Here is a 120,047-nt window from a genome sequence, read left to right as displayed (position 1 = left end):
CAACGGAGTAACCTGCAGCTGAAAATGTAAAAACCAAGTTGGTATCATGCATTTGTGTGTCAAACTCTCTCACTGCAGCTGAACCCGAACAGCTGACTAGACTTATCCTTGAATGCAGAACATGTCAAACTGTCGTCTAAATGACGAAATACGTATTTCACGTCTTTTATATGAGTATTTGCACACAGTTTGGTTTTTATCCTCAAAACAATTAAACGGATTAATGAACTGGCTCATACAATGAGCTCATACAGAAAATATCCACGGGTGACAAAATTACCAGCGTTGAGGTCATTGTCTGAGATAACGCAATATGGCGTTACTGCTTGTCCCCCCTGAGGAGACAGAGTTTAGTCCAGGGATTCGCAGAAGAGGGCGACTGACTGAGACACTGAGTGCTCCACCCCTTATTCCACCAGAAGAGTTTCTCAAGAGGAAGGGGAGCGATTTTGTAACTCATCAGAGACAGTTCATGCTGTACATCTCATGAGTAAGGAGAACTACGACTGCAGTCAGGAGAGAAAATGAGTCACGGTGGAATACTGTTGCCCGTTCAATAAACCTAGTTGTCATGGAAACTGCAGACCTGATGAAAATAAGAAATTCCTCCAGGGTCTGTCAATGACAAAATTAATCATCAGAAAGAATGTATGAGTAGAAATCAGAGCTTTTTTTTTTTTTTAAACAAAAACAGTACTTATGTTACTAAACACGTGGCGAACCCTGTTTTCCTGGTATTTCTGAGCCATTTTTGAGTGAAATGGCTGAGACGTTTCATACTTCAGTGTGCCTTCAACATATTGTTGAGGATGATTCAAGTTCAAACTGTTAGTTGATGTGATTATTAAGAAACGGTGAAGAAATGAAGAGAAATGAAGAACCACAGCAATAATATAAAAAGAGGAAAGATCACGGGGTTAACAGCCACTTCCTGTAGATCAGATTAATTCACACAATCAGAGTGAAAGTGTGAAGGAAATATTGGCACATTCAGAGGTGAGCTGTCACAGGTTAAATGACCTACGGGTCTTTGGCTACCACACTCTGATTTGCACGGTGATAGTCCATTTTCTACCACTTATCCTGTTAAGGGTCACGGGGGGGCTGGAGTCTATCCCTGTCCTTCAGGTGAGAGGCAGGGTTCACCCTGGACAGGTCACCAGTCCATCACAGGACCAACACATAGAGACAGACAACCATTCACACTCACAGTCACACCTACGGTCAATTTACAGTATCAATCAGCCTCGTCCCCTCTTGATGTCTTTGGACTGTGGGAGGAAGCTGGAGTACCAGAGAGAACCCACGCAGGAACAGGAGAACATGGACACTCCACACAGAAAGATGCTGTGCTGGAGCCGAGGTTGGAACCCAGAACCTTCTTGCTGTGAGGCGACAGTGCTGACCACTGCACCACCGTGCCACTTTCACTTAATTTAAACAGACAGAAATACAACACACACACACACACACACACACACACACACACACACACACACTCTCTATGCTGCTCTTTGCTCTTACTCCTGGTGTCTCTTCCTGTTATTCTCCATCTCCTGTTGGCCTTTCCTGTCACCTGATGGGTTAGAGATAGAGCACAGAAATATGAAGAAGAAAAAAAGGTTCAGAGGATCATTTTCTCCTCCTGTCTGCAAATTTTTAATAAAATTCCATCCTTCTGTTATTTACAGATACAGCGGGGTTCTTTTTTTTATCAGTCAAAAGTGCAGCTATAAAAATAAAAGCACTTCCTCATGCAGGAGCTGACCTTGCAAGTCTGATGGCTGAGATCACATTCCTTCGTTTTCATTCACACATTGATACCAGAGCACAGAGCTCATCAGAGTCACACACGCTAAAAGACGACTTGTATTAACAGGAGATGTGGGTGCTGCAACCCATGAAAGACAAGAGCTTGAGCATATCAAATCACTGCTTACTCATGCAGCCTTTAAATCCGAGCCAGTGGGTGTACACAGGGATACATTTCAGTTCTTATGTGTTCTGCTAACTGTGCTAATGGCTGAATCATGTTGGCACCACGTGGAAAAGAGCAGTGACACAGAAAAGCAGAGTCGATGATCAGGCACTTGCACTGGTGCAGAAATAGAAAAAGAAGAAAACACCTCAATTTGACCCTCTGATGGTAATGGGACCCCCTCAGAGGAGGCTGTGGATGCTGACGTGCAGCAGGTAGACCATCAACACTGCATGACTCAGCAGACCGGGAGGTAAAAAGATGTGGGTGTGATGATGAAAGTGGTGTTATGAGAGACAGGGGTGGACTGTGAGGTAGTGTTTGGGTTCAAGAAAGGTTGAGCTAACAGAAAAAGCATCATTTCATTCATTTTTATTAAAAAACAATAACAATATTTATAACAGTTTTATAAGCCCCTGTCCTAGTTTATGACATACAAGTTCCTCCTCTGTTCCTGCAGACAACTGAGCAGTGACAAATGTCACTCCTCAATGAGGAAGTTGATCAATGCTGTTCTGGGAGAGAGGATGACTCTCTTGATGCGGTGCTCGCTGAGAGCCTTCTGTCCAAGCGGGCTCTCCAGGACCAGCTTCTGAACCTGGTCTGAATCTTTAGACATCTGGCTCGGCACTGTCACTTTCCCGCAGAATCTGTTGTTGATCTGGTGGTAAGAATTAGGAATGAAATCAACTTGTTCAGCTTTCAGCTACAGTTCAAATTGTCACTCCTCCTGTGGCACAACAGTCCCAAAATAACACTCGTCAAACCTGTAGTTAGTGGTGGGTACAGAGAGGGCGCTGAGTCTTTGGAAGCAAGTCTATGTGTGCACAGAGTGTATGAGAACATCTAGAATTCTTGCTCGTGTGTGTGTGTGTGTGTGTGTGTGTGTGTGGTGCGAGTCTTTGAAAGTGGTTTAAAATTAATGGTGTGTGTGTGTGTGTGTGTGTGTGTGTGTGTGTGTGTGTGTGTGTGTGTGTGTGTGTATGCGTGTGCGTGCCAGTGTCTGAGTTGCTCAGCTGTGGCTTCCCTTCTGGGACAAACCCAGTCAGTGATTAGAGGACAGAGGGAGAGAAGGTGGAGGAAACCCACAACAGAGGGCTCCGTTAAGTAAAACCAACATCATCATTATCTGCAGCATACTGGAGATCAAGTCTATGTATTTTATATGTATGTATGTGTGTGTGTGTGTGTGTGTGTGTGTGTGTGTGTGTGTGTGTTTTCAGGGAGTGGCACCGATTGTGTAGGAAGAGCAAACAAGAAGTAAACAAATGATCTTTCATGCTTGTCTCTGGGTACGTCATTTCACACACACGCACACATACACACACACACACACACACATACACACAGATCTCAGGGGAGATGACAAGCTTGGAAGAATGAAGCTTTTACATATTAGTGCCATTAGCTAACAATCAGACTGATGTGACTCGTGTATGTGTGTGTGTGTTTGTGTGTTTTTAAGGGCTGGTGCGACTGATCCATGTCGATTTCCTGAACAGTCATCACAGCAGGATATTGTCTCTGATTGTCTGCACCACTTTGAAACCACACACACACACACACACACGTTCCTGATGATGACATACCCTACCAAAACAAGGGCTTTCACTATTTATGCTTCTGAGCTCATGGGAAGAACAACAAAAAAAAAGGTCCAAGAAATGCAAGTAACAAAGGGTATAAATAAACCAGTGGCTCTGTTCCTGGCTTTTAATTATTGACCCTTGTCTGTTTAGCTTAAAGCACCACTTGACATGTAAATGCACAAACATGCACACACGCAAACATGCACACACACTGGCTAATCACAGCCTCGCTTGAAAATTACAGACTATGAATGTAATCATGGACTCAGATTTAAGAGGGGAGAGTCTGAGAGTGAAATGCTGTTGTATGCAAGATCAAGAGTGTGTGTGTGTGTGTGTGTGTGTGTGTGTATGCGTGTGTGTGTGTGTGCGTGTGTGTGTGTGAGAGAGAGAGAAACAGAGACTATTAATACATGTATTTGCAAAAAATAAGAAAATATGGATGCTGAGCTTCAAAACCAAAATTAAGACAGTTAAGTGTCGAAACTTTAATTTGACAATTTTTGTTTCATACTGTTGTCTTGAACAGATTTTTTGAGGGTGTGGCACCAGTCCATCGCAGGGCCATCAGGAGCAATTAGGGGCTCAATATCTTGCTCAAGGATACTTGGACATGTTCACTGGGGGAAGTGAGGGTCAAACCAGCAACCCTTCAGTTGCTAGACGGCCACTCTACCTCTGAGCCAATGCCATCCCCTTCTGGGCCAGTATCTAAATAGTAAAGAAGCATTTCTGACACTTCTCAGGGTGCATGTGCAAGACATCCTACCTGCACAGAAACCTCCACATCGTCAGGAGCCTCCAGGTACTCAGGATCCACAGTGGGCCAGGGCTGCTGCAGCACGTCTCGGCTCCACTGTAGGGAAGAGCCGGGGGGGTGTTTCACCTTGCAAAGACCTGTGTAAGACACAGCAGAGAGACATTGGCATGACATGTCGACTTACTATCATCACACACATGAGATCACATCTTCAATTCAGAGAAACTGCAAAAGACTTCTCAGATCTGTTCTATTTCATTGCAGAGCCCTGATAAAGGGTCAAACCGCCTCGCTAACACGATGCCTCCAGCACTGACCCTCGGTTAGACCAACAAGTAACGTCCCCACTGGAGGCACAGGGGAAGGACATGAACTTCCTCTTTCCTGCAGCGTTTATGTGCATGTAAATTACAACAAACAAGAGTGAGAAGCACGACTTGTCTGAGTAGCAGAGGTCACGTGTGCCTCACTCGTTAAAAACTGGTTTTAACATCCCATAAATAAGCACAAACACAGAGCCGCTCACTAAAAACACACACGCCTCTACCTCGCAGCCATCGTGTGCCTCAGGCTATCAGCTGGATATTTGTTCCCGGCGTCTCTTTTATTTCAGCTTTGCACAGAAAGTTTGTGGGTCATCGACAATGAGGGGATGTCCTCCAGGGGAACACGCGAAACATGAGGCTAGATCTTCCCCTCTATTGTTTGTTTTCTCTACTCAGCAGCACGGCTTTCAGTTTCTATAGGACGACACTGAATGTACTTCAGGTGAACTCACTGACCTGATTTGATGGAATAAAAAAGGTACCTCACAGTTACCTTTCACTCGTTTCCTTAATGGCAGTTAGTTACATCACTGTTGGGCAATGACTGCTGTAAGATAAGCACCAGTGTCGATATTGTCTGACTTCCTCTTTCCAAATTTTAAAGTCCACCTTCTGTTACTCCATCATCCTGACATCTTACCTACATTGTGGCATATATATATTTAGGGTTAAATTGTTTATAAACAAAATAAATAAATTTGTGCAATATGTGACACCAACCTGCCCAAAGTTCAGAAGCCAGATGAGGAGCCATGGGTGCTGTCATCATAACCAGCGCGGCTAATGCTTCCTCAAACTCCACACTGTGCTGCAGAACTGTGACTGATGCACTCTGAACACACAGTGTTCAAAAAATGTCATTTCTGTCATCATAAAATGTGATTTTCCAATGTGCAGGAGTGGACACTCACATTGAGGGTATTGGTGAGGCCCATGAGGCGAGAAATGGCCACGTTGAACAGGAAGTCCTCTGTGAAGTGAGACGTGACCTGAAAATATCACCAACAAAGACACACACACACACACACACACACACACACACACACACACACACACACAAAAACCCAGCAGGTGACACAGTCAGTTATTCTGTGGGGTTACATTCAGTTTTATTTACATCCTCCTCTACGTGATCAAATGGAATATTTTCCTGTGAAGAATCATGACAGGCCTCCTCCCGTCAGTGTTCCTCTGCTGGGAAGACGAGCCCTTTTGGGAAGGGCCTTAGGGAGGAGAGGGGAGATCACCGAGGCTTTTCTGAGGGATGGATCAAAGGACAGGCGTAAAGCCAACAGCCTGAGGTGTGGAGGGAGAGAAAATCAAACCTGGCAGCAACAGGCAGCTATTTATATAGTGTGAAAAGCGACTGAGTGGTTTTCAAATCAATTTCCATCCCCTTCCCTTTATACTCTTTACTCTGGGGGATTCAAGTTACGCTGGATGTTCGGCAGCGGAGGGAAAAGCTTCACTGACAGACTATGTCATGATTGGCATTTGACCCTTCTATCACGCCATGTTCACTGATTGAATGAAGGAAGTCAAAGCAGATGAGGGGGACAGAGGAGTTTGAAAACAGGCTGATTACTGCCCCCTATTGGCCAGGAATGTTCCAGTAGCTAACCATTAAAAGAAATCAGGTGTTTATACATCTGCGGCCTTTACCGTTGGATGTTTTCCCTGATTTTTATTGTCAAAGTCCAGTGAAACATTACCTCATGTGTGTATGTGTGTGTGTGTGTGTGTGTGTGTGTGTGTGTGTGTGTGTGTGCGCATGTGTGTGTGTGTGTGTGTGTGTGTGTGTGTGTGTGTGCGTGTGCGCGTGTGCGTGTGTGTGCAGGAAGGCAGCGTGGCTTGTGGACCTTAGGGACATTATAACTTTCATAGATCCCTGAAGGAATGAAGCAGGACACTACTGTTGTACTTTCAAAATAAAAGTTGATGCAAAAAAAAAAAATTCTGAAAGACACAGTGATTTCTTGATTGATAAGACAGATCCTGCAGGCTGAATGTGGTATGCAGGCTGTCAGCTGATGCTCCATGAAATAACTGATCCCGCCACCAGTCCTGTTCAGCAATTTATTCAAGCGAGAAGCCGCTCTGAGGAGGTCCTACCTCCTGAATAGCAAAGTTCTTGTTCTCCCAGATCTTCTTGCACTCTGCCAGTTCTTTCCTCTTTAGTAAGGAGGGGTTGATGACATTCACGAGCTGTCGAGCCCCCCTCAGCTTGGTCACTAGATGCCACAGCCGAGACTGCCACCGTAAAACTCCAGGAAGTGCGTCCGCTGGTGCAGTGAACATACACACACACAAGGAATAATTTGCTAAACTGGGAGAAAAAAAAACTGGCACTCACATCTTGGAGGAAACACTTCATGACATATTGACACAGATTAATCTTAGAAAACTAACATCCTTCAGCCTGAAAGCATAACAATATCAGCTCACTCTTAACATTCCAGAGGATGTCCTGTTCAGGTGGTGCAGCGTAGAGGATGTAGAGTCGAACTGTGTCCACGCCGTACTGCTGCACCACCTCTTGAGGATCAAGACCGTTGTGTTTAGACTTGCTCATTTTCTCCCATGTCACCTCAACACGACCACCGCCAACAGACACCGGCTCTGTACCTGTGAGAGGCGAATTAGGAGTTAAAGATCAGAAACTACTGGACAAAACACATAAAATACAGAGGTTTTACTTTGATAAGCTAAAAAAAATACGGGGGATACTGGTGTCGCAACAAAAGCACATTAAAAAAAAAAAAGATAAATGCTGCCTTGAATCCTTTTGTGTTTATGTGTGTGTTTTCATGATATTTATGTTCTGTTTGTGTGGTTTTATCAAGCAGCGCCACACCGAGAGAAGCCCACTTCCCTCTGATCAGTTAAGGATGTGACACATTGACAAACACCCTGCAGACTCCGGCAGCACATACCTGTGAAGTCTATTTCTTTTCTCTTCAGGTACATGTTGTTGTCTGCCTGTTTAAAAGTCTGACCCTTAATCAGACCCTGGACCAGCAGCTTTCGAAAAGGCTCCCTGGAAATCAAGAAGGTGTATTGATGGACACAAAGAAACACAGAAAGAGTTGATGATGAGGAGGATGATGATGTTTTCTACCTGTGCGTCACAAGACCCTGGTCCCTGCAGAAGTGGCAGAGGAAGCGAGCGTAGTACAAGTGCATGACAGCGTGCTCCTTCCCCCCAATGTAGACGTCCACAGGCAGCCAGTGATCCACTAGGTGGCGCTCAAACGGCCTTAAGAAAGACAGCAGGTTCACTCACGGAGCAAGAACCAGGAGCAGCGGGTCACATAGATGACAGGTCCTTAAACACATGAGGATTTTTTTCACCCTCAATTTAGTCCTACAAGCAGGAAGCAAACATGCAAGCAACATGACTAACTTCCTGCTCCTCTAGTGACATTAAAGTATTTGCAAGTTGGATGAAGAACACAATAGATGTCAGGAGCGAGAGGTTCAGTTTTTGTTTCCTGTCTGTTAGAATAGATTGAGAGCTGAAAGAATCCCACAGTATGGAAGAACATTTCACAAATGAGGCCCCATGTTGGGTTGGAAAGTTAAAAAAAAAACAAACAAAAAAAAAACAAAAAAACAAAAAACAAAACATGAAGTAAGTCGTTCTGCACCATCTTTCTCTTCCTTCACCCTCGTAAAATATAGCTACCAATGGATGCCAGCTACTTTATTTCCTTTGACTTATTCCAAACAAACTTCTTTAAATATCACATGTACAGCTGCCAATTGCTCGGGAGATTGTTTTCACTCCAGAAAAAAAAAAAGAGAATCCCGATGAGCAGAACAGCTCTGATGTCCTGCTGAGAGGCTGAATCACTGTGGCAGGACTCAGTGAAGCAAAGCAAGACAAAAAAAACAAAACAACAAACGTCCACAATTTAACTGACAAGAGTATATACACACACGGCCTCTAGGGGGCAGGCTGAATCTGACACACGCATTGAGAAAACTGAAGCAGCCTGAAAACTCTCTCTATCTCTCTCTCCCTCTCTCCTCTTTGCTTCACACAGAAAGGTCATACAGCAGGAAAGTGTGTTTAAAGTTCAGCTATAAAGACTTCTACACTCAGCACATCATATTAGCAGGAAAGGGAGCAGCAGTACGTATACTATATATATATATATATAAATATAGAGGAGTCTGCACGTCTTTAGCTTGCCTGGCATGATGGTCAGCAGACTGCTATCTGTGTGTGTCACCTATCACACCAGTAATTACTCTCCTCCACACCTCTCTGCCTCTCGCTCTCCCTCTCCGCTGGATGGTGTCTGGTGATAATTGAACCAACAAGGGAAAAAAAACTGTTATGAACTCACAAGGCTGAAAATAATTCGGCCTGTTTGTTGGCATCAGGCCAGGCACTTCTAATATATGGCAACACATACACACACGCGTGCACACACACACACACACACACACACACAGTCCTACTTCCTTCCTCTCTCACTTCCCTCTTTCAACATGTCTTGCTTCCCACTTTTCCCTCCCTCCTCCTGTGCACATACGGCTCAGCAAGATGACTGAAATACACAAATAGTGTAATTACTTTTTCTGTTGTGCCATAATCTGTCTCGCTAAGAAAAGTGATGGCGAGCAAGCAGCTTTACGGCTGGGTCAGGGTACTGGGAAATAAATCTCTTTTGTTAAGCTCAGGGTATCGCCAGCATCCCAGCAGGTGACAGCCGTGGCGGCGTAATCTGTATTGGCAGGGAATTCAACTTCTAGCCGTGCGCGCGTGCACGTATGTGTGTGTGTGTGTGTGTGTGTGTGTGTGTGTGTGTGTGTGTGTGTGTGTGTGTGTGTGTGTGCATAAACACGCATACACATGCATAGTTGAAATGATTTAATGGGAAAGAGTGGGTGATATGTTTGAGATTAGCTTTCCTTAAGCTTTGGATACACAAAACAACTTTCATAATCCTGACAGATTATAAAGAGACTGGGAGTATACTCTACACTAACTGACTGGCTTCAGCAGTTTTTTTTCACAGTGGAGTTCACACATGTAACTACTGGGAATCACAGATTACGTGACTTTTCACTCAACCTCAAGGCAGCTGGAGGCATCAAACTCTCATGAAAAGTCTTGTGAGAATGAGAGTTTGCAGAGTAAACAGACATGGAGGCTGGAGAGCTAGCGGTTGTTTTAATGTGTGCCAACATTTGTGCCGAAAAATATGAAAAGTATGAAAAAGAGCATTTGGGGGAAGTTACGGAGGAGTAGACATGGGGAGTATGGACTTTATGGACTGCAGTACATCCTGGAGCCAGTGCCAGGCTCACGCTAGGTGCAGAAGATAGAGACAACGATAGAAAAAAATCTCTGTTTTCAGTGGCGAATGAAAGCACACCTTCACAGCCGCTTACACCCGCAGACTGTGAGAAGGTCAGGAGTCAGTCCCCCTCGCACACTAATGGGTTTTTGGAAACTGGTGCAGACTAGGATGGAGTCGGCACGATTAGAAATCTTGATAAAGTTATAAAGTGTGACTAACTAACGGACATGACAGAGAAAATGTTTATGTCTAACCGCTTACGGCTGCAGACACTTGTGAATCTTTTCCTGCTTCTCCATGTGAACCGACAGGGTGAGAAAAAAACAAAAAACAATGTGAGGGGGAAAAAAAAGATGAGAAAGATCTCGTCTTTGGTGGCTAATCTAAGGTAAGAGTGGAAGATCCAGAAAATCTCAGCAGTTGGCTTTCCATACCTGTCAGAGTTATGAGGGTCTGTGTATCTGAAGTAATACCAGGCCGAGTCCACAAATGTGTCCATGGTGTCCGTCTCCCTCGTCGCTGGACCACCACATCTGAGAGAAGACACAGAGAGAGCTGACAGACGCTCAAAAAAAAAATAAAATCAATATTAGGCTGACAAATTGGAGTACCGACAAATGAGCGATGCCTGTTTGTATGCTTGCAAAAATGGATCAGTATGTGATTACTGTGTGCAAAGCTGCTTCCATCTGGCTTGGGAGGTCATGTCCCTGTAGACAAGCACAGAAAACCAGACTGGCACCAGAGCTGGGTTCCTGCGCCCTGACTAACAGGCTGTGCTAACAGGGAATGAACTGGCAGGCCTCACACATGATGGTGTGTTTTTGTTGGAAATGCCACCGCGTGCCCCTCTCGGTCCAAGCCAAACAGCTCTTGCTACGTGACGTGAATCTCCCAGCATCACTTTGACAAGTGGAATGGAGGGCATCGGCAAAGACAAAGCTTTTTGGGAAGTGTTCTTGCTTCATATTTATGCACTTAATGGAATACTGAAAGCATCTGCCTTACACTTTATAATGAGTCTCAGTAGAGTTAAAAACAGTGTCCCGGAAAGATGAACAGAGAAGCAGTTCTGAGCGTTGCGATATGGAACAGAGCAGGTGTTCCTCTTCTGGGATGTCTTGTTGTCCGTCTGCCCATCCAACAATTTCCCCTCCCGTGAACATTTATCTCACACAAATTTGACTCTTACTGCCTCAAACATACACACACAAGGAGGCCAAACCCCTCAACCACCTACCATAACAGTCTATAATGAAGCTGTGATGAAGTAAGAGCTGAAGGTTGCCTAGCAACAAGGCTAAGGTGTAGCAAGGTTAATATTTGGGAGCCAGGTGTTATTTCATATGATGAAAAAGCCAGCAGCTCCACAAAACCCTTCCATTACAAAAGGAACCAAAAATAGAAATGAAGAAAAACATTTACTGCACTAAATTCAACCCTGGCGGGCGGAACTTCTCACCCTCTCTCCCACCAGCCAATCAGAAGCCAGATTGTTATGATTTAACTAGACAGCTTGTACTGCAATCAGACTTCATACCTGATGATACAGAGACACTCTCTCTGTGGCCTTTCTCTAAGCCTTGACAGGACATAACCAGGTAACTAAATCTGAAGCAACGTGTTCCTGGAAGTGTGTGTTTGTCGGATAAGCCAGCGGGAGTCAAAAGGCTTTCAAACAGATGAGGCAAAGGAGGAAGCCGTCCACTCCACCAAGGCTGTGTGTACACTATGGTGGCCTCTCTTCACCTGCAAATTCACCCAACAGCACAAACTTGCATGCGCACCTTCTCCGCCAGGTTAAGCCGATGCAGCTGGCAGCCCAATTTACAGAGCTGCAGAGGGTCGGAGACGAGACGAGCACACAGGAAATGACTTCCTCAAGGACAAATGAAGCTCCATCTCTCATCAGCCTGTTCTCTTCTGTGTTCCACTCAAACTTTAATTGGACGTGGTCGACGAGTGAAGAGAACAAATTTCCACAGACACTTAACAACGGAGGGGAGATGAGAAAACAGGAGATAGCGGCAGCATAGCGATTATTGCCATCAATCACCTGTGATGGGATGAATTCTTGTGGAAGTGAGTGAACACAATCTGATGACTTGTGCCATCTGCAACCGAGTGGGCTGTTGTTTTAATCAACATGGCGCCGCGACGGTGATTAGTCTTATTCAGCGAGGAATTCCCATGTCAGTGAGGGACTCTGGAGACGGCAGCTGAGTAGGCAATCTGCATTCCTGAACATTTCTAAACACACTCAGGGAGATGATGCACAGACAGTCTGATTTACATGTGATTACAGCCGCACGCAAAGGTGACTGTGTGTGTGTGGATGTACAGTATCAGTGTGTAAGTCTCATGGCACAGCTGGCTGTAACTGCCATCATCATCTCACGCTGCTCCCGTCACAGATGTCACTCATTATATAATCGCGTCAGAAGAAAAGTATTAATCACAGGATTTGCTCTCGATGCTCTGTGTCCTTGTAAAGCTGTCAGTTCTCTCAGCCTGTCAACCTGCTGAGTCATTTTGTCAGCGCTGGCCTCCTGAGGAAATACAGGAAGTACAGAGGAGGGAAACTGTCACTGGAGGGGGTTTAACCATTATTCAATTCTCACTCAGCAAACAACGCAATGGACAGGATCATTTCCCCTATTGCCTGTGTTGTGCCAGGAAGAAATAACACGTCCTCCTCCCTTTTTTTGCATCCCATTTACAACATCACACATCTGAGCGGAGCGGCTGATCTGCTAATGCAGTATGACTGTGTGAGGAGGTGATGTGGCGTCTATTGATCCAAGGCGCTTCTTCGGGGTCCAGATTTAACTGATTAAAGGGAGGTTGGGCTGAGGAAATTTCTTAAGGGAGTTTGGAAAAATAAAGCCAAAAGAAAAAAACCCAAAATGTTACATAATATTTATGTTCCTCTTTCCAATAGTCATTTTGCAACCCCTCCGATGTACTTTGGAGCACCATGTTTATGAAGACTTTCAGCTGCCTGAAGGTTATTAACTTCTTTTTCCTCCCATTTTATCAGCAACTGTAAATTGTCAGTTCAACCCACTAAGCTGTATCCAACCTGCACTGCACACAACCACATGCTTCGTCCAGAGCAGGCGATGGGGCAGCAGCACATACCCTCATCCGCCATTTTAGTTAGCATTCTGACGCTGACAGCTTCTATCGTTCTGGGGTCGATCGTTTGTCAGAGTGAGCAGCAGAGGGACGCTGAGGAGGCGGTCTTAGTGATGTGTGATGTGTGTGAGTAGTGTCTGTACAAACGATCCCCCTGGAGGCAACACAGGGAACCGAACCAGTGACCCCTATGTTGGTGAGGATGATATATATTGTTTGATATGTTAATTTTCAGCAGGATGTTATAAGTTGGAGACAATTTGAAACATAAATAATACCAATGAAGCATTTGGGTGAGTTTGGCGTTCTCATCTCCATGATCTCACCTCGGACATTTACAGTTGACCCAGTCATGGGCCGCCTCCAGTGGCGACGCACCCTTTCCCGTGAGAGATGGCAGCTTGGGCAACATAACTGGCAACTCCCCCTCCGGGACAGCAACTGGACCACAAGACCCACAATGCACCACAGGAATCGGTGTGCCCCAGTACCGTTGTCGTGATATCAACCAATCCCTGAGCTTTGAGCTAGTGAGGTGCCCCCCAACCTTCTCCTCTCTGGCCTTCTGGGTAATGGAGTCAAAGGCCTGCTTTCTTGTGAGGCCTGAGAACTGTACGAGGAGGAGAAAGAAGAAACAGGTTTTGGTTTTTATTGATAATTAAGACTTATGATTTATCGAGTGATATATAGTTATTAGTCATCATCACCTTGTCAGAGTTGATCAGAGTTTGTGTCCCATCGTCGAGGCTTTCGAGAACAGTTGTCCACTTTAAATTCAGAGTTCTGGCCACAGACAGATCCTCCTCACTGGAGTCCGGTATACCTGGCAGACACAGGTGCAGTGAGAAAAGGAGAAAACCCAAACGAACTTACAAGACACACGTATAGTACAAACAGCCTCCCGAGAGAGCGATAAAAAAAGCCTCCCTGTGAGGATGTGAAGCATCGTTGTGATGGGACTAATCCCTCGGGGTCTGTCACCACTCACTGAGAGAAAAACACCCTGCGGTTTCACATCATTAGTGTGTCCACAATACCGCATGGTGTCGACGTACGGTAAAGGGCAGATTTCCAATGCACATTACGGGCAGCAATAAAACTCTGTACTTCATCTCAAATGTCCTCATTTGTTGTTGTTGGCACAGTTTTCACCGGGGAAACTTTAAAATAAAAGTAGTGGTATCTCTGCTTGTACCAGCTCCAGGACACATAAAAACCAAGTAGGACCTAAAAAATAGAACGTGCAAAAACCGCAAAAATCGATAACTTACCGATAACAGTGTCTAGATAGTCATCAAACTTCTCTTTGCGAGATATGACCAGTGGAACCTCCTGGCCGGTGAACAGGTTGTGAGCGGTGACCTCTGTCAGGGAGTCTGGAGAGTAGAGGGTGGGAGGCGTGAGAGAAGCAGCGCTGCCTCCCCTGGTGGGTCATTATCAACTATCATTCACCGCTGAGACAGAGACCACCTCATGGGAATCCCAATTACCATTCAGACAACAGCGTCTTCTACAACCGAAGACAGCACGAGCTTCAATAAACACATTTAGACGAGGACACAGTTGCAGACATGCAGCTGATACATGGAGGAGAAGGACTGGGGACAAGGTTTGTAATACGTGTGACTGACACAGAGCTGCTCATCAAAGAGCACGCTGACAAAACTGAAATCACACAGTATACTTGAGTGTTTTTAAAGTAACTGACCTTGATTTCCTTAAATTGTCTCTTCAGGTTGTGTCTCTTCAGGTTTTTTTTATTTTGAAAGCTGGTTTTGATTCATTTCTAGCCTTCTGAATAAAATGCATATCAGTTTGTTACATTTAGTCATCTGATGACTGTTGCTTTTTGTAATATTGCGAATGAATTCTCCAGACGTTTAGTCTCAATCAACAAGATAATTAAGGACGAAGGAATTTTAAAAAGAAAAAAACAACAACTTGCAAGCACGTATCCGAGAGGTCCAGTCCTTACCCAACTCAAAAACTGGTGCCCAGTTGGAGCCTAGATTAAAGTTAACAGGACTTAACTGTTGGCAAAATTCCTTTCTGGAAGAGAATGGAGAGGTGAAAACTCAACCACTGAGCCAACAATGCTCACTGTGAATGACTTTTTATGCCCTTGTTGCACTGAAAAAGCGACACATTCACTTCTCACTTCTGAGATGCATGCTGAAGCTCAGTTGGTTTCCTCTCGGTGTTAAAGGGAGGGTTCAGATTTTTGGTTCTGGACAACAACTCTGCTCATCAACATCATTGGTAAGAAGAAAATAGGACTCGACTTCAAAAAATCTGTTCTATCGCTTTAAGAGACTGCTCTTACAGTGCGACGTGGGCATAAAAAAATCATCTCAGTCACTTATTAATCAAACGTCGGAGCAACTTATAGCTTGTGGCCATAAATAATGAAAATATGGAAGCAGTTATATCTTGTGGTCAAAACTGAATCAAGAAGTGGAAGCAAAATAAGTTTCCCAGTTACCTGAAAGACTTCCAGCTAATATTAGGTGGACAAGAGTTGAAGAAAAGCCTTTTAATGAAAAGAAATGGGGAAGGATGTGCTGAACTGATGTAATAATGGGAACGCTGTGTGTGAATATGCCAGGTGTGCTGTTCAGTTCAGAACAGTTCAGCCAGCCAGTTCAGAACAAATCTAGAAGAGAAACCTTCCAACACATCGACATCAAAACAAGCAACCACAGCCTGAAACGATGCCACAGCGGTAAAAGGAAATGAGGTGCCAGGGTGTGGTATGTGCTAGGAATAAGCCCGCGGCCTCTTTTTTTCACTGCAGTCAGTTTAAGAGTGATTTAGAGGCTCTTGAGGTTGGATGCGATGTGGAAATAGCAATCAAGGACAGAGAGGAGAGACAAGTGGCCGTGGATGTGAGACGGCTTCACGAAGGAGAATTGTGACAGAGGACTGATCAAAGCTATTCATGAATTCTTTGGCTTGATTCGCTGCGTGGATCGTGACACGAGGCTGGATTCACTGTGGCGCCTGATGCGCTGTATAGTCAGAGGAACCAGTCTCAGAGGAACCACACAGCGCTCATCACAAAGCTGCCTGAAGGCACGGTGTCCCAAGTATCAAGTGGAGAGGAGCAAGAAGCTTTTCTTCCATGTAGAGGAAGTACAGGACAGTGTGAAGCTCCAGAAGGGAGATAAAGTGAAACTGCCCATTCTACTAAACCAGCAAACAGGAAAACTTGAGGCCTGCAGCTGCAGACTCAGATAGAGGCTCAGCCCAGACGCGACGCTGTATCCTGACCATCTAGTGTGCAGATACTGTGGAATTATTCACTCAGGGAATACGAGAACTTGATTCATCACGTGTTTGCATATAAAAAAAATTAAAGTAAATATATGAATTTACATAAAGTCATTAGCATGTGTCTTTGTCCCCACTGATACTTGAGAGGGACCTTTTTCAAGCCACAGTTCCCTGCCTCCTGTGTATGACATACTTGACATATTTCTATAGTTATATTTGTATTTTACACATTTTTTTTTAAATTTTGCTAATCTGGAGAGAGAGAGAGAGAGATGTGTATGAGTATCTGCTCAACAACGAATCTCTGAAGGTTTTTTGGTGCTGCAAGTGGCAAGGGTAGAGGTTCGTAAAGAAATGTCTTTCCCAACAAATTGCTGAGAACAGACTGTGAGAACTAGGAGTTTGTTCTGTTAAGAATGTGTACATTAACCTTCATGTGATGAACATGAGTGACGCACCTGGAGACGTAACATAGCAACCACAGGGCTTCCTCTGTGCATCTAAATGTTACACCTCACTTTGACTGTGCATCTTATTCAGTAATTATGATTGTCCAAAAGGTCTCTTTGAAAAGCAGATAAAAAAGGCTTTTATTAAGAATTTAAAAAATTCCTAGGGAAAAATCAAAACACTCCTCAAAGCTTCTGAGGGACTGAACATGTTTGAGGACATCTAGCAAATATCAGAGACTGGAGTGTGTTTATATCGTCAAATAATACAATGAATACTCATTATATTATTTATATCTTATATTTGTTATCCATGCAAAATCTGTCCTCAATTCAATTATCCATCCATCATCCATCCATTGTCTTCTGCTTATTCCTGTTAAGGGTTGCGGGGGGCTGGAGCCTATCCCAGCAGCCTTCAGGTGAGAGGCAGGGTTCACCCTGGACAGGTCACCAGTCCATCTCAGGGCCAACACAGAGAGACAGACAACCATTCACACTCACAGTCACACCTACGGTCAATTTAGAGTATCAATCAGCCTCGTCCCCTCTTGATGTCTTTGGACTGTGGGAGGAAGCTGGAGTACCAGAGAGAACCCACACAGGAACAGGGAGAACATGGAGACTCACACAGAAAGATCCTGTGATGGAGCCGGGACTCGAACCCGGAACCTTCTTGCTGTGAGGCAACAGTGCTGACCACTGCACCACCGTGCTGCCAATTCAATTATCATATTTTATAATAAATAAAAATTCTTTTTTTTAAATCAATTTGTTATTCTTACCCAGTGAGCGTTGCATGTCAAGAGCTGTTACTGTCATGTTTTTCATATTTTATAAATTATTGGGTTGGTTTTTTGTAGTTATAAAACAAAAAAACAAAAGCGATTAAAAATATCTCAACAAAGAAAGTCAGCTTTGGCCTTCTGCTGGTGCAACAACTAAACAACTATTTATACTCCTTCTACTACAACTACCAGCACTACTACTACCAGTACTACTAACAATAATAAAAATTATAATGAGTACACTTACAAGCAAATATAAGCGATTTTAATTTTAATGTTAAAAGAACCACTTGCTGCCAAGAGTCCTTAAAAAACTTTCTGCTGCAAATTTCATTGCCTTTCAGTAAAATTTCGTGTTGGATATTAGAAAATATTGTTTTATAGCATCGCCTAGAGGTCTGAATGTGTCATTTTAATTCATCGTGTCAGTGTTGGGAGGTGATCTACTGCACTAAATTTGGTACTGATTGGAATTATTCTTACTGAGATATGATTTCTTTTTTTATGCCACCCATTGATCAATGTTCCTAAATTCTGCACAAAGCCTCAGCCATGCATGAGGACGAAGGATCCACAGTTTGATGATGACTGGACTTTGTGTTTCCAAGATATTGCACCACTTCCTGTTTATACTGCATGAAGCAGGACGTTTTTCCTTTATATCATCGGCAATTATGTTGCATTTTTGCAGTATTAAAAAATTATTTTGATTACTCTGTCATAGGCATCCATTTATCTGTGCAAAATGTCATGTTTGTGCTTCATGTTTTAAGTTCTCCTCATGGATGTCCTGTCTGAGAGGAGTTTGTAGGTTTTGTGATTTTTCAGATTTTGCACCAAAAAAAAAACGTCAGCAGAAATGGGCGTGGCCTATCTCAGGAGATTCAGTGAACGCGTAGATATGTGGGGCTGTTTTTCACTTCAGGTACATCACTCTCAGCCCCCTTGGATTTGGACCCTGAAAAACAACCCTAATAGATGTCTGCCTGGGGCCGGTGTAGTGCTCACCCGTGCCTGGCTGGAGGGCTCTCACCAAGGCAGAGCGGACCGAGCTGCTACCATGCAGCAGCCTGTGGGAGGGCAGGATGGCCAAGTAGGCTGCTCCAAACACTGTCTCTGGGGAGGAGCTGTAGGCTGACAGGGTCTCCCCCGTCTCCTCCTCGTTCACCTAGGAGGTAAGAGACATATTGTCTGCATGTAAACAGCTGCTGTCAAGCCACATAGTTTCATTGAAAACTCAATGTCTGCCATCAACATTAACATCACCATTAGCTCTTAGATCAATGTTCTGTTTATTCTGTCTGTATTAACTTGACATATTTTCAAATTTCTGTTTTTTGTGCCGACTGAGGCCATTGAGGATGCCAATCTTACTGTTAAGATGTCTGGTGTGTTGCTTAAGAAAACTTTGACACAATAGAAGACAGTAGTGGTGAAGCCACACATCAAACCACAGCCCCTCTCCCTCCTGAACCACGCCGCCCCCCTAAAACTAAAACCATCAAAGAGCAGCTTTGTCTCTGCCGCTGCACAAAAATATTACGTAACACAGAAATTGTCAGTGTTTTTGCTGGTTGGAGCCCTTATTCCAGAAACACAGCAACCAAGAATCACTAGATGTATGGAACATGTACCGCCTGTAGCTCTTTGATGCACAATATGACTACAAACCCTTAATTATTTGGATTAAAAATTCTCATTAAACAGGTTGTAGGGTAATTAGTGTGTCCTTTTATAAAAGACACGCTAATATCACGCTTTAACCCCTGGAGGGATCCCTCAGTTCCTACGACAACATATGATAATGTAACGTAACACCTCTGCCTCCATCCAATTAACTTAATAACCTCTGGTTTTAAAGCTCCCCACACATTCTTCCAGGGTAAACAATCCAAGTTCAGATATTTTTGTTACAATATTTACAAGAGGAGTAAACAGAGAGGCATCAAAGCAAAACACATAATCAGTGTTTGAGGAGAAAGAGATGAGACGCAGAGGCTGGGTGGGGGGAGGGTGGAAGAAGGTTGAGAGAGAGTAGTAATGATGAATGAATAAAAAGGAAACTGAGATCCACCTTCAGTTTGAAATCAAAATAGCAGCCGGTGCAGTTTCCGATCCAGTTGGCCTGCATGGATTTGACACCGTACCACTCTGGAAGGTCGGCCAGGGCGTCCAGGAGAGGCTGGTGGCAGACATTGAGACAAGACAGGTTTACTACTTTGACTGGTCTGGATGTTTTGCTCTGGACAGGTTTCTGGAGTGGGGTGACAACTTCTTCGTAAGTGTGTGATTATCTAGAATAAAGCGGTGGACTCGGAGTGGCCTCTTTGCAAACCCAGCAGCCAATTTACTTGGACGAAGCAGCAGGTTTGGCCAGGTCACATTATGCAGACAAAGAGGATTTCCAAAAATCCCCACCTCCACTTGTTCCACTTTCCTTTATATCAATAGCAATCGTATGGAAAGCACACACACTCTCTCTCTCACTCACTCACTCACTCACTCACTCACTCACTCTCACACACACACACACACACACACACACACACACACACACTCTACCTGATTAGAGAAATCTATGCATATCAACAAGGCCGAGGCCAAAAAGCCACAGCTGAGCCAAGGCCGGAGATGTTAAACCTCTCTATGTTGCTTTCAGTCTGTCACAATCTATTACCCACGACCCCCCTTCACTGTGCTGCTCAGCATGCAGTCCCTCATCAAGGCCATATTGATACAAAACATAAACGCCCGCTATAGTCATCACTCGCATGACAGTCAGTTATGGATTTTACTCTGGAGCACCAGAGGCGAGACATAAATCCCAGAGAAATGTCGTCAGAATGACAGGAAGTCTCTGGAGTTGACGCCGAGAAACAAAGATGTTACCAGAGAAGAAGAAGATCCCGGGAAAACTGATGATGACTGTAACTGCAGCTGTAAACGCTTTTATTGTCCTGGATGTGAAAATATAGTCAGACAGAGCAAGGAACAGTAGAAAGATGTACAGTGAGGACAGGAGTCTCCATGGCAACAAAGAAAAGCTTAAGAGAATAGCATCCAGGGCAATAAACAAGTGTGTGTCTGAGAGAGACATCAAGAGGACTTCAGACTAAACTGTTATGAATGGAACTGTAGACATTTCCTGAACTTGTCCAGGGATTAGAAGTTGATCTGTCATAGTTTCTAGAAGTTTGTTTGATATCAGAGCAACATTACAGAGGAATAATACACTCAGTGCTCTGGTGGTGAATCATTTAGATGTCAGTGGAATGTGCAGGCAGCATGTGTGCCTGAGTGCAACAAGTGTGATTATGCATGAAATTGAAAACTCCACGTGATAATTTTACATTCCGAACACGCTACATCAAAAATCCATCTTAGAAATAATAAGCAGTCGTCTGTGACATGAAGGAAATAAAATAATTGATGGAGAAGCCTTTTCCTGGAACAAACCGATGCCTGTTAAATAAATATTGTCTAAAGTTAATGTTGTCTCACAGACTCCAACGTGTACAGGCGGGCAGAGAAAACGGGGCAGGCAGGAAATCACAGTCCAATTACAGCACTTTTATTTGGCACACTGCGTTTTGACACGGTCCTCCTTGCTCTCCATCTGTCTCTCTCACTTCTTTCCCTCAACACCTTCCCTCTTCCTTCCGTCCCACTTCTCTCGTTTGTCAGAGAAAATTAGAAATGCAAAGAACATCTTGTCACAGTAGGCTGCCTCCACCTCCACTCATACCTCTGACATGGACAAGCATGGGCGACTTCAGCGCTGCCGCCAAAACGAGGTGAGACGTGAAGCGATTTGCTTTTTAATCAAATGACAAAACTGACAAAAGGATGAAGCCAGTGTGTTTTGTACTTTACTTCACAAATACATGTCCGACCTTTTTTCGAAAGCATGCCGGAAGTTTTTAGATCAATTTCACGTCTACCAAGCAGCTTTCATTTTTATTTTAATATAGGATCAAAATATTGTCGTTGTCCGATAATAAAAGATGATTTATTAGGTTATTTGTTGGCAGAGTTGGGCCCAGTGACCTGGGATCCCTTCACCCGCCTCAAAAAAGTTCAGCAAACCAAAGCAAGCGCCTAAATCGGGTGTTGGAGTCCCTGGGACACTGCAACTCGAGTTTGAAGGAGCCTCCACCCACCTCACCCTCTCTCGCCTGACTAAAGAGTTCCTAAATCAGGCAAAAACCAGCGGCACCATCCCCCCACCTGAGATCTCATGTATGTCCACGTTTGCTCAAAAGTAAATCTGTTGAAAAAGGTATAATTCACTACCGACGTTCTTAAAAGCACATTTAAGGTGCTTAATAATTCTAGTTAGTGTGACTATAGCTCATTTTGTAAGGTAGTGGGTGAGAAAATGCCTGAAAAAAGGATTTTTGGAGATATATTTAGAGGAACTTCCTCACACCAAATGTCTTGTTCTTCTCATGGCATCACATTACTGACTCAACTTGGAATTATTTAGCTTAAGCTAATACTGTACATTTATATATGTTGACAGAGGAAATTTCAAAGCTGTGTGTTGACCACAGACACCTGCTTTATCCACATTTATTATGCATGAACTTTCTTTCCTGAGGGGAACTCACGAAACGGTAAGGTTGTCATCTCTTCCAACACCAAACCTTTTCACCTCTGTGCTAAAAAAGGCAGTGGGGGTGGCTGCCGTGGTCTCTCATCAGCCATCCAGGCGTCCTGCTGGTATTACTCCGAGGCTGCTGGCCGTTCCCGTCAGTCGGGCTACAAATGACAGCTTCTGGGGGTCTGATTGCTTAGGCAGAGAGGCAAGGCTGCAGCTGCTGCGACTGAAGTGTCAGCCATGATTGTTATCAGAGGAAGCCGCTGCTCATTTTGCTGACCAATCATTCAAATGTCACACATGCGCGCGCGCACACACACACACACGCACGCAGACACACACACACACACACACACACACACACGCACTACTAGAGCAGTACCTTGCCATAGTTAGTGGTCTTGATGAACCATTGTGTGAGCATCTTCTGCTCCACCAGGGCGCCAGACCTCCAGGAGCGGCCACTTTCATCCACCTGCTCATCAGCCAGAACTGTCTGGTCAACAGGGTCCCAGTTCACCAGTGCCTGGTTGACACACACTCATATTAATGAGAAGAACCATTCGGTTCAAATAAAAAGAAGAAGCAGGAATTTAACAGAAGGTGCACAAGCTTTATTTCAAGGTTGTCCCATTTCATTACACATTATCAAAAGCTTTCCACCACCACGCCAGGCCTCTTCTTTTCATTTAATTCATTCTCTTCCAAAGGTGACGGGTGTGCCGCTGCAACCATTTCTGTAACTGTCAAAGACCTCCAACCTAAACCAATCACATTATACCTCTCAGAAAGAAAACCCGCATAAGCATTCGAGCATAAAGGTCAGTCCTACCTCCTTCTGATATGCCAGTCCTGCTTCGAAGAGCTTAACGAAGAGATACTGCGTCCACCTGTAGTAGTCTGGAAGACACGTGGTCACTTCCTGTCACACACGGAAAAGATTTCCTCAGCTTACAAACTCATTTCAGGGCGGAGGCGTACGACTGAACCCGTCAATATTGATGAAGATTTCAATGCAACGACCGTGTGTGAAATCTCTTTCAAGAAATCAAACTTTGCCTCAGAGGTTTGTTGGGTTTTTTTCAGCTCGAGGTTTGAATCTACACTGAAAACAAGATCGTCCAGATTCTTTCCTAGAACTGTTAGAACAAAGAGCTGGACAGAAGGCAGGCGTATCAAATGAGTCCTGCAGGCCTCCAATTGTAAAACCCGCCACAGATAAGACCTTTCAGTTCTGATCACCTATTTTAAGACTTTTTGAGGAAAACCCTGTTAAACTTTTGTAGTTGATGATCAGCTCACCCGGTCCCAATTAAAGCAAAGTCCAAGGCTGTCCAGCTGCTCCCGCATGGACTCGATGTTACTAAGGACGTAGAAGCAAGCAAGTGAGAGAGAGTAAAGGTGACATTTATTACTGACAGGAGATCGAATTTACCTTTTAGTCCAATCCTCTGGGTCCAGCCCTCTTTCAATAGCTGCGTTCTCTGCTGGAAGCCCAAAAGCATCCCAACCCATGGGATTTAACACCTGTAGATGGAGTGAGGCAAGGGTTTGCATTATTTACTGAGCAGAAACATGTTCTGTTTTCTTATGCAATTCCAGGATGTCCTATGAGTAGTTATTTAGACAACTATTACTCTCACAAGACTGGAGCTAAATTTGCTATAAAGAGCAGAAAGTCAGTCACCATTCTGTTGAAAGGCAACAATCAGAATCTGTATCAGTGTTACTGGCTTCTATGTTTGAAACACAAAAACTGAAGGTTTTTACCCTCTCTGGTGCTTGAAAATGAATGGAATCTAGGATGAATGAGCTGGAACACACAATGAGGCTGTAACATCGAGAATGAAATTTCATATATCAGCACAGAAGAATGAATATAGGCCACACGCATCTACGCTAGAGTCATACAATTCCATTTGGAGACATTGTAAAAATGCCTTCTCATATATAAGAAATAAAATCATGTAATGACATGTTTTATTTATCTAAACTGAACATGCCCTCACAACTGTGGCTGAATATCCATCCATCCATTTTCTTCTGCTTATTCCTGTTAAGGGTCGCGGGGGGGCTGGAGTCTATCCCAGCGGCTACGGGCGAGAGGCGGGGTTCACTCTGCACAGGTCACCAGTCCATCACAGGACCAACACATAGAGACAGACAACCATTCACACTCAGCGAGGGCTTGTCTTCAGAGAAGTGACTGAGGTAGCCTTTAGGAAGGTACTGCATCTGCAACTCATACCTGTTATTGTCAAATAGACGGAACAATTTAGCTGAGATACTACCCTCACACGGGCGGCACGGTGGTGCAGTGGTCAGCACTGTCGCCTCACAGCAAGAAGGTTCCAGGTTCGAGTCCCGGCTCCAGCACAGCAACTTTCTGTGTGAGTCTGCATGTTCTCCCTGTTCCTGTGTGGGTTCTCGCTGGTACTCCAGCTTCCTCCCACAGTCCAAAGACATCAAGAGGGGACGAGGCTGATTGATACTCTAAATTGACTGTAGGTGTGACTGTGAGTGTGAATGGTTGTCTGTCTCTATGTGTTGGTCCTGTGATGGACTGGTGAGCCGTCCAGGGTGAACCCCGCCTCTCACCTTAAGGCTGCTGGGATAGGCTCCAGCCCCCCACGTGACCCTTAAAAGGATAAGCGGTAGAAAATGGATGGATGGATGGAATCTTAGCTTTCTAATTACACGTCATGATTAGTGAATTAAAGATTACAGTTTAACACTGTCCTTTAATAGCCAGATGGCCCACTGGTCGGAAAGAGAATCAAATTCCCATCAGACATAAACGACTTGAAGTGTAACAGTGTATGAACGTTGATTTTGAGGCATTTGGTCCTCTCATCTAATAAAGGATGCGGACGGCGTCTCTTTTGAGAGACAAAATATTCAGCAAAGGAGCTTTTAGTTCTTTTAACTGCGGTGCACGTTTGCCTCCATACGGTAATGTGTCGGCCCCTGCTGATCTCAGCTCTGTTACACATGGTGGATAACACACACACACACACACACACACACACAGAGTAATTTCCATGCAGCTGTTATATAATGCCACTGCAAGTGGAAAGCAAGGTTAAGCTTAGATTGGAAGTTCAGGAAATAGGAGCTTTTAATACCTGCCAACCAGTCATGTCTGCTGAAGTGGAATGGATGAGAATGTCTTATACAACATAATGATCTGCTGTCAGAATTATTGCTTTTCTTTTGGTATCCACTGTTTTTTCTTTTTTTGCTACACCCCTCTTACATGCACTCTCCTTCACCTGAAGCAACTCAAATCGACGCCTCTCTCCCTTCATCTCTTTATGTGATTTTGTTGGTTGTTTTTTCTCTCCTGCTCGGTGAGAGAGAAATGAGATGAAAGCACGGGAGTGGAAGGCGTGAGCAAAGACAAGCCGAGTGACACGAGAGTCGAGGACTGGAGAGGATCGTTGTACAGACTCTAACGGGTCTGATGTTTCAGATGAATCGGTATCCTTGGTAACTGCATGGGCCTCATTTGTAAAGCCGACTACGAGATGGTATTAGGAAAGCTCCGCACAGCCGACCAGCGTGGCTGCTCAGGAGGAATACAGCCAGGGAGAGAGAGCCAGAGCCAGCTGATTTAGATACCCTGGCAGGGAAAAACATACACCTCATTAGAGTGGATGCCCCACTACATTGTTTATAGAAGTCCATTAAAAATGAGATGGTATTCATGAAGCGAGCTTACTGGGACCAGCTGTGATGGACAGGCTGTGTTAGTGAGCTCAAATCTCTAAGTTCAGAGAGGCAAATTATCTTTTCACTGCTAATAGCTGCAGTGCCACTTATCATTACATCCACACACACCACGAGGACCAGTCCGTCTCTTTGCGGGCTGAGTCTAATCTGCTATCACGGATTTTCAGAGGCTGAGTGATGACGTGGGCGTCTGTGGATCTGTAGAGCGAGTCAGAGCCGACCTGTGCCAGACATCCATCCAGGCTCTTCACTTTTAACAACAAGCAAGAAAAGGCGTGCAGGAAGATCGGTTTTGTGAATGTGTTGAGCCACGCTGCTACATGCATGTGTCCTCCCACATAATTTCAGCCAGATGATGTCCTCAATGCGTGCCAGCTCTGAAATGCAACAACAGCGTTTGTGTGTTTTATGGACTCATTGGTTGATTTGAAATTAAACTGAGGTAACTGCTCAATATTCAGCTTTTAAGTTTTATTCACTGAACACCTACAGACATAATGTAACACACACACACACACACATATGATTCTTCTTTGGTGTTCACTCTCTGGCATAAATTCTATGTATCTGACTTTGATTATTCAAGTAGCATAATTAGCACCCCCTTAGCACAAGCAACTACAGAACAAAGGCATTCAAATCCCTAAAGGGTCAGTTCAACCTAATTATGAAAAAAAAAAAAAACAGTGTCCCAGTAACAGATGTTTTTGCTTATAATAAGTAAAATATCCATCCAGAGCAGTAAGCTACATTCACTTCTTGAGTTAAGGTGGTAATGTCTAAAAAATGAGCCACTGCCATGCTACGTGAGAAGTGGTTCTATCTTGTACCAAGTGTGATGATATTAGTTCTAGCATAAATTAGACAAATATACCTGAAAAGACTTTGGTTTCACAGTTTGACATTTTAGGAAATATAATTACAATCTTGACAAAAGTGAGATGACGCATTTCTTACAGCTGAAAATAAAGCTAAGCTAAGAGCCGGTGCTAGCTAGACGGTGGGAGGAAGCCGGAGTGCCCAGGGAGAACCCACGCAGGCACAGGAAGAACATGCAGACTACACAGAAAGATCGCAAGCCGGGACTCGAACCCAGAACCTTCTTGCTGTGAGGCGACAGTGCTGACCACTGCACCACCGTGCCACTGCCCCTTTAAACCAGTGATGAAATTTTGTCATCAGACAGTGTACATGAGTTTTTGTGAGAATCTCGACATACAGGGCAATTTGTTGAGACGGAGCTTGATAGCATGACACAACGCTGCAACAGCACGTGCGGTAGTAAACCAAAACGAACAGCGACTTCCCTCCCATCGCTCTTGTCACACACACACACACACACAAACACACACACACACGCACGCACGCACGCAATGCTAAAGACTAAAGTACTCAAGAACATCTGCAACCTGGTAGCAGCCTTTAGCTTTCGAATCCAACAGGTGCACAACTGCTGCAGTGCAGATCAGCCTGTTTCTCTGAGGCAGAAATCACATCTTCGTCTTCACAGTAGCGCAAATCAAAACTGTTGTGCAAAGCTCAAATAAAACGGCAACAAAAATAGGTTTGGGTTCTGAACTCTGTCCTTCTCAGGGTGCCGAACAATTCCTGTGAAATCAATCGGTCGCCCCTGCAAACGTGGATTACTGAGTTGATTAGATGAAGGAAATATCTCGTCAATTTGAGCAGATCTGGGTCACGCCATTCTTTCAGTCACTGTGCTTTGTGTTTTTCTGCTCTCCTCTCATATTTTCTCTCTTGACATGTTTTCCCCTGTGCTGTCCAGCAACAGTGATGTATCATTTGAAACTCACATTAACCTTATGAACTTGGCCACAATCAGCGACTTAATGTTTGAAAGGTTTCTTATGACCCAATAAGCATCATTTTTCTTCCCCCGCAGTAAATTTAAATAATTAAAATCTGTCTGGGGGTTCTTAAGGAGCTCTTGTAGATTGGGCCGCAGCCTACGCCGGCCCGTGCATTCATCTACGCCTGCCTTGCGTCACCTTGCTCGCCTTTCAGCCAAGAGAGAGGGGGACACGTGATTCATTTGAACTTTAATCTAAAGAGAGAAAATTATTGACCCGGTCGAAGTTCTATTGTGAAGAGATGAGAATTATATTCCATCATTAAAAGTACATAAGAATGATCTCCCAAAGCAAGAAAACAGCTACAGGGGGTGACCATTGACAGAATGTACCTTCCTTAATTAACCAGCCAGCGGAGTAGACTTGAAGCAAACAGCAGGATAAGCTTCACTCTCAGACAGATGCTGAGAGAAGGTACACTCTGGGGCGGGAAATAGTTGCCAGTCATGTGAAACTATCTTTGTGTTCGGGGAGAAGCCAGACAGAAGCAGGTGAGCCAGATAAACACAGTGTGCTTGAAGATCCATCAGGAAAAGCAAATGACAAAGACAAGACAATTTCCCAAATGGAAAGGAATGAGCACAGGTTGTCACTCCTGGGGGAAGATCCGGACACTGGTCGCAGCTTCATCTGCACTCCCAGTTTAGTGAACTCAAACAGAGTGCCGAATATCGATCGGAACACTTTGACTGGGAACAGTCGAGTCAATAGCTCACCAGAGCGCTTGAGATCAAGAGAATGGATTCCACTTGTACCTTTGCAACCCATTTTGACAATAAAAGGAGAGCAGGTGGAGCAGCAGGTTGAAACGCTTTGAGTGTTCCAAACTGCCAGCTTACAAGAACATTTCTGTGTTGGTTAATAAAGATTTAATTGGTTTAAAAGGTCATTAAGTTCCCCTGCAGAAGAAAATCAAATCTTAAGAAGTGGGTAGAATGCTTTTTAATCCTGAAACATAAAAGGATAATAGGGTTTATAGCTAGGGCAACTGTGCCTAAAAACAATGCCATAAAAAAGATCAAATGGAGTGTAATATGTATTAAGAATGGATAGAAGCATTAAAATGACAAAGATGTGAGTAAACAACTAAGCATTGGAAATGAAAGCCCTCGTCACTTCCTGATGTTCACATATCTACATCAGCAGTCAGCTGTTACGTTGGCAATTCAATCAAAACAAGCGGGGAAACAATCGAATTCCAAGTTCCCTGGATGAATAACAGTGCTGCATGTTGTTGTGCCACCAGTATGGCGAGTAAACAATACCACGTACTCAATGCGTATCACAGCTCAGGGAGCAGCTGTGTGTCAAGGTGTGTAAACAGAGCTGATGTGGATAACAAGCTTCATATTATCTTGCACGTAAGAGCAGAGATCAAAAGGATGCAAAGATCAAGACTCGTACGCATTTTTTTTTTTTTTTTTTTTTACTAATTAAGACCTTTCTGTGACTTTGATGGCTCCACACTGTCTGTACAGGTGAGGAATGTAAACGACTCGAGGGGGAGGAGGTCACCTCAACCAATCACATTGTACAAAAAAAAAAAAAAAAATGCAGTCGATCATTATGGAAAATGGATCTGCGTGATCCTGCTGAGAAACGGCACCCAAAAACATGAAATCCAAACGTCAAAATTCACACTGATGACGACGCGTGCGGTGTGAGATGAAATAAACCCTTCATCAAGCTCAGTCCGTCTGACCTGAGCCAGTTAATTAGTGAAGCAAAAGTCCTTCAGCCTTAACCCTTAGTTATTTTAACAAAACCTCTCCTGAATGATGATGAGCCGTTTTCTACTTCCATAGCTTATTTTTTTTACGGGTTTTTCAAGAAGGCAGTACACAGAACTACCAAAATAACTACAATATTTTTGTGATATGAAAAAAATAAATCTGTATTTTCTTCTCTTTAAGTCCACATTGGGTCCACACCTCACCTGCACATGCGATTTCTTTTTCTTCTGACGTTTCTTAACTTGCTTCTTTTTTTCTTTTTTTTTAAACAAAGTGCAAATAAATCAACTAAATTACTAAAACCAAACTGTATTATTGTGTCTTAAATCACGTGTGAAGAATAAAAACCGGCTCTTTTATCACTAAATGAATTTAGTAGTGAACGGCAATGCTGAACCCCCAAAAAAAAGAAAAAAAGAAGCCAAATGTAAAATCTTGAAAAAAAAACATTTTAGCCTTAACAGGAAAGCAGATTCCTCACAATTACAACAGATTTCTATTTCCTCAAATTCCCCTCAGTGTGTTTGTGCCGGTTTTGGATCAAGCAACCGAAGTGAATATTAAAATTTATAAGCTTCCCAGATGTAATCGGCTTTATTTCAACGTGAAAGGGAATCCCACGTATTTTCAGTACTTTTGTGTGTTTTGCCAGCGTATTGATTCGTTATCAACACTGAAGGTACTTGACAGTCTTTTTTCAGTGCACAGTCCACTCATGTCAGTGCTCTGGAAAATCCCTGCTGAGATTAGTGCATGTTCACTGAGTGTGAATCAACACAGTCAGGACCGGGATAACACACAACACATAAAAGGCTTCTAATCTCCACTCTTACATAAGACAGCAATTAGAAACTCAATTAAGCTTCAAACTGACAAACCACTTTACTTTTATCTCCAAGTGCTTAAAAAACTCCTGTGGCGTTTTTTTTTTTTTTTGGACCGCCACCGCAGCGTGGATTCACCACTGTTTCAGGTGCTGCAGTAACCATGGCGATGACAGGACACATACCTGATGCCCTTTCATTCTCTGGAAGTGGCCGATGATGTCACTGATGGTGTACACTCTCACATGGCCCATGTGGAGTCGTCCGGATGGGTATGGAAACATTGAGAGGACGTAAAATTTCTTCCTGGTGTCACCCTGGGAAAACAACATGTACACAGCCGTTCGGGAATGTCATGAGCTGGGAAGGAGATCGGTGAAAATCGATTCCCCGGGTTTTAATCCCGAGAGTCTACAATTACAGTGTAGGAGTTCTGTTCTCCATAATTAGTCTGGCTCATGAGTGAGTCTTGTAGAAAAGATAGTGCATTAACCCGCGTAGGTCGGGACAGGAATAATGACTCTTCACATTCAGAGCCGGAGCACGGTCTGCTGCTGCGCTACTGTATGAGCCTCTACCAAATTCTGATTGCAGTGACAGTCTGACCGCTGATTATGGATGGTTTACAGTCACCACACTGTTACCACGGCAACAAAGCAAGTAGCGAGTAAATCCAGCTATATGTGATTACAGGAAACCCGAGTCATGAATTTTTCAATAAATTAATTAGGACCGGCGCTGTCACGAACGCACTTAATCACTGTCAGCCACACCGTCAGACCATTAGGATATATGATCAGCCAGTAATAGCCGAGGATCATTTGGACGGATGATTAATACCCTACTAATCCATTGATTTAAAGGTGTTTCTGATGTACGCATATACAGATTGGTCCATACGCGTGATGTCTTGAGTATTTTTTCCACATGTGTTGGAGTGCACTGCTCCAGCTCTGGTTAAATATTCCAATACAAAGGTAAAAGCTGAGTTTTTCAACAGTAATTCCAGCTGTTTTTTATGGAGCGATACAAGAGCGAGTCTAAAAAAAAAACAAATAATGCAGTATGATCAAACATCCGGGTCCCTTGCAACAAAGTCAATGGATATTTTTTTTTAATGGTTAAATAAATGAAAAACAATCTGTAGTTCACACTGGTTTTAGTTGTTTTTTTGTTTTCCTGGAGCATAAAATACATCTGTCAGCGCCGTGTTTCTGAGTGTCTGAGGTTTTAAGTTTGCTCCTCTGCTCTTTGGCAATTATCCAAGATCAAATCTACAAATCTCTTTGGCCTCTGGTCGAGCTACAAAGAAACATAACCCCTCTGGTTCGGCGCCACCATGAGCAGCCGGGGACAGGTTGGTTTATCTGAATGCTCCAGCTGGTCACATTTGTTCCCGGGAGCACCAAACCAAAAAGGTTGTAGTTCATTTCTAGCTCAAAGTTAAAAGTCTTTATGGATTTCGGAGCTCATGGCTGGATAAAGAAGATGTGGATTATACCAACTATGCACTTGAGAGTTTATAAATAGACATTTCTGGACAGTTTTGCTGTTGTTAGCCATCAGTCTCCCTTAGCTTCAAGCTAAATATACATGTCTGGTTCTCTCTGCATTCGGGACTCACAAAGAAGTGAAGTGAAAAACTCTTGTGTACTCAAAAGGCAAAATGCATACTTGGGTGGAGCGCTGCTTTATGTTGAGGACAAACTTGCAAATGACCACAATAAGGGCTCACAGAGGCTTCTGGATCAAGGATGGGATGACGTCATCCACATGACCAGACCAGGCGCTCATATACGTCACATGTCAGAATCATTCGCCACCCACCAAGCTAAAGACGTGCATGAGGAGAAACGCCGCCACCTTACCTGCTCCAGTGCATCCTTGCGCCACTGGGCCATGATCTTCGGCTGCCACCATTCTTCCATCCTGCGCCGGGTCTCTGGCCGGTACTCTTTCTCCCACACTCCTGTCTCACTGAACAGGGTTCGGGTGCTGGTGGGAAGGAGGCGGGGGAGGGGGTTCCGGAGGGTAGACCAGGCCACACCCAGAGGATGCAAAGCCAGCCTTCTCACAGACACCTGCATGGTTCTGTCACCAGAAACAGAAGGGACGGCAGAGCCGTGAGATCAGAGGACTTCTGGGATCAGTAATAATTAGTAGACAATCAGAAAACAGCACTTGTTATCGATGACTTTCATTTTCTACAATGAAAAGTTCAAATGTTTGCTCTGTAGACATCTATCACGTTTGGCCTTGTTTTTGATTTTCTGGCTTTTCGTGGAACCAAATAAAACAATATTTGTCTGATTATTCAGTAAATGTCCTCAATCATTGCCAATCATCATCTTTTTAAAGTCATCCAACCTGTAAACAAATGACTGGATTATAAAGAAAAAAAAGCGGGTTTCAAGAAGCCTCAGAGAATCTTCAATCAAGTGCATCTTATGTAATCTCTCTTGCACACGCGGGGTTTATTCTAGTCCACGAGGTAGACACAGATAAGAGCGTCTCATCAGGAGATGATCTGATTCGTTTGGCGTCCCTGCATACAGCAGCGTCCACAGCATCATGTCCACCAGGCAGAGAGTGACTGATAGCTCGGCTGGGCAGCTCTCCCTGTCATTTTTCCCACCACTTCTGTTTCACAGTCTGTGCACGCCGCCTCTCCTCATGCAACAGCACGATTTGACGAAATAACAGGTCTATTCAGCGTGATGTGATTAAGCTTTGCAGCTCTGGACAGGCTGTTCTTATCAGACCGCCTGATCACGATGTGGGATTGAAAATATCAGGTCATCCTCAGGAGGCCAGATCACCTCTACATGTCTCTAAGCTTTGTTATTCCCTTCAGAAGAGCTGAGGGGGAAATAAATGATGGACTGAGCCGAAGCAGGAATCCCCACATCAGGTTTACTGTGTATTGTGTAATAAATGAAAGAGGTAACCGGTTGAATCGTTCCCAACTAAAAATAGATATTTTCTTGCCATCAAAAAGCGTTCATTTTTCTCTGCAGCAGGACCTGATTTTCTCATGGCTTACGGGTCATGCAGTCGACCAAAGAGAAGGAATGGTCTGACCTAAATATGTTGTCCATTTAACACGTGCATGTAAGTGCACGCCATCGAAAAGACACCCTGACATCTCTGCCCGGAGAGAATTTTCACTGCAGCGACACCTTTGGCACCTTGTGGTTGAGGAAGACTTCAATGAGCGCACAAGTCCTCCAAAAAGAATTTCCAGCCCCTGGAATTCAGGGGCCCACAATTAAAGCTACACACAGTGATGAGGGGGCACACACACACACACACACACACACACACACACACACACACACACACACACACACACACACACACCCTGTGTCACCAGGTGGCAGAACGACTGATCTTCCTCAGCTATACATCACCCCTCCACCAAATTCGGTGCAAATCATCGAGTTACATTAAACTAGAAACAAGGCATGCAGGGAGTGACATCATCTGGATTTTTTTTTTTTTTTTTTTAAATGTGCCGCTTATAAACCACAAGACTTGTTCAAGACTCTGACCAGCCTGAAGGATTTACACTGACCAGGCCGAGTTCAATCCTTCACACGGCAGCAGCCGACACTTCCCGGTCCTTCAGGTGGAGGCCGAGAGGTCGAAGGAAAAAAAGTTTCTATGGTGACTGAACAGAACCTCCAGGGCTGTGTGACGGCGCAACAGCGGAGGAGACATTCACCTACGTGTCTTAAATCAAGGCTTTGTTTTTAAATTAAAACAGAATCTTTTCATTATTGACGAAAGTGTGCTTACAGATGAGTATCCAATTTATTGCTGCGGGATTTAGTGAAAAAGTAATATCATGACAATTATGGCGAGTTTTATGATGTCATAAACAAACGTATCAAGAGTCTCCTTCTTGGTTATTGAGACAAATTAAAACAAATCAGCAATAACGTGAATTCCTCATCTGAAACTTTAACCAGCATAAAAATGCAAAAACAGCCACAAACATCTTTGTGGTCATGTGACATTTTTACAGAGTTCATTAGAAAGCAATTACAACTTTTTTTTAAATAAGAGATATGACTTTATCAAAATATCTCAAATCTGTTCATAATATATGTATATTAGAAAAATCCTATTGAGTCACGAGAGGTTTCCCGCCTAGCGGGAGATGATGTGAACGCTCAAGTAAATCTGGTCGATATACTGATATTATATCAATACTTTGATGTCAGGGCTGGAGATAGTAATTATGACTGCAACTGGCAATTATCTTAAGCAAGTAACTTCTCAGATCCTTCTTTTGTTAATTAAATGCAACTTGAGGACCTTAAACAAATCGAAACAGCCTTTTCAAAGGAGTTCCCATTACAATTAGCACTTTATCATATTTCAACCATTAATAAATACTGAACCACAAAGACGAAGAACAAAAAAAAATCTTTTAAATATTTCTTTCAAGCCAACATGTCAAACATCTCTCTGTAGATTAGCGTTGTTGTTCGTCCCCTGGTGCGCTGGGAAGATGTGACTGGCAAATTGTGATTATCAAACTATGAACTGATTGGTGGAGGAAGTAATCAGCTAATAAATCAATATTAGAGAAAATCATTAGGTGGAGGACTAAAAGTGCCGTCTGATAGCGAATCTGCAAGCTCATTAAGAGATTTCTGGTGTCAGAGAGTCGGCTCATCAGTTTCTTTCGCTTCAAGCTGATTATTGGAAAGGTATTCATTCATTCCTGCTCCAGAAACACATTCGGACATTTATTCTGACACGTCACAGCACAAAATAGCAATTAGCGACTCATTTATTGAAGGAGAGAAGAAGAAGACGACGACGTCTTCCCTTTTAACTTACTTGTTGTCTTTCCGGTGCTCTCACTTCCGCGTTATGGTTGTGGTAATATCAAAACAAAAACCCACAATGTCAACTCTAAATAAAGCCTTTCAATACAGTAGAAATGACCTGTTTTAAGGCGCACGTCTCCGCCATGAGCGCCGCCATCTTGCTTTTGACTAAACTTTATGGACACGCAGCATGTTGACAAAAACAATGACGTAGCCGGGTCCCCCACAGACGATGACGCTCCCTCTCGTGTGTGTGTGTGTGTGTGTGTGTGTGTGTGTGTGTGTGTGTGTGTGTGTGTGTCTGTGTGTGTGTGTGTGTGTGTGTGTGTGTGTGTGTGTGAGATTACCCACACTTGCCCAAAAAATAATCAATTTGTGGGAGCAAGTTACATTTCATGGGCACAAATTGATCAAAGCATGACAAACTGTTGTATCATCTGGCCACAAAGTAGTGAACCCATAGGAGTGAGTTGTTTCTTTGCTACAGTTACTAACACTGGAAGAACATGCCATTTCTCAGAGCTGCAAATCAATTAATATTTGGAAGAACTTTTATCTCATAGCCCCAAAGTGATTAAATTGTGTTGACAAATTATATTATGTGGCCACTCTGGGGCTCCGTGCTCTAATTGTTAATCAAATACTGATTTTTTTTTCTCACAACTGTGTTCCAACTTCTAATCTAAGAAGATCTTCATGATGATGATTAAATAAGTTACCTGCCAGCTAGATTTCCAATGTTCTTTTCCAGTAGGTTTTTGTTCTTCTTGGCATGAGTATCAGTGTAATAAAAACCGTTCAGTCTTTTGGTTACCAAAAGAGACAGCAGGAAGAAATTGTATCGTAATGTCATCGATCAGCTTTGTTGGTGGGAGAGGTCTTACGGAGGAGATAGCTGCTGTCTTGTTTGAAGATTCTCCTGACTCAAATGTTTTATTAATGGCTCATCAATAATCTTTAAAGCATCAATGAATAATCTAATCCCACTATTTCACTTTGCATCAAGGATTTTCATCAGAATAGGAGATGATTACAAATGAATAGTTGTTGTTCTTTACAATTCTATCTTCTGGGATCAGTTTAAGGTTATTATTTTTTGAGATTTACAAAACTATGAAGTGGAATCATAATCCAACATAAACAATGACATGGTGACATGAAACTCCTTCATTTGAATGTCACCCTACTTCCTCAGGAGAGTTTCTGTTTTATGATTTCTGAGAGCAGCACCATTTCTTTGATGCCAACTGCCAGTTTAGAGGGATTGTTGTCTGAGAGAGCTGCTCATCTCTCTGTCCTCTCCATCACAGTGTAGAGGAGGAGGAGGCGGAGGAGGAGGAGGCGGCAGGGGCGTCTGATCACAGATTCTCTCCTTGTGGCTCTCACCTTTGATCTGGCGTGCAGAAGGAGGCAGCATAGAAGGAGGGAGGAGGTCTGGTGAGGAAAGACAGAAAGGAGGGTGGAGAATCATTAGCAGAGTCTCCGGCTGACGTCAGGGAGAGAGAGATAAACCTGCGGCTCAACTCCGGCCTGCCGTCGTACATCAGAGACAAGTGGGCGCCTCCGCCCAGGGCACAACAGGATGTAACTGGAGAGGAGAAATGAGAGGAAATGGGGTTTTTGACAGAGCTGAGACTAAAGATCTGCCAGCAGTCAGATACAAGATACTTGCCTTGCAGTGTTTGATGGAAGACTGCAGGTGGTCTTCATCATGTTTCAAATTGCAGACAAATTTGCATAATATATTCCCTCAGCTGTTTAGATGGTCCACTCTAAACGCACTAATCTGTAGCACATTATGTAAACCCTGCATGTTCAGCTCATGAGAGATGAACCAGGTGTGTGAGCAGCAGAGGAGGTTAGCTGGAAGGTCACCTGTCCTGGTCAACCTGCGCTGAAGAGCTTTCATATTTAGACTCAGTTTAAGTTTATCTTCACTAAAACGGACGCACCTTTCACTTACTACTGATGTTTCTGTGTGTTGTGGATTTGCAATTTAAAGGAGGGCTAAGTTTAATTTTTTTTAAAAAATAAGGCATTACATTGTATGCCTCTGCGATATGTGCCTTTCACAGCAACCTTGACCTTTGACCCTTGACCACAAAAATCCATTCAGTTCCTTTTGGGCAAGTGTGATGAAATTCTGTTAAGGCATTCCAGAAATGTCATGTCTGCAAAAAAGACACTGATGGGTGGGTTACAAGGCAAAAACATAATGCCTCATATAAAAACATCATCCTTGTTCAGGTTTTAAAAGAAGGATTCAAATCTTTGGGGATTACGGTCTCATTTCTCATCTGGATCGGACCAAAATCTGCCTTTAATCACCTCTCAATTACATTGATTATCATAATACATCATCTGCTTGATATAAAAAAAAAAGAGAGAGAGTCTCAGCCGGTTGCTAGGAAACCGCATGGTGACAACCAGTCAAAGAAATAACCAGGCGCATTTTCACTCTGTAAAACTTCTGCACGTTTGTCTGCATCTGTTGCAATCAGTTAAGAAAAAAATAAAATCATGACTGGCGCATGGAAGCAGACGTGTGTGAGGTCACCTGGGGGTTCAGACTTCACATAGGACATGATTCAGGGGGCTGGAAGATGGATGAGAAAGCAAAAGTTCAGGTCATGAACGATAAGATACAGAATTGCTTAAATGCCATTGAAATGTGGGTTCACAAGGTCAATAGTTTGAAAATAATGGCTGTGTGACAATGCGACAAATTGGGAAAAATGAGGACTACAACAGACCAGGAGCAGATGGAGGCTCCATGTTGTCAGGGGATGTTTGAGGTAGAAAAAACAGTTTATTGCTGAGATTTGATGGCAGAACAACTCACTGAAATCAAACGTGGATTCATTTCAGTCAAAAGTCAAAAGCTTTGTCTCCCAGTTTCACTTCTTTATCTTTTACTCTAATTAAAAACAGCATGGCATTTTTCCTCGATTTAATGGCAGCATCTTTTAATCAGTTATTTTTAGTTGTATTCAACTTTTTTTCTACATTGCCTTTAAGTCGCACGCAGACCCTCTGTTGTTTTTCAAACAAATCCCTTTTGAAAGCAACCAATCATCCTCCGTTTCTGCCCACATCCGCTGCTCCATCCCCACCATGACAAACAACCAATGGTAATCACCACCTTTCTCCCCTTTTTTCAGAGGACGATTGCATTTCACTAGCAGAGAACCAGATGACAAATGGCCACGCAGAGCTGCCGGAGCAGCAGAGTGTTAGCTAGAAAGCAAATGAGGGTGAGTTGAGGGGGGGTGGACTTGTCTTCACCTGTCCAAGGTGACCTTTCGTGGACTGGTGTGTGATTCACAATCCACATCTGCTTCAATGAGAGATGGGTGGGTGTTGGAGTGGTGCCACACCGAAGCAATCTTGCACCATCTGAGCTCCAGTGAGGAGAAGGCTGATGTGGTCTTTGCGAACCTTGGACCATCTGATAAGTGTGATGTGTTTTCCAGGGCCTATTTCATGTTGACAGCCCCATATGTCCTTCACTTATCTGTTCTCATGGAAGTAGAAAGGAGTTCAGATGTGTGGCAGCTCCACTGATCTCTCGTTCTCATGTTCCTGCTCCGCTGTGTGGCTTTCACTCATTTGGGATGAAAAATGCAGCAACAGACAGGCTGTTCTACTACACCACACATGTGTTATGTCTTCTCTCGGGCTCCCCATCCAATTTGCCTGATTTCAGAGCAGCTCCACGGCCATTAACGTTGCTAATTAACGTTCAGCTCCTCAGTCCTGCAGATCCCTCCACAGTCTTCTGAATGCACTCAAGACTGGAGCTCAGGCAGCATCCTGATGAAGACACCAATATATTAACAATATATTAAATCTAGTCTTGTTCCATCTGCAGTATCAACGGGATTTCTCCTCATGTGTATGAGCATTTTTATCACTCCTGAGAGGTGAACTGCAAGAATAATCAAACACATTACCAAAAAAAAAAAAAAGACATCTTGTTATCAGTGGAAGAAATCTGTCTTTGACTTAAGTGATCTGATCTAGGGCAGCACGGTGGTGCGGTGGTAAGGGCTGTCACCTCACAGAAAGAAGGTTCTGGGTTTGAATCCCACCTCTGGGATGCACAGGATCTTTCTGTGTGAGTCTGCATGTTCTCCCTGTTCCTGTGTGGGTTCTCTCTGGTACTCCAGCTTCCTCCCACAGTCCAAAGACATCAAGAGAGGACGAGGCTGATTGATACTCTAAATTGACTGTAGGTGTGACTGTGAGTGTGAATGGTTGTCTGTCTCTATGTGTTGGTCCTGAGATGGACTGGTGACCTGTCCAGGGTGAACCCTGCCTCGAAGGCTGCTGGGATAGGCTCCAGCCCCCCGCGACCCTTAACAGGATAAGCGGGAGAAAATGGATGGATGGATGGATGGATGGATGGATGGATGGATGATGGTTCTGATCTATGCCACAATTACTGTACACATTTCTATGACAGGGCACAGTAAATCAACTACTGAAAGAGATAAATGGGTGGGCATGGAGTAGTGAAGGGGCGGCATGGCTCAGAGGTAGCGTGTCTTTGTTGCAACCAAAGGGTTGCTGGTTCGATCCTCACTTCCCCAGTGACCATGTCCAAGTATCCTTGAGCAAGATACTGAACCCCTAATTGCTCCTGATGGCCCTGCAACAGACTGCCGACCCGTCCAGGGTGAACCCCACCTCTCACCCAATGTCAGCTGGGATAGACTCCACCCCCCTACCCTTGATGGATAAGCAGTATAGGAAACAGATGTATGGATAGATGGATGGATGCAGTAGTGATGTAAGTAATAAATTGGAGATCAAAGTCACAGCACAGAGATCACAGTGAGAGCACTGAGATCAAAGTCAGGCAATGGGTACTTGCACATGTACTCTTGTAACAGAGACGCGATAACACTGGCATGTTATCAGTATCGGCAGATATTAGTCGCTTTCAATACATCAGCAGGCTTTCAATCTGATTTGCAAACTGCTGGCCTGGTTTTGCTCAAGTATCTTTTTCTTTACTCATCACCTAGAAACAATTGAGTTGATTTTATGATGCATGAGCTTTTCCAAATGTTTTGGAAATCAAGAAAAATGTACTTTTCCATTTTTACCATATTAAATGTGTGTGTACAGAATGTGTATATAAGCATATAAGCGTCATCAAACATCAGCTATCAGGCAACTCAGCTGTAAATAATGGAAATGGTGGATCTCTGCGCAAAAAATACTTGTGCCTCCCTGAATAAAAACCATATATATTGCAGATTTATTGCTGTGCATTTTCTGAATAAATTCCATATTTATTGAAGGAGAATGTTACCATCCCATCAAGCACATTTGTGAGACCTTCCTTGTGTTTTACTCTGCCATGCTGTTATACTTCCGAGCTAATTATTAGTTACCATTTACCATTCCGATTGAAGTTTTCTTATATCCAAGAGCATAAAATGTGACGCATATTAATGGATTCAACTTCTCAGAAGTCGTTACATTTAAGTTCCACAACGACCAACAACATTTAACCGCTGCTTACACTTTAGTAATGTGCCAGTCTGAGAGATGCGCACAACAGTTGTGTTACTCAAATCAAGACTCTGGCTTTGCGCAATGTGATCTGACGTGGTTGCTGGAGTTGGTGAAGGTTTGGTCTCCTTGTGAATGTGTGAATCTGGCAGGTTTATGAATCTCCCGATGCGTGGTGAGTAGGTTTAGAGAACTTCCTCCTCTGACAAGCACAAACATGGAGGGAAAATTGAATTGGAACTTTGCTCCACGACGTTATGAATATTTATGGATGCTCTGATCTTAGTCTTGACACTGACACCAACATGAAATAATAATGATGCTGTACTTTGATTAATATCCTCCTCCACCACACAAGACAGTATAGTTCCTCATCGGTGGACACCACAGCCTCCGGGGAGCCCACCGTTTAGTTGCCGTGGTGACAAGTCCTGGCAGTGATTGGGGATGTGTGAGGTCTACTGGATATAAAATTGGGGGTTTACCCGGTTAGATGTGAAAAAAGGGAGCCTGAAGATTATTTGTGTAAAGTTGCTAAGACCAACCCCCTCCATCTTCAGCCTGTAATCAACCCACTGGCCTGTGAGCCGGTGGTTCAGACTAATGATGCCTGATCCGGTCAGCCTGAAGCCAATAACACGTCCTCATTTTAGTTTCCTGCAAAAAGAGCTTCACTTTCAGACAATTAATCTTTTACACATTTTCCTTTGGCACAAGAGAATTTTATCTTAGTCCCATTTGTATTTTTTGTCACCAAGGCAATTTACATTTTTATAGCATAATTAATGAACAAGAAAGACATTTACATTTCCTCGCTCTGCTTTAGTTACCTTATCTGATGTGGAAGGGGCAGCACTGGTGTGTATCTGACGAGTAAACACGATTGCTTTAGGCCAAAAAAAAGAAGAAAAAAAAAGAAAAGAGGTTGAGTATTGTCAACAGGGGACAGGAGGACGAGGGCTTTCAGGTGCAAATGGGGGCTGAGGTGTCTTTCACTTGAGCTGGCCCTCAAATCAAATACATAAAGGCAGATCCTCCAGAGCCAATTGTACCATATAAACAGCAGTGGAGAGAAAAAAAAGTGTTGCTCATGCCGGCAATGATGAAAGAGAATAATCAATCTCTACCTCTCCACCTTTAAAACATCATACTCTGCCAACAGCGTATTATCTGTTCTGTCAGATGGTGAAGCGGGGAATGATTTCTTCATCACCCTTTAAACGCAGCGTACCAAAGACAAGATGGAAGGACAATTAAGTGATTGACGAATGGGGATGACGTCTGTTTTCTAAGAAGAATGGAGAACCTCTTCAGGGGGCGGATGCAATAAGACCAACGTGTGTTGAAATTACAGGAATATAATGGCGCCGCTATCGTCGTAATGCTTCTTTTTATGTCTTTAAAACAATAAGTTGATTTGAATGTCTGACGCATGTTGGATTGTAATATACTGTAAGGCAAACCTCACTGCCTCCTGCCCAAAATTTCTCACACTGCTATGGAAGAGAAATGGATTTGCCTTCACCTGGACATGTTTAAATAGGCCAAATTATGATTAATGCAAGTTTTTTTTTTTTTTAAACGATGTGACGCAGATTTATATTTTTTTCCTCTGGCTAAGTTGTATAAATATGATATCCAGGAAACACGGTAGACCTTGTGCGTGCTGCGAGTATAAAACCGCCACTAAACTTACTTGAGAACTTTTTATTCGAGTCTACAACTGCATCCAGAACTGCAATTGTAATCAGATTTGCTGTTTTTGGAATGAAGCTGCATCCATGTGTCCTCTGCAGGAGCAGCCAGATGATACACAGCGTATACAAAAGCCTCCACTGCTCCAGCGAGGTGGGGGGATGGGGTGACATGTTTGTCTGTCTGCTCCTGAGTGAACAATATGGACAACAGCAGAACAGATGAACAAACAACCAGGGATCGGGCCTGTTGATGTTTGGAGAGACGTTTCCATCTAAACAGGAAGGCAGTGAGAGGTTTTGTTGGTTTTTGTTTTTTATCAAATGGAAGCTTATGTTTCCAGTTGATTGTGATATTAAATCAAGCACATTCTTTATAATTGAATGAGGCTAATCAGCTGGATCTGCTTTAATTGGCAACCAGCGGAAAGACAAACTCAGCAATCAGACATTAACCAGGGATATGAAGGAACAATTAGGGGTGTTTCGATTTTAACCCTGTCACTGCTGCATTTGGGTTCATACTTAATGGGAGTTGAAGAGCTTTATAGTCTGTAGTCATGTAATTAGTTGATTTTATGACTGAATGATGTTCTACTGGCCTTCCCTACCAGTCTACCAGATAACTCATCTCCTGTGCCCCTTAAATACTTTAGAAAAATGTACAAATGTGTAAGCTCTTAAATATCAGCTGCTGAAAAAGAATAGAATAGAAAATATTTAGAGCAAAAATAATAAACATTTGTTCATGTAAAGGCCATATCAGGAACTTTAGCAGAAACATAGGTTCACTCTCAGAATATTTAACTCTGTAAACCTGACACGTCAGAGGTAGAGTGGCCGCCTCGCAAGCGAAGGGTTGCTGGTTCGAACCTCACTCCCCACGGTGACCATGTCCAAGTACCCTTGGGCAACATACTGAACCCCTAATTGCTTCTGATGGCCCTGCGACGGACTGGTGACCCGTCCAGGGTGAACCCCGCCCCCGCGACCCTTAACCGATAAGCGGTATAGAAAATGGATGGATGAATTTGACGGCTCTTAACCAGCAACAATGGTAAACAGCAGTGTGATTTTTGCGGTGTTTGAACAAGACGACGTTTAAAAATAGGAAATTGTGAGTAAATAATAATGATCATGATGATAAAATGGTCGCCAGTTCAGTCACATTTAGCGAGGGACACTTGACAGGTTCCGGAGGCTGTTTATTTCTACGTTTGGCCTCTTTTGTTGCCCGTCTAGTCTTCTTACATCCCGAAGAGACAAACAGTCCTGCTGATGGAAGGGGGGTTTTGTCTCCGGGGTCAGTTGAAGTGTCGAAAGTTATACTGGGTCGCATTGGACTTGTTGATTTGAGGATCTATTTTTGTGTGGACGAGCCTGTCCCTGCGCACTGGAGGCTCTCGCCTCACCGCTGCTCCCTCCGTGAGGGGCCAGAGGCGGAGAGAAGCTGATGAAGAAGGCAGCGCACACTTCTCACCGTCTTTCCTGTACTCTGAGTGCAGGGCACATTTGGAGAGCAAGTCATCAGGAAAATATCCAAAGGGAGGGGGATGCGCGCATTTGACAGGCATTGGACGTTTCCATTTACACCAGTCGGGCAGGGTACTGAATCTCTCCACCGGGAGCTGCGTTGTTAAAAACCACCGGCGACCGGCATCCTCCAGCACTGCCTCCCTCTTCCTTCGCCTGCGGATCGCCACAGCACCATGCGAGCTGGAGAGACGCGCCCTGTGCCATGCTGAACAACTGTCCGACCCTCCTGCTGGCTCTGACCGCGGTGGCCGGACTTCTGCAGCGATGCCAGGGCTGGAGCGACGAGGACCTGCTCCTGCCGCCCATCAACTCCTCCAACAGGTTCCTTGCCAACCTGGAGGTGGACGTGCGTTTCTCCAAGAGGTCGGTGGAGGACAGCGAAGCCTCGTCCGACGCCTCATCCCTCCAGTCGCTGTCCCAGTGCAACGTGAGCGTCCAGAGGCTGCTGCCCACCTCGCTAGTGGCCCGCTGGGACAGCAGCTTCGGATTCCAGTGTGATGTTCTCATCTACACCACCAACAACCACGGGAGGGCTTTCTTCTCCGCGTCCTTCAACCGGGCCATCTCGCCCGTCGTCATCGAGCACCTGGGGATCACCGGGGGGCAGCAGGAGTTGAGGTTGTGCGTGGGATGCGGGATGTCCCGTTACCGGAGGTTCGGCCACGGGAGGTCGAGGGGCCAGCAGAGCGGAGACCAGATCACTTTCTGCTGCGTGGATTTCAGCCTGGATGAGCTGAAGGGGGACAAAAGTTGGAGGTTGAACAGGAAGCCCATCGAGTCAACACTTGTGGCTTGTTTCATGACTCTGGTGATCATCGTGTGGAGTGTTGCTGCTCTCATATGGCCGGTGCCCATCATTGCAGGGTTCCTGCCCAACGGCATGGAGCAGAGGAGACCCAGATAACTGAGACCAGCTCCAACTAGCCTGTGCTGCCTAACAACTAGAATTGTAGCCATTCTACTGTTCACCTGAACGAGCTTTGGATGACCTTTGACCCCTAATAGACCTCATCAGACTGCCAAGGTATGAATGTACGACGGGTGACTCTAGCCAATATAATCTCTACTGGGACCAATGTGTTTTTGTATAAGCCTTCCTATAGACTAGATGATGTTCTCTTTAAACAGTGTTTGTAGTTTGAACCTTTCTAGAAAGTTTTGCCTTATCAACAACAAACTGAACTTTCAAGTGTGCAATCACATATAACCTACAATTGTTCAATGTCTTTTTCCAATACATTCTGAAATCTAGATGTTGTTTATGATTGACAAGCAGAAGGTTTCAATATTTATATTGTTAGATTTATAATGTCGAGTTCAACGTGATTATTTGTATGTTCCAGCACTATAAATGACAATAAAATTGATTATAGGCCATATTTCATTGGATTTTTTGGGATTAAACATGAATTGGTTTACAGGATCAAAGATTAAAGGATTTGAGTTAAAAGAAAAATCTGCTCTTTTAACTTGCAGCCATAAATCAGATTTGAATAAATATGCATGAAATATGCCTTAAAAAATAAGATGAGATTTAATAAATTCCGCATTTTGTAGCATAGCTGAAACTTTTGTTAAACCGTCATTTCAGTGATAAATCTTTCTTTTCTGAGCTGAATAATAAGTCCAGTAAGCCTATCAAGTAAAAGCACTACTCAAAAATGTCCCCTTTTCAGATTGCTAAATTATGGATGGATTATGGAACAGAATTATCTGCTTCAAAGCAGAAATTCAGGACAGATTTATCTCCAAAAAAAAAAAAAAGAAAGCCAAGAGACTGTCTCCCAGCATGTCGTTTGGAGCACAAAGAGGCTGATAAAAGTCTGACTTATCAGCAGATCAGTTGCTCTCCTGCTGAGCTGATTTGTTTGTGGTGATAACAAACTGAAAATCAACCACATTGTGAGCATTCAGGCATTCCTGCAGGCACCAATCAGCTGGTTTTCTATTGCCTTTTTGAATCTTTTTAATTGTAATTATTCAGATGGGTTCATTCCATTTCTGCAATGCAACCAATTATTTAGAGGGTTTTTTATTTTGAAATTTGCATATATATATATATATATATATATATATATACATACATACACATATATATACATACACACACACACACATATATATAAGCTTTATTGAGCATACAGCTGTCAGATGTGTATTGTTTTAAATAAACACTATTTACATTAAAAAAAACAAGGTTTCTCAAAGTATTGACAATAAGCATCAACAAATGCTACTTTGCTAAAGCTTATTAGGACAGCAGACAATAAGTCTTGATATAGTAAGTACAGTTATTCAGTAACAGTGTTTTTGATTGTCAGAACTTTAAAGGTAATTATATTAAATTAACACACACACACAAAGGCTGGAAAAAAAGATTTAGAAAATCGTGCTTCAAACCTGCATTGTTTTCAGGTGTTTCACCGTGTGACGTTAATGCGCACTCATGAACTCTTTACCAAACTAAACGCTGACTGGCCACGCCCTCATTACCTGTGGTAACACTCCCTCGCTGCGGGGAGACACACACACACATACACACACACACACACACATATACAGGAAGTGAAGGATTTCTGTCCCGACAACGGAATCTCACGTGAATAAGAAGAAACGGTTACTTATTTACTCTTTATTTTGCCCAAACGCCATGAAATCATGCGCAGAAATCCAGTGATTCCCTCCAGGATCGAAGTCTCCGAGCTCGTTTGTCGGACAACATGTCCTCCTTGTCAGGAGTCCCAGTCTCTCTCCGGATCCTCCTTCTGATTCACTTTGTCTTCACAGTGTCAGGTAAGTTAGAGCTCGACTAATAACCCGTGTAATGTGAAATGTTGCTGTTGGTTGTGTATTATTGAAGGATCTGACAGATTTACTCCTATAATTATGGGAGTAAATGAAGTAAACCCCATCAGACTATTATGATTATGAGTCTCGCTGTTTCTGAGGTGCTTTTATTCTGCTGTTTACTGCTAATATGATGAATAGTGTGAGTGTATTGATTAGTCCTGTCAGAGCAAGTGAGCAGCGGCCGGACCAGGATGAGGACAGAATATAAATCAGGGCCCTGAAATGTCACTATAAACGTTCATTTTTGTACATTTTCTTTATTTTTTTTCAAGTAAAAGTCATTCAGCCAGATTTATTTGGAAGATTACATCAGTTGTGCTGACTTTAGAAATGTAAATACAGAAAGTTAAAGAATGTGAGAAAATGGCTGTGCTTGCTCAGGAAAGGTGCTTGATCTGAAGGAATAAGTGTTTGAATAAAGGTTGGATTGAAAAAAAAGAGAGAGCCCGGCTGTTGTAATCAGATTGAGTTTATCGCTGAATGAGGGTGTGTGTACCTAATCTCTTATCATATTGGCATCCAGGGGTCCAGAAGCTGACTCTCACCCCCGAGCGAGGCTCCGCCCTCAACATCAGTCGTGTCAGGGGGTCAGAGTGTAAACTCTGCACGGGGGCCGGACGCTCACAGTCATGTGACACATCCGTCCTGTTAAAAGATAACAGTCCCGTCTCGGTGGAGTTCAAATGCTCCAGACCTGAAGATGTGTTCAAGGTGGAGATTGTACGAACTATAGGTGAGACCTGGTCTGATGTGCTGGTTGAAGAGAGCCCTCTGAACGGTTGGCGGTGATATTAACGGATTGTTTCTCCTCAGAATGTACCACAAAGTCTTGCAACGGCCAAATCCACCAGACTGACTTCGGTTCAGGGTCTCTGATGGATTTTAATCGCAGCTTCACCTGGAAGCTGAAGGCCTCAGCACCCAAAGCGGTTCAAGTTGGATTTGCCAAGGTGGGTATGAGACAGATCAGCCCGTCTGTGAGCTGTGCAGATGGGCACACCTACACCCTCAAGGCCATCCAGGATACAGGGGAGGTGGTCATAGGGAGGTATTGCAGGACGGGGACCATCAGCAGTGCCCAGATCCTGAACCAGGGCAGCTTTTCTCTGGAGGTCCCAGCGGGTCAGAAACTGCAAAACGGCCAATTTGATGTTTCTGTCGGGGAGGAAATCAAATGTAAGCCAGCTTCCTAATAGATTCCTCTCTGTTTTGTTGTGTCAGACATTAATTTGTTTTTTTCTTCTTTTCCAGCTCTTGCCAAAATTAAAATATCACTACCACCAGGGACCTCATCATCTGAGCTGCTGTCTCCAAACTACCCAGACAGTTTCCCTGATGACGACGTGATGGACTTTTACTTTCAGTTTGAAGCCAAACAAAAAGCCACCGTTCACTTCCTCGATCTCACGCAGCCACGTTGTCTGAAGAAGGAAACTGCTGTTGAGTACCACAGCAGAGGGAGAGGGGCGCTGGTGCTGAGACTGACCGACACTCAGCCCGTCCAGAACCAGGGGGACTTCTCTCTGACGCTGAGGAACTGTGAGATGGACAGAAGACGAGCTGGTTCTCCTGGACTCTCCCTGAAACTCAAGGTGTCCACTTCCAGGGCAAGTTCACCAGGTGTGTACATCCACCACAGGCATCAGGAGGGTTGTGTGCTCAGCCCTCTGAGATGCTCGTGGAAGCGCTCTGTTTCCATGAAAACCCATATAAACCCATAAACCCACAGAAGCTAAAAAGATGTGTTCGAATGGACTCTTTTGTCCATCTAAAAGTCTAAAATCCCCCAAACATGTTAGTTTTCTGGAATTAATAGCAGCAAATAAGAGTTTGGAACCCGCAAACATTTGACAATTTTGCTTTGGAAAAAGGACTGAATGATTAATTTGTTATCAAAGTGGTTGGAATTCATTTGCTTTTAATGGAATTGTTGATTCCTTGTTTTGATGGGCTTTTATGACAAAACTAGCCCCGCTAATTCTAAGGCTTCTACGAAGAAAATGTACTCAACAATGTCTTCACTAACGGATCAAATCACGTGTGTTTAATCTCACCAGCAGCTCATCTTACAGGACGTTTTAGCTTCTTCGGTTGTGTTTTGTGCTTCTTCGCCTCCCTCCGGTGGCTCCCTGCTGGTGGCCGGTGTGTGAATACAGATGTTGGTACAGACAAAAAAACCTGATGGAAGCACCATTCGTACCAGTTACTAGAAGTGCACCGTTTCATGTATCATTTTATTTGTTTCATCAGTTTTTATCGCCGTTTTTGTGGCTGGTGTCATTATTTAACACTCACTTCGTCTTCTTTTAACCGGACCTTTATATTCGGTCCAGTTAGAGACTGAGAGCAGTTCATCACCTGTTCACCGATAACAACAACATCTCTCCCCACGGCTTCTTCTGGACTGTTTTAATTTCGTGACTCTGTAAGAAAAGCAAACGTAGAGAAGAACTAGAAACAGCGTGAGAACTCCTCAGACTTGTTCAAAGGCCTGGGTGTTCTTGGCCCTACGTGTCGCCGTATCAATCTGGTAATGGCAAAGGAAACAGAATTAGTTCTTACATTTGATCCAGAGGCATTTAATGTTTTATCAATGCTATTTTTTTTTTTTTTACTTTATCAAGATAGGTCATGATATGAATAATATCTGCTCTACTTGTCATGACAGGACTGGGATTATTTAAAACACCATTTATTTTCTACTTGCGTGTCCTGATTCAGGAGGATTATTGGGACTGATGGAATCTTCTGTTGTATTTAGACAGGTCTACTCATGGTGAGTAATGACTCTGACGGCCCAGCCTTCAGGTCAGGGGAACCCTGATATTGCCTAATCGTTGATTCATGAGTCATGAATGAGCGGCGCTTTACTGGAAAACACAGTCGGCCGGGGAGCCGTGTTCTTCTGCTCTATCAGCCAATTCAAAATCCTGCTTTGACAGCTTGGTGATGATTTTTGCTGAGATGCATTTGGAGGTACTTGATTTTCTCTCTCTCTCTATCCCTCCCTCTCTCTCTCTCCCTCCCTCACCCCCAGTGTCGTGTAGCGTGGACCTGAGGAAGATGAAGGGTCTTTCTCTTCACGTCGACAAGCGTAGACGGACCTCTGAATGCGAAATGAAAATAAACTCTGTGACCAGTGAGAAGATCACAGTCTCATCAGACGGCGTTGCTCAGCTGTCCTTCCAGGACTGCGTCTCCGAGGACCTGCAGGTCTCCGCCGTGACAGCCGTCGGTAAATCCTTCTTCCTGAGCCTGGTTTTAACTGTTGTTAACAGCCTCATGTAAATTCAACGTCAGATATTCATTCACAAATAATCTTTAAAGGGCTTTTTCAGCATCGATAATCCATCTAACAAGTTGTTGTTGTTGTTTTATATTCTCACAATTTAACAACTTTAAAATCCTCTCCATTTGTTAAGGCAAGCAAAGTGCTGTTGCTGCGTGACTGCAGTGAGTTTAAGGGGAGGAAACAAATGTGCAGTCACATTAAAATCTTTAAAATGCCACTTAATCATTCTTACGAATAAAACCCCCAGAATATATGTGCAAATACTCTCGTGATATCAGTCCATCCTCAATCTTTGGCCACTGGAGGCTTCAGAGTTCCACGTTAGCTTCCAAAATATGAGTGTTGTTAGAAATCCTGCTCAGGTTTTCACTGAGCTCTGAGAAAACTCAGCATGTGCATCATTCTACTGCGAATCTCAAACATTCAACGAGAAGAAGAAGAACACGTGTTTGCCTGGAGGCAGCTCGAATGTATTTGTAATGCTTTGGTGTTTCTCAAGAAAAAATACGGCTCCAGGCCTCCAGATGCCGGCTGAATACCAGAGTGAACTTAGTCACGTCAACAAATGAAGTCTTGTATCATGGAGATCGATTTGAAATGAAATGGACTGGATTTCTGCATTAAGCGAGACTTACACCAATAACAGACATCAGTTCCTTTTATTTTAAGAGTAACAACACAAAATATATCAATTGTTTTCATTCACTTATTTGCATGAAAGACCTTTGATGTCACTGACATAATGTTCTTGGTTTTTAACAAGCTATGTTTTGGATTGGGATTTAATTTTTTTTTTTTTTTTTTTAACAATTTTCCCTAAATTTGGCGAAAATCGGCCTCATGTTACTGTAATCCTGGTGATGGACGGACAACACTGAATAGATCAACCCCCTTAGTTGGGAGAGCTAACAGTGTTGTCATAGTAATAGAGGAGTGCTAGTGTCATCAGTAACTGGAGCACCAAGAAAGAGATAGAACTCGATTCATCCCTGAGAGGACATTTTGTTGCTATAGCTGCTTAGGTTATTGCAGTAAAATACAAAGACAAAAAAATGAAGTACATCAGTAAATCAGGAGTATGAAAATATATATGTGTAAATATATATATATATACACACACACACACATGTACATGTAAAGCTAACTGTTTAGCTTCCAACTTCCCTGTCCCACTCATTTCTGTTTCATCAGCATCCCTGTTTTGGCTCAGCTGCTAAACATGTTGCTGCCTACAGGGGAACCTGTTTGCTAGCATGTTCATATCAGCTTGTCGGGTCATAATGCTTTCATGCTGCTGGGGCTGTGGCAGCTGCCATCTTGATCTAACCAGCTGCTATGACTGTGTCACCCACATTTGTCCTCCAGGCTGTTCTCAACTCAAAGACTGCCCCAAACCTCCAGTCCCCCTGCTCGTGCCTGTGCTGCCCAGCTGTCTCCCCACCCCTCTGAGCCGTGTCACCTGGACCCTCCATCCCCCCGAGCACGGCACCGTGGAGCTGATGTCTTCTAGCGCACCCCTGCGGCAGGCCCTACCTGGGCAGCCGTGCAATGACAGCATCATCAACGTGTCTGAGGGGGACGGGACTATGATTGGACGCTTCTGTCCTCAGGGCCCCATACAGAAGCTTCAGATCCACACCAGCGTGACCGTCACAGTGACCAGCGCGAACGGTAAAGCGCTGCGGCCGTCTGTGAAGCCGGTGCTGACCGCATGTTTGAAAGAAGAGATCCCAGGTAACGAGTAGATTCAGTTGATGAACTCGACTGAGTTCCTTACTGAGCGTAACATCATGATTGATTTTTCCCCGAAAAACAGAAAGGTACATATTCACCGTCTCACCAAAGAAAGACGTACCCGTCCTGTTAGCTTCTCCTGGTTGGCCTGTGGGAATGAAGTCTTACTCCACCATCTCCTGGATCGTCTCTATTCCACCAAAGATGGAGGCGCACTTGATGTTTGCCAACCTCAGCCAGCCTAAATGCAGCAAAGGTCACGCTAACATCAGGGTGCAGAGATCTGGCAGTCTGGAGGAGGACTACAGCCGCAGGGAGGACGAGGAGGCCGAGAGCGAGATCACCGTCTCGGAGAGCTTCTACCTCAACATGTCCAACTGCATGCCTGAGAGAGGAGACTTCAGCGTCATCACCAAGATCACCCTGCAGAAGAGCAAGAGTACGCTGGTTTGCATTTCATAAGATGTTCTTTTTTTGTCCTTTTTTTTCTTGTCCTTTTAACCTCATTGGACAAACATAAAGTTACGGAACAAAGAAGATTTAGAAATACTGCAATATTGCCAATTTCAATTTTTTTAATCAAGGGAGAAAAAAAATGAGGTGATAAAAATAAAATTGTCACAACCCCAAATTTACCCCACACACCTGGATCCAGATCAAAATCTCTTCAAGGATGTGTTCCAGGAAGTCCCTCAGGATAGTGTGAGGTATTGCCAAGCCTCCCTTTCTTTTGTGGAGTTTAGCTGTCGGACGCTCTAAATATACAACGTCCAGATACGTCAGCTCATTTTCAGGTCAGGCCCAAATTTGTCGAGTCATTAAGAGTTAGAGGTGCAGCGGACACACAAGGAAGCTTAGAGGTTAACTAGATCACGTTCGTCGTTCAATCCTGTCTTTGTTAGAAAAGGATTGGCCCCTTCTGGTTTCCTTTTCCTATCGTGTCCTCCAGAGTCTCAGGAGGTGGTTGAACGTGTGTGACGCTGGATGTTTCTCTCCTGCAGGCCTGCTGCTGACCATCATCCTGAGCGTGGTGGCTGCTCTGCTGCTCATTTGTGTGACTGTGCTGGTGGTGGTCTGTGTGGTCATCAGGTGAGTGGAAAGACAGAAAAAGAGAATCGTCTTAATCTTTTCTACGTTCTCACTCACCCCCTTTTTTAAAGAAATTTTTTTCCCCATACTTCAAATATCTGGCGGATTTTTATGAACCCATAACGTGAAAACAGGATATTTTTCATCGGCCTTGATGGAGGTAAACACTTCCGTGCCCATCAAGTTGAATATTTGATTATTTACAACGTTACTGTCAGTTGGAGCACTTGATATAAAGTCGGACTCGTTTGTTTCAGCCAAATTGTTGAAGTAGGAGCAGATAAAAGCTCAGAGAAGTTGGAAATGTCATCATCAACATCATGAGGGTAAATCTCCGTACCGCATCCACGAGTCCATGTGAGATGGTTGAAAGAAGAACTTGATCACATTCTGAATCCGTCACCCAGAAGACACATTTTTTGGTGTAATGGTCAACATCTCTGAGAAATACGAGCATGTTGAAGTGGGATATTGTTATTGGAGGGATAATTATGAAGCTCCTGGGTATTTTACCGATCGTCTTACGGGTCGGTGATATGAACAACCTGCTTTTGGCTTTTGACAAGAAAATGAATGAATAGATTTTGATGATACGGTGTTGCTGCTGGTCATTAAGCTTTGCTTCCTGCCTGCAGCAGCACATTGAGGACCAAACAGAGTGGAAGGGCAAATTTGTGCAGTTGAACAAGTGCTTCCAGTTGGAGAATGGAGGTTGGCTGGAGGGTTGTGGAGTCTCAGTGCAGCAGGCAGGCCGAGCGAGGGCTCAGACTCTGGTGCAGGCTGAGCTGGGCCGGAGATCTGGCGCTCTGGTGGAGGTTGGCAGAGTTTGGAGGGAATGGCAGAGAGCAGGTAGCAGCTTGGACGTCATCTGGAAGGAAAAACAAAATGGCCGAGATCAACAGACGAGGGAATTCAGTTCAAAAAGTAAAACTAAACCTGAGAGTTGACATGCACATTGAAGTTCTAGATTAATCGGGTCCATGTGTTTCTGTCTTTGTGAGGACTTTCATTTTCATAATGTGTTCTCTGGTCCCTAATCTTGACCATCACAACTAAAGGCCTCATCCTGACCCTAGTCCAAGTCTGGACTTTCAAACAGACTTTTAAAGTTATGATACCTGTGTCTTCACACACAAAACACAAACACACACACACACACACACACACACATACACAGCAGTTGTCATTTTTACTACCGTCACAAAAATCAACTGTATGAGAAAGAAATGTAAGTACAGCGTTTCAAAATTAGCGTTAGCATTCATTGACTTCTATTAGTGAAATGAATGGTTCGCTGATGAATGTTGCACTATTTATTAGTATTTTTATGAAATGCATCGTAACTGTAACGTCTCCGTAACTGTAACGTCTCCGTAACTGTAACACTCTCTCACACTCTCATCTGCTCCCAAACAGGAAGAAGAAGAAGAAGCTCGACCATCAGGTGTCCATCTACAACCCCAACGGCACCAGCTTCCTGCCGGGACCGAACGGCTTCCCAAAATCACGTGAGGACAACGAGTCTCATGTGTATGCCTCCATCGAGGACTCGCTGGTCTACACACACCTGTTGAGAAAGGGGGTGGAGATGGGCGTCTATGGGGAGTTCGACACCTACCGGCCCTTCACAGGACACACAGACTCCCAAAAGCCACTCGTCTCTAAAGACGCCAGCGCTGACAGCACAGAGGCCGCGGCGAACCAGCAGTTTCAAGTACCGTCTCAAACAGGTCCTCCCCTTCCCGTCAGACCTCCGAGCCACGGCCGTTTGATAGTGGACAATGAGATTTACGAGACCAACAACCGCGAGGAGGGGGGCTCAGAGAGGATGGGGCCACGGCTGGATCCAGAGGGAGGGAATTGAGGACAAGTGTGAGAGCTTGAATCCCTGGCGTCTGTGACCTCCTGCAACCTTGCAAGAAACCCTCTTTTGCACCGAGGTCAGAATGACCGACGAACCCGGTTCAGACCTGCCTGCAGCTTTGACCTCGATGTCTCGGAGGAGGCCATTTAGCACAGCAAGCTGTTTTCACCGCTTTTAATTTACCCTGTTACTTGTTTCTCATTTGAGACATTGCGCAAGTCTGTGTGCTGTTTACGTGGGTGTTTTTTTTTTTTTTTTAGTTTTTCCTTGTTTATTGAAAAAAAACAACAAAGAAAAGCAGATGGATGGCTGTTGCACCATCAGCTCATGGTGGCCTACTTCATCACTGATCTGTTTGTGCCTGCTTGGACAAATGAAAGCAAATAACTGGGCTTTCCACAAAGGTCATTCCACTGAACAGCTTTAAATCCCAGGTGACAGAGAATTGTAGTGCCTTTGTTTTATTCTGGGCTTAAAACCAATCTAATTGTTTTCTTAATAAGTGATTTGTGTATCATAATGAATGAGAGCCTTATTTTATTTTACTATCGTGCATGTTGGAGTAAACCTTTTTAGTGAACTCAAATGAAAATCCTTAAATAGGCACGGATGCATGGAAGCTGAGGAAGGACGCGCTTGCAAATTATTTCAAGAATTCTTTTCTCAAGGATATCGAATATCCGATTATCACAAGATAAGTGGCTCATTATTGCATGACAGCAAACTTGAGCTGTTTTCTGAAGATGAAGTCATCATGAGTTATTATGTCATAGTCACAAGAATAGCGGTTTTGTTGTGTCCTGATGGTGAGGTAGATTAACCCTTTATGGCCAGGTAATTGTTCAGTTGTTTCCAGGTTACGAGTACAGCTTTTCTCGGCTTCCGTTCCAATGTGCAACATATTGTTTTCTTACAAAGCGTGTTTGCTGATGGACTAAACTCTGTTGTCGGGTAGATTATTTGTAATTGAGGATGCGTGAGAGTTATAATTTAACACGAGCGGTGAGGAGGAGGAGGGGGAGGAGTTGGAGCGCCAAACCACATCTTCACTGAGTTACATTCGACCAAAGATTTTTTTTTTCTTTTTTGTTTTTGTGAGATTCTGCAGTTGCTTTCTGACAAATGGACGCTGGAAATATTTGTGTATTTTAACCTGAGATGAACCCATCTGTTAGAAATTGGGGTTCGAGTCGTAAAGTTCACTAAATGGACAGCAGAGGGAGACACAGCTGTTACAAGCACAGACGGGGTGTTCAGTTACTTTGATTTTAAAGTCTGAATGAGATTTAAAGGGACTTTTAGATGATGCTTTGTCCTCAGTCACTCCGCTGCTGACATCATTGGGTATCCATGGAAATGTCTACACATGTTGATGTGGCGTAAGCTTCCTTTGGGAAACTAAGCTGATACAGAAACTAAATTAGGCTGATGGAAACTCTGTGTGTGTGTGTGGGGGGGGGGGGTGCAGACACAATGAGATGATGTTTTTACAACTGGAACCAGGAAATCTGCAGGGGGCTCAATAATAAATTTGTTGGAAATTTGAAATACTTTTGTTTTTTTCCGGAGGTTTTGTGTTTTTCTTAGTCTGTTGTTGTTGTTTGTTTTTCACCTCACGCGTGTGAAATGTGTCAGTCAAGATAATTCATATTTTTTATTCATATTCAAAAGTCTAAAGATTGTGTAGCATAACCCCCCCCCCCCCCCCCGTAGCAGTAGCAGTTTTTGTCCTCTGATGAAAAAATGTTTTTAAAAGCTGAATTTTTGAGTTGAGCAAGAACGGAACATTGGAATGATGGAAACAGAGATTTATTCATGTGATGTATCATGTAAGCAACATTAAGAGGGAGGATCGGTGCACAGTGGGAAAACATTTTCATTGTTTTTCATGAGCTTAAAAATACACAGAACAAATATATCAAAGAACATCCAGTGGGTTTTACTATGAAAGAGTTTGTGAATCCAGAACACTGGATGAAGAGAGATATCTGAATGGCTTAGTAAAGAAAGATTCAGCGCATTATCATTGCAACACTGGGATTGGTAGCATTCAAACTCCTTTCTGCATGCAGCATTCGTTTGTTCATCGAAACCGGGATCAGACAATGTTGAACTCACACACAGACGCTCTCTCAGCTCGACAGCTCTCATCAAACCACTTCCCGTTGGCTGTGGTGGACATTATGGCACAGTTTTTGCTGCGCCCCCCGTCTGGCTGCAGGGTGATCTCAGTCTCCCAGTTCTTAAAGCGCACGTTGGACCCCGATTGGTCCAGCCACTGGCCCTCAGTCACCAAGTCATTGATGCCGAGCCAGATGTGCGCCTCTGGGCCGACGCTCTGGCGTACGTAGTTGTAGAGCTGGTCGTTCTGGTCTCCAGTCACAGGGGTACTCAGGCTGCCCCCCTTAGCGATGCAGTCATCACTGGCAGCATGGAAGGTCTTCTTGACCGGATCAGCCAAGAAACACTTGCCCGGGACCTTGGTTCCTTTCAGACACACTGAGCAGGAATGAAAAAGACATCAGAGTTCTTCAAATGTCTGTTGTTGTTTTTTTGGTTCCTCCATCACTCGCCAACTGTGTCCAACAATCTCACGATGCCATGAAATCATGTGTCAACATGTTCCAGTGAGAGAATTCTACCTGTTTGTAAAGCCAGCTGCTCTTTCAACAGATTCAGCTCCTGAATGATGTCATTAACTTGTTTCTTCAGCTCCTCAATCGCAGCACTGTTTGCAGAGTCTGTAAAAATACATCCACAAAGACGAATCACCCGGTCAGAGCCAAAGAGATAACAGTGAGTCTTCCATGTTAAATCCTACCTTTCTTGCCATTCTTTCTCTTTGATGAAGTCTGCTGCTGCTGCTGCTGCTGCTGCTGCTGCTGCTGCTGCTGCTGCTGGGTGGACTGTCCCAGCAGGAGAAGACAAAACAAAAGACAAATGACTCTAGAGTCCATGATGCCTGGGAAAAAAACCAAAACCAAACCAACACTTGAAATCCTGCTTTAGTGCAGCGCCTCCGAGCCTCCTCACAGCTCTGCGTGCTGGCCAGACGCAGCCTGTTGTTTTACACGCCGAGTGTGGCGGCACAGAGCTGACAGAGGAAATCTAATCTGAGAGAACAAATGTTTCACAGATGTTTAATGCTGTGCTTGTAACCATGAAGGCAAAGATAGATGGTGATGGTGCGGCGCTTAACGGCGTTCAGACAGCCATGACTGGGGTTCCATATGTTCCATTTCAAGATGGCATCTGTGTGTGTGTGTGTGTGTGTGTGTGTGTGTGTACTATCACAGTTTTATTTCATTTGTTTGTTGTTGTTTTTTTTAATCAGAACGGCACCAAAAAGCAGCAACGATTAAGCTTCAGACATGTTTTCCTCTTCTTGATGTCAATTTCATCTTTATTTTTCTGGTCAAAGGTCGGTTGGGTTTTGTCGATGGTCCACCAGGCCAGAGGTTGCATGTTTTAGGTTTCTCCCACATCTGGTTCTCCTCAGCCTGCTGGAGGAGCTGCAGCTGGAACATGGTACAGACTTACATAATCATCTCAGTGTTTGTTTGTATTGAATCTTTTTTCTGCTCACTGACCTCCAATAACTGAGAAAAATGCTCTAAACACCCCCCCACACACACACACACACTCACACACACACAGATTTCATGCAGTTATACACAAACACAAAGAGTATATGGTTTCATCAATATATTTGAAGTAAAATATTTACAAAATAAATAAGTAATGAAGCAGGTACAGTAAGTATTTCAGTAACATTCATTGAAAATAATTCATTTATAATATACAAAAGTTCAGGCAAAGCCAAAGGCCGCTTGTATACAGATCCAGGGATGGGAATTGATACGATTTTATCGATATCAGCGCTGTTATCTAGTCTGCTTCTTATTCCCAATTCTCTCATCGACTCCCGATTTTAAAAAAAAAACCAAAAATCTCCTGTAATCCTATGTTTTATCGCCTCTGAACCTGAACACTGTGGGTCATCACAAGATTTTGTTTTTGAGTTCACTCTCAATAACTTTCTGGTTCCCTGATAGTTTTGCGCTCCCGTGATCCTTCACAGCAGGTTTCATCTTACTATGAGAGTCCTCATGAGCGTCTGCCACTGGAGACGTCTCCTCCACCCTTCAGGCTCCAGCTCTTTCATAATCAAGCAGACATCCTCTTTTACTGGAAGACTACACAAGCTATAATTAGAGTAGATCCACCATTACCCGCCCTGAGTACAGGAAGTGGTCATGCACGCTGGTCGTAGGGCACTGCTTTTTTCTGAACACGATAGATTATGAGGGAACGCAAAAGTTACTGCAAGGGAACGAACACAGCATATCTTGCCGTGGCCCTTAGTGAGCTCCATTGAGCACTGAAGAAACACTGTACATAAAAGTTCTGCACATCTGCCTGCAGCATTTGAACGGGATAAAATAAAATTCTTTCATCTTTCCACAGCGCAGACGCGCGACATCGTTGTCTCACGGGGGGCAACTGTCCGACAAACAATGCCGACATCGATAAAAGGAGCTGAAAGGCTCGGAGGAATGTTAACGTTACAGATTCGGGTTGTCAATTCCCATCCCTATACAGAACAACGACGCCCAATCACGGCGTACGCTCTCTCGTGCACGGCAGGGCACGCCGACGCACCGAGCGCCGCAGAGGGTGTAGTGGGTCACAGTTTAGTATTCACTCAAATGCATAGATAAGTTGGTTCATCAGTTTAGTATCGTCAGTGCAAAATGTTACAGCAGAGATGACATCACCACATTGGCTGTCATCACTTCAACGTCGACAGGAGAGCAAACGGTGCTGTGTGATATGATACGCTGCTATATTGACTCATTTATTTCTTATATTTTTAGATAGTTCTATGCAAATGTATCTTGTTCTTTGATATTTCTCAGAGTGCTGCTGCGTAACTTTACTGCTGCCGATCAATACACACTTTTGAAATTGTATTTATACTTTAAAGTCTTGCTTCTTTATGACTTTTTCTAAAAACAGCGATCGCTGCAGCTGCTGTGTTAGTAATACAAGTCAACCTCGTCCGAGCCCAGCACCAGGAGCCCGATTAATCACCAGATTAATAACAGCCCTTTGTATCACACAGTGCAGCGCCTCTGCTTCCACGTCTCCTATGTTTCCTATATAATACGCCATTCTTGCATATTCTTGAAAACAAAAAGCGCCATAGGTAAACAGATTTGAAAATCCAAAATTCTAAATAAATACAATTAAATATCAACACAAAAGGACACATATTGAGGAAACGACATGCAGGAATAAATGAAGAATACTTCATGTTTGGGGGAGAAAAAAAAACAAAAACAAAAAACTTCTCCTTGCCAGGATAAAGTAACCGAAGCGTCTCTCGAGTGTTGAACGCCATCATCATCGTCCCTCTGGTCTACGTCGGGCAAAGCACTGGAATAACAGCAGAGGTGAAAGTTAGCAAGCTGATGGAAGCGAGGCAGCATTGACTCATCACGGATGCATGACATCACTGGAGATAAAGAGGAGGAAGAACAGAAGGAAAGAAAGAATCTAACAGTCAACATAGACATATTGATCATAAAAAAAACAACATCTGATCGATTTTACCACCTGGATAAAACTTCTAGAAACCTAACATCAGCCGTGATTACTCAATCTAGCTCTAATCTACATGCGTGCATGAGTCTACAGGGGTCGGCCATGCTGTAGCCACAATGGCGCTGTCGGGGAGAAGGTCAAAGGAGAACACGGGGGTCAAAGTGTGCTGACGTTCAGTGATGGAAAGGACAGTGTCTGATTGTGAGTAACGACACCACAACGGGTCACATGTGTCACAAACCTCTCCGTCCGTCGCTCACACCAGAGCTAGCGAGTGTGAGGCAGCGTGGAAGATGAGACGTAGAGAGAAGACAAGGTGGAAACAGTGTGACAGGACATGAAAGAATGAGAGCAAATGTTTTAGCTTGGAGACACAGAGGCACCAAACTGGTCACTTGATATACTGTTGATGTACTGCAGGTGCAGGACTTCCTCTTCCTCTAAAGCATCGCTTGATGTCTTCGTGCAATCAACAATCAACCTGCAGGTACGAGTTCCTTGATACGGCTGTTTGTTTCGAGCTGCGTGGAACGGTGCCAGGAAGACTTCACACTATCAAGTTTGGAATACAGTGTGAGGCTGGATTCACACCAAATCAGAAGCTGTGCTGAAGCAAAGGCGCCAGCTCTCTCATTCATTTGAACAGGAAATGAGTGCTTTAGCTGCCGCTTTGTTGCTGGGGGGGGGGGGGGGGTGTTTACGGTGTAACATTCTGCTGATTCTCTAACAACAGATCACATGAAAAGAGAGAACGAGACGCTGACTGCAGTCACCACGTCCTTTCCTGAGCTGTACAAACCCCGCCCCCACGGAGCAAAGCGCCATGAAATCGCCAACCACTTTTGGACCCCTTACGTCACACAAACGGGCCACTTAGCGACAGACCCAACCGCACCATCACCGCACCACCTGACTGGGTGTGAAAGCAGCCTAAATAGAGACAAGCTCACCTTTAAGAATGTAGTCTGTTAGGAGACCAGGCACCTTATCGCTGTCGTCTCTCATTGCCTGTAGAACTGAAAGGAAGTGAATCAGTCGGAGGCAAAGCTCAGCCGTGAGAGATTAGACTTCACGGAGCAGATGAAAAAGAAACGTACTCTTGGTCAGGATCTGGAGGTCCTCAAGCGAAGGGGGGAGTCCTTTTTTCTCATATGGGATGACGGTGGTCAAATACTGTAGGTCATTACAGAAGAATGACAATGATGAGGGCAAGAAAGAAAGGCAAGACACCAAACGAGCCAGAGTCATCTGTGATACATGAACAAAACAGGAAGTAGATCAAGTGGGCGTAGCCGCTGAGAGAATTAGAGAGTAACCTGTCTTTCAGTGCACGGGCTCCCAAATGTTTGGCGAAAGCTATTTTGAATGACAGAAGAGAGTCCCTCAATGCTGAAGCGCTGAGGAGGAATGAAGAGAAGAGAAACACAAGACAAGAGGAGAGCAGAGAGGAGAAAAGGCCGGTGTAAAGGTCATAAATGAGCACCGCCAGCAGTGATAAGAAGGCAGGGAACAATACTCAAACACTTACCGATCCGAGCGCCTTCTCTGTGTGACAATGCGATGTACCAGCTCCACCTTTGAGCTTCTTTTTCTTCCTCAGAAGCTCCCGCTGCTCCTTCTGTCGGTTTTGGACATCGATGAGCGCTGAGATGAAGCTATTCTTCACCTCTTTCTCAAAGTCCAGCTCATCCCTGAGAGCGAGTTGCATCACCAGCTCCTCTGAGAACCTCCTGATGGTCGCCTCCGTCTCCTCCAGACGCTCGTTCAGCTCCGCCACACTCAGGCTCTTCATGCCTGCGCACAGTTGGTTAATGATGAAGGAGGTGAGGCATGGACACCTCACAAATCAGGAGTCACAGCTATTCTCAAGATAACGATGCAATCAGGTCATTCCATGAAACCTTTACAGGAAAATCTCCTGCCTGATGTGCTGCACATGCACAAGCAGGGCTGCTACGTGTGGTAACGCTACTCACGCAAACTATTTATAGGCTAATTGGCTCGCTAAATGCCATATTACAACGAATGTGCACTATTTCTTTTTCACAGGATTTTCTACATAAGTGGCCACAAATTAATATTTTGGGGTTTTTTTGGGGGGGGGGGGCTGTGTGAGGTGCTGTGGCACACACTCACGTTGATGGTAGCTGGGACTGGAGCGCTGTACATCCACCGAGAGCATGGAGAGGTCAGACTCTGAGGGATTGTGCTTTGCTTCCATTTCAGGAGAGTCCTGCATCATCTCCTCTATCTCCTCGATGACCTAAGCAGAGAATCAACACACACAAACACACACTAGAGGTGAAGATCGGTAATAAATCTCTATGGCAACGCAGAGGGATTGTAGCGTGTTAAGCCGCTGCTGCGTTTAGAGGCTTGTGCTGCATGTGGGACAAACGCTGCTGAGGCTGGATGTTGACGAGCAACAAACCTGCTCTGCTGTGTAAAGAGGCTCCTCAGCGATGGAGGAGACGATGATGGAGTGCATGTCCAGCTGCTCCCTCAGGTCCTCATCGTCTGTCAGCTCCGCCAGGATGTCACTCTTTCTCTAAGCACAGGATGGAAACAGGGGCAGGGAATTTAATCAAAGAGCTTAATGCCGGCACAATGAATATTTGGGAGATGAACAGAGGATTTGGAGGGTGGAGGTCAGGGCGGTGAAAACAAAGTGGGGCAGTATGGAAGGGAGGGGGCGGAGTCACTCACGGGCTTCTCCTCCAGGTTGAAGGTGGGGATGTGGAGGGAGCGAGTCCGGGAGTGTTTCCACTCCACGGGCATCACACGACCGTAGTTGTTGGTTAAAGCGTTCCAGATCCTGAAGGCACGTGAGAGGAAAACATCAGAACAACAGAGGTGTGAACGCCCAAAACCCCACTTAGTCCCTGATCCTGACAAAGACCAGGAACTGACTCAGGTCAGGGAACGTGGCGTTAAACTGTCACTGGAGTAACAACCACATCGCTTTGGGGCCAGTTCATCCATTACACAATAATTGCTTACAGGATGTAGAAACACAGAGAAAAATCACCACCCTTCTTCTGTCAGCCAAGTACTTCTGATACTTGCTGCAACTCAGTTTTCCCCAACAGCACAAATAACAAACCTGCCTGAAAACAAGCTGTTATATCTTACTGAACTACTGCCAAAGTATTCATTGTTTTAAAGTATTGATTATTACATCCAAGTACCCCTTGCTGTACAAGAGGAGGCTAAAAGCTTGGAAGTACTTGGACAGTAACCGGTATGTAGGCGGAGTGAAGCACGAAAGCTGAGAGTGCGAGAGCTGCGTGTTGTATTTTGGATCATTTCTGGCTTGACTTTGCACTTTTGCGGTCTTCCAGTTCGCTGGGGACTGAGCAGGTGTGAAATGACTCGATACTCTCCAACAGACACATACATATAACAGTTAATTCTGTTTTTTTTCCTGCGCATTTGGAGTTTTAGCGTCAAACAAATGCACAAATAGCAGCAGGATACACAACACTGGGGACAAATAGTATGCTGATAGTAGCAGACATGATGTCCTGGGTCATCTTCTACTACTACTACGAGTACTACTGCTACTACTACTACTAATACATCCATTGGGCATTGAATGAAAGGTCCCGCTGCAGCAGAGTCCCGTGTCGTACTAACAGAAGAACAACCGCCGCAGCAGCAGCAGCAGCTGCAGGCCCCACAAACACTCACTCGTCCGCCTGCAGCACCGTGTCCTCGCCGATCACAGCCACCTCATCCACCGGGGCCATGGTGTCCGTCTTGCCTTTAACATGTCGGAAGCACACGGACAACTTCGCCTCGAAATCATTCGCCAAGTCCTCTGGGGACTTGAAAGTGCCGTGTTCCCCTGGGGACGCCTCGGGGACATCACCCCCATCCCCGCCACCATCATCATCCGGGAGCAGCGTCGGTGTGGCGGACACTCGGCCTTTTAGCGGCTGATCCGCCACCATGCTGAAATCACCCACTCTCAGCCAGGCGTCGTCGAGATGTGCCGCCATAGCCCGGAGCAGCCTACAGGGGCCGGGTACACGATGGATGTTTAGAGGGACTGCCAGGCCCCCGCATCCTCCCTGTCTGCCCGCTGTCCTCCTGCAGCGAGGAAGCCAGCAGCGGGCAGTGCGATGGAGGCACACGGCCGACTAGTGGCCGCTATACACACGGGTGGAGTAGCGCGAACACAAAATTAGAAAGGCACGAAGAAGACACTTGACTCTAGAGAAAAAGACCACCTAGTCATGATTTATTCCATCACCTGACCGTGGGTACAGCTATTCAGCGTAATAAGTGAATTGAAAGGTTCAGTCACTCAGTGAGTGAGTCACTCAGTGGCTGGACTGAGCTGATACAGCCAGAGGAAGAGCTGTTATTACGGTCAGCCATGATGCAGCCTCCCAGATGACGTCATAGAGCATCTTTTTAGTCTGGTTTACAACTGCAAGCCCCGCCCCTCCCCTCTTTCACCCTCACCCACGCCCACAGATGATGATGTCACAGTCAGAGCCGCAAGGATTGACGATATGTCAATATATGACAGTTTGAAATGATGTCGGTCACTCTGTGATTGGACGCATGGCTTCCAAAGATGACAGCCAGGATTCTGCCTGGATGGCTTTGATGCTCTGTGAAATCATCTGGGTGTGAGATCAGAGAGATTTTGCGATGTACCAAACCCTCATGGCCCCGCAAATTGGAAGCGGCTGTGTCTTCTCTCCTCAGCCGGAGTCCAGGTCACCCTGTCATCAGGGAGCTTTCACACCGCGCAGTTTGCTCCGAATCCTTTAATGCTGAATTCAGACCAGAATTGCTCATTAAACTTTGACAGAGTTTCTATGAGCATTCAGCCTGTCAACTTGTTCACCACAAAGAAAAACATCACAGCAACCTCCAGTCTGTTTTCTAGCAACTGTCTTGTTTATTATTACTTACATATTATTATTATTATATTACTAACAGCAAAGGAGTGTAGTAGTTGAACTTTGCAAGTGTGTGTGTGTGTGTGTGTGTGTGTGTGTGTGTGTGATCCAGAGAAACAGCAGCCTCCTGTGGATAAAACAGGAAATGCCCCACCTCTCATTCCATGTAGAGTGTTGCTAACGGCAACAGAATCCAAACAAGGATTAAAAAACAAGGGTAACTCTCTGAAAAGGCCCCTGCTGAAATCATGAGTTCTCCTCTGTCGATGCTGAAGAAAACAAAGCGCAGGCCGCTGCTGGGTCCCGGCAGTGAGCCACAGTAGGTTCTTGTTGGCAAGTGAGTACAGAATTACTGTTATTATGCGACTGTTACACACAATTAACTGTTTGTGACCTGCAGGGGCAAACAAAAAGCACCATTCAGGAGGAATTTATCATCAGGTACGCCCGTCCTGCTCTGGCGCACAGCGCGGTAAAGTGTCACTGATTTGAAATAAAAAGTAAACCTTTATTCGTTGTATCATTTCTATCATTTTGTTTTTCTAGACGTGCAGGCTGATTTCCCCGCTGATGATTCCTCCAACTCAAGTCGACCTCCAGCCTCTCCAACTCTGCCCAGTGATGCTGCGTCCACCTCAAAGTCAAAGGTCCAAACAAGAGAAGGTGCAAGAGAAGTAAAAGCATTCTAATCCCAAAATTCTGGTTATTTTCTTCCTTGAACAACCAATTCATACTTTTGCTCGCTTTCCTAACATTCAGGTGCTGTACCAAGCGACTCTGTGCTGATGTCTGCCATGATGCAGCGCCTAACCTTGCTGGAGAAAAAAACGAGGATCCAAGAGCAGGAAATCAAACGCAAGGTGCTCTCTCTCTCTCTCTCACACACACACACACACACACACACACACGCGCGCACGCACACTTCCTCCAAATGAATAATAGACACATTTAACCAAATGTTAAAGTGACACTTTGTCTTTATTCTTGGGAAGGACAAACTGATTTCACTGCTGGAGGAGAAACTGAGGGATCAGGAAGAGTCGGGTAATCACATGGGAGCGGTTTTTCAAATGTTGCTGCAGTCACACCCGATGAAGTGTTTTTATTATGATGTGTACGTAGAGAGCGCTGGTCATGAGAGCCGCAGACGTGATCTGGAGAGGAGGTGCCAACAGCTGCAGGATCAAGTGAATGAAATGGAGGTACGTCTGTTTATAGAGCTTTGTACTCTTATATTTTTAGGCTGATCACCTGAATGCGTCTCTCCTGGCCTGCAGAGCTTCCTGAATGATTACGGTTTGGTGTGGGTGGGAGATGGCGAGGCCGGTGACCCAGCCGAGTGTGAGGACACACGTGGAGGTGGTTCTAAAATTCAGCTGTCCTTAAACACTTAATGGGAATCTGCTTCTTTTTCTCTGAACGCATGCTGGCTGTTTCTCCTGACAGGGGACCTGAATTTCCACATGAACTTTGACCTGGTGCTTCAGAGGATCAGGGAGCTGAACATCCTGGCTGGGGAGGGGGAGTCTTTTATCCGGTCGACAGCCACTGGAGCCCAGTTAGCAAGAAAAGAGCCTGTTAAACTGCAGCTCTACAGCAACGGTATTGTCATGTTTGATGGCCCGTTCCGCTCTTACGAGGAGCCCAGCACCCAGGTGAGCTAGCAACTGCCACGCAGGACCAAATAAACACTTTGGACTCTTGAGATGTCGACATCTTTACCTTTGCAGCAATGCATACAGGATCTGATGGACGGCTATTTTCCATCAGAGCTTCAAGAAAGATTTCCAGATGGTGTTCCTTTTGAGGTGTGTATCAATCCCCCTGAAGGACCTCGTGTCAGCACATAAATATGCAACATTTATATATTTTCTTCTCAAGGTTCATGACAAGCGAGATGAGGAGTTTATCTTCAGGCTACCGTGGGACAGATTTCCTGGTGAAGGAAAGGCGGTACGCGACTGGAAAAAGGAATCAGCCAGTTCGCAGCCTCCTGGTCTGTCTCGCAAACATCTGTTCCTCCTTAAAACGGTGCATGCAACAAAAAGCAAACATTCAATGAACCTCTTTCTTCTGGCTGCAGGGAGGAAGTTAAGCACAGAAAAGTTCCTGAATAGGCTGCCAAAAATGGTCGTGAAGGCTGGTCACATGATTGATATCAGGGACTCCGTGAGGGCGACCTTGCAGGTACATCCACCGCTGACACCTCTGTCTGTCTGGGACATCAAACTTGGTCTACGGACTGTCAGTACCTCAAGGGAGTACGGTGGTGAGTTTTAGGGTCTGGGTTTTGAGGATTTGGACTCTGAGATATTAGACCTAGATGAGAGGCAAACTGACTGAGATCAAAGAGACTCAGATATTGACAGGGAGGTTTTGAGACTTTTCCGCGACCCAGCACCTCAAAACAAGCACCACAATAGATAAAGGGGAGTGACTTTACTTCGGCATGAGTCCTGAGATTAAAGACAGACACCAGAATTTAGGGAGGTTACTGGACATCACACAACCCCTAAAACTACTGGCCATGTGGGAACACACTCCTGCTCTTGCCACAGTGAGCCTCATCGTCTAACGCTTCTGTGTCCCAGGGTTCTTCCGATGCCCACAGGAGGAACTCACTGATCACCATAGACACACCAGCACAGCGAGCAGCAGAGAGGTATCCAAAATGTTACTGTTGATCAATAATCTGCCCATCTTTAATTTCACATTTAACTGAAATTAAGCATCGTGTCATTTGTATGCAGCGTGTATGAATGTGTTGAACGGAGTAAAAGTCACGTGTGAACTTCACATTGGGTTAGAACTTATCAGAAAAGCAGGATTTAAGATGTTCAAAGGACCCCAAAAAACCCATGATGTCATGTAGAGACCGACTCAAACCCTGACTTGGCCACTGCAGCTGATCGAGGAGATTCATTTCTGCTCTGGTCTAAAAAACTGGGGCGGTCAGTACCCATTAGCTGGTCATGGGATCCACCCAGAGGATCCAAGAAACAGTCGAAGACATTATTGTTTGAAGAGTGTTAACATCACATGTACTACAGTCACATGTTGGGTTGTCTCAGCTGCTACACACGATGTCACACGTGATCCTGACTTTCACAGTGTGCAGGCCGTCACCTCAGACCACCCTTCACCTGCCCGCAATGTCATCACACTCAAGGTGAGGTCAGAAGATGGAAGTCAAACGTACATATTGAGAATGTGGCTGTCAGACACTATCGGGCACCTGCGGCAGCACCTGGACGCACACAGGTGAGGAAGTGCTCCCTTCTGCTTTGGGTCGACCTCCGCCTTTACAATCACGTCACAGTGTGTTACATTTCCTGCTCTACAGAGGGAAGGAGCCGCCAGGCTATGACATCATCAGCGCATGTCCTCGGTGTCGCTATGACGACGACTCTCAGACGCTTCAGTCATGTGGACTCAGGACGAACGCTGCCCTGCTTCTGCGAAAACGGCAACAATGATTCACTGAAGAACCAATGTCAACGCATAAACAAACGTAAATAATTTGATCAGAAGGCGCGTACGATTTATTAATTCATGACATTCGTGACATCATCCAAGTCACCGAGGTCACGCTGAAGCACGCCGATGGAATCCTGCCTCATTTCCAGATGTGCTTCTGCTACTGCGTCTTCAAAACGCCTACATCCTGATTAAAGACGTTTTCTTCACTGAGGGCATGAACGTCAGCGACCTTGAGCACCCATGTTTTCACGTCATCTTTGTGTTCATGTTCGTGCTATATTTGAAGAAATTTCCTAGAGGCATTCATGTCACGTGAGGTGGGAGAGCGACCTTTGACCCTCCATGACGTTTTGAAATTCATCTTTTAAATTTCAGCGGATGTTTGGAGAAATTCAAGGCGTCCAGGAGACAAACTCACCAACTAGAATGGGACGCGTGTAGGGAGCAACCCATAGAAAATCAGTAGGACGATACAAGAACATTTACCGTGTACAGGCTTTGAATTCAGTGCATGTTAATAAATGAATCTTCAACATCAATAAGGACAACGTCATCTAGGTTAAACAGTGAAGTCATAAAAGGAAAAGATAATCTGAGTGTATTTCAGTTTGTTCACAGGAAATCTTGATACAAGCCACTCAATCAACAAATTGCTGTTGCTCAACTGTCTCTCTGAACTAGAAAAACAATTTTTTTCCAATTTTTTTTTCTGAATGAATGAGACTAAGGCCTGAACTAGAAGAGCAGATTTAAAAAAAAAAATAAAAAAAAATTTATTACTCCACTACATTTTTGAACTTGGGCGATGAACATGCCGAACGAACCCGACAACGAACTTATCGGCAGACGCTGTGCTCGTGTACGTTCGTTACCTCCCTGACCCTCCATGTGCGTTCACCTGTGCACTCTTCTATTACTGAGTGTTTATTGCCGACCCGTTGAAGATCCAAGACGGAACAAAACCCTGTCTAATAAATTTATACGGCTCACCATGAAAGCGCGTTCATCTTTCTAAGCCTTTCACCTCTGCGACATGCATGTCGCTAAATTGCCCCATAAAAAAAAAAAAAAAACGTATCCACATTTTTCCATTAATAATTCACAGCCATTTAAATCCAACGAAAAGGTTGAACATTTTTATTTCTAAAATACAAACAGGGACAAAAAAAAATATGAAAATATAAACATCTTTTCCCTTTTGCAAAACATTAGAGATGTTAAGGCATGCGGAGCTGGACTTTCCACAGAGAAATTTTGTGCTGCTCTTGTTTAAAGGTCCCATGAAATGAGAAATGGCTTGTGTCCCTGGGCGTACTGAGCTGTACGGCTGTCGAGAAAAGTTACTGTTGCATATTTTTATGTGAAGATCCCTTTTCCCTGTCAAGTGTTAATAAATGGCTTATTCTGCACACAGGGTAAATATAAAATTCCATCAAATCAAATATGATGAGTCACTTTGGGGTGATCCAGCCAACCCCTTCATCACCATCATCATCATCACGGGGGATTAAAACGTTCCCTCTCGACACCAAGTCCCGCCCCAGCACCCGATATTACGTAGAAACCACAGGAGAAAATTGCGATCTAACAGCCACTTCATGGGACCTTTATACATTGTGGATGCCAACGTGCGAGCTTTATTACTACGGCAACACATCAGGACCCAAAACACTTTCATACAGTTGTCAACGCAAACAAAATAAATAATACTGAAGATTAAAACTCATTCATACATTTATCAGTTAATTAGCCACTGTTAACCTGAAATGTACAGTAAATCGCGACGTCACTCATCTACGTAGATCCTCTAGACAAGCAGGTTTGATCTCAGTCGTGTATCTACCCGGAACAACAAGAAATCTGCTACATTCAGAGTCAGGGAATGTATCGACTATCCTACTGGTTGACAGACTGAGAGACAGGTCGGACCGTCTGCTGCAAACAGCCCTTGAGCTTGGTCTACCATGAATTAGCATTGTGGTTGTTACACAAAGGCACCTGTTGGTGTTCATTCACGACGCGGTCTGCAGCAGGGAGAAGCACTCGCACATTCAGACTTTTACTCTTTGGTAGTTCAATGGTTGGAGGCCCGATGGTGCGAAGAGTGCCGATTTGGTTTGAAGTCCTTCAGTCTTTTACCTCACAGCAGAGTCCGACGTTACAGCCATTTTAAATAATGGCACCTTAGTAACATCTTTTGAACTAAAAACACATTAAAATAGTTTAAGTTGATTGTCAACCACGTGTTGCATCATTTCCCTATAGGTGGGAAATCCTAAAGTTAAATAAATTACAACTCAGTGACACAAATAGTCATCTGCTAAAGTGGAAAAAGTATAAGACTGTTTGGTAAATGATAGCACGTCACCATTATTAAAAACACGCACACGCACACACACACACGGTGCTGAAGGATCAAGTATTAGAGGTAAGTTATTTTCTGTTAGCCCTTGGACTGAAATAGATGAACTCACCAGGGGGATGGGGGGTGGGGGTTCTGAGCTACAAGCAGGCTTAAGAATCGTACAGTCAGGGAAGAAGAAGCTAAACCATTTGGGCTTTCCCTTGTCCTCGTTTTAATAAAATCAAACTCCAGTCCTGCTTCTGACATTCAGTAAGTGGGCATGAAAGGTGAGCCAGTAGGAGATGCTTCAGAGTCAAAGGGGGGGGGTTCATTGGGTGATGCAGTTGTCTCCCATGTCCTGGGCATAACGGTCCAGTATTACGTTCCGTAATTCCTCGACATCTCGTCGAAGCTGCTGAGCTTCGACCAGCTTCTTTTGCAGCATTTCAGGAGTCATCCAGTCCTTGTCCTGCTCTGCTGCTGGTATGGGGGCTGTGGACAAACACACGACACTGATTCATGTGGGGCAGAAGATTCCCGACAAGTATTACACTCTGAGAAGTTGTATCTAAAATATTATCAAGAAGTTCAAGCTCACTTGAGAGACCGAGAAGCAGGGAGAGGTTGGGGTCTTGTCCCTGGGCCCTCTGGGTCAGAATGTGACAAAGGGAGCGCAGATCACTCAGGCAGGAAGCAATCTCTACATGAAGCCTCTGTGTTAGACAAGCCCCCGCAGGCTGCAGGGCCGAGGACGCCTGGTTGGGGCTCCTCTGCTCTGGATCACTCAGCTGCTCCTGCAGCGTCAGATTCTGCTCCATCAGTTCCTGGTTTTGCACTGACAGCTTTAAAAAGACGTTTTCAACATTAGCAAACAAAGGACAAATAGTTGCAATAACTATCTTCAGATAGTTGTTGTATCAAAGTGAGCATCAACATCTCACCTCCTTCATGGCTGTGTGGAGCTCTGCCATGCTCTGCTCTTTGGCCAGCACCTCCAGTCTGAGAGCCTGAGAGCTGTTCTCTTCCTGAGATATCTGCACTTCTAACGACTGTGAACACAAACAAAAATGATACCCAGGTGTTTAGAGAATGTAAGAGGACAGCAACAACACGGTCATTTAGACTGAGAGGTAGACATACCTGGATCTGGGAGCCCAGCTGCTCCATCATCCTGTGCTGCTTCTCAATGACCTGGCAAGAGAGGACCAGAACATTAGAGCCAGCAGCTTCTTCAAAGACACAGATTATGATTCACTTGGTTTATAATGAAGTACACCATATTAGGCCCAGATTATGAATGAAAGTTTTTTTTTTTAAGGAAATAATTGTGGGTGAAATTGCGAACAAATGTTTAATACAAATTATAACTTAAATGAATCCATCACTTACTTCCTGAAGCAGTTATTGCTAAATGAACTAAACATGAATTCTCGTATTCACTTCATTTCACTGCATATTACTACGGCGAGATACTCTGACTCCACCAACGTTGTGACAACACACTTTAACCACAGTAACTGCTGCCAACACACACTTCCTCTTAGCTAACCCACCCAGTCATTCTTCCTGCTGTGCAGAAACCCCATGAAATGTGATACCAATACGATACCTTTTTAAGTCTCTGCTGCTCTTCTCTCAGAACATTGTTATCTCCTCTGAGCTTTTCAACATCCAGTGAAGGCAGCCGGGCTCCATCCTCCAGACCCTGCTGCACCCGCTGCTGAATACTGATGAGGACAAATGTAAACAAACATTATGGAGAGTTATTACAGTCTCTGCGCGTGGAGTGAAGAGACTAGGCAGGTATGTGCACATACTCAGCAATGGTGGTCATCAGGTCTCTCTCCTTTTGTTTCTGGCCCTCCACCTGTGCATCTCTTTCTCCAAGCTGTGCACGTGTCGCCTCTAGACATCCCTCCAACTCGTTCACCTTCTCTTGCAGCTGAGCTGCCTGCTCCTCAGCCTCCTGAAGCTGATACAAATACATACATGTTCAGGTTTAAGGTCCCTAATGATTTAAACACGCATGTACAACTCTAAATGATCCTCACCTGCTTGTTCTGGCTCTGGTAATCCTCCATAGTGGGCAGGTCAGCAAGATAACGTTCCAGCGTCTCGATGCGCTGCTGGTTCTCTCTCTTCATCTCTGCCTCCTTCTGATACTTCTTCTTCAAGTTGTTGATGTGCTTGTCTCGATTGCGGATCTGCACAAACAGGCCACAGTAAATGGGTTTTCATGAAATCAACAAGTGAATTTTAAGCGAAATGTGCAAATGTCACAATAAAATATGTATTAAGTGAGTCTCAATAAACTAGTTTGGAATAAATAATATAGGCAATGAAATGCCATCATAAGATGGCAGTTTTGGCGACATCATGTATGACTGTGGCTGTAGAAGTAGAACAAGAGCCATCTACCAGGAAAAATAGAGAAAGGTCTTGATGAACCACCTTTGACTGAAGTTGTAACGGTTCTTCAGTACCAGATAGCTTCACACATGTTGCTGCTGTCCACATGCAAATTTAAGAATATGGTCAGAAATTGTTCTTTATTATTATTATTTGAAAAAAGATGCAATCCATCTTCCATCTCCTGTTTTTGTAACTGGGGTCCTTCCCTCCTTTGAATATTCTCTACTTATAGCAGGAAGGTATATGAATATGCTGGTTTGAATCAGCATTTATTGACAGTTACTAGTACAGTTATTATCGTTAAGCTGCTCAATGTAATTTTTTCTACACGTGTCTGTGGTTCATTTGCTTTCAACACTTAATAACTGGAAGCAATATTCGGAAAGCCCATACCTTTTCTTCCAGTTTCTTAATCTCCTCCGTATGCCTCTCACATGTTTCCTTCAGGCTGTCAGTTAGTCGGCGTGTTTCAGCCTCAACTGCTCCCAGCCGTCGCTCTGCCTCCACTTTTTCGAGGGCAGCACAGTCCGTGCGCTCGGCAAACTGCGCCCTCAGGAATGCATTCTCCCTCTGAGCTTCCTGCAATGTCCCCATGAGAAATGTGAATTTAAGTGACATTCTCATAATGAAAATCTCAGAGAGAGTGATGTCAGCGTTGTGTGTGCCAGCCACTAACCTGTAACCGGAGCATGCACATGTCCCCGTAAGAAGCCCCTCTGCCCAGAAGGGCGCCGTGGACTTGAAGCTCACTTTCCCTCAGACGTTGCTCCAACTGGGCCATATGCTGCTTTTGTCTGCACCATGAATGCAAAGAGTCAACTCAACATGAACTCCATCAATACTTTACAAAATACTCGTGTTTGAATTATTTTACAGAAAGAGAAAGGGACTTTGATGTAAAAACGTCATTTTTAGATATATTTGGCATCTATCAAGAGATAAATGAACAACTACCACAGGATTAAGATTGGGAACATGTATGTGACATTTCATGGGCGCTACTAAGAATAATGACATCAACAAAAAGGTCCCTGTAAACATCCCAAACACGAGTTAAATTACTGCAGTAAAATTATTGCAGACACTCACCGCTCAATGATAAGCTCTTTCTCCTTCAGCAGACTTTCATTGGCTTTGACCACAGCGTCCCACTTGCTGGCCTCTGAGTGCACAGACGCTGGGTACAGAGACGGGTACTGACCCACCCCGGCACTCATTAACTGAGACAAGGAGACAGAAAGGGGGGCAGTCAGAGCTCCATCGTGGCATAAAAATACACAACCATGTTGATAGATGGGGAGAATTGTACATTTTCAGAAATGTGCCTACTGACACAATGGGGGAACGACAACACAATATAATCATCACTTTTCAATTATGATGAAAAATAACTAGCTAGTGAAGCCCTATGTTACAGTCAAAATGGGCATTTTTGTCTTGTGGCCCTCTGCAGTAATATGCAGTGACGTACAGAGAGTCACTCTTTATGTCCCCCAAAAATAATGAGAAACTACTGAAATGGTAAGAGAGTGTTGTGAATCAATTCATGTATGGGTCACAAAATGGATGCAGAGACATTAGAAGCAATTTTCTGGCTTAAAGATGTAATAGGGTCAAACTATTTTTTTGTGAACCTGCTCCCAGACACCGAGTATCCTTTGAAGTCAATGTGATTTTAACTTGTGGCTGATTGCTTTGACAAATCCTGCTTCCAAAATAGGACAACGTGTCTGCATGCCTCCAGGCTTTGTCTAGTCAGAAGCTCATTTTTCCAATGGTGAGCTTTGTGTCAAGTGCACAATTTCTGGTTCAATTTAAATTTTTCCAAAAACAACTGACTTTCCTATGTGTCTACCGTGATGGCCTTTTATTATTTTCTTTCCGGTATCCACCATCTCACCCTATTCATAGCAGCCATGATGACATTTGTGTTGCAGCTGTGGTACTGTGTGAAAGAGTGAAATCAATGCCTTTGCTACGAACATCTAAAAAGAGCTGTGTGACAGATATGAAACGCATTAAAACATTCTACAGGCCTGAGTTTGTGTTTCTTCATCACATGAGCGGTTGGTTTCCAGTCCAGGAATAAAATCTTACGTGCATTTGTTCCACTTGCATGCGTAAACTCTCCAGTTGCTGCTTCTGGTGCTGTTGTTGCTGCCAATTCGATAGATCACTACATCTGTCCTGCCGCAGTGGCTCATAAGCCTTGGTGCCTGCATGCTCCCTCAGCAGGGCCTGAGTCTGCAGGCTGTGAGGGCTTACATAGACACCAGCAGAACCAGCTCCACCAGGCTGACTGGCCCTCTGACTGGAGGGCTCTGTTGTGCCAGAAACCCCACTCCTTGCTTCAGGCAGAACCTTATAGTTGTGCTCCATGCCTCCTCTGTAGGCCTCAGACACACAGTCTGGGACGTCTCTAATCCCCGTCGTCTGTAATCGGAGTCTGACATCAGGGCAAAACCCCCCCAACAGCGCTGACTGATTTAGCGTAGGTTCCACTGCAGGAGTGTCAAACCTGTGGCCCTCATCCACCCGTGTATGATCCGCAGGGAAGAGAGAGTGGTCCAGCCCATTGACAAGACTTCTGTAGCGGCTCAAGCAGTCTTGCTTTGACTCCACAGGATCGCTTCCTATATCAGCCTGAGCATCCAAGTTGGGCGAAGATGCTGATTTGGAAAGAGAGGAGGACTTGGTGGAGCTACTTGGGGTTCTTGAGCCAGAAGAAGACCTGTGACCCTCAGCTGAGGACCGCGACTCTTCCTTGACACCTGGCTGAGGCTTGGAGGCTGGGGCTCCAGCCGTGGATGGCATGACATGTGCAGTGGGTATGGGAATCTGGCTGCGAATGGGTTGGAAACGGGGGCTGCAGCTGGAACTGCAGAAATCTTAACAGAATGAAAGAAAGAAAGAAAGGATAAATACATCAACACTGGATGATTTTATCTCACTGTTACATGTACCTTAGTAAATCAGTGCTGAGTATCTAGAGCACTTCTGCGGGCCATTTCCTCTATTTTCGGTTGGTGATGTAAAATAGACACAGCAGGGTTTGTGGGTGGCCTACTTTGTAGATGAGTTGTCAACACTGAGAAAATTAACCGCCTCTGACTGATTAAACCAAATGGAATATGCTTAATATAGATCAAGTCCAAATGAGCAGATTTAAAGCTCAATATTACATCTAAAATATGTATTTACTTTGAATTGAGCTGGACATCACTGCCATCTCACTGTTTACATGTGCAACCATTATAATTATTTGAAAAAGATGAAAACAAGCATTTAGTTTTGCATAATAATTACCAGGGATCCATTAACTAAGAAACACCCTCAGTGAAGTCAAGTACACACCCATTCCCCGCATAAAGCATGCACAAAAATGTCTTCAGTTGGAAACCACAGCTCACGGCAGGAAAACAGCAAGAGAATGAGACGTAACCACAAGTCTGAACACAGCTTCAGCTACATCACTCTGATTTAAAAAATATTACAAACCTGAGAGACTTGTCCCAGTTTGGACACCTGGCAGTTACTTGAACGTGGCAAACCTGTTATTAGCTGTGGCATTTTTTCTACCATTAAAATGAGGTGAGCCGAGTTGTGCAACACCTTTCATCCAAACAGAAGTCTGCCGTCTGCATTTCTCAAGCTGCAGCAAATTGATCTCACAAACAAAGACTGACAGCAAAGCAAAAAGATGTATTGTCCTCTCAAGCAGCCCTACCAGCCTGTACCAAGCTCCCAGCAAACGCATACAAATAGGCACACACAGGAAAGGTTAGGGGTATTTATAGCCCACCTCTCAAGTTACAGAGTGATCTGTGGGTGCCGCTTATTTAAGCACCTTGCCCCCTCCCACTGAAACACCCATCACACACGTGTACATCCACTATCAGAGGACTAAATGGGGTTTTTGTTTTTACCTGCTCTGGTTAAAACATGTCAACAATCTTTGAATCCCAGAACAAGTAAAAAGGCCTGTACATGAATCAAAGACTATAATGCTAACAAACAAGTTAAAGGCCCAAATATTAAAGAGGCCTTCAGGCTACCTGATTCACAACTGGCTGGAACAAGTCTGAACTTCTCAGAGAGGATAGTGTTTGCTCAACAGACATTCCTACCTTTGCAAATTATGCAATCTAATGCAGTTACCTGTAGCTGTAAAAAACAATTTTTGGATAAACTTGAGGGAACTACAATTAAAAAATGCAGGTGCCTTTGCTTGACAATCAGTATTTAATTTACATTCTAAATATGCTTCTATCCTGCAGTATCAACAACAGTTCATTATTGTGGTGAAATATGGGGTTAATTGTCATGTTACTAAGTAACGCTGTCACTTGAGGGGGAAGGACAGCTGTGCAAGTACCAGTGCCATGATACTCAACAGTTGTGCCAAAACAAAAGTGAGGCTGGTGATACCTTAGGTCACTCCAACATGAAGACAACAACCCTGACAAAAACACATCCAGCCTGAAGGGTACTAAGAGGCAAATGTTTCTCATGTCTCTGTGCATTTTCCTCTGTCATGACTCATTCCAGGCGAGCTCTTCCACAAACAACAACTTTTTGACACTCAAGCACTACAGACTTGTTTCATGTCAAAGCCATTTATCCTATGACCCAAGAATTACACCAAAATGACACAGAAACTCCCATTTCTGTTGTTTGTACCAATAAATACGGACAATACATGCACAGGCACCTGTTGAATTCCCCATTTTCCCAGTTAAATGCCCATCTAAAAACATAATAATGCAAACTGTTGAATTTGACAGTGACATTTCACACCAGGGTCCAGTTTCCATTTAGATGTCCAGTGCTCCTATTAAACTACATTCCTCCCACTTAGTCTAAACACCAGAATGGCACTGCAGATCATCGCTGCACTTTAGACTTTAATCTATCTCTACAAATCTGCCTCGCACCAGCAGCGGTTTATTAATGTTTCTCACACTATAAATAGCCTAAGTGAAAACAATACTAATTGATACTAAAATAATACTACAAGATTGGGGAGCCGTAAGGCCATACATTACCTCACTCCACAAAATATGTTATATGACTGTTTTCAAGTGTCCTTAAAAGCCAATAAAATGTACATTAGTTTCATGATAAACACTTGTGCTGTAGGGCACATATATCCTAAATTCTGTGCCACTCTTGCTGTATAGAGTGCCAACTGCTGCTCCATCACCACAGACAGACCTCAAATCAATATTACTCAATGCACACCACATGCAGAAAGAACAAGTAAAAGTCACCTTCTGTACTGTCCGACACTGAGGTGCCAAGTCCAGTGTCCCCACTATCGGATGTTCCAGGCCGGCGGCCAAAGCGGCTTTGGAACTTCTCTGACACAGCTGGTGTCTGCCACTCCATGTCAGCAAATGAAGCTAATGTACAATTGTGAGAAAGGGCAAGAGGAACAGAGGAGAATATCAACAATGCACTCTGAGCTGAGACAGAAGTTCATTTAGGTAACAATGTGTCAACTTACCCGCTGGTCTGGAATTAATGTTTCTCTGTGAGGTCGTCACTCCAGGCAAGACAATATCACCTGATCAAGATGAGGGGGGGGGGGGGACGGGGACACAGACTTTTCATAAAGTGAACTAAATGACGTTTTACTGTCACATGAATTAACAATGAACAAGCTGAGGAAATATTCTACAGTAGGTACTTTAAGTGTATATATAACGACAATAAATGAGTTATGTTTAGAATTATTTCCGTAAACACAAGTTTGTCTCACTCTTACACAAACAAACTATTATGGGCTACATGGTCATAATGTAGGGATCAACAGACTCATTTGACTCTAAGCCTGCCCTGAAGACCTCGTCAGATTCTTTTGGGTAGCAACAAAAATAACAACATGAACACATGTTCAACCGTTACATAATCTGTTACACAAACATTTATACCCTCCAGAGGCTTCAGGAAATTGTTATGCATCATTTGTGACAAGCAAATATATTATTTATTAAATGGCTAGACCTTATTAAACGAAGCTAATCCTCTTCACAAGCTACTTAACATATAAAGGAAATGCCTCGCTAACACTGAACCAGCCAACGCATGCTATCTGCTAACCGTGACAATTCCTAAATTGACTGTATTCAAATTTCATAATTGGGGGTTTATAAAGCCAAGGGCGGCTATTTTGTCCCTCAGTTTCTCGGCTGTTTGAACACGACGATTCGTTTTGTTTCCTCACATTAACGTATGCAATGCTGTAATGTGATGCCCTGCAACATTTAGCTAGCTAATCCATGACAAATCCGTTTCCGTTTTACAAGCTAGCTAACAGCTAAACCGACGTCGGCGTTTCATTAGCCACTTAAACTTACCGAGAATGTTACACATTTGTTTTAGTTTCAAGCTTTAAGCGCAGTAGCTAAGCTATTTCTGGGTGCCAACAAAGACATTGACATTACCTTACCTTCCGCTTCACATTAATGAAGTACCAAATCTCGGTTTCAAGCTGGCAACCGGAGCCGAATCAGAAGCATCCGCTGCTGCTGTTGTTCCGCTAACCAACTGGTCGCCTCTGCTGGCAGGCGCGGGGGCTGCTTGTTTAATGACGCAGCGCCGCCCGCTGAACGGTAATTTCAACCCGTGTCCGGAGCCGTTTGTACACGGGGGCTCATTCGCCAACGGGAGTAAATATGTAGAGTAAGAACTCCGGGGGCTGTATTCTTCATGCGTTTTAATGCCGCTGAAGACGCTTTCTTATTTATTTGAGTTAAAACACCGCTATACCGCTACTTGCTATACTAACACGAAACGAACCAACTTAAATAAGATTCTTTGCCATGACTGGAAAAGATAGAGACTTTTGTAAGGATCCCCAGAGTTACAGAAATAACAATAACTGGCCAAAGAGGGTTAAAATATTATAATATATTAAAAACAATCGTGTCTTTGAACAGGATGCACAATAAACCAAGCCAAGTTGTAAATGAAACCTCTTCTAATGTAATTTCTAGTTTTTTTTTTTAAGATGTGTCTTAGTTGTCTTCTTAACAATCTTTTGATTTCAGTTGAAAACCCCATCATAAAACCTCAGTGGAGGATCTGCTGCCTCTAGTTTTTTTTCCTCATGATCTATGAATCGATCTGTGTGAGCGTACTATGATAATGAGGCTCTGCGAGTAGAACTCTCAAATTTTCAAAGTGTAGTACAAAAGTACAAAAATATATGAGTCCTTCTTTTCACTAGACTCTTCAGATCTCTTTGTTGCCCCTCCCCCCCACGCACACTCACACAAACCCTAAAAAGAGAGAAAGAGTTCCACAAATTCAGGATATGCTTCAGAAAGTTGACAAGTTTCAAGAACTGTCATGTATAAGTACACTTATTTGCATAAAGGAGACGGACTGTTCAAGTTTTTTTTTCCCCTTTAGAGAAGTATGAAGCATGAAGACACTTTCTTCAGAAAATATTTGCCACAGCTCACTGGGATTCAGTATAGAACAACAATTACAACATCTAAAACAGTGGCTGTGGTGGGCTCAGCTTATTTCCTTATTAGATATCCATATTAATATTAAACATATTATTAGGATAAGCGTTGAAAAAACTTGATGTATGGATGGACGTGTATGTGTACATACAGAGAGAGAGTGAGAGAGAGGGAGAGAGAGAGAGAGAGAGAGAGCCTTTATTCTGAAATGATAAAGTAGATCGGAAGTGAATGTCTGTTTTAGCTGCGTGACACGCGCACTGCACTGTGGGAGGGGGTTGTTTTCAAGTCAAAGAAGGTACTGCCGTGAATCCTGTCAACAAACTCCCATAGAATATGATTTATCACTTTTTTGGAGACGACATTTCTCCACAAGGGCCTTTTTAGGCCAACGAAAGCGGTGGGAACTCATTCGCAGTCGTAAGTCTCAATGAAAAGGCTGCAAATATTGTCGTAACATGAAGTGTACGTGTTAGCTAGCAAGGTAACACAAATACGCTAACGCAAGCGACTTGATTAAAGACAGCCCCCTTAATGCTTGATAGTTCAGGTGGCTAGCGGTTCTAGCAGACTTCCAGCTCCGTCATGTTGTAATGAACGTGACTAGTTTTCGAGCAAAATTCTGTCAAGGCTGTCCTGAGCACTTAGCTAACACAAGCTAAAGCTATTGAGCTAATAAATTTTGTTAGATGGTGCTGGCTGACGTGAGCAGGGTCCCTTGTCCTTATCTGAGTTGTGAGCTACGGCAGTGGGCCAGCTGATGTCATAGGATATGCTCATATTTTAGTCTTTATCAAGCAAATAATAAGTTGGTAATTCAATGTGAAGTGACCACACTGTTCTGTAACAGACTAAATCGTTTTCAGATGGTGTTATCTTAACATTTTCAACCTGTTCACTACTTATTCTTAAGAAACACAGAATGAATATCATCTGAGCTGTGACCCCTGGATCCTCCCACCAACAACCAAGTTTATGTTTTGTGGTGAAACCATGACGTCTGTCAACATCACCCGAGATATCCTGCACAGGCAGATCAGAGTAAGCAAAGATTCTGGCGTAGTTGTTGGACCCGTGTGCAGAGCTTATCAGGGTAGCAGTGGCAAAACAAAGATATTAGGACTTTGAAAACTGAGGTTTTGATTCATGTCTGTAGGACAAGAGAGCACCAGGTTTCCAAAGGGTCTACCATGTGACAGACCCCTTCATAAAGAGACTTGGATTGGAGGCTGAGCTTCAGGTCAGTCACTACAAGTTTGCTTTTATGCCTGGTGAGAGAGACATTGAGAGGATGCCACTGCACATCACGTCCTCCTCTAAAAGATTACCCTGTGTGTTTCTACAGGGCCACACTGGCTGTGTGAATTGTCTGGAATGGAATGAACATGGAGAGTAAGACGAATTTCCTGATACAATTTAACTATGCCAGATGTCTGTATTGACTTATACTTGAAGTACAGTGACATCCTTTGACTAACCAAACAATTCTTGATTTGCCCTGCTGATTCTTCTTTATTGCAGTCTTCTGGCATCTGGCTCAGATGATCAACATGCCATCATCTGGGATCCATTCCGACATAAGAAGCTTACGACTATGCATACAGGTCATGCAGCAAATATATTCTCTGTAAAGGTAAGACATGTACATAGCAACATTCATCAAGCCCATCAATTGGATTCATATAAACGATTGGATATCGGATCAGGAGCCTTAGAATCAACTGCTGATACTAATATTGTTGGCAGATTGAAGACTGGAATGATAGTGCCAGTCCTGATTCCATAGCTTGTATTTGACCATGAAACTGCTGAACTGTAGCATAAAATACAACCCCTACATACTGTACAAATACATTTCTTTGGAATACATTCAATGCATTTGTATCTGTTTTTTGCTCTTTAATTAGAAGTGCAATTTGTTTTACTACAGTCTCACAATAACAGTAGTATTAATAAAGTATCTGCTGATGTGTAACTGAAAAATGTGCATCGGTGCGTCAGTAGTCGCTGTACGAACCCTTGTAAACATCTGAATGTCTATGGCTTAATCTATGAGTCCTGGCAATAAGCGGATTAGCAGATTATTTTTCTGTGTTTGTTCTTCCATACAGTTCCTCCCACACTCCGGGGACAGAATTTTGGTAACTGGTGCAGCCGACACCAAGGTCCATGTGCATGACCTGACGGTAAAGGAAACCATTCACATGTTTTCTGATCACACTAATAGAGTCAAACGCATCGCCACAGCACCCATGTGGCCCAACACCTTCTGGAGCGCTGCGGAGGACGGCATTATCAGGTTCAAACCCAGGAGTTATTCATGTATTATTATTACATCAGTAGAGATCTTACTTTACCCCAGCTGATATGCTGACTCTGTCCTTGCGTACACAGACAGTACGACCTACGGGAGAGCAGTAAACGCTCCGAGGTGCTGATTGACTTGACAGAGTTCTGTGGTCAGCTAGTGGAAGCCAAGTGTTTAGCTGTTAATCCACGGGACAACAACTACCTGGCAGTTGGGACCAATGGTCCTTTTGTACGCCTATATGACATTCGGATGATTCACAACTATAGGTCAGTTATAGTTTTCTGTTTGGTGCAAATATTCCGTGAACAGTTACTTGAAAGCATCATGCAAACTTATTTATTAATTTATTTATTGACTTTCACAGGAAATCTGTCAGTCAGAGCACATCAGCAGCAGTGCACACCTTCTGTGAAAGGCAGAAGCCCATCCCCGACGGAGCTGGGCAGTATTATGTTGCAGGTGAGTAACGGCCTAATTGGTATATGTCTAATATTTTAACTAAGCCATAATAACATGAGGAAATATGGAGTTGAAATTAAGTGTTGTTGTGGTCTGTTTCCTCCAGGGCACCTGCCAGTGAAACTCCCAGACTACAACAACCGTCTGAGAGTCCTGGTTGCCACCTACGTCACATTCAGTCCAGATGGCACCGAGCTGCTCGTCAACATGGGCGGGGAACAGGTGAATTTTCTTTAAACATGAGTGAGAGCGAGTGAAATATTGTTTTCAGATTTCAGGTTCAGTATTGACACGTTTGTTTTTATTCTGCCATCCTCCAGGTGTATCTGTTTGACTTGACTTTTAAACAGAGGCCCTACACCTTCTTACTTCCCAAAAAGTGCCAGTCATCACCAGGTAGGTTTGTATCTTAAATGGCCTCCGTTACGTATTTTAAGTTTCTCGTTTGTAGATGAAACAACAGTTTGTGAAACTCTGGCTTCCCAGGAGATGTGCAGAATGGAAAAACAACCAATGGTGTTTCCAACGGAATTCACCTGCCAACCAGCCATATTCGATTTGCTGAAAGCAAGATGCGATTGAGGTAGTTGTCGTCACAACCTAGCTCTTTGATGGCTCTTGTACATAGATTAGAGCTGCACACTCACTCATGCTCTTGTCCTGTTGTTGTTGCAGCTCCACTGAGCTCCCTCCACACTTGGAGAAGATAAAGCAACAAGCTAACGATGCATTTGCACGCCAACAGTGGACGCAGGCCATCCAACTGTACAGCTTAGGAATTCATCAATCCAGCTGCAACGCCATGCTGTATGGGAACCGGGCGGCAGCCTACATGAAACGCAAGTGGTAGGTCTGGTTGTGTTCTAGCACCTGCAGGGATGAGTGGAGGCTGTAAGAGCAACACTTAATGTTCGTCTATGTCCCTGACAGGGACGGAGACCACTATGATGCGCTCAGGGACTGTCTGAAAGCTCTTACTCTAAACCCAGGCCATTTGAAGGCTCATTTCAGGCTGGCACGCTGTCTGTTTGAGCTCAAGTATGTGGCAGAAGCTTTGGAATGTCTGGATGATTTTAAAGGAAAGTTTCCGGAGCAGGCGCACAGTAGCGCTTGTGATGCCTTGGATAAAGATATCAAAGCCGCTCTCTTCTCAAAGACTGAATCAGGTAGGAAATCTTTAAATAAGCCTTCACACCACATGACTGGAACCCTCAGATACTCACACGGTCTGTATCAACAGCTTGTCTAATAAAATGGTGCCTTTTGTATCACTTAAAAATATAATGTGTATATATATGTGTGTGTGTGTGTGTGTGTGTATATATATATGTATATATATATATATATACGTATGTACTATTTTTTATTCTAGCTGATTCAAATGGTAAAAGTAATATTAAATGCCTATTTAAGAGGATGTAGAATGGAGGTCTTCTAGCACTGAGCAAAGAGATTAGTTTCAAATAAATAAGAATATATAGTCTTGCTTTATTTTTAGGAATAAAAACAATCTTCATTTAAAGAAGAGCGTACAAATTATAAAAGGAAAGAAAGAAACAAACAAAACTTTTAATATAATAATTAAAACATTGACTGTAATTTTGCTAATAATAGATGTGTATAAATGCCTCCCAGCTAATGTGAACAATTGTTTTTTCCTAACTTGCAGAAGATAAGAAGACCAACAGTTCCATTCGATTGCACTCATTCAGTCGTAAGGAGTCCATCCCTGAGGACGAGCTGGTGCTGAGAGAGCGCAGCTTTGACTACAAGCACAGATACTGTGGTCACTGCAACACTACCACTGATATCAAAGAGGCCAACTTCTTCGGCAGGTCAGTGGATTTCACCCACTAGGGGGCAGTGTTGAGCCGTGTAGAGAACACAGCTGCAGTGGAGTAAGAATGCGCAGTGTAGTGGCGCTTTCATCCCATCTGCTCTGGAGGTTGTGTGGTGTTTTTTTTTTGTTTTGTTTTTTCATTCCCCTTTGTGATTCGTGGTGCGGCGCCGGAACATAATGGGCCAAAAAGGAATGTCACTCACTTTCTTTAACATTGCGAGAAAGGTCATTTATTTGACATCGGCCTTGGCTGAGGATTTCACTGTCCAAGTGGCCCTCCAGTTAATAAATGCTGTCTCTAAGTCATGTTTTACAAAGTTTTCTCAATTGGTCCAACAATTTTGAGTGTATAGAATATGCTTCAGAAATGAGGATGCAACATACTGTAAACATTACCGCATGTGTGCAAGCAGGCTCGATACAAACAAAATCCAGTGCAGTACTCCCTAATTCTTTGGAATACAGCTTTTAACAACTGCAACTGTGTGTTGTTATTTTCATGTTTGATCTCATTTGCATAAGGGCTCGAAATATGTATCAGCCCCAAGCAGCCACAGCAAATTCTGTGACACGTGGGCAAACCTCTTAGTCTTTTCTGGGCTGAGTGAAATACTTAAGCTTTCATCCAAACGTAGTCATCTTTAACCAGACTTGTTGTGTGTACGCTCTTTTTTTTGTTGTCGTTACACAAACTGATAATATCCCTCAAAAGAGCGGGATGGAAATGCACCTTGTGATGCGTAGAGAATGTTGTTATAAAATATTTGTTACATCAGATTTTGTTTAAGGAGGATGTCACCTGGTCCCTCATCACAACACTGCTCAATTTGCCACATTTCAAATCATTTGGAAAACAAAGCTAAAATCGGGGGCAGAAATCAGTCCATGTAAGTTGGTCTGTCAACAGAAACAGGAATGAATAATGGGGGGAAATATCCATTCCAGAAAAGCTCAGAGTACCTTCATATATTGAGGTGTTAACACACGTGAAGGGTCATTGGTAAATAGAAAGAGTGATATGGTCCGTTGCCGTTCACACCAGAACTGGGAAAGCCTGTCATACACAGGTGTAGGCTGGCTGAAGTGACCAGGATACTGTGAAACGCAGTCTGAGTGGTTGTAGTTCCTCTGCAGTAAAGGCCAGTACATCGTCAGTGGCTCGGACGACGGCTCATTCTTCATCTGGGAGAAGGAGACAACCAACCTGGTCAGGATCCTGCAGGGAGACGAGTCCATCGTCAACTGCCTGCAGCCCCACCCCAGCTACTGCTTCCTGGCCTCTAGTGGTATCGACCCCGTGGTCCGATTATGGAACCCCAGACCAGAGGTAAACAGCAGACACTTGTCTTGGGATTTTTATGTTTCCCTGTTAGTAAAAGTCATGGCCAGAGTTTTTACATTTTTTGGGTGTGTGTCCCATTCTCGTGAACACGTTATATTAGTAATACCGTCAGTGAATTTCTTCAAATTTGGCACGAACATTCACTTGGATTCAGTGATGAAACAAAAACCAAAGGGGTTTAGACATAAAAACCTGGCAGTACAGCTGTTTTGTAACATGCTCTCCTATTTACCATTCCACTAGGGGGCACCCCAGACATAGAACCTCCACTCAGATTATTGCACAACCCCAAAGAAGGAGGATTGCTTAAACAGAGACCCATTTCAGTTTGTTGACACTTTATGTAAAATATTGATTGCATTTGGTGGAAAAATACCCCCCCCCGCCATTCTTTTCCAGCATTTATCCTCTGTGTGTAAACATAAAAGTCTCAGATATCTTTGGGTTGCACACTTGCATGTCGACTTGTTAAGTGGATTAAGTTGTGGTGGTCAAGCATCGCTGTGACCTCACAAACAACTTCATAATTCACATGTAAATTATATTAAAAAAAACAACAACAACAACAACTTTCACACAAGTGTGAAGTGATGGTTTGTCCTCAATGTGACATCATAACATCGTGCCAAAACACCAGACTCAATGTCGGGCTCGCTGGCGTTAGTCGGCTGGTTTGTGATCGCTTGACCGTGATTCATCTTCCAGGTTGCATGGCTGACAGAGGTTTCTTTGTTTGTGTAAGTACACTGAGGTTTGCAGGCTCCAATTTTGAATGACAAACGCAGATTACTGCCACATGCTGGTGTCACACGTGCAGAACGTATACGCCGCCTGACTGTCGCCTCTGACCGGTGTGTTATGTGGCCCACGAGCTGCTGTTCTGGTCTGAGACGCTGCTGTTCTGGTGTGACTTTATTTTAATCAGTGGTCATTGGTTCTGTCTCAAAATGTCTTAAATATATAAATAACATTCCATCACAGCTTGACATCAGTACCTGTCCCTCTGCTTTCTCACAGACGGAGAGCGAGAACGGACGTGTGGTCGAGGACATGGAAGGTGCTGCTCAGGCAAACCAGCGGCGTATGAACGCTGATCCGCTGGAGGTTATGCTGCTCAACATGGGCTATCGCATCACTGGCTTGCGCGGCGTTGGCCCAGATGGTTCGGATGATGAAGACAGCTCGGAGGGACAAGTGCAGTGTCGACCGAGTTAAAGAAACTGTCAGCCATTCTGTAGAATGGATGTAGGAAGCAAAGCCCTCCACCAGTTTCAGTTTGAATCGTAATTCGCCCCCCTTTTCTGACAGAAACATTGAGTGAATGTCATGTCACATCTCAGCACTATGCATCGTCCTTCCCTGTCCTACGAGAGGACCGGCGGGGACCGCTCGGGGGAGAGGAGTTCAGGAGGGTGGAAAAGACGCCTTTTTTGCCCCTTCAAAGCACTGACACCTCAGTCCCTCCCTCCACCCTGTGGTGGCAGGGGGGCACCTGCGAGGCGAGCACCTTCCACATTACTCCCAAGTTTCTCACAAAGAAGGAGTTGAGCACTTATTCCTCCTCAGGTTTATGTTGGAGAGACACACAACACGTGGGAGGAGGTAACTGACCTATTTTCAGGTCAGTGTGGCCACACAGTCCCTGTGTCCTCCATGGAGGATCAGATCACAGAGGTGCTGAGGAGCATCTCCTGTCTGCTGGAGCTAAGAGTCCCAGTGCACACTCATCTCAGAAAGGCTGCACTCCCCAGTCATGAGTTAGTCCTGATCTTATTTTCAGTTGGAGTTTCGGTCACAGGAAGCCTAGAATGAATTCTCTCTCTGAAAGCTGCAATTCTTGCAACTACATGTGTTGTTGTTGAGTTTATAATGTGTTCTTCTGCCAAAGGTTATCATCTGTCATTTCAATGGCCAAGGATTCATGTTTTTCTGTCGTCGTTTAGAGGAAGGTTTTACTACAGTGGTGTTGCCTCGACCAACCAGATGAGTAAATATTTATGAATGAGTCACTTTTCTCATAGATTTTTTTTTCTGTTTTAAATTATACCCCCTTGGATGCAAATACAATTTGGCCTAAGACTTTGATGTGAAACGTATGTTGTGTACAAATGGGACACGTGCTAATTTGCAGTATATGATAACTGAGTGGCGACGGGGTGGGGTGGGGGGTTCCTGCCTACTTGCTGCGTGGCTCTAGCACTAGTCCTCCGCTGCAGTCCTGCTTCCATGCGGCTTCTCCGACCATAGTTGCGGGCAACATCATTTGCCCCCAAACAAGGTCAGTACGAAGGAGCAGATCCTCCAAAAAAACAACCATGCAACACTAGGCTTCCATGTGTTTTACTTTGTTCATTCATTTGAGATGTTTTTCTTTAAGGAATCCTGTAATAAACTTTGTTTCAAACAAAGCAAAGAATAAATATCTGAACACTTAATTGTCTGCTTTATGTGAAACATGACTGATCGTTTGTCCTTCAGGTGGGACAGTTATGAAGCAGACCTTGCAGCAGGACTTACTAGTTTGTGCTCTCTGCTGTGAGCTTCCTGTATGCTGCCTATACATCAGTGACTGTCCTACTCTCTGCTTCTGCTGACTGTTAGGCTACATGCATGCACAGTCCATCACCATTAGATACGGGAGCATCTCAGGCCCGTTGTCTACAATAATGAGGTGACCCAGCTTCAGTCGTGGAGGAAGTTACAGTGATGAAGCACGAGGCTGACAGAGCAGCCTTGAAGCTAAATGGGCCTCCAAAGCAGCAAAGGTAAGCTCTTCCAGCTGCTGAGACACAGAGAAAATCACCTTTTTTCTCTAAAGTGAAAAAAACGATTGAAAAAATACATACTGCACACTAACATTTTAATTCATTTATATTTTTCTGTGTACCAACTTTTACCAAATTTATCACCTGCATAGACATTTACTTAAAATATTTTCAAAATGTTGCTCTCATCTATCATTACATTTTTATATTTTATTCCCCCCCACGCACACACACAAACTGAGTCTAACGTAATCAGCTTGCCTGATCTCTGTGTCGGCACTGACAGTTAGAAAACGCGCATCGGGTCATCACAAGCTTCAGCATTTCAGAAGTGACGGTAAATGACGTAAAAATCATGGTTGTAATTTATTTAGACAAATGAAGACACTACATGCTGACAGTACAAACCGCAACTGTGTGTGTGTGTGTGTGTGTGGGGGGGGGGGTTAAAAAAAGTGGTACGCGAACGCCGCATTTGACACACGTACGAACCGTGTTGCGTTCACTGAATTCGTTCACCGAGGCGCCGTTGACTGCGCGCGTCCGCCTATCCACTGTGGTGTCCCGTCACTCCAGGCAGTGATGGCGGAGGTGGACGATATCGACATGATGATGAACTACCACGGAGATTTCTTAAAAAGCGACAGGAAAAGCAGTCGGTACCCGTACTGCATCGTCTGGACACCGATTCCCCTTCTGTCGTGAGAAGCAAACCCAATTATCTTGTTAGCTTAGACGCGACAGACCTGCTAGCTTGTCTTGCTACGTCAACTGAAACGGCATTTTGTGTAGTAGCCGCTAGCTTGGCTTTGTTTTGTTTTACCGGTTGCAAATGGATGCACGTAGTTTGCATGATATTTATAATAACGTTGATGCACCGTGGAATAATCGCAGCGACCTTGTGGATCTATGACTTATTGGTTCTCTGGTTCTGGGTGGGTGCCTCCTGCAGGTGGGTGCTCCCGTTCATCGGTCACATGGGTATCTGCACCTCTTCTGGAGTCATCCGAGACTTTGCAGGATCTTACTTTGTGTCGGTGAGAGTGGCTTTTGTTGTCAGTTATCAGTCCGTGACTATCTACAGCTGGGTCAAACGTCACATGACAGAGGCTACATTTTTTCCCCTCTTATCTTTCATTCTTTGTGTCTGCGATGCTTCCACGATAAACTTGTCTTTAATTGTTGTTTACAGGAGGACAACATGGGCTTTGGTAGACCGACAAAGTAAGTCACCTGTTAATCTAACAACTTCTACGTAATTGTTTTGGTCATTAAATGGTAAATGTTGCAGGTACTGGAAACTGGATGTGGATAAAGTTTGTGGCAATGGTGCTGCAACCTGGGATAAAGCAGTGCTCGACGCATCCGAGGAATACAAATGCAGGCCGGTGAGAACACTTAAAATGAAGAAATACATATCTATTTAACATAGTGACAGATAAATTCTTGATAACTGCTTCCTGTGTTTCGTTTTAGCACAATCTGTGCTTCGATAACTGCCATTCCCATGTCGCCATGGCCCTCAACCTCATGCGCTATGACAACAGCACGTCTTGGAACATGGTGAACTTGTGTTTGCTGTGTCTCATTTATGGGAAACACGTGAGGTAAGAATTGAGCCCTTGTTCTGCCGTGGGTTAACATCAAGAGTACATATTGAATCAGGTTCTCTGAGTTTAGCATCAGGTTCCCTCTCCTTAACTCATTTAGCTTTAATGTAGATGCTATCTTAATCCCTGAAGGGGAGTTGTGTTGTATTCTTAGACACACACACATGCAAGCACAGTGTGTGGGGAGTCGGAGAGGATGAGGTGCCTCCTCAAGGGCACTTTGGCCCTTCTGAAGGAGGGGGAAGCTGTGTTCCTGCACCTCCCCCACCCACATTTTCCCTGTTTGTTAAGGAAATAGAACTTTTTAGTACCAGGTCCGCTTCTCTTCATCCGTCACTCAGAAAAGCTCACAAAGGCACAGAGATCTAAATTGAATGGTTACAATTGTACTTTTCCTCATTATGTTAAAACAACCATTTTATTCAAACTTAAACCCCAGTTTTTAGGAAGTGTTCATAGTCCATCCTCCCCTGAGCCAGAGAAGAAGATGGACACTCTTCTCTTCTCTGTGTGCTCATGAAGGAGCTGAGACCTGTTTACTGCTAGTTAGCTTAGCACAATGAATGGTAGTGGATGGGCAGGTGACCCGCCGACTTTTGAAGAGCTGAGAGGATGATCACTGCTGGACAAACTGAGTTCCTGAACACCGAAAGATATGCTAACAACTCTCATCCACTTACCATTCATCGTGCTAAGCTAACTAGCGGCCAGTCGATTTCTAAGGGTCTCAGCGTAGAGGAGAGAACTGTAACGGTGTACTCTTCTCTAGATGTCCGCAGCAGATGAGGGTGTGTAAACTCCACAGCATTTTGAAAAAGCTGTTTCAGCAGTTTGAACTGCACAGAACCGGCGCTGTAACCATCTCCACACAGGCACAGCGATCTGTTCCTCCTTTCCTTCTCTGTGTCCTGTTACACAGATGGCAGTGCTGTGTAAAACTGGTTACTGGCACAAACCTCATGACAGCCTATAGTTGTTATCATTTTTTCATTCAAACCTCTGTCTGGTTTTGTTTGTTGCATTAAATGGTTTTCTTTCAATCGCAACAGTTGAGTTTTTGGTTAAAGAAAATGGACAGATGTGTTATTATAGCAGCAGTGGAAGAGGTTTTACCATCAGCACTGCACCAATCCAGTATGAACCATCGTCATCACATGCACGGTCTATTAAATCTGCTCTTGCGCTGGTTGCTTGTGCAAAGCATTAAGAGACATATGGCTCCCAGAACCCCCCCTCATTATTCTCCGCTGACCCACATAGAGGGAGCTGGCGTCACAGTTGGTACTGCCTCCGCACATCCACTCCCACGCCACAGGAGTCTTTTAAACAGAAGGGGAGTCGTGTAATTCATCACTGACAGAAGTCCGCCCCTCTGTGTCACCATTGGAGGTCACCTCTCCGCTGGGGCTCCCTACGCTGGGTGGGTGGAAAGGACACTGGGACGCAGGCGAAGGTGCAGCAGTGGTCCTCTGGGAGGAAAGAGCTCAGATACTTCAACACATGTCCTTGTCTGACCAAAATATACAAGCCAAGGGTGTTTTGTTAGCCACCTTGCCGTCCCCCCCAACACACACACACACACACACACACACACACACACACACAAGAATCAGGTGCTGGTGAGTCCTCTAACACTCTCTCTGTATCCTTCAGCTGGGCAGCATTTCTAAAGACCTGGCTGCCCTTTGCCATGCTCAGTGGGGTCCTCGCCATGTTCGTCCTGACGTTCAACCTGCAGTGATGAAGCCACAACAGAAGACGTTGCCTCCGTCTCTGACTTGATCGAGTGTCACGACGGGACGGGGCGAAGTGATTCACGGAAGGAAAAAAAGTCAAAAGTGTTTGTCATTCATTCAAGCCTGCTGGCGCTGCAAAACCTCGCTTGCAGGCTCACCATCTCTCCCACAAAGTGGGTCCTGTGTGTGTTTATTATCCTGAGGATTATAAAGAATGACGCCTCTCTCCAGATTACTACACAGCGCTGTGATGCATTCGAGTTCCCCATGTATTTTTCATGAAGAACATGTTGCCAGTCTGGCTAATGTACATTTCAGTGATGAAAAATAGAAACGACAACATGGATCAGGAAATTTTAATGCTGAAAGAATTCATTAATTATTTGAGAGATTAAGAAATATGAGCCGCTCTCAAAGATACAACCATGGACCCACACGTGAGAAACGGTGGTAAAACAACAACTTCCCACTGGCGTCGAAAAACAGTTGAAGTCTTTTAATTTAAACATGCAGCACTTTTTTTCTGACAGAATTTGATTGCTCTTCTACCGCAACCTCATGCTGGAATGTAAATCATTAATTGTAACTTTGTTGAATAAGTATTACGATGTCACAGTAGTATTATCGGAGTATATTTTTATTTAAGTATTTATTACAGTTGTTTATATGTTACGTACCTAAAGAGCATATTTAATGTCAATATTGTTTCTGTAATTACATACCTTGAGTGACTGTAAAGAGGGGGAAAGTATTTTGTTGCTTTTTGATTTCTTTCTTTTTTTTTGTGGCCACCAGATATAACATGTTTCCCCCGAATTGATTATTGTGAGGCATCAAGCTTGAACTTGTTCTCTCAAATAAGTTATTTTGAGTCCATCACATAAAACCTAATCCTCTCAGTGAAGTTAATTAGTGGCCACGCGATATAACTTGTTCCCTCATTTTAGCTATGTGGAGGCAATGATGCACAACGCGTTTTTGCAAATTCAGTCAAAGTGTGGGAAAGGGTTATCTGATAAACCTGTGGCCACAAATCCATCAAATAGAAGGAACAAATTATTTTTCATGACCACAAATTAATTGAATTCAGGGAACAAGTTATATCTTTTAGTGACAGCATGCTACCCCCCCGGCCACCTCTAGATGTGTGGATGTGATGTACCAGAGCTGCTCCAGGCTGCCGTGCAGGTCACAGGCTGTGATCGTCCTCTGTACCTTTAAGGGAACCACACACACTTTTCTCATCCAGCAGATCCTGCATGATCTGAACTCACATCAGTTCACTGGAACCTTTATTCTCAGAGTGAAGTCGACGAGGAGAGGAACAAATACCGGAGCGCTCTTTGCCACCTCTGCTGTTTTCCAATTAGTTTGCAAGATCCATCTTTTTATCTGTCATTCATACTGGTGTGTGTGTTTTGGTAGTTTTTAAGTGGCTATCATTTAGAGATGTGTGTTTCTGCGGTCCGTGTGCTATTGGGAATACTACTTTGTGCACAGTACCAGTGCTTGGACTGTCCCCTCGGCTGCGAGTGTTTTGCAATCACCCGCTCAGTGAAATGTGTCTCTAAGGACCTCCTCACGGTGCCTCAAAATATTCCAGGCTACGTAAGGACTGTCATCATCACAGGGAATAACATCCACGGCGTTGGATCTGATTCCTTTACCGAGCTGGAGAATGTTACCAACATCATTTTAAGCAATAATGGGTGAGAATGTATTTTCTTTTCCATTTATCTATGAAGCAACTTGTCTTGACTTGTGAAATAAATAAATAATGTGTATTCGAGTGGATGATTTCTGCTGATTTACTTAAGGCTTGACATGATGAGTAAGGGTACGTCTAATCCTGGTAGTCGTCCCCACAGGCTTACAGAGATGGCGTCCCGCAGCTTCTCTGCTCTCATCAACCTGCGTTTCCTTGACCTGAGTGGCAACCAGCTGGCCCTCATCCACCCCGAGTCTCTCAGCATTCCTGGTAGTCCCCTGCAGGAGCTCAACCTGAGTCGCGCGCTCCACAACTTCACCGCCCTGACGGACCTCACCACGGCTCTGCGTTGGGGTGACCTCCGGGGGCTCCTCCACCTTGACCTCTCAGGGAACCAGTTAGCCCTGCTACCCCCGGGGATGTTCAGCCACCTCCCCAACCTGAAGCAGCTCTTCCTTTCTCACAACTCTCTGACAGCTGTCTATGCTGGGACGTTCTCTGGCATGAACCACCTGGAGGTGCTGGATCTGACCCACAATGCCTTCTCTACATTCAGGCAAGATGATCTACTGGAGCTGGAGAAGCTCGGTAACATCCAAATCCTTCTCGGTGGCAACCCTTACACCTGCTCCTGCGAGATCCACCGCTTTGTGACTTGGTTGAATGAATCCAGGGCTCAGGCAGACGTGGATGCTGTGAGGTGCGCCTCACCGGGAGCATTAATTAACATGAAGCTGCGAGGGCTTGGCCTGCAGGCCATTGGATGCATCGTTCCAGTCCAGACGGAGGTGACAGACATCACCCTTCACACTTCCTATGTCTTCCTCGGGCTGGTGCTGGGATTCGTGGGCATGGTCTTCCTCTTCGTCCTCTACCTGAATCGCAAAGGCATGAAGAAGTGGATTATTGAAATGAGAGACGCTTGCCGGGACGTTATGGAGGGATATCAGTACCGATATGAGATCGACTCGGACCCTCGGTTGGGGCGCATCTCAGCACACAACGGCAGCAGCATCAGGCATTCAGCTTTATCTCTGCCAAATGACACCTGTATCATTCCAACAGACACACACGTCAAACAGGTGATGCCCTCTCAATGACCTCTCAATTAACGTAGAATGCTTTAGGAAATAGTGAGTAGATCATGTCAGTAATTTTGTAGTTTTTGATGCTCCTGCGCTCACTGATGCAGGGCAAAATCTAACTCGAAAAGTGCCTTTGTGTTTTAAAGGCACAAAGGAATTTTGTCTGTAAGTTGTGTTGATGTCATATTTTTAAATAAGCTAGGGCATAAACTGCAATAAAAGCATAATTTAGTTTAATGATTTTTTTTAATTTACTTGACATAGTGTAAAGGAAATGTAGACAGCTTGTTCAGTGGCATGAAAAATATAATCCACATTTTAGAGTAGCTCGAATAAAAGAAATCCTTAAATTTGATTCATATATCTTCATTGGGATGTGTAGATTTCATATTGTGATCAGTAAATACAATATATTTCAAATACTGCCTAATTTAGAATATGTATGCATTTTATAAATAAAATTTTGCCAAATTTAATTTTCACATGCATCTGTTTTGGTTTTTTTTTTGCGCAATCACAAGACACAGACTTGTATTTTCCCGTGGGTGAGTGGCCCCACTAGTTCAAATCAAAGAGTGGGTGATTAAGTGTTTCCATAGAGGGAAAAATAGGGCAGAATGAAAGATATTGTTTGGAAATACACCTGCTGGCTCTGCAGCTGTGCACCTTGGTCAGACCTATCTAGTGTGTGTGTGTGTGTGTGTGTGTGTGTGTGTGCGTGTTTGTGTGTGTGTGTTTGTGTGTGTATACACATGAATATGACTCTACTTGTCAAAGGTTGCATTTTTTTCATTTTTCTTCTTCTGCCATTTCCTCATTCTTTCCTCCTCTGTATTTCTTTTACTTTAATTCGTAAGTCTTTCATTGTCTGTCTACCCTCTTCTTATGTACTTCATGTTACATTCTTTTCAGAATATATACCTATATCCTAAGCATTATGGTAAAAGTGTGCTAATCTGATTTCAAAATAAAAGCAAGGTATCAGCAAATGTGACTTAAAATTCGATCAGATAGGATAATGAATGAATGAAATATTAAACAAACAAGCATATGGATAAAAAATACGGTTTAATTTAAAGATACAAATCCAAGGAAACATCCTGTTTCCATAATACCTTATCACTTCTGAACCATATCTACCTCATTGTCCCTCAAAGAATATCAGGACAATCCCAGAATAGCCCATAAAGGAATTTTAAGAGAGCTTCAATCTTGAGATCAATATCAGAGTGACCTGATATTTTCGGTGGGCTAGAGATGCTCCACTGTGGTGGTTGTGGAGTGAAATACTTCTTCCATCTGCATTTGGTGTTAATGCAGCAGATATACTAAGATTTTATGTACTTTAAAAAAAAAGTGTTAACATCTATTTGTTTAGTCTTTATAAACAGTGAGCGTGAACTCAAATTCGCTTGGAGGTCGCTTTTATTTTGAAATAAATTTTTACGAACTTTACCGTAAGACCTCAAATATACGCATAACCTAAACCAACGCAGTAGCTGCTGTTTTTGTAGGCTGGCACACTTTTCTCTGCGCGTTTATAACCGCCTCGCATGACGTCACCATTTACCTGTAGGTGGGTGAAGTAGCTGGCATTAGCTGTAGCCGCAGGTAGTAGCCAAACATTGGACGGCGGTCGGCAACACAACACTCTTAAACTTTATATAAAGGAGATAAAGTGAATGAATCCATTTGGGTTTTTCTCGGCAGTTGTGAGTTTGACAGTTTGTTACGTGGAAGTAAAATCACCTGGAAATTCGCGGGCGGTGCAACTCCTTTCTTTCTGTTTGAAGTGCTAGCGGAGGGAAGTTTTCTTTCCCAGGACTTCCGCAGTTTGCTCACAGGTTAAGTCAGCTGGGATAAAGGACAACCGTCTCCTCTTATGCGGTAAGTTCACGCTTTTTAAGAAAATGATGAATCACGTTGACGGAGTTTTGGTCTTTCCTGCGTAAGTAAGTGAAGTTCAAAATAAAAGCAAACAAACTTGAATAAGTCTTTGAAATGTGGCAAATTATTATCAGACAAGTAATCGACGCACTCTGTTTTATTTACATTCTCAGAATGTTAAGGGAGGTGACTTTACTTGAAGCTGAATGTTGACTGAATGCTTTTATTCTAACCTGCCGTGGTGCGTTTCATGCTGCAGGGCAACAGGAGTGCAGTTTATTATCTCTAAGCATGCCTCTCCCATGCCAGGTCCCAGGTATTTTGAGCCATGCCTGGCCACAGCACAGGGGCTCCCCAGGCGTCCCGCCATCACAAACAACCCGGCTCCAGCTCCAGAGCAGGCAAGCCCAGCCAGTCTCGGACCTCATCCAGGGAGAGCACCAACAGCCAAGACTCCTACAGGGACCCTCATGGAGAGCATCCAAGGGAGCCTCACACTGACCGCTCCCGCTACTCGGAGAACAAATACGGTCGTAGAGGCCACCCCCGAAACGGCACCGGACGGGGCTCAGAAACTATAGGATTTATTCCAGGGTCGGCAGACAACACGCCCACCGGCAGACATACCTGTGGCTCCTGCGCCTCCATGGGCTGGAGCAGCTGTAAGGCCCTGATCTGCTGTGTGCTGACCTGTGGATTTTACGGCAGCCGAGAGCCCTGTCTGCCCGTTAATGAGAGCTCCACAGACAACCCCCCTAAAGCAAGTAGGGAGTCTCACCCTCCTAATGGCATGGCTGTGAGCAACCCCACCTGTGGCATCCCTTTAGAGACCAGCAAGTCCACTAAGACCCCTAAGCTGCCCACAAGTGACAGCTTCCGCTACCAAGATGTCCGTATCGCAGGTCGGACAGTAAAGTATCCGGTAACAGCCCCCAAACGAACCCGCACACCTGGCAAGGGGGAAAGCCAGCGGCCGGTTAGCAACACCAGCCTGTTGTCCCGTGAAGACTATGACTTAGATGACCTGAGCGACACGGGCACTGATATTGACTCTCTTATCACCAAGAAGCTGCTGGAGCTTTACGCCCTGCACCAGATCGACCAGCTGGCCAAGTGCACCTCCGACTCCTCGTTCTCCCGCAAGACCAATGAGATCAGCGAGCTCATTTACAGCATCGCTCAGGACTACAACCTGGAGGAGCAGGAGGCCGAGTGCAAGCTGGTGCACGGAGTCATTCGCATCAGCACCCGCAAGAGAAAGAGAGACAAGGGTCAGACGTCCACGGGACAGCGTCCTAACGGCAGGAGCGACGGGACCCTGCCTGACAGCGGCAACGAGACCATGACCAACACCTTCATGAGCAGTGACTGTAAGACTGGAACAGCTCAGGGCTTCGCCATGCAACCAGCTTACCATGAATAATTACTACCATATAAATATTCATAACACTCCCATTACACGATGGTTCAGTACCACAGCAGTCACGGGCTTAATGACTCTTCTGATTGGTTGATAATTTTGAGCTCAGCAGTGACCTCCCACCTTGGTACTGGAAGTGAAAATCACTTTAATATTCTCCATAAAAGCGTTGGTGATCAGCCAGAATGTGGAGTCGCTACGAGCGTTAAGACAACAGGTTTTATTCATGATCTCATAGAAAATTACTGCACTACCCACAGTCCTAAAGCTTATCACTGACTTGTCTGATTGGCGCTGTTACCATGGAAATGTGTACTGAACGCTTCACTGTTGTCCTTTTTTGTTCTCGACAGCAGAAACGCGATTTCCTCATCTGACGAGAAACCAATATTTTCACATTTAGATTCGCTGACATCAGCGAAATATGATAGTTCTAGCTCCACAAAAATGGTTTGTGTTGCTTTTTGTTTTTTTTGTTTTGTTTTTTTAAAGTTGGGTCGGAAATATCATTTGCTATGGCTGATGGGTTGTAGTTTCTCAACTCTTTAGATAATTACGCACACGGTCTATTATCTTGGCCATTTTCTCTGTTTTCTTAGCATCTTTTTGAACAGAATCCAGAATTTTGTAGTCTCGGTTCTCGCTGGCTGGATCCTGGTGTAAAACTATATACAAAGAATACTTTGCTGAGCCGTCAATGGAGGAATGGAATGGGAAATTCCCTCTAGAAACCTCGGGTTGGGTGCAGCAGTCGCCGTTGAGCTCGATAACACAACCGGCTAATGACTCAGAGAGTTGCTTCATCCGAACAGGCGTCTACACGGTCAACAGAACTGACCTTTTTTTTTTCATCACCAATTAATCTGCTGGATAATTCTCATGATTGATAGATGAATTGTTTTGTCTTGAAAATGTCTAAACTAGAATGATGCATGTGCATCTGCAGGCCTGTCACAACGACAAATTTGCAATATTATCATTTTAAGACTGTTCTGACACTGATAATATAATACCAGAATAATCAGATAGTAGTAGTGGCAGCTTTGGACACAAGTTCATTTATTCTTTTCAACTCTGGCTGGAATTGTGCAGTCAAACAACTAAACATTCCCCACAAGAGAAGTGGCAGAAGTCCCCAAATCAGACTTGACAATAATATGTAGAGAAACGCACCAGACGATATTGAACGCTTGATTTTCTCTCATAAACCAAAAAGTAGGAAATCCTGTTATTTAAGAGTCTGGGACCTTTGATATTTTTGATCTGAGAAAAACAAACGGCTCATTGGTTATTAAAATAGATCAAAATTGCAGTTGTGATTCATGCATGTTGCGGCTTCAGTATCTCGTCAAACGCGTTCCACAGTGGACTGAGTGTTAACGTACGTCCCCTCTCTCGTTCTCCAGTTCCAGAGGTGAAGGTGTCCGAGCAGACGCCGTCCGATGAGCTGGCGAGGATGATGAGGCATTACAGTGGCAGAAGTGAGTACAGTGCACCGAATTTTTACATCATTCTCATTTTCACTGACAAATCCATTAAATGACGACAATCTTTTTTTGGTGGGATTTTTATCCAGCAGTAAGGTTTGAAGTAGTTAACATGAGGCATTTGTTGTTTTTTCTTGCTACACAATCAGCTTTCAACAACAATTCTACCTCCATGTGATTGCAAATACGCAGCGGGCCGTGTTGAGGTTTCGATCAGTTTTGCAGCTCTGTCTTCACGTGGGCTGATCTGAGAGCGTGAAGAGTCAGTGAGTTAATAATGGATAAGAGAATGCGAGGGGTTCTAAATATTGCACTTCATAATTATAACGTGTCCGCCCCACTGATAGGAGTCTTCATGGTGGCTGCAGGTGTTTTCTCACCTCCTCCTCCTCCTCCTCATCTCTGCTCCCCAGTAGCATACCTCTCTCTGCCAGTAAAACCACCACATTCCTGCCTTTTCTCTGCTGGCCCATCAGCAGCCACCTTACACCCACCCATCAATCCGCCTCCTTCTCCCCTCCAGCTCAGCGGTCATGTGACACCACCTGCCACAGCGGTGGATCGAGTCACATTAAATATGCCACTAAACGCCCCGTGGTTTATTATGTCATTTCAGCAGCCGACTTGTGTTACAGATGGATTGCAGCACAGCAGCCTCGCTCTGTTGTTGATGCTGGGAAAAATACGGGGTGTCCTGTTACGTGCCTTTGAATGAGGGCCCACCTCATTGTGTTACTTTCACACTGCAGCCTGGGAATGTGTCGACACTCCTGGTCGGACTTTTTATGCGTGCATGAAAGCTTTACGAGATCAGCCTCTTTAGTTTTTGGGCTGGACTTCACGATGAACGCCAATGTCACAGAGTAATCAGAATTCCTGAGTGATCAGAGTTCAGCCGTTGATCAGGCGTTGAGTTTTGGAGTTTCTGGTGGGCTGCTGAGTCGGTGTGAAGTGATGTACGGCACTGATGCTGCCGCCGCTCCGCAGCAGCTGAACAGGTGACTGACGCGTGTTTTTGAAGACATTTGGAGAGAGAAATGGGCAACACGCACGCAATCAGAATCTTGATTCATATTCGATCAGCATCGCCATGCTGGACCCATAAACTTGAGCTCGGTAGACCCTGTCTGACTTTTCCGAGTTGAAGTTCTTCCATGCCATTTGCATTTTTTTCCATGTTGCATGTAGCAGAACTCACCATAATACCTGATGGTGAGGTTCAGCAGGTTGCTAGTTAATTAAGTTGTCGAGTGAATGAGATGAAATATATTGTGGCGAGTGTAGTTGTAGCACCAGTGAGACCGTGGACACACTAACCCTGCTCCTGACACGCTGCCACATCTACAAACACTGATCCTACTTGTTTACCAGGGTTAGTCCAAGTCGTGCTTTCAGCTGTGCTTTAAATGCATCTCTCTCTTCTCTCTGTGTCTCTCTATCTCTTCTCTTTCTCTTTTTCAGCGTACTCCTCCAGCAGCGCCACCGCCTACTCACCCTACCAGCACGACATGGAGCGAGACTCCTCAGGCGCTCCTCTGCTGCTCTGAAGCTGAAGCTCCAGTACATAGGGACAAGGGATGTAGCCAGCTAGATATGAAACTGTCCTTCCGCTATCATTTGTGCTGTTACTGAGTGAAGCGCCCTTTGACCTCGGCCCGTCGTCCTTGTACTGCTGCTAATGTTTGCTATCGGGGTGTCATTTAAACTCATGGAGCTTCTTTTTTTTTCACACAGAGGGAGAGTCTTTTTTTTAAGAATACGTTTCAAGTGTTAGCAAAACGATACGTGTCAGCGCTCCAGGCAGGTTTAGCAGTCAGGCCGGAGGTTAGAGACTGATGGTGGAACATAACCGTCCTCATTCTTGTCTGTGTGATTGTTTATGTAAGCGATGGTGCATGTTTTTATGCATGAGGCTCATTGACGCAGGCCATTCAAACTCCTGCGACTCATGCTCAGAGCTGATGATGTCAGCTGTGTTAAAGCCATATTTGGATGTGTGTATATATTTTTACTTGCTGGGTTGTTAAACCATTCGTGCCATTTTTTTTTTTTTTTTACTTAATTCAAAGGTGAGTCTTATTTTTAACAAAATAAAAATCCCAACGCTTGTTTGTGTTGTTCCACCTGTATTCAGTGTTCTCATTCTAGCTGCGTGCGCGCAGAGCTCGAGTCAAACCTCTGCACACGCATGCTTCAACCTACATTCATGTATGTAACTCCAACCAATCAATTGTTTTCTTTTGTGTATGAAGCAACAGGTTTTTCTTCACAAAGTTTTCTTACAGTGGCTTTTTAGTCTGCTTTTCCCTCTTCAGCTGTCGGATTACTGTTGTCATGCTCGTCTCTCCCCGAGGTCAGCGGGCTGTGCCAGGAAGGGTTTTTCCGCCCTCAGCAAAAGAAGGGAACTTGTTTAGCTGGTTCTGACAAAAAGGAAATAAAATCCCGGGGTTTGTCTTTGTCATTTATGGTGAAGATGCAGCACAGAAAATCACCTGGATTTTCAGGCTGAGTCCAAGTAATACACAAAAAGTATCTTATATTGACAGTTTGGGGTTGATGAATCAAGCGTACAGCTGTTATGGTAAGATAATCTTTTCATGACAAATGAGATGTTCATCTTTGAAGATAGACAAATATGAGACGTGACTAAAGCTGCACAATGAAATTACTCACTTGATTCTTGCAAACAGAATCGGGGCATGTGAGTAATCAGTCAGTAATCTTCGCGGGCAAATGTTGAGGTTGTGTTTTTGGCCATCGCCCTGTGTAACCCCATTTCCTCAGGCTCTCTGCCCCCGCCAGCACATTCCTGTTTTACCTGTATGAGGTGTCACTGTTTCACAACTGACATACCACAGGCTAGGACAAAGCAAGAGGACTTGTTCTATAGCAAATGTTACAGCTGAGCTGTTGTAGTTTGAAATTGCTCTTTCCTTTTTTTTGTTTTGTTTTTTACATTAAAGTGCTTTATTCTTTCTGTGAAGGGTTTTGATGTTTAAAAAAAAAAGACCACTATTTATACATTTGTCAAAGTAAATTTCCACTATTTTCCATGAGAGGGAGACAAAATACCACAAAAAATACTGTAATCACTTCACACTTATGACCATGAAAGAGACAAAACACTGGGGTTAATCTGGTATTGTTTGTGCTCACCAGCCGTCTCTACAGATGCGAGGCAGCTGACCTCCACATGAGAAGGAGGTCTTTAACCTTGGTCATGCACCAGTGGTGCAACAATTAAAACAACGCAGGGTTTTGTGCAACATAACACAACTGCATGACTACTGCCTGATGGGGTTACACGTTACCACAAAGAGAATACCTCAGGTTGTTTTAGGGACTGTATGTACATATTAGAGATGCTGAGGGGATCAGGAGCTTTATCTGTCTATTTTCTTTTCGGCCATTAGGGCAGACGATTTCTGATCCGTAATTTATCTTTAATCCTTTTTTTGTAGAGGAGGATTCAGTCTTTGTGTTTTATAAAGGTCACAGCAATCGCGTGTATTTTATCGAGGGATGTACCGGGTCGCTATTGCGGATATGCTGATACTTTTCAACTAATTTGGCTGATAACCGATATTTACCGATATCTGTATTATATGTATGAACACAAGTTTACATGATCTTCACGTTTTTCCTATTTACTTATCCTATTTACTGGATTGTTCCCTCAAAGGATAATGAGCACAAGAGATGAGACCTGAGCAAAAATCCCCGTTTGATTTTGCTTATCTGACAGAAGATGAGTTGATGTTATTTATTCTTACATTCATTTTCTTTTTGAGTGTTTTTTGCATAATGTCATGTTTTTCAAAAACCTTTTTGGCAGAAGCAGATGGTCTCTCATAAGTAACCAAATAATTGACACTTCCATCCCAAAGAGTGTATAGCTGTGGAGGTCGTTGTAAGGTCATTGTAAATATGTCCCCAAAAACAACAACAACAACAACTGCACCATCATCTGGTAAAATATCTGAACAAAGATTTTTCTCGAGTTTGTTGATTCTTCCTTAACGACTGACAACTTCACGTGATGTTCATGTAAAAAAATATATTTATTTGAAAAGCTCTGTAAATGCAGACGAAGGTTATTTACAACACTGAAGCATATAGAATAAATCTTCAACTGAAGACACAGTACAGTAAAAGTTTGCAATATGTGGACAGTCAGCAGATGGAATCTTTCCCGACCTAAAGTGACCTCAGCTTCAGTGTCAACATGTCTCATTTATAGTTTCATGATCACAACGTTTCAACTATTTCACATCGTTTTTGTTGGCTACCACATTTGTTTGTCTTGGCTCTCCACGGTCAGGACTTCCTCCTAATCACGAGGGAATCACTGGGCTACATTCATCTTCTCAATTTGTTTTGATGCCCTGCAGTATTTTTTTTTAGCCCTCAATTTAGTCTTACAGACGGGAAGCAAAAGCCCGATGGCTACTTGTAACTCCTTGCTCTTCCCATCCATGGTGCAGCTTATGCAACTGTCATATCCAGGCTTGCAAAGTTTTTAATGTTTAATATCAACTAAACTGAGGGCTAACAAAGTCCTACAGTGTATCAGAACAAATTTGTAGGTAAGAATAGTTCATGAATGAGGCCCGATATTTGGTTCTTGGATAGACAGCATTCTGTTTCTTGGCATTCACTGGACCTCCTTTACCTGCTGAAGAGCATGTCCACCAGCAGCTCCAGGAGGTCAGCCTGGCCAATCACAGGCCGGAATAAGAGTTCAGTAATGAGGCTGGGGGTGATGCTCTGCAACATGGAGGCTGTAAGGAGGATTCGAGCAAAGCGGTCCTGGTGGCCGGGGTGAAGGAGCTGGACCACCTCGCTCAAGGCGTGCTGAGCTTCCTGTTGCAACCCTTCAACGAAGAGAGTTGCCTTTAGATCTGGGACATCTGTTGAATTAGAACAGGAAATGATTAATGAGTTCTGTAATGAAGTGGTATTTCAGAATTATTTGGAAGTATTCACATATTTGCTTCATACCTGGATTGAAAATCATTGTCCCTTTGAGGTATGCATACTCCTTTGGACTCAAATCCAAACTCCAAAACTTTTTGAGGCAGGACTTGAGCTTGCTGACCCCGACCATGGTGGGCTGCTCTCTTTCCATCTCAGGGCTCTCTTGGCGCTGCAGAAGAATCTTTTTCAGCATGCTGTCAGCCGGGACATCTGTCACCTCAAAGTCCACGTGCTCCTGGGCAAGACCCAAGATGAAGAGTGGTGCCCAGCAACTTTTGAGAAGGGAGAACTGGTCATTTTGAGGAAGCTGGTTAAAAGCAGGGAGGTTCTTCATGAAGTGGATGGTCTTAACCAGAACTGCTGAAGCTTCTTTACAGATTTCGATGGGCCTTTTCAAGCACACTGTCCGCCGCAGCTCACAGTTGCATCTGTGAGGTATTGAGCTGTAGCTGAAGCTGCTCTGACTTGTTCTGCTGGTATCCATTTGGCTGAGGATGTTGTAAAGGATAGGATTCAAAAGCCTGTCCCTGTTGGCAGAACAGTGACATCCATTATCCATTTTTGTAGAGAGAGGATGAGATGAGGTCTTCATGAGTGTGTGAGTTCAGGTGCTGTTACCTCCAGTGTCCTTGTATTTATAAGGCCAGCCCTCCTTACTAAGTGGACCTTGACTTGTCAATACTCTCTCAGTGAAAAACAAGTGTGTGTTCTGCCAGGTGACAGGAGGAATAACCCTGGGAAACCGATAAGCTTTTCTCAATGAAAAGGAGCTGGTGGAGTAACGTCTGGATATCAAGAGGGGTTGGGCCTTATCTCTGAGCTGGTGTCATTAACCCAGGCAGTACCAAGCTACCAAGGACTGCAGAGGTAATCAGGCTCCGCACTGTGTCCCCGCCAGCTCACACCTGGAGAGCTGGAAGAGGGCCAGAGCAGAGAGAGGGCATTGACATAGCAGTTAAGTCCTCATGACAGGCGGCACACTAAGTTTAACTACCCGTTTATATGATGTTGCAAAAGGAAAAAAAAACCCAATTTGATTGCAAAAGCTCAAGGTGAATTGTGTGTTTCCAAAAAGCTGCCCTCTCTTTCACTGTGAGAAAAGCGAGTTCTGATAGCAGCTATTCGGACAAAAATAAAAGGTCGATAAAATTCGAAGAATTTCCTTTTATGTTGTCTGTGCCAGGCAGTACACGTCCCGCTTGTCATCTAATAGTGCTAACCCTAATTTGTTATCTTCTCTGTGCCTGGCACCGAGGAACAAGACTGATAAGAAAAGACTATTATTATCTCAAATAAACAACGATGCCCAACTCCTTCGATCTGAACATTCAGCACCAGCAACCAAGTCAGCTGTTTTTTTAACCACAGCTACAGTTATGTCACATGCAACAATATGATGATAAATCATGCTGTTTACTTTTTAAAGAAGCCTTAAAACGTCAGAATATGGATGTTCCCGGGGGAGACCTGAGCTGCAGAGCACAGGCGTCAAGGTCAGTTCATAAAGTGAATGACTGCAATTAAGAGATCAAATGTCAGACCCAACTGGTAGCACAAGTCACCAAATATTTGTTTTACTTCATCCTCCACCTCTCCTTCAAATAATAGTAATTTTAGTAGACTAGGGTGTCTAATCTCATCTTGACATGCAGAGATTATCTATGTGCGATGTGATATAGCCACTGACACAGGAGCTAAAGCATTTTGGCTTTAAATATGTTATCTTCTAGAATGTGCTTCTTTTTTCCTCAAGTGCCCTATAATGCACCCGGCAGCCCTCAGGATCTATGAGGCATGCTGACGGTCATAAAGCTTGCGATAATGCTTGTGTTTATAGAGGTTAGGAGCAGGCTGCGACAGACACGGAGGACAGACGCTTATCAGCTCCAGGATAGTAAAAATAATACATTGTCCTTCATTCTATAAGTGGAGCAACTGCTGAATTAGGGCATTAAAAAAAATGAAAAATGCCCGAACAAGCATGATGTAATGGTTTACACTTGAAGAATGGTAATAAGTGAAAGGAAAATTCAGAATAAATAAGTTTAGAAGACACTAGAGCACAGAAGGGGCAATAGAGAGACACTTTTAGTCCATGATATGGAATTTGTCTCGCTGCCACATTTTAGTAATATTGAGGCCACAAGATATAACTTGTTCCCACACATCAATCAAATTGGGAGAAAAAATTCTACTATGACCTCTGGCTGAAAATCAACTCAAATTTTACAAATCCATCCATCCATTTTCTATACTGCTTAGCATTGATGGTCCTGGGAGGCTGGAGTCTATCCCAGCTGACATTGGGCGAGAGGAGGGGTTCACCCTGGACGGGTCTCCAGTCCATCGCAGGGCCATCAGGAGCAATTAGGGGTTCAGTATCTTGCTCAAGGATACTTGGTCACCAAGGGAAGTGAGGATCGAACCACTGACTTTTCGGTTGCTAGACCGCCACTGGACCTCAGAGCCACGCCACCCCAAATTTTATAAATGTAAAACCAAACAACCAAAGTTACCTCACATTACAGTAGAACATGTCTAGAGCCAGAATTTTTCATTTAGAATTCATTGTAAAGAAACTAAACACATCCCCCACAAGTAACACTTGGCAATATTGGCAAGAACGTTTGGTCTGGTCCAGCTCAAGTTATACCTTGTGGCCATAAGATATATCACTTTTACACAAATTTCCTCTCCGTGACCACTCCAGGTCTCTGTAGTGCTTTGATGAAATGCGAAACTTAGAAATAGCGCACAACCCAGATGATCATTTGAGATTGTGAGAACCGTTGTGACTGCACCACCTCAGAAAAACACCACAAGGCTCATGTTTCTTTATTGCGTCACATGGTGGAAATACTTTCAAGTTTCGATTTTAACAATACAGTAAATACAAGAAACAGCATTGGTGTATATATGAGGGACGTGTCGGTGCAAAATCATACTGTTACAGGGTGGACATCATTTGGAGGAAGAGTCACTGTCCTTCTGGCAGAGATCTAGACACTTGTAGCTTATTGAAAGGTGCACTGAATGAAGCATTTCTTGTGTCCCAAAACCTCCAAGAAGCTTTTTGCTGTAATTTGTAACCTGTCTTTTAAGAAGTTGCATAATAATTGTTCAGCTAAGACACTAAATGTCTTTTTTTTTTCTTTTCTCAGGAACACTTGATTTTGAGGGAAACCTCCCTTGTTTCCTCTGCTATTAGTTCTCTCAGGTCAATGAACTGTGTGCTACCATTTCACCACATCTGGAACATGACTCTTGCCCTTGACCTACAGTTAATACAGCAGACGTTCGATTACCTGACTCCCTTTGAAGGGGTCATCACGCTAAAGGTGACAGTGTTCCTGTACAGTCGGGTCATTTCTGACGTCACTCCGGGAAAAAAAAAACCCAAAACTGTCTTGTAATGCAAATGAGCCCGGCTCACCACGTGTAATCTCACGCAGTATTTTATCAGCTTTAACTAAACTTTTTGTATTACAGTTAACAGTTTTCTTCTCATCCATTCACATCGTTATAATCATGGATGGATGAATTATGTATTTTTCATCTTTTGTACAATTATGAGTCTAATATCAAGCTTGAATTGTCTCCCTTTTAAAAGCTGCTTGTGAAAACTATGCTTTATGTCATTAAATAAATAAATGCGGTAAGTCCTCTACAAGCTGGAATGGCTATGACTAATGCACAGATGAGTGTAATATGATGTGAAGAGTGATGTCAGGGTCCAGACGCCTGAGTATAGCTTTACTGCCTATTACTATCAAAACACACACTGATAAAAGCTGAGGTGAAGGCTAAAGGGAGAGTTAGCCTCTGGGTTAATGACCTCTAGCTGAATATATTTCTCTGTTGTCTCACTCTGAATAAGGTAGAGAAAAAAAGATATTCATGTAAAAGGCTTCATTTTTCTTATTTAGGGTTCTGTTTTCTCCCCATTTAATAAGATTAGTTTGGGTGCATTTGGTTTCACACCAGCAATATATACTGTTCAACACTGGGCCAGACAACTCATGTCTTCTAATTACATTTGCACTTTAAAGGTAATCCTGAGTTTTACAGGGGCAGCATTGTGGTACAGTGGTTAGCACTGTTGCCTCACAGCAGGAAGGTTCTGGGTTAGAATCCCAGTTCAAGAAGCACTTCATTTTCTTCCATCCTCTAAGGGGTGGCAGGGGAGGCTGGAGCCTATCCCAGCAGCCTTCGGTGAGAGGCAGGGTTCACCCTGGACAGGTCACTAGTCCATCACAGGACCAACACATAGAGACAGAACACCATTCACAATCACAGTCACACCTACAGTCAATTTAGAGTATCAATCAGCCTCGTCCCCTCTTGATGTCTTTGGACTGTGGGAGGAAGCTGGAGTACCAGAGAGAACCCACACAGGAACAGGAGAACATGCAGACTCACACAGAAAGATCCAGTGATGGAGCCGGGACTCGAACCCTTACTGTGATGTGACAGTGCTGACCACTGCACCGCCATGCCGCCCTTTTTTTAAATTATGAAATGAAGATTAAAACACATGCGTAGTGAGAAGCCTTCCAAAGTGAAAAAAATACATACAATTCTAAGAATAACAAAAAAGAACAACACTATTGTCCCTTTATCGAAAATAAAAATATCGTTTTTTTAACTTGGCTTATTTTCCCGGAAGCGGATCAGACGTCACGTCTGAACGTCGTGTCTATGACGTATCCAGTCCAGGAATAAACAATCATGGCGGATTCAGGAACAGAACCAGCAGTGTATTTAGTCGTTAGCAACATTCCCGCCGTTTTTCGCTCAGCGGACCTCAGGAATTACTTCAGTCAGTTTATAGAAAGCGGCGGATTCCGGTGTTTCCATTACCGCCACCGACCAGAGCTTCTCCGGGAGTCCGAGGAGCAAAACACGGTGTGTGAGGAGATCGAGGGGGGCGAGGTTAGCGACAAACCGACCCCGGTCGACCAAGGAGCCGCCACACACAGAAGCCCGGTAAAGACGTGCTGCTGTGTGGTCTCGGTTCCGACTAAGGACGCCGACAGGTTCATCCGGATGTACGCGGGGAATCACTGGATCAACTCGAAGGGCAACTGGCTGTCAAGACGGTGCGTCATCAGAAGAGTGAGAGTCTCACCCCTCGACGGTCAGTAGAGCCGGTGGTAACTCAGTTAGCTGGAGGCTAATAATAGCGAATGCTTCCCAGTGTTTAGCGTCAGACATTAGAATTAGAATGAGAAAACAAATCAAAGTTATCCTGAAAAATGTTGGTGAAGTTCTGATATGATTAAACACTCATGTGAATGCAGCGGGTAACACATGGAGATAATCAAAGTGATTGTGTAAATAAATCTGAATTGCAGGGATCAACCGATGTCGTCTATTCTTGTTTATTATTAAGGAGATCAGTACTCAATGTGAGGCTGATACTCATTTGCAGTAAATGTCAAAATTTTCATACCAGAAATTTACAGCAACATGAGTTTAAACTTTTTTTTTTGGAACAAATTCATTTTTGGGAAAAGTAGATGATTAACCACTTATCAAATCACACAAATTCCTCCATTCCTGAATTTTCTGAAGGATTTTGCTGAGCTGAAAGACAAAATACAACTGATAAATGTTTTGCTGTTGAACTCTCTGCTCAAGTCACTTTCTACCCTGATACTCATCACCTTACAGAATCCAGGAGCTTTTGTGTGACTGATGTTTTTCCATTGGCATGGTGGTTGTATGTGGTTTAGTTTGGTTTTATGTGTAGCATCAGTAAATTGAAATGTGCTCTGACATCTGTAACTTTATTTCAGATGAGGAGTCCTTCCCTTACAAGACCAAGTTTGAACAGAGGTATCGCGTGTCCTTATCAGAGCGCTTCACACACTCTGACCTCCGAAGCTTGTCGGAGCTGAATCCACCCGCTCTGATGCAGAATGGAAACGTAGGTACACCGGTCAAAGTGTTCCTGCAGCTCATCCAGTCCTGCCGCCTGCCTCCTCGCCTCATCCGCAAGTTGGGTCTCACTTTCCCTAAAACTGGCTCTAACCGTCGTTACGGCAACGTGCCCTTCCAGTATCACGATACATGCACCCTACCAGCCACAGAGGAGACTGTATTAACAGCTGCTGGGCACGAGATATCAGGACCAGGATCTGTGGCTGCTGGGTCATCCAGACTGAGGCAGCTGACTGACCACAAAGAATCAACAGAGACCGATGACCCACAGAAAGCAGAGGAGGAGGATACACAGTCGGATGCAGATGATGTAGGTTTAAATCCATCTCTTAGAGGAGCGTAGGAATGACAAAACATCCAGGAATAATTCAGCACCGTCTCATCTTCGAGATTTTGGGTTTTAAGTGAAATGCCTGAAATATGTATAAGACATGTAATTAATAGAAAATATTTAAAGATTTTATTCAGCAGCATAAAATAGCTTGGTAAGTACCACATGAATCGTGCCTTTTAAAGGATATTAAACATCATCACGCTGAAAACAGGATAAGCACAAAGCTAGTTGTTCCATGAATTTATATGAATTATTTTCATTAGGCATGTGATATGGCTTACCGTAATCACCGCTCCACTTTCTTGTTGGGTGTAGGATGATGACTGCTGTGAGGAGTGGGAGCGCCATGAAGCATTGCATGATGACGTCACCAGCCAGGAGCGCAGTAAAGAGAGGCTTTTTGAAGAAGAGATTGAGCTGAAGTGGGAGAAGGGTGGCTCAGGCTTGGTGTTCTACACGGACGCCCAGTACTGGCAGGAAGAAGAAGGAGGTAACTAAACTGATTCTTGCCCATTTTAGGGTTTTGATAGCCTGGTATAAATGTTGTTGGTTTTTATATTGGTTGCTGGCTTGTTCTGAATAGATAAAAACAAAAGTCACCTGGAGCCTGCTAATGGAGGTGGTGGTGTTGAACACGAGTACTTCAGATGAAGTGTGTATTTATTCGTATATCTCTCTTTTGTCTTTATTTTAGACTTTGATGAGCAAACGGCAGACGACTGGGATGTTGATATGAGTGTTTACTACGATAAAGGTATCCCTCTATTTACTGTTGTTATGTCATGACAACCCTGGTTGACTAGAGGAACCAGAAGAGTACATTTAAATAACTGCAACATTATTCTGAAAGAGTGCTATCCTCTAACACTGAACTCTCTCTCTCTCTCTCTCTCTCTCTCACAGATGGAGGTGACATGGATGCTCGTGACTACGTCCAGATGCGATATGAGAATAGGCTGAGGGAGGGTTTAGAAGGTAGATCAAGACACACCCAGACAATTGGCAGCTTTGAGAGGTTCACTAAGGTAACAGCCCAGATTTAACCCCATCCTCTGTACCACAGTTGAAGATTTTTCATATATTTATACAAGTGTGTATTTTTGGGTTAGGGTTTTGGCCGTCGTGTGATGGAGAAGCAAGGCTGGAAGGACGGTGAAGGGTTGGGGAGCAGTCAGATTGGCATTTCTGAAGCCCTGGAGAATGATGGCCAACATCCACGCTGTAAACGGGGGTTTGGGTGAGTATTAATATTTCAGTTTTTCATTTCCTTTTTATATCTATCTTTTTTTTTATAGTTGGTGCACACTTTCCTCATGCTCCCACATTTTCTCTGTTTTACAGGTATCATGGAGAAAAGTTGCTCTTACATAATGTGAAAAAACCCAGGACAGATTTTCATATAACAACAAAGTATGATAAACCAAAAGACATCGATAAAGGCGATACCTTACTCCGACGCCAACCAAGCACCAGTATGAAGTACAGAGGCTGGCAGCCAGGGGGCAGCATCGGACCAAAAAGATGACCATAATTTCTTTTTTTTTGTAAATCTATTTTTTGATGGGTTAATTGTTTGACTTTGTTATTAAAACATTTTTTAAAAAATCCATCTGACCATTCTGAGATTATGTTTTTATGTTATGTTTTCCCTTGTGTTGTTGATTTGCTATCATTCAAAAACTCTGAAGCACAGCATTGTGTAGATTGTAATATTAATATAATGATTTATCTCAAGAGCTTCGCTAAAATAAACTAGCATTTAACTGAACCCATCAGTTGCTAGTCAGTTGTAATTAGATTCTGCATAAAAAACATATCAAACCTGATGAAGATATTGTACCTTCAAAGCTGAAGCTGGAGAACTTGAAGAGAATTTAAGCAGCTGAAAGACAAACCACCTCAACCTGACCTTTTCAGGTCAATGGTTCAAGGATTGAGGGCTCCCAAACACGAATATAAATATATGTAGTATATTGTATACTTAAATATGTAAATACTATATGTAGTATATATGTGTACTTTTACTTTTGAAGCTTCAGTAATCTCATTAAATACTTTTATTTAAGTATAATTTTGAATGTATACTTCTTCTAGAGCATCATTTCATCTCGGTATTGCTACTTTACACCACTGTAATTACCTGGTTAGTTCACGTTTCAAGACGAAATAGCTTTTATTTTGACACGTTGGCTTCGTAGGTCCCGGATGTACTTCAGCCAGCTAGCACTTGAATGTACGCATGCGAACAAAAAGGCGGCAGGTATTGATATTGGTAGAGAGCAAACGTATTTGCCATAGTCTTAGACAACCGTCAGTGTACGTCAGAAGAATAACTTAAATACGGACCTTTAAAACTGAAATTGCCGCTGTTAGTCGCTGGGATTCTGTTTCGTCATGGCTAGTTGACGTTAGCTAGCAAACGTCTACGCACCTGTGAGAAAGTTTACTCTCCCCAGCTCGAGTAGCCTTCCGTCCAGTGAGATAGACGGGACCTCCAGTCACTTTATACCAGCTCCCTGAGGCTGATGTGGTCCTGGGAAGGCCAGGAAGCGTTCTAGTTTGCTGCTGTTAGCTTTCCCTCTGTTGACATGTCCAGTCAAACCAGAGAAACCCCTTCACTACGCTTCGGCCAGGTAGTCATCGGACCCCCGGGTTCGGGTAAAACAACATACTGCCGAGCAATGCAGGAATTCCTGACACATCTTGGTCGAAAAGTAGTGGTGGTAAACATGGACCCAGCCAATGAAGGACTACCATACTCCTGTGCAGTAGATATCTCTGAACTGGTAGCTTTGGATGATGTCATGGACGGCTTGAAACTGGGGCCCAATGGTGGGCTCCTCTACTGTATGGAGTATGTGGAAGCCAACCTCGACTGGTTGGAGACCCAGCTGAAACAGTACAAGGACTGTTACTTCTTGTTCGACTGCCCCGGACAGGTGGAGCTGTACACCCATCAGAACTCCATCAAAAATATATTCTCCCAGCTGGGCAAGTGGAACTTCAGGGTGAGTGGCTGAAATGTTCAGACATTGACCGCGCACAGAGATTTTACATGTCAAAGCTTTTCTGAGCCTAGAGTGACCTTTTACATGTGTCTATATTTGAATGAAATGATAAGTCATTCATATCTGGTTTGCACAATGAGGTATATCCACCTTTCTTTAGCTGGCATCTGTGCACCTGGTGGACTCTCACTACTGTGCTGACCCGGCCAAGTTCATCTCGGTGCTGTGTACCTCCCTGTCCACCATGCTGCATGTGGAGCTTCCTCACGTCAACATCCTCTCCAAGATGGACTTGATCGAGCAGTATGGCAAACTAGGTATAACGAGAGTTCTTGGATTACACAAGACAACCCCAGACCTGTGTCAGACTAGAAATGCTTCAGAGTGCACAGCTCCGCCACTTCTGTAGTGGCTCCATCAAGTTTGGTGAAAAGTTGCCCTATAGATTTTGTTCAATCCTGCGGACAAATGTTTCAAGGCAGCAAAAGCAGAGGAATTGTTCTGGGCTACGGCAGTAATTTCTGTAATTTAGAAATGAATTTCGTCTGCCATTGCAACATTTTGTCCTTATGTCCTATGTCTCTGTTCCTGGGCAGCATTCAACCTAGACTTCTACACGGAGGTTATGGACCTGACGTATCTACTCGATCACCTGGCAGCTGATCCCTTCCTGAAGAAATTCCGCCACCTGAATGAAAAGTTGGCAGAAGTCATTCAAGATTACAGCCTCGTCTCCTTCGTGTCTCTCAATGTTCAGGTATAAACATTTACATGTCATGTAACTGCTCCAGTCTAACACTCACCACAGTCCGCAAGAGTGGGGGGTTCTTATAAGAGGGGCAAAATGAAAGGGATTGATTGATGATGGAAGCTGCCACCAGATTAGCCAAGAAGAAAACTCTGTTGGAGCAGACCAGCTTCAACCAGTAGAGAGCAGTTGCTATGCATATGTCTTACATATTGGGTAGAATTACAATACTCTTTACTAACATGTCAATTTTTGGACTTGACAGTTGCTTAACTGGTAGTAGACTCACGGTTAACTCACATTAGCAAATATTCTTTGCGGCTCATGATGTGAAAAATAAAAAAAAGCTAATTTAAAATAATGTTAGCCAAACATTTAAAACATCACCTGGCTGGTCTTTTACGGTGCTGGAGTAATGTCAGGTTCGAGGGCAGTTTTTTTTAATCATGAAGTAACAACTTCTCCCATGATTCTGCTGTGTTTCACAATAACTCGTGTGATTAAATGCAAATAGCAGAAGTACATTTGTCTCCAAACTGTTGGTAACTGTACGAGGAAACCCCCCACTGATCTAGGGCTTTTCTTTTTCTCTCTGCAGGACAAAGAGAGCATGATTCAGGTCTTACGGGCAGTGGATAAGGCTAATGGCTACTGCTTTGGAGACCTAGAGGAGAGAAATCTCCAGGCCATGATGTCAGCTGCTGTGGGGGCAGACTTCCAGTTCAACTCGTATCCTTTCCTAATAACTGTGGTGACTCACTGTGACTCATCAGGTTTAAGACCTTAATATCTGCTGGACTTCGCTGAAAGACTGGTGTTTTTTCACCATTGCCACATTATACCAGCTTTACATCTTGAACTATACATTTTATATAGTTATTTGACACTTTTCTTAACTTGTCACCTTCCAGCACTCTTAAAGTTCAAGAGCGGTATGTCGAAACTGGCGCAAAGACCGTGGAAGAGGAAATGATGGACCTGTAATTTTTTTTTCACGAGCACCAGTTTATCAGGAGAGTCCATCTCACATGGGCTTAATTCTGAATTAAACTCGGGTTCAAGTTTGTGTCGAATCTCAAACAATCCCTACGAGGACAAGGGAAGTGCTGAGCTTTCCATCAGAGTAATCAGAGAATTGATGTCTCCTACTTTTTCCTCCTCGGCCTGTAAGAATGTCAGCACATTTTATTAAAGTGTATCAAATGTGAAGGCTCCAGTTTGGTTTGTGTTTGCATACGTTCAGGGACATTTTCCACAGTCAGCATCCAAAGACGCACCAGTATGTACTCTGAATGACTGAGCTGAACATGTAGGTTGATTTTATTTTCACATGTCAATCGCTGTTTATTTTAGATCATTGTGCAAAAATGAAATACTTGTTCGGTATGAGTGCTTTGAGGTGTGTGTGTGTGATTGAACAAACTGTATTTTGCTCCTTCAAAATAATGTGGCCTGGATGTGTTTTCTTCTCTGTGTGTTAATACAATCATCTTAATCGTTCATGCAGTCAATTGGGAAAAAAAACAAACAGGGACAGACATGGAATTTGAAACTATTTGGTAATAATGTGTGTTTATATTTTCACATTTGAAGGACTGAAAAACCATGAGAAAATGGAGGAAAAGTCCTCCGCGATGCCTTACAAATACCTGTGTGCCGGAGTGTATGCGGTTTAGTTAGAATGAGAAAAATATCACTTGTGGTTTGTACAGATTTACTGTTATTCATATTTCTGTTGCATCAAATCTTGCAATATTAGTTAAATGTATACACATTAAATGTACAGTAAATGTTTGTTTATTTGTCATCTATAAACAGATGTTTCAGAGGATTTTCGGTCACACAAGCTGGTAAAAGTCCTGGAAATTTCCTGGTGGAAGCCTTCCCAACATTTTCCTTAGTTCAGAGAGTAATTAGTCAAAAAGGTGAAGTGACTCCTGGACTTCAGTCCTACAGCAAATCTGTGTGTGTTACCCAGCAGATGGCAGTAGGTGCGCTTCCAAATCCTCCTCTCAGATTCTCAGGAATCCGCTCCTGCTCTTTGCTGCAACCAGAGCAGAAAAATTAAGTCAGGCGGGGAGAGGAAGCCACATTAAATCTGTGTTTCTGCACAACTGGCCCTGTGTCTGGTCTCTGGGATGGAAGACCCCCTGTCTGTCTAAAACTCTCTACTTGGAGATCACTCTTTCTTCTGCCCTCTCTTTACCATGAAAATATGTTATCTGTAAACAAAAAAACAACCAACACCGCAGACAATAAAACCCTCTAAATTACACGCACACGTACACACATCTTGAATACGGCTTGCGTGCAATGCGTGTACATCTCATGCATCATGTAGACAGACTGAAATAATTCGTGATCCACTTCGTGATCACGCGCTAATGTGGGAAATCACATTAGCACTGTGAAATAAGACGTGGCCTGCAAACCCCTTGGCTCTCAATGCATTAGGGGGGTGTGTCAGGCAGAATGTTAAATTGTGTTCCGATGTTTGTACATGTGATCAAGTATGCCTTCTCACTGGTACTTCCTGCCTTTTTTCCCCCTTAAGCCCCCTAGAGGTAGATGTGTGTGTGTGTGTGTGTATGTATGTGTGTGTGAGAGAGAGAGGTGTGCATGTATTAAGAGTGAGAGGGGAAAACAGAAAGGTTGTCCTCTCAAAGTCTGAATCTCAATCACCTGAACGATTTAAAAAAATATATATATACATATTGCATTTCATTCCTATAAACTCTCTGAGCCTTCTGCACACACACTTCTCATTACCATCCAACCCTTGCTCAATGCTACACACACACACACACACACACACACCCTTGTGGACGCCAAAATATCTGCCTCATTTGTCTAAGACAAGGGGACAAATGCTCCAATTTTCTAATTGTTTGGAGACTTTGAAAGTGTCCATGCACCCCCCGTCTGCTAGATAAGAGCCGGGTGTTTTTTTCCACAGCAGTAGTTCAATGTTAGGGGTGAGAGAGAGAGAGAGAGAGAGAGAGAGAGAGAGAGAGAGAGAGAGAGAGAGAGAAAGAGAGAGCGCTGAATCCGCGCCCATCCCCCCACTCTCAGCAGAGGAGTGTTTCTGCTGGAGTGAGAGATAGACAGAGAGGAGAGGGGGTGGTAGAGGAGAGCAGAGCAGGCAGAGGAGGGAGGGAGAGGAGGGGAGGGAAAGAGAGGGAATGTGCATTGGTAGTCTCTTTTGCTGCAAGGCTTCCTCCTTCTGCTGTGTGCTGCCTTTGCTTGCCTAAACACCTTTCAGAATCACTTGTGGAAAAAAACACACATAAGAGGTAGATTTGTATAAGCTTAATTCATGTATTAATATGAAACCTGAGAATTACATTAGCAACACAGAAAATACTTTTCTTTTTAGTACATGCTGCAGTCTGTGTATTAATATATTTTGCTCATTACATTAAATTCTCGATACTACACATCCTCGTTTCGTGGTATGGTTGTTTTCGTAAATAGCAATGAAAAGAGTGAGTTATGCGAACATCACACTCTTCATGTGAGGAAAATATTTTACCCATAGGGGAGAAAGACAATGTGGCGTTTAAAGTCCACTCCACTCCTGGTGAGCGATCCAACCCGGGTTTTGCATCCGTCTGTGCGGGTCAGTAAAATGGCTGTATCTAACGAAGCCTCGTGTTGGTTGGGTTCGCTCCCTGCCTCTACCCGGGCTCAGTAACACAACTCCCACAACAATTTCTGTCGCTTCTTTACGCATTGTATGGAACCTCCATCATCTCTGTAACCCATTTACGGAACCGGAACCAGGGGGGTGGAAGCCGGATTCAGTCCGGTTGGAGGGGTGGGAATGAATCGGCACAAGGATAAATGGTTATAAACAATTATTCATACTCAATGCTAGCTTTTGATTGTGACTGACTCGCCGTGAGAGGGAGAGAGGTGGGGGGGTATATCATGGCCGCTCAGGTCGCCAGCGCCGCCACTCTGAACACTAGCCCGCCTTCCGAACTCAAAAAGCCGGATCGAGACCCAAAGGAGGAGTCGGTACCGGGGGACAAGCAGTCAGAGAAAAAGCAGCCCGGCTTGGACAGCGGATCGCCGGGTAGAGGGGATCTGCAGGACGGCACCGACGGTGGAAATGCAGGAGGAGGAGGGGAACCTGAGATGAAGAACGGGAATGGGAACCCGCCCAGGGCTAACAATAATAACCAGAATGACTCTGTCGGACCGGAGGGAAATAACCATCCCAGTTTGGTACATCACCACAACCCCGCTTTTCCTCCACCTTCGTACGGATACAGTCAGCACTACGGTCGGGCCCCTTTTCATCAACATGGCGGACAACAAAGCCCTGGCATGGCAGCTGCTGCGGGTCCGGTCG

At 44.0% G+C, this 120,047-nt stretch overlaps 15 protein-coding genes across 23 annotated transcripts in view; 10 read left to right on the top strand and 5 right to left on the bottom strand.

Annotated features, from left to right (window-relative positions):
- Nucleotides 1–1,787: 1,787 nt before the first annotated feature.
- lars2 (leucyl-tRNA synthetase 2, mitochondrial) lies at nucleotides 1,788–35,371 on the bottom strand. The gene is made up of 21 exons (XM_086217299.1): nucleotides 35,225–35,371; nucleotides 32,242–32,464; nucleotides 30,559–30,690; nucleotides 23,649–23,740; nucleotides 23,516–23,576; nucleotides 23,046–23,135; nucleotides 22,596–22,739; nucleotides 19,688–19,795; nucleotides 18,622–18,781; nucleotides 14,375–14,479; nucleotides 13,811–13,926; nucleotides 13,430–13,713; nucleotides 10,400–10,498; nucleotides 7,772–7,909; nucleotides 7,587–7,690; nucleotides 7,099–7,278; nucleotides 6,766–6,935; nucleotides 5,565–5,642; nucleotides 5,374–5,485; nucleotides 4,337–4,464; nucleotides 1,788–2,639 (listed from the first exon to the last, which is right to left on the bottom strand). Exons 2-21 carry the CDS (start codon nucleotides 32,458–32,460, stop codon nucleotides 2,460–2,462), a joined length of 2,700 nt encoding a protein of 899 aa, XP_086073425.1. The 5' UTR covers nucleotides 32,461–32,464; nucleotides 35,225–35,371; the 3' UTR covers nucleotides 1,788–2,459.
- Nucleotides 35,372–43,670: 8,299 nt separating this feature from the next.
- tmem158 (transmembrane protein 158) lies at nucleotides 43,671–45,346 on the top strand. Its single transcript, XM_086217298.1, has one exon. It carries the CDS (start codon nucleotides 44,170–44,172, stop codon nucleotides 44,869–44,871), a length of 702 nt encoding a protein of 233 aa, XP_086073424.1. The 5' UTR covers nucleotides 43,671–44,169; the 3' UTR covers nucleotides 44,872–45,346.
- Nucleotides 45,347–46,492: 1,146 nt separating this feature from the next.
- On the top strand, nucleotides 46,493–56,773 carry cdcp1a (CUB domain containing protein 1a). The gene is made up of 9 exons (XM_086218827.1): nucleotides 46,493–46,760; nucleotides 47,341–47,550; nucleotides 47,631–47,993; nucleotides 48,069–48,437; nucleotides 49,855–50,052; nucleotides 51,475–51,843; nucleotides 51,926–52,282; nucleotides 52,845–52,932; nucleotides 54,349–56,773. Exons 1-9 carry the CDS (start codon nucleotides 46,688–46,690, stop codon nucleotides 54,794–54,796), a joined length of 2,475 nt encoding a protein of 824 aa, XP_086074953.1. The 5' UTR covers nucleotides 46,493–46,687; the 3' UTR covers nucleotides 54,797–56,773.
- On the bottom strand, nucleotides 56,597–58,008 carry clec3ba (C-type lectin domain family 3, member Ba). Its single transcript, XM_086218832.1, has 3 exons — nucleotides 57,618–58,008; nucleotides 57,439–57,537; nucleotides 56,597–57,295 (listed from the first exon to the last, which is right to left on the bottom strand). Exons 1-3 carry the CDS (start codon nucleotides 57,751–57,753, stop codon nucleotides 56,895–56,897), a joined length of 636 nt encoding a protein of 211 aa, XP_086074958.1. The 5' UTR covers nucleotides 57,754–58,008; the 3' UTR covers nucleotides 56,597–56,894.
- A 362-nt stretch (nucleotides 58,009–58,370) lies between these two features.
- On the bottom strand, nucleotides 58,371–64,846 carry fez2a (fasciculation and elongation protein zeta 2a). Of its 3 annotated transcripts, XM_086218829.1 has the most exons (10): nucleotides 64,094–64,846; nucleotides 63,110–63,218; nucleotides 62,835–62,951; nucleotides 62,540–62,666; nucleotides 61,932–62,197; nucleotides 61,720–61,800; nucleotides 61,501–61,576; nucleotides 61,354–61,419; nucleotides 60,645–60,670; nucleotides 58,371–60,235 (listed from the first exon to the last, which is right to left on the bottom strand). In XM_086218829.1, the coding sequence occupies exons 1-9, from the start codon at nucleotides 64,402–64,404 to the stop codon at nucleotides 60,660–60,662; spliced, it is 1,164 nt and encodes a 387-aa protein (XP_086074955.1). In that variant the 5' UTR covers nucleotides 64,405–64,846; the 3' UTR covers nucleotides 58,371–60,235; nucleotides 60,645–60,659. The 3 variants fall into 3 exon arrangements, with proteins under 3 accessions (XP_086074955.1, XP_086074956.1, XP_086074954.1); XM_086218828.1 differs by lacking the exon at nucleotides 60,645–60,670 and having other exon boundaries at nucleotides 58,374–60,235; XM_086218830.1 differs by lacking the exons at nucleotides 60,645–60,670; nucleotides 61,720–61,800 and having other exon boundaries at nucleotides 58,372–60,235.
- A 520-nt stretch (nucleotides 64,847–65,366) lies between these two features.
- On the top strand, nucleotides 65,367–70,077 carry ubxn11 (UBX domain protein 11). 2 transcript variants are annotated; one of them, XM_086218826.1, is made up of 14 exons: nucleotides 65,367–65,638; nucleotides 65,720–65,760; nucleotides 65,866–65,982; nucleotides 66,079–66,179; nucleotides 66,312–66,363; nucleotides 66,442–66,521; nucleotides 66,597–66,678; nucleotides 66,766–66,974; nucleotides 67,062–67,127; nucleotides 67,201–67,315; nucleotides 67,403–67,506; nucleotides 67,911–67,981; nucleotides 68,431–68,580; nucleotides 68,663–70,077. In XM_086218826.1, exons 1-14 carry the CDS (start codon nucleotides 65,568–65,570, stop codon nucleotides 68,793–68,795), a joined length of 1,392 nt encoding a protein of 463 aa, XP_086074952.1. In that variant the 5' UTR covers nucleotides 65,367–65,567; the 3' UTR covers nucleotides 68,796–70,077. The 2 variants fall into 2 exon arrangements, with proteins under 2 accessions (XP_086074952.1, XP_086074951.1); XM_086218825.1 differs by having other exon boundaries at nucleotides 67,050–67,127.
- cep85 (centrosomal protein 85) lies at nucleotides 69,908–80,192 on the bottom strand. Of its 2 annotated transcripts, none has more exons than XM_086218824.1 (14): nucleotides 80,002–80,192; nucleotides 79,062–79,121; nucleotides 78,826–78,957; nucleotides 75,653–76,443; nucleotides 74,645–74,775; nucleotides 74,232–74,349; nucleotides 73,949–74,134; nucleotides 73,195–73,347; nucleotides 72,961–73,115; nucleotides 72,753–72,870; nucleotides 72,284–72,334; nucleotides 72,085–72,192; nucleotides 71,742–71,985; nucleotides 69,908–71,635 (listed from the first exon to the last, which is right to left on the bottom strand). In XM_086218824.1, exons 3-14 carry the CDS (start codon nucleotides 78,941–78,943, stop codon nucleotides 71,472–71,474), a joined length of 2,337 nt encoding a protein of 778 aa, XP_086074950.1. In that variant the 5' UTR covers nucleotides 78,944–78,957; nucleotides 79,062–79,121; nucleotides 80,002–80,192; the 3' UTR covers nucleotides 69,908–71,471. The 2 variants fall into 2 exon arrangements, with proteins under 2 accessions (XP_086074950.1, XP_086074949.1); XM_086218823.1 differs by having other exon boundaries at nucleotides 80,007–80,191.
- Nucleotides 80,193–81,298: 1,106 nt separating this feature from the next.
- Nucleotides 81,299–89,405, top strand: wdtc1 (WD and tetratricopeptide repeats 1). Of its 2 annotated transcripts, none has more exons than XM_086218821.1 (16): nucleotides 81,299–81,450; nucleotides 81,944–82,071; nucleotides 82,187–82,270; nucleotides 82,376–82,422; nucleotides 82,552–82,663; nucleotides 83,142–83,329; nucleotides 83,425–83,607; nucleotides 83,706–83,800; nucleotides 83,907–84,022; nucleotides 84,121–84,196; nucleotides 84,287–84,383; nucleotides 84,476–84,646; nucleotides 84,731–84,966; nucleotides 85,470–85,635; nucleotides 86,775–86,967; nucleotides 88,000–89,405. In XM_086218821.1, exons 2-16 carry the CDS (start codon nucleotides 82,006–82,008, stop codon nucleotides 88,195–88,197), a joined length of 2,028 nt encoding a protein of 675 aa, XP_086074947.1. In that variant the 5' UTR covers nucleotides 81,299–81,450; nucleotides 81,944–82,005; the 3' UTR covers nucleotides 88,198–89,405. The 2 variants fall into 2 exon arrangements, with proteins under 2 accessions (XP_086074947.1, XP_086074948.1); XM_086218822.1 differs by having other exon boundaries at nucleotides 81,302–81,328.
- Nucleotides 89,406–90,250: 845 nt separating this feature from the next.
- LOC147253571 (transmembrane protein 222-like) lies at nucleotides 90,251–94,515 on the top strand. The gene is made up of 6 exons (XM_086218820.1): nucleotides 90,251–90,448; nucleotides 90,700–90,784; nucleotides 90,940–90,971; nucleotides 91,039–91,135; nucleotides 91,224–91,354; nucleotides 93,011–94,515. Exons 1-6 carry the CDS (start codon nucleotides 90,330–90,332, stop codon nucleotides 93,096–93,098), a joined length of 552 nt encoding a protein of 183 aa, XP_086074946.1. The 5' UTR covers nucleotides 90,251–90,329; the 3' UTR covers nucleotides 93,099–94,515.
- A 27-nt stretch (nucleotides 94,516–94,542) lies between these two features.
- On the top strand, nucleotides 94,543–96,363 carry LOC147253570 (trophoblast glycoprotein-like). Its single transcript, XM_086218818.1, has 2 exons — nucleotides 94,543–94,802; nucleotides 94,962–96,363. Exons 1-2 carry the CDS (start codon nucleotides 94,543–94,545, stop codon nucleotides 95,899–95,901), a joined length of 1,200 nt encoding a protein of 399 aa, XP_086074944.1. The 3' UTR covers nucleotides 95,902–96,363.
- Nucleotides 96,364–97,469: 1,106 nt separating this feature from the next.
- kdf1a (keratinocyte differentiation factor 1a) lies at nucleotides 97,470–102,789 on the top strand. Its single transcript, XM_086218817.1, has 4 exons — nucleotides 97,470–97,773; nucleotides 98,083–99,143; nucleotides 100,600–100,674; nucleotides 102,142–102,789. The coding sequence occupies exons 2-4, from the start codon at nucleotides 98,102–98,104 to the stop codon at nucleotides 102,225–102,227; spliced, it is 1,203 nt and encodes a 400-aa protein (XP_086074943.1). The 5' UTR covers nucleotides 97,470–97,773; nucleotides 98,083–98,101; the 3' UTR covers nucleotides 102,228–102,789.
- A 1,619-nt stretch (nucleotides 102,790–104,408) lies between these two features.
- Nucleotides 104,409–106,260, bottom strand: nr0b2a (nuclear receptor subfamily 0, group B, member 2a). The gene is made up of 2 exons (XM_086218819.1): nucleotides 105,682–106,260; nucleotides 104,409–105,590 (listed from the first exon to the last, which is right to left on the bottom strand). Exons 1-2 carry the CDS (start codon nucleotides 106,247–106,249, stop codon nucleotides 105,349–105,351), a joined length of 810 nt encoding a protein of 269 aa, XP_086074945.1. The 5' UTR covers nucleotides 106,250–106,260; the 3' UTR covers nucleotides 104,409–105,348.
- A 4,090-nt stretch (nucleotides 106,261–110,350) lies between these two features.
- Nucleotides 110,351–113,877, top strand: gpatch3 (G patch domain containing 3). The gene is made up of 7 exons (XM_086217297.1): nucleotides 110,351–110,794; nucleotides 111,456–111,910; nucleotides 112,250–112,424; nucleotides 112,629–112,688; nucleotides 112,838–112,959; nucleotides 113,044–113,171; nucleotides 113,276–113,877. Exons 1-7 carry the CDS (start codon nucleotides 110,386–110,388, stop codon nucleotides 113,457–113,459), a joined length of 1,533 nt encoding a protein of 510 aa, XP_086073423.1. The 5' UTR covers nucleotides 110,351–110,385; the 3' UTR covers nucleotides 113,460–113,877.
- A 261-nt stretch (nucleotides 113,878–114,138) lies between these two features.
- On the top strand, nucleotides 114,139–116,899 carry gpn2 (GPN-loop GTPase 2). The gene is made up of 5 exons (XM_086218815.1): nucleotides 114,139–114,942; nucleotides 115,103–115,259; nucleotides 115,539–115,699; nucleotides 116,289–116,419; nucleotides 116,602–116,899. Exons 1-5 carry the CDS (start codon nucleotides 114,523–114,525, stop codon nucleotides 116,672–116,674), a joined length of 942 nt encoding a protein of 313 aa, XP_086074941.1. The 5' UTR covers nucleotides 114,139–114,522; the 3' UTR covers nucleotides 116,675–116,899.
- A 2,434-nt stretch (nucleotides 116,900–119,333) lies between these two features.
- Nucleotides 119,334–120,047, top strand: part of arid1aa (AT-rich interaction domain 1Aa) — a 17,147-nt gene continuing 16,433 nt past the window's right edge. For 3 of the 4 annotated variants that reach the window (XM_086218810.1, XM_086218812.1, XM_086218811.1), the window contains exon 1: nucleotides 119,334–120,047. This exon is cut by the window's right edge and continues 488 nt beyond it. In XM_086218810.1, coding sequence (XP_086074936.1) covers nucleotides 119,621–120,047 — 427 coding nt within the window. In that variant the 5' untranslated portion in view covers nucleotides 119,334–119,620. The other variant, XM_086218809.1, reaches the window with a different exon arrangement.

Source organism: Aulostomus chinensis, chromosome 11, assembly GCF_037954235.1.
Source record: "Aulostomus chinensis isolate RoL2024-O1b breed Wild chromosome 11, RoL_Achi_v1.0, whole genome shotgun sequence".
NCBI lineage: Eukaryota > Metazoa > Chordata > Actinopteri > Syngnathiformes > Aulostomidae > Aulostomus > Aulostomus chinensis.
Note: the sequence above shows the minus strand (reverse complement) of the source record. Positions and strands in the feature narration are given on the sequence as shown.

What these genes read in the sequence shown, in the direction of transcription:
- kdf1a (XM_086218817.1), top strand. Translation starts at nt 98,102, where the DNA reads ATGCCTGGCCACAGCACAGGGGCTCCCCAGGCGTCCCGCCATCACAAA. An exon ending in CACCTTCATGAGCAGTGACT is followed by an intron (nt 99,144 to 100,599) that starts GTAAGACTGGAA and finishes CTCGTTCTCCAG; the next exon opens with TTCCAGAGGTGAAGGTGTCC. An exon ending in GAGGCATTACAGTGGCAGAA is followed by an intron (nt 100,675 to 102,141) that starts GTGAGTACAGTG and finishes TCTCTTTTTCAG; the next exon opens with CGTACTCCTCCAGCAGCGCC.
- fez2a (XM_086218828.1), bottom strand. Translation starts at nt 64,404, where the DNA reads ATGGCGGCACATCTCGACGACGCCTGGCTGAGAGTGGGTGATTTCAGC. An exon ending in TCAACCTGGAGGAGAAGCCC is followed by an intron (nt 62,952 to 63,109) that starts GTGAGTGACTCC and finishes TCCTGTGCTTAG; the next exon opens with AGAAAGAGTGACATCCTGGC. An exon ending in CCTCCAGATCCTGACCAAGA is followed by an intron (nt 61,420 to 61,500) that starts GTACGTTTCTTT and finishes ACTTCCTTTCAG; the next exon opens with TTCTACAGGCAATGAGAGAC.
- ubxn11 (XM_086218825.1), top strand. Translation starts at nt 65,568, where the DNA reads ATGAGTTCTCCTCTGTCGATGCTGAAGAAAACAAAGCGCAGGCCGCTG. An exon ending in AAAGGTCCAAACAAGAGAAG is followed by an intron (nt 65,983 to 66,078) that starts GTGCAAGAGAAG and finishes CCTAACATTCAG; the next exon opens with GTGCTGTACCAAGCGACTCT. An exon ending in AGCCAGTTCGCAGCCTCCTG is followed by an intron (nt 67,316 to 67,402) that starts GTCTGTCTCGCA and finishes TTCTGGCTGCAG; the next exon opens with GGAGGAAGTTAAGCACAGAA.
- LOC147253571 (XM_086218820.1), top strand. Translation starts at nt 90,330, where the DNA reads ATGGCGGAGGTGGACGATATCGACATGATGATGAACTACCACGGAGAT. An exon ending in ACACCGATTCCCCTTCTGTC is followed by an intron (nt 90,449 to 90,699) that starts GTGAGAAGCAAA and finishes TGCCTCCTGCAG; the next exon opens with GTGGGTGCTCCCGTTCATCG. An exon ending in ATTTATGGGAAACACGTGAG is followed by an intron (nt 91,355 to 93,010) that starts GTAAGAATTGAG and finishes TGTATCCTTCAG; the next exon opens with CTGGGCAGCATTTCTAAAGA.
- LOC147253570 (XM_086218818.1), top strand. Translation starts at nt 94,543, where the DNA reads ATGTGTGTTTCTGCGGTCCGTGTGCTATTGGGAATACTACTTTGTGCA. An exon ending in ATCATTTTAAGCAATAATGG is followed by an intron (nt 94,803 to 94,961) that starts GTGAGAATGTAT and finishes TCGTCCCCACAG; the next exon opens with GCTTACAGAGATGGCGTCCC.
- cep85 (XM_086218824.1), bottom strand. Translation starts at nt 78,943, where the DNA reads ATGGAGTGGCAGACACCAGCTGTGTCAGAGAAGTTCCAAAGCCGCTTT. An exon ending in TGCAAGTGGAACAAATGCAC is followed by an intron (nt 74,776 to 75,652) that starts GTAAGATTTTAT and finishes TCCTTGTCTCAG; the next exon opens with TTAATGAGTGCCGGGGTGGG. An exon ending in CCTGCTTCTCGGTCTCTCAA is followed by an intron (nt 71,636 to 71,741) that starts GTGAGCTTGAAC and finishes GTTTGTCCACAG; the next exon opens with CCCCCATACCAGCAGCAGAG.
- cdcp1a (XM_086218827.1), top strand. Translation starts at nt 46,688, where the DNA reads ATGTCCTCCTTGTCAGGAGTCCCAGTCTCTCTCCGGATCCTCCTTCTG. An exon ending in CTTTGTCTTCACAGTGTCAG is followed by an intron (nt 46,761 to 47,340) that starts GTAAGTTAGAGC and finishes ATTGGCATCCAG; the next exon opens with GGGTCCAGAAGCTGACTCTC. An exon ending in CACCCTGCAGAAGAGCAAGA is followed by an intron (nt 52,283 to 52,844) that starts GTACGCTGGTTT and finishes TCTCTCCTGCAG; the next exon opens with GCCTGCTGCTGACCATCATC.
- gpn2 (XM_086218815.1), top strand. Translation starts at nt 114,523, where the DNA reads ATGTCCAGTCAAACCAGAGAAACCCCTTCACTACGCTTCGGCCAGGTA. An exon ending in TGGGCAAGTGGAACTTCAGG is followed by an intron (nt 114,943 to 115,102) that starts GTGAGTGGCTGA and finishes ACCTTTCTTTAG; the next exon opens with CTGGCATCTGTGCACCTGGT. An exon ending in TCGTGTCTCTCAATGTTCAG is followed by an intron (nt 115,700 to 116,288) that starts GTATAAACATTT and finishes TTCTCTCTGCAG; the next exon opens with GACAAAGAGAGCATGATTCA.
- clec3ba (XM_086218832.1), bottom strand. Translation starts at nt 57,753, where the DNA reads ATGGACTCTAGAGTCATTTGTCTTTTGTTTTGTCTTCTCCTGCTGGGA. An exon ending in GAGAAAGAATGGCAAGAAAG is followed by an intron (nt 57,538 to 57,617) that starts GTAGGATTTAAC and finishes GTATTTTTACAG; the next exon opens with ACTCTGCAAACAGTGCTGCG. An exon ending in GCAGCTGGCTTTACAAACAG is followed by an intron (nt 57,296 to 57,438) that starts GTAGAATTCTCT and finishes ATTCCTGCTCAG; the next exon opens with TGTGTCTGAAAGGAACCAAG.
- wdtc1 (XM_086218821.1), top strand. Translation starts at nt 82,006, where the DNA reads ATGTTTTGTGGTGAAACCATGACGTCTGTCAACATCACCCGAGATATC. An exon ending in TCCTGCACAGGCAGATCAGA is followed by an intron (nt 82,072 to 82,186) that starts GTAAGCAAAGAT and finishes TCATGTCTGTAG; the next exon opens with GACAAGAGAGCACCAGGTTT. An exon ending in TGGGCAGTATTATGTTGCAG is followed by an intron (nt 83,801 to 83,906) that starts GTGAGTAACGGC and finishes TGTTTCCTCCAG; the next exon opens with GGCACCTGCCAGTGAAACTC.
- nr0b2a (XM_086218819.1), bottom strand. Translation starts at nt 106,249, where the DNA reads ATGAAGACCTCATCTCATCCTCTCTCTACAAAAATGGATAATGGATGT. An exon ending in GACAATGATTTTCAATCCAG is followed by an intron (nt 105,591 to 105,681) that starts GTATGAAGCAAA and finishes CTAATTCAACAG; the next exon opens with ATGTCCCAGATCTAAAGGCA.
- gpatch3 (XM_086217297.1), top strand. Translation starts at nt 110,386, where the DNA reads ATGGCGGATTCAGGAACAGAACCAGCAGTGTATTTAGTCGTTAGCAAC. An exon ending in GAGAGTCTCACCCCTCGACG is followed by an intron (nt 110,795 to 111,455) that starts GTCAGTAGAGCC and finishes ACTTTATTTCAG; the next exon opens with ATGAGGAGTCCTTCCCTTAC. An exon ending in CGCTGTAAACGGGGGTTTGG is followed by an intron (nt 113,172 to 113,275) that starts GTGAGTATTAAT and finishes TCTGTTTTACAG; the next exon opens with GTATCATGGAGAAAAGTTGC.
- tmem158 (XM_086217298.1), top strand. Translation starts at nt 44,170, where the DNA reads ATGCTGAACAACTGTCCGACCCTCCTGCTGGCTCTGACCGCGGTGGCC.
- lars2 (XM_086217299.1), bottom strand. Translation starts at nt 32,460, where the DNA reads ATGCAGGTGTCTGTGAGAAGGCTGGCTTTGCATCCTCTGGGTGTGGCC. An exon ending in CCAGAGGATTGGACTAAAAG is followed by an intron (nt 23,577 to 23,648) that starts GTAAATTCGATC and finishes CTACGTCCTTAG; the next exon opens with TAACATCGAGTCCATGCGGG. An exon ending in TTTGCTTTAATTGGGACCGG is followed by an intron (nt 23,136 to 23,515) that starts GTGAGCTGATCA and finishes CGTGTGTGACAG; the next exon opens with GAAGTGACCACGTGTCTTCC.